We start from the raw sequence: 144,179 nt of genomic DNA on the forward strand, positions 1-144,179 counted from the left end.
GTTACTCTGTTGAGAGGGAGTGCTTTGACTCGTTCTGGAGGTATCACTGTGCTCTGCCTCAACAGGAGGGGATTAACTCTGCAATGAAATATGGGACAAAAATGTGCTATCTCAAAGCGCGTACCTAGCACTCACTTTGTTTTTAGAGTGTGTACGCACTCCCGCTTCCTTTTAGAGGTGAAGGGTCGCATATCAGAGGCGCTCGGAGGATCAAATATGTGCGCATGCAGGTAGACGTCGCTCCCCGATGACCAAACGAAGTAGCCAAATGTGTTTCTGCAATCCCGATACACACGAGGAGGCCAGCCTCGTCATAAATAAAGTAGAGGCTTCGCCCGAGAAGCAAAGTCTTCTTCTTGTTGCTTCTACAGCTTCCAATAGACGTGCGCTCGTATTTATCCCTTATGCGGGCGACGCCGCGGCCTCGCGTCCAACGCGTTCCAGGGGACGAACCGAGCGAATGCGCTGCGCTCCGCGTGTTTTCCAATCTTGGGTCCACGCCATGAGGACCGTGTCGCCGCCGTCGTTGTCAGAGCTCGTGGGAACAGAATTCCCCGTGGAACTCCAGGCATCGACCAGCATCGGCACAAAAGGATGCAGCTTTGTCGAAAGCTGGAGTCGTGATCAAAGCAACACCGCAACTCGAACCCACTCGGTTAGCCCGAGTATCTCGGTCTGGCGTATCAATGGTATACGTATAAAACAAGAGGAATTAGCGGTGATTGAAGAGCTTCTCTTACATGTGCATGATGCCCCGAGAAGAATAAGTGGTTAAAAGAAACAGCGAGAACAACGAATGCACTGCCTTGAACTTGTGTTAGGGGCATTGTCTTGTGGACGAGAAATTAGCTGTCAGGCTAGGCCCCGGTAACATTAGTCATCACTACAAAATATTTGCAAACACTTACTAGCAATTATTCATTGTCAGTACCAAACAGTAACTAGCGGCTGTACTACATGCCCACGGGCTTATCGATGCTCAAGTATAGTCTGTAAATGGTTTAGTAATAGGTGTCTTCGAAAATTACTCAATCTTATAGTTTATATGTATTAGTTGCAGTTTTCATATCACAGTTACATTCCACGTTGCTTGACTGCGACTACTTAGGTGAGCCAAAAACAGTTCCGAAACATTCAGTGCAAGCCAAATTGCATGCTTGGCAATAATAATGAACCATATGACATAGTGAATGTAGCGCAGTTCTATACAAAACAAAGCTTGGTGGGCGACTATTTTCTGCTAGTGCCTGTACACATTATCACACGCGCGTCCTCTCAGCATTTCTGCTTCAGCTGCTTTCAAATCTCTTCATCTCAACAATTTTCACGTGGTTTTACCTCTATGGTTGTCGACTTGATAAAACTAGATAGCCTAATGCACCTTCATCTTTCGCTCGTTGTATTAGCCTATTGAAAGCCATATAATAAAGGGGAATTTTAAGCGGGGCTTTTGCTATTGGAATTCGGGATTCACACTAAACTGCTGAGTGAGATTAGTAGTAAGGAGTCACACAGAATTAATGGCTTATTCGTTTCATCTTCATAAAGTACTACGCAGTTCTTGTGCGACTTGAATAACAATAGCATATCTTCCCCATATGTCCGGAGTCAATTGACGAACAATGCATGAGGTATATAGCATGCCGGCACACGCTGCACCATGGCTTCGGTTTTTCCGCAGCCACACACTGTCCCAATTGCATTCGTTTGCGATGCGCGTCTCCTCCCCACAGGGGTACAACAACTACCACCACCACCACCGAGAACGCTAGATGGCACTTTCCTTCAGGGATGAGTGTCTCGCATAGTGCTGGCGAAATGGCCTAGTCGGATCGAATGGGCCACGGCTTGGTCTTCGGATAGAGAAGTATACGCTCGTGTGTGTGTGTGTGCTTGGAATATAGACCGGAACATCGCCGTAATGTTTACAGTGCTCTTTCAAGAAAAACGCAGAAGATGGAGAAACCACGCTAGCCGAAACACTTTTACACGCAGTGACCGTACAACCGAGCCGCTGTCGTTAAGATGGCCGCACTACATGCCTCCACCGCCCAGTTTTCTTCATTCGTACTTTTTAGATTTTATTTCCGGAGCCATATGTTTAAAGCCGTGTTATGTTCACTGCCCGTCTCGCAATCTTCGATGCCGAAGACAGAGGGTGCCATATTTCACAAGTTACAACCAACCGAGAAATATGGCGTGCCTCTATCGACATGCTCTAATCTTCTCTTGTTTGAGGATGTATACTCGGAAAAGATACACCCATTGTACTTTCTGTGGACATGGGCTACCGTAAATAAGGTACGGTAATCTTCCAGTTGAATTGATTGGCCCCAGAACGGCAATACGAATACTGTATTTCGTTTAAAGCCACAGAGCTCTACTTTTTATTGCTAAGTCAATACAAAAAACATTTTAAAAGTGGTTATTACGACAATACTTAATTTTAAAAACGATTTCAGTGTGTTTTTTTTTCTTTGTTCTCTGCCTAAGATACCAAAGATGCTCGTGACAGTATGAGCCTCCTTTGTAACAGACGTGTGACAGCTCATACAGATATCTGGTATTAGGAGAGAGCTGGCGCGTTCCTTACGACATGTGAACAGGTAGAAAAGTTTAAAGGGGCCGAGTAAAGACCAGTATTTCAAAGGGAAGGTTCTCAAATTCAACTTCTCCTGGTCTATTAGAAAAGGAATAAAAGAAACTATCCAATTTGAGGCACGTTGGCACTGCCGCTGTCTCCGGCTAGCTTCATTAGCAAAAAAGCAAATCAGATGCGGAAAGGAAGAAGTGCATTGAGCTTGTCAGTTAGAAATGGGCGGCTCGTAGCTTCCCCTTATCGCGCCCGGGGTTTCCGTCGCGGAGGCAGGTGTCGCTATGATGGACACTCTATCTAATTCTGCCACCGGCAGACGGACACACAGACACTGCTACGAGCAGTGGTCGTTGTTATTCCCGCGGGAAGCTATTAGGCCGACAGGCTCTTCACCATTTTTTTTCACGTCGGCACCGTGTTGGGACATTCGGCGAGAGAGAACTCGCCGATCGGTGGGAGACGGCGCGAGTCGTCGGCAGTTAGACGAGCGACGGCCGCGCACCTCTTCATCTCGCGATAAAAAAAAAAAAAAAACATCCGGCTGACATGCTTTTCGGTACCACTCTTCGCGTCTCGTTCGGAAAAGAGAGCAAGGATGAAATAAAAGAATGTGTTCTACGTATAAGCGAGGCCAAGATGGAATAGAGACGGCTGAGTTGTTAGAAGACACAGCGTGCGCGCTTCTGTCAGTGGCCGTGCTGCAGTGATGCGGGCTTTCGGCAATCGACCAGGATGAACACTTTCGAGAGGCAGTTGTGGAAAGGTGGGTTCAAATTCGAGTAATTTCACCGACGGTGTTCCGTGCTGCTTTCGAAAGCACATGGAATGCGGGTTATCGCCAACGCGTGGTACCTAGAAGCAATTCGACAGCTCGTCTTCAGGTGACTGAGCGAGATGCCCACTGACAGCAGCAGTATCGCCAATGGCGTGTAGGAATGGGAAGGCATTCGTTCTAGGTGGTGTTCTTCATGCTGATAAAAACTGCACAAGCTTGGAAATAAGTTACAGTAGATTACAGGTAAATGATAAGGCTAAACACATGGATAGTGCAGTTGATATTGCCTCGAATGTCCGAAATGTTGTAGCTGGGCAAGAGATGGCTGTATTCTTAAATTAAGATAATCATCAAAGAATAAAAAATGGTCGAAATTTTCGGAGATCTCTGGTGCAGCATTCCTCATAATCACATCCTGATTTTGTGGCACTATGCCTCCTACAAATTTATAATAATTTCATTCACAGATATATTATTACGTGTAGTGAACACGAACGATTTCAGGTGCAAGGAGGCGTCATTTTCGTTACGCTAATGGTTAACCCACTCTCTAACGAAGACGTGGTAGGCTGTTTAAAATGTATGACCAACAATAATAAAAGAAAATCCAGCATCTCCAATGAATGGAGGATGGCTAGGTGAGCGAAGCTCTGGAGGTTTTTTGTGATACCGTGAATCCTTCCAGAACCCCCCCCCCCCCCCGAGAAAACTCCGAGAACCTCTCCACTTCACGGTCTCGCATTCTGGGTCCGCTTCTAGTTGTGCACGTTTCGCAGCGGCGTCCTTGACACGCACCGTCTCCGGTACCGCCAGGCGCTTCGCTCGCGATTCGACACGTACAGGGACGATCCAGAAGAATGAGAGAAAAGGGACGCCCCAGCGGAGCCCTGCGCAGGCCGCGTAGCAGCCAATTGGAGAAGAGCGGCACCACCAACGCCATCTAGAGTCAATTCAACCAACCGCAATATTGCACACATCTCTATAGAACAGCGCTATGTAGGAAACTAGACGAGAAATGGCAATGACGACACAGTATGCGTACAGCACCAACTAGCATATTGTCACCCAACTGCAGTTTGCGGGCATCTCTGTCGGACATTACCATGTATTGTATGTGAAGGTACACGCTACTGAGTATATGCCAAGCGAGGAATGGCCCTAGATCAAAAGGAGCTTCGCCCCTAAAAAGGTTTGAGTTGACAGACCTGCCTTGTTAGCCTGTCTGGTTTATATCATCGCTATTTCGGGACCACAAAGCTTTTCAGTAAGGCAGTAGACTAGTAGACTACAGCATAAGGAGCTTCGCCCCTAAAAAGGTTTGAGTTGACAGACCTGCCTTGTTAGCCTGTCTGGTTTATATCATCGCTATTTCGGGACCACAAAGCTTTTCAGTAAGGCAATAGACTAGTAGACTACAGCATAAGGAGCTTCACCCCTAAAAAAAGGCTTAAGTTGACAGACCTGTCTTCTTAGTCAGTACTGTTTATACCATCGCTATTTCGGGAGCACAAAGCTTTTCAGTAAGGCAGTAGACTAGTAGACCACAGCATAAGGAGCTTCACCCCTAAAAAAAGGCTTAAGTTGACAGTCCTGTCTTCTTAGTCAGTACTGTTTATACCATCGCTATTTCGGGAGCACAAAGCTTTTCAGTAAGGCAGTAGACTAGTAGACTACAGCATAAGGAGCTTCACCCCTAAAAAAAGGCTTAAGTTGACAGACCTGTCTTCTTAGTCAGTACTGTTTATACCATCGCTATTTCGGGAGCACAAAGCTGTTCAGTAAGGCAGTAGACTAGTAGACTACAGCAAAAGGAGCTTCACCCCTAAAGGCTTGAGTTGACAGACCTGTTTTCTTAGTCTGTACGGTTTATACCATCGCTATTTCGGGAGCGCAAAGCTGTCCAGTAAGGCAGTAGTGCTTCGATGAAACTGGCGTTCTATATAGCGCGTCATGTATGCGATCCTTTCTCACACCTACGCAGGTTGGAAGGCTTTGCAAACCGTGCTATTTAGTTTTCAGTCTCGATTCTCTGCGGCGTGTCTTTATACGTAATCACGTTCCGTAGTCGCGATGCATTTGCTTGTCACGTGTACCCGCTGTCGCGCTTCATTTTACTTTGCTCTGCAGAGAATTCTGTAATCACCGCAGGTCTCGTTGCATAATGGATGGAACTTACCCGTGGAGGGAAAAGACTGGTGGATAAAAATAGGTTTTCCGAATGCGAATATCGCACAGCAGCCTGAATGGCGAGTGAGCCGGACAGGTACCGCACGAAGCACCTCTCTGTCGTCGTTCACTGCAGAGGCAGCTCTTCACGTGCGCTGATTACACTATTACATTTGTAAAAAAAAAAAATCTACTCGCGCGCGCCAATGTTCAATATTGAAGAGCACGGGGTGGTGATTCTAAGCGCGAGCCGTGATCGCTTCTCGTGAGTGCTATTGACCATGCGTGTTGGTTTACTTTCTGAAAAAGTGTGCCCGTGAAACTCCATGGACAGATGCGTGACATTCCGGCTTCTTGTGTTTGGTTTTTAAGATTCCCGTCGATGCTGTTCGGTAAATTGGGGGCGGGGGTGCAATGATGTTTCCGTTCTCGAGCTATTCGCCGTCTGCATGTCTGTATTTTTTTTAAACATTTCGATTATGCGCTTAACAGAGTGTGAACTTCGTGTCCGAGGTTTTCATATTAAAAAGGGCAGGGTCGTTGGATTGTGGGTATGTCATTTTCAATGGGCAATATCAGAGCAAGGAACGAAGATACCTATGACAGGAAGAGACGTCTGGCAGCACGGAGAGCTGTGTGACGTCATAGTGTCCTGGAGCTTTGCTTGGCTGTTGGGAAGTGGACATTATTACACCCTGACTGTCCTCGAGTGGGCCTCTAGTCAGGTGATATTGAGCTTACTCGTGCCTATTGTGGGGCGAATAAAGTAGTCTCATTCACTCATTGAAGAAATTTGACCCCACAAGTACATTGTTTCGCACCTTCGTTTGATATTGGTGAAAAAAAGGTTTTCTCACTATGAACACTGGCTGTTTTCTTTACACATCAAAAGATTTTAAAAGTCACACGATAAACGCTTATATGGAGAAACAAATAATATTTTTCAATGACACATCGAAAATTTTAAGACAGATGTGGTATGTAGGGTGTGGATTGAGCATTTACTTTTTACTTTGTTCTATGGGAAGCCAGAGCTTCTAATTTCTGCGAGTGTTTTTTTTACATAAAATAATGAAACCTTCTTGAAAGGGCAATGTCCTCTGTGGTGCTCATCAAGGTTTCACGACGCTGAGCTCTTCAGGAGAGCTGCAGTAAAGCTCATCGGGTTGCGAGATAGCCATGAGCCTATTTCTCTCTGGCCATTGCACAACCCGTTTTTGTACCACCTATATAACTTCCCAATTTTAATTTTTTTCTTTGCCGTGGTACTTTCAAGTTTTTACAGCCTTGCCCAACTGTTTTCGACAATCTGCTCTTGCGGTTGGTGCGGAAGTTTTGAAAGAATTGCACTGGTAATTTTACTTGACGTTTTCTCGTAATCACCGCGGTGTTGCGCATACCTTTGAGATCACGTCTCGTTTTTTTTCCTGTGTTCTAGCCATGCCTTGCCTTGATTTTGGACGTTTTCCCCCGTGTATGTCTAGATAAACGTGTACAGTGGTAACAATGATAGACTGTCTGTTTACCTGTACACTGACTGATGATTGATTGGTATGTAGGGTTTAACGTCCCAAAACCACCATGTGATTATGAGAGAAGTCGTAGTGAAGGGCTCCGGAAATTTCAACCCCCTGGGGTTATTTAACGTTCACCTGCAAACTGACTGTATGTATGTATGTATGTATGTATGTATGTATGTATGTATGTATGTATGTATGTATGTATGTATGTATGTATGTATGTATGTATGTATGTATGTATGTATGTATGTATGTATGTATGTATGTATGTATGTATGTATGTATGTATGTATGTATGTATGTATGTATGTATGTATGTATGTATGTATGTATGTATGTATGTATGTATGTATGTATGTATGTATGTATGTATGTATGTATGTATGTATGTATGTATGTATGTATGTATGTATGTATGTATGTATGTATGTATGTATGTATGTATGTGTACATCCAAACGGAACACACGGGATCGACTGGAGTCATAATGGAAAATGTACTCAGTACACTGCTCTACACCAGCGCCTTGTTACTGTGACCTTTTCCACTTGCTGAGCTTTGATGTCGAAATGTACTGCGTCAACATTTTTACGAGTTTACGAGCCCAGGTAAAGTACAGCGTTCTTCTATTCAAGTGAACGAAATGCTTGCTCTGTCTGTAGGGACGCGCAAATTGCTTCGATGTGCTCGTTTGCGCAGCTAGAGGGCAGCTATATTTGTCTCCAGAGTCTGCCATTTCAAGGGTTGAATTGTTAAAATATTTGCTTCAGTGTATACTCTACAGGCCTTTGAGTACACGGGCCCTTTTATTTTCTATGTAATGTTTTCCCTCTGAAATCACTTACTGAAGATTTTTAACTTTGCTTTTATTTTCAATTTCGGTTGCTGGTTAAGGAACTCGAGCATTTTTCACTGAGCTCGAAGCGTAAATTACGGTGTGATTTTCTTGGAGATTCGTAAAAATTTCAAAAGACACTAGAGAGAAAACATTTTTTATTCAGTTATTGGTAATTTACCCTTCAATAACGCAAAAATTACCACGCGCGGCGCAAGACGATGCATCGTAAGCGAAAAAACACGCAAAAAAAAATTGCTGGTGGCTACGCCACGCTAAAATTCCTGCACCCTGATGTCATAAATTTTATGGTGGTTGCTAAGATCTGCGTAAATCTTAACCGGTAAAAGTTGATTACAATGCCTACTACTGGGGCCAGAGACCCAACATGCCAAGTTTCGGGAAATTTCTTCACGCCAATGTTGCAAATAATAATAAGTACACTTTAAAATTTATGAAGTCTAGTGAACTGATTTCGGCACTAAATTAAAAAAATATTATATGTACTTTGACCTTGGTTTTCTCCTCTCATTGAAGTTGTCAGAGAACACTTTATCAATCTAAACCATTTCATTGTTTCACTTTAGTGTCCTTTTGAAGGAATTGAAACCGTTTTGCGTCTGCCTCCACTCGATTTTGTTTACTCGCAATTCAAACAAAAACATAGCTTTTGTGAGTCGTGTCTTGAACATGTACAGCGAAAGAACTTGTTGGTGAGCTCTTTGGCAGAACATTTCAAACATGTGAGAGCACGAACACACAGCACGATCGGACAGGCGCTCACTTTGATATTCGTGTGCGGGCGTGTGTTCGGTGCCTGGATGCGGGCGAGAGTAAGTGTGGGAATGTGCCTTGTGTTTACGCAGTTATACTTTCAAAAGATTTGTTGGAACAAACCACATGCTTAAACTCGTATCCAGTGATGCAGTGGCCAATTGCCATATTGCGTCACTTGTTGCTGCACGCGCATTCACTCTTTCTTAGAGTAGATTACACACATAAAAGGAGTTTCGAATTCTAACATCTTGAAGGAAGTTCCTTCTATATCTCGGCTCCGATCAAAAGAACTGCGAAGTTCCAGCAACGAGAACGGAGTTTGCACGTCGGGGAGGATGCTGCACACGGGATATCAGTGGTCGAGTGAGCCGAGTGAAGGATCGGCGAAGGCAGCGAGCAGTTGTTAGTGCTGCGAGATGTGGTGCGCATCGACTGAAAGTGCATTCAAGCATCGAAACTCTGGGTCGAGAAAAATGAGCCGACGCCAGATCCCGCGGGGACCATGGCTTTCGCCGCGAGAGTGCCGTCCGGCGGGCTCCATTTCTGCTCGGACATTAGCGAGTGACGAGCTGTCAAAATGCGGCCCCGGCTGACGCGCTCTGCTCCCATGGTGTTGGCGTGGTGCAGCGAACTGATAACCGAGCCTCACTGACGCGCCTCGCTGCGTTTGGACCCGGGTGATGCAGTTCCCGTTGCCCCGTCAGTCGATCTCGGCCTGTTATGGAGTTTCAGTCGCTCTCAAGCCGCGAGAGGCGTGCCTGAGTGCGTGGGACGAGCGAGCGAGTGAGAAAGAAAAAGAGGGAGAGCGAGCTTTAAACTGAAAGCTGGGAGGTTTGCTAGGCATCATATTTTTTAGAACGTAGAATCCCAGGTTGTGGTGGGGGAAATTTGACTCGATTGCGCTGACGTGCCCACTTTGTAACGCGTGAACCCCTTAACTTTTCACGCCCTTGTTACTGCGGCCAATCCTGAGAACGTTTGCTCGCGAGGAGGAGAGAGGAGGGTGGCGTAGATGAAGGTTCCCAAATCCCTACATATTTTCTGGCTCCCTTTTCCTTCCTCTCCACAGAAAGCAAACATAGCAAAAACACAGCCCCCTTCCCTGCGCACCCCTTCTCTTCGAAAGTTTTCAGTTGTAATGGGTCTCTTCGCTACGCAGACAATGCGAACACTTAGTCACCATTATGTTCACTTCTTTTCAAAGAAACGCGCACAGATGTGCGCTTAAAGAAGCAGTGGTGTTTCGTTTTAGCTTCGAATATACGTTTACACCATACAAAATACCCGACCTGTCTAAGTTTTCGTGAGAAAGTTAAAAAGGCAGGGCCTGATATTTTTTGTGGCACTATCTCTTGAAGAATAACAGAGGACAATCAAAGTGCTCGGACAGCTTTCATCGATGAAGCGCTGCGGATATTGCTAGAGCTTTCACACGTTGCCCTCACCCCTGAGCAGTGTAAGGAGATGCTTTCTAACGCTTTAATAGGCCGTTTATTAGTATTTTGCAAATAGCAATCACCATTAAAGAATCGCTACACCTCGCTTGAATGATCACCGCATAGGTTGAAATCGGACTGCATGTTGCCAACGGAAACCTAAATATGTGCAGGTTCGGATCCCGGCTGCGGCGGCTGCATTTCCGATGGAGGCGGAAATGTTGTAGGCCCGTGTGCTCAGATTTGGGTGCACGTTAAAGAACCCCAGGTGGTCTAAATTTCCGGAGCCCTCCACTACGGCGTCTCTCATAATCAAATGGTGGTTTTGGGACGTTAAACCCCACATATCAATCAATCATCCTAAATACGTGCACCAGTCGTGCTTATAGTGACGGCTTACCCAAAAGTCAAAAGTTTGGTTCCGGCTGTGGTGGTTGCATATTGATGGAAGCGAAATGCCGAAGGCCCGTCTACATGACGACTTCGCTCTATAACATTGACGTAAGCAGCTGTTTATAGTTATCTGGAGACCCCCGCTACAGAGCCTCTTTTAACCCGACTAGCTTTGGGGCACTATTAATATTAATATTTGTTGGAGTTTAACGTTGAAATACCACCATAGGAATATGAGAGACGACATATCGGAGGGCTCTGGAAATTTTGACCAGCTCGGGTTCTTTAACTTGCACTCAATTCAAAGCACATGGACCTAGAGCTTTTTCGCCTACATCAAAAATGTGGCCTCCGCTGCCGGAACTCGATCCCTGGACCAGCAGGTCAGCTGATCGCTTTGCAAAAAAGAAGCCGCCTGCATTTTCCCACGGGCATAACTCGAGTAATTGAGTCGAAGAGTGGTGGTGCTATCGCATGACTGTTGCGTAATTGGTGTGGCTTAGGAATGCTTTATTGTTATTTCGTCTTTAATATTCTCATTTATGGAATGAAGGAGAAGCGTTGCCTTCAACGAGTGGTGGGTCGCTGTTGTTGGGCTGCGCCCCACTACATGTTGAAAATATTGTTGCTTCTATAACATCTACTCAAGCCCAGCAAAGCGTCAAGTCAAGCGAAAGTCAAGAGTGAAGATGCCCTTGACTGAATTCCGAACGCGCAGTCCAGTGCCTACACATACGGGGTGGCCATTGAATGGTTGTGCTGCGCGAGCAGTTGTTTCTAACGACGACAGTCTTTCTTGGGGACCTTCGACGAAAAAATATTGATCTGTCTGTCCATCCGTACATTTGTCTGTTTGTCCGCCCTTAACGGTACTCTAAACGGCACCAAAGTAGCCAAACGATACTCCAAACGGCTGACACCATCCGCAGCGCCCACCAAAGTTGCTCAGGATTCAGCGTTTATACTTGTGCGATTCCCAATTAAAAAGCAATTATTGCGCATATCTGAGGCACTATACAACACATCAATATCCTGTATGTGGGTCTTTTACTAAAAAAGGCATACATAAGTAATTATAAGGAGCGCAGCTTTTATCACGTAGCGCTGACCATGCAAAGCTTGTACGAAAAGGCAAGCGTTTCCAACGCTTTGCTAAGACGATACGGTGGTGGCACCAACCCATCACTTTGCGTTCTACACCCCATCACCTCAGAGACGGGCGCACACTCCCGTCTCAAGGCCACGTGCTTTGTTTTCCAAAAAAGAGAAAAACTGCCAGATTGCGCTCATGTCTGACGTGTGACGTGACGTGATGCGCTCGTTCGCCTCCGCTGCATGCTCGAGGCACTAACGCAGCACCTCCTAAATACCATTCACCAATTTTCCTGCGCCGAACATCAAATAAATATTTTGTTCACTCTCTCCACGCGCAAGACTATCGTCTTTCGACGACATTTGCAGATTACATGCAGATACGGGGCCAATTTGTTTCTAGCAGATGGTGCCTGCGTCGGCCATGCGAGGTGGCGATGCCCTTAGAACTTTGATCCCGTACCGTGCCATCTACCATGCCCCAAGACGACGCTAAGCAAACGCTTCCTCTTGGGCCGACGCCATGTCCCGGTGTTCTCCGCATCCACAGCCCTCCTGTCTTCACAGTCGCGGATGGCTCCGACGTCGAGTACTGGCTCGCCATGTGCAAATGCGTGAGCGTCCTCAATCATTGGGACGAAGCAGGCAAACTCAGCAACCTGGTTTACTACCTCACGCGTGTGGCCGGCATGTGGTACAAAACCACGGATCCAATTTTTTCGACTTTGTCTGCTTTTAGGACCACCGGCGTCGACGTGTTCGACTGTCCTACCGTTCGTAAGCTCCAGGCCAAATAGCATTTGTGCGAAGAAGCACAGCAGACCGGCGAGTCCTTCACTAGCTACACCGACGACATCCTTGACTTAATTCGGCAAGAAAGAGGACGCGAGCATGTACGAGTCTGACAGAATCGCGCATGTTCTATAAGAGATCACCAACTATGCATTCACCATGCTCCGAGCCAAGTACCTTAATTGGCACTGTGACAGAGGTCATTACGCTGTGCCAAAGTTACGAAGAGCTGCACAAGCAGCACTTGATGACGCATCGACCGCCATCACGCGACGCTGATAGCGCGGGCTTGTCAGTAGTTGCTGACCACACCATTTTGCTCGCCGAAATCAAGTGGAAAGCAAGAGGAAATGGCTCGCCAGGTCTCTTTACTGGCTTTCTCTTCACCCCAACATGTTAAACAGCCGTCCAATACACTTCTGCCTCCCCTCAACCGAGCGATGTAGAAGTAAATGGCGGAGGTCATTCTTGTATCACCTGCCGGCTTCAGTAGCTGCGCCATTAAGCTACGCACAGCTTGTTATCGCAGTCAACAAGGCAAGGGCTGCGACGCTGTCGAACTGCGAAAACCCACAGAGAAGCCATCGAACGTGAGAGATGTGCTTGTAGACGGTGTTTGTGCATCTACCTTTGTAGATACTGGAGTGGCAGTATCCGTCATGAACGCAAGACTTGTCCAAGTACTGCCCAAAGGGACGACGCCACTTTCCGGGCTCTCCCTCCGTACAGCCAGCACCCAAAGCACTCGCCCTACAGCGGTGTTCGCAAACCACCTCATGATTCAGGATGCGATGTACGCCGTCAAATTGATCATAATTCCTGGTGGTCTCACGAAGTCATCCTAGGATGGGCATTTCTCTCCCGCCATGACGCCGTCATTCATCGCGCACCAGCTAAAACAGAGTTCTCACCGTTCTGATTTGATGAGGGCTGACAGACCATCAGGTGCAAGCAAGGTTTCGACATTTCTTTAGTCTTAAGTTATTCAAAGGCAGCTCCGCAGTCTTTAAACTTGTCATCTCTCTCATATACCTGTCTGTCAGTGCTATATACGTCGTCAAGTTTCGTTTACCAACACACCCAAAAATAGCATAGCTTTACACTCAGCCCTGCGGCACAGACCATGCAAACAGCTGATCTTAGAGGTTCGGTATATCCTCCATACTGCGTTTGACAAAGGGCACGGAGAAGAAGAAGAAGAAGAAGAAGAAGAAGAAGAAGAAGAAGAAGAAGAAGAAGAAGAAGAAGAAGAAGAAGAAGAAGAAGAAGAAGAAGAAGAAGAAGAAGAAGAAGAAGAAGAAGAAGAAGAAGAAGAAGAAGAAGAAGAAGAAGAAGAAGAAGAAAGATGAGGTTGAGGTGTTTACTGAGATGAAGGAGGAGAGGCTGGCCATGAAAGTGGGACATGCTGGCAGAACTGCTTGATCAGCGTTTCAAAGCAACAGGCTTGAGACAGTACCGCTATCAAGGACCGACTACGATAGTCAACTTCAAGTGGCAACACGGAAAATCACTCTCTCAACTTGTAATACAAGTACATTGCGCAATCAAGTCCACTTTAGCCCCAACCCCTTACATTCACAAACGCCTAATGGACTACGCCGAAATGATACCACTCTGACGTTTATGGCTAAGAGCGGCTTTCATAAAGTCATTTTCATTTCGTATCGACATGGCTGACAACCCTACTCACATATCTTCAGCGAAGGTCCCATACAGACGCCTACTGGATTACGCCGAAATGACACCATTGTACTTTGCCATTTATGACTAAGTGTGGCTTTCACGAACTCATTTTTATTTCGTCTCGATATGGCTGACAACGCTTGTGTGACAATTGTAATAGCGAGAAGACACTACAGCACATCTTCAAGAAAGTCACTTGCAATCACGCTAGCTCGCATAGGCAGCAGACCGATGACGGCTGTTACCATTCTGAAATGTTCAAAGAGGTCATCGCAGGTGAAGGCGATGAAAGTAGCCTTCAGATTCTTGAAGGCAACAGATTTGCTCTGGCTGTTATGGACTAATACTGTTATGATGACTGTGAAGTGCGACTTTGTATACACGTGCTCTCTTCTCTCTCTCTCTCTCTTTCTCTCTCCAGCTTTCAAACACCCTCATGCCTGTCCCCAGTGTAGGGTAGCATACCGGTCGTTCTAGACTGGTTAACATACCTGCAAGAGTGGAAGCTTGGGCTAGTTGGCAAATAGTCATATTTGCAAGTTTTTCAGAGCGAGAACATAGGAAAAGGAACCGGGTAGACAAAAGGAACGCTGACTTTCAACTGTTGGAAGTCAGCGCTCTTTCTGTCTACCCTGTCCCTCTTTTTATGTTCGCGCGCTGAAAAACTTGCAAAGATAACATCCCTGTGTTTCCTTTCCTTCCTGTTCCTTCTTTTCTTCCTTTCCCCGATGGTAAATTGTGTGCTCAACAATGCTGAATTCGTCGCTCGTTTTTTACGCTGAACAAGTACCGCACACTAGTTTTACGAAACGTGGGGGGTGGGGGAGAGGTGTTAAAGACACCTTGCTCTAAATCATGATACACGTTTCACCAACAAGAAGTGATGTCTGACCAACACAGAAGGGTAGCTATGCGGAATTAGCATAGCTAGAGAAGTTGACGGAGCGTCGCACTGTATTTAGCACAAGGACGCATTTAAAAAAAAACGCTGTCGTTCATTTAATGGACCTTTCAAAGAATGTCGCACACTCGGCTTTGAATAAGCCTGAGCTCTGGAAACCACCAGATTGAAAGCGTGTTTTGATGAGTGTCATGCTATACAGTGCAGAAGGACACTACAGGGACGAGATACGTTAGATAATTTCTCTTTATGGCTAAGCGATGGAATGAAGGTGTTGAAGATGCCTCCGTGCATGAAATACTCCACGCTCACCCCACGGTGCCCTATGTGGTTCAAGCAGCAACTTTCTTCGTGACATTTTGGCAGTGCGACCCGTGTCGCTGCTGTTGAGTCGCGGCAACCACTAGAGGGTGTGTGTATCAGCAACAAGAACGTCATTATCACGCGAAACAGCGGCAATGATGCTTCAGCCTGCACGACCCGCGCGAACTACCCCTTCTCCGTGCCGTGGTTTCTTCAGCACTAGTTTCTTCGACGCCGGCAGCGGGCCGAGTGTGGTGCTTCCGCTAATGGGAGCCTCTCATATCTAGCGACGTTTGCATGGTATTTGGCCGCCCTATGAGGCGTGAAAGTTTCGTGCTAGGCGAGCTCGGGCGGGAGCTAGGGCTGACCTGAGTGCGACATCGCCTTCTCGAAAGACAAGCAAGAGCGACGTACCATCCTCGCTGGGAAGCCGAGTGTCGATCGAACAAGCACTCCGGGCCCAGAGGGAAGGGACATTACGCGAGCATAGGTGCTTTCGTCGCCACCGCCTCGCACCGGTGGTGTGTGTGTGTGTGTGTGTGTGTGTGTGTGTGTGTGTGTGTGTGTGTGTGTGTGTGTGTGTGTGTGCGTGTGTGTGTGTGTGTGTGTGTGTGCGTGCGTGTACTTACTCACTTTTATTATTCCATTAGGGGGAAAGACAGAATTACCCTCTTTCTTTACCACTACCAACGAGCGAGAAGACGCCACCTAAACGGTAGTGTCAGTGGCATGCCGCCGCCGACGATGTTCTCGGCTTTACAGCCCATACGAGATCGGTCTGGGGGACATCTTTAAAATTCGTTGCGAAAAAATCATTTGCTCCAGAGGGACGGTAAAGAAAGAGGATTAAAAAAGGAAACAGAAACGTGGGCATTCATGCGACTTGGCAGTGCAACTGAAGTGAATGTTCTGTTATGGATATATGGTATACGTCGGTGCACCGCTGATTCGAAAGTCAGTGTGCAAACAATAGAATGCTTCGGATATGAGCTCTGCCATAATTTGTCAAAAATGGCGTGTCACGTGCACTTCACCATCAGAAAAAAAATATTGTTACAGCACTTGAAGTATGAACTTTTCTTTTTCCCCGTCTTTCGTGTTTTTCATTGGGACAGCAAATGTGTCTCGCAAGTTTGGAGAGAGAGAGAATAAACTTTATTGGGTTCCAGCATGCGGGATTCCCTCCGGCCGCGCAGGGCGTGGGGTTCACCCTATCTCACGTTGGAGAGATAGCGATAGTTTGTTATTCATTTCGTCCTTAGCCCGCAGGCTCCGCAATCTTGTGAAACCGTCTGGCGTGCTGATATATATCCTTATATGTGAAGGAGGTTGGTAGTCGTGAATTGTATCAGTTACTTCAAGGCAGTCGTGAAACTACTGCATTATAGCAATCTGCCTATAGCGTATGGCCCTTTTCCCGAGTTTTAAACGCTTTTGAGCGAAGCTACTTCCTGTCATTGTTGCCCCGCCGCAGTGGTCTAGTGGCTAAGGTACTCGGCTGCTGACCCGCAGGGCGCGGGTTCGAATCCCGGCTGCGGCGGCTGCATTTCCGATGGAGGCGGAAATGTTGTAGGCCCGTGTGCTCAGATTCGGGTGCACGTTAAAGAACCCCAGGTGGTCTAAATTTCCGGAGCCCTCCACTACGGCGTCTCTCATAATCATATAGTGGTTTTGGGACGTTAAACCCCACATATCAATCAATCAATTCCTGTCATTGTTATCAGTATTCGTGGCTTAAGCCGGGAAAGTTTACTTGCGCGCGGATTAGCCTAACCGGTGTTCATGGCGTACCTCAGCTCATTCTCATATAGGCATTACTTAACTACATTTTCTTTTTTAAGTATCAGTAAAAACACAATTTGCTGCACACTAAAATTTAGTCATTTCGTTAAGTATCTAGACAATTGGTTTCAAAGAAATATATTTGCGTTAAGAATAGTACGTTCAAAGTAAAAGCTACAGACTCTGCTCTTGGCTTCATGCGAGCACGAAGTCCTTGAAGTGTGACATTTATGAACATTGAAAACGTTCACGGTTCGCGAATGTCACTGGAGGCCCAGACCGAGCTCACGGCAAATGATTCATGAGGGACGAATTTAAATGCAACAGTCCCGCCCCCTGAGTTCGTTGTTATGCACCACGGTAGAGAAACCCACACCATGGCAGCTTAGCTGATAAAGCGCGTCTTGTGGACGAGGCGTCTCTGGAAATTTGTTGATCTAAGCAAAGGTTATTCTATTATGCGCTTACTTGTAAAAAAGAAAGAAAGAAAAGAACATAGGTTTACGCTGTAAACCAAGGTTGGTACCATTCATTGTGCAAACAAATACTGTCGTTGCTTTAACTACTTTACATTTGTTGCTTACTGGGAACGATGGTTTACGGAATGAAGCTTGCATTCAACCTTCTTATGTGCAGGCAGTTTTCCAGGAACTTCGAGGACATTGGATTTATATAAGCAAATATCTTCGAGTGCTCATGATCATTCCGCATTTATTTAAGACCGCATTCACGGACAAGCGTACGCGCGTGACAAAATAGAAGGTGTAGTCGTTGTTTATTTAAGATACTCGGGTGACTGGATACCTTAGAGCCAGTCCTTGCAAGCTTTCTTCGCGTCCATCGTGTTATTCGTGTCTCTTTGTCGTTGTTCTGTTCTCGCGCTACAACCATCGCGTTTCTTTAACCTCATGGATTGTAGTGTAATTCATCTAAAGCAGTCGTAGTCAATGAGTACTATGTGAATGTTCACAGTTTTAGGACCTTCTGTGGATACACGGCACATGCTGCTATTGGTGCACGCGTATTAGTTTCCCTCTTTTTATTTCTTCATTCTTTTGCTCCTCTTTTCATAACCGGGTACAATTTGGTGAACCTCCCTGCATTTCCTTTGGTTTTTAATATCTCTCTTTTCTGCTTTACAAAATGTCTGAAAGCATGTCTACAGGTCACACGTCTTTCTCTACGAGGGGCACACGGTGTCCCTCCATCCTAGGAGCGGAAAGTATTTGTCCTTGAGCGTTGAATATTGTCCAAGAGCGAGTACAGGCGCGCATGCATTCTCTCGGAGGATCTCGAAAAGTGATTCGTTCAACGAGACGAAACAAAGAATGCACCCTAGACATTGTCTGAAAGAAGAGCTCCTCGAAAAGCACGCATGTATAAAGCATATTCCTTCGTTTCCTGTCTTGGCCCGTGTTCGCCTCCGGCCCGTCTCTGCGGTAGCTTGCATATAGCCTGTCAGGAGAATGCTGCCCCTGAAGGCCGAGGGACGAGCTTGCAGGCGCCTTGTCTAGCTGCAGCGCGGGGGAAGCGACCACGCGGTTGCAGCATATCCCTTCGTTTCCTGTCTTGGCCCGTGTTCGCCTCCGGCCCGTCTCTGCGGTAGCTTGCATATAGCCTGTCAGGAGAATGCTGCCCCTGAAAGCCGAGGGACGAGCTTGCAGGCGCCTTGTCTGGCAGTAGCGCGAGGGAAGCGACCACGCGGTTGCAGAATCAATGCATGTCTGGAAAGAATACGAGGCCTATTGGCCTTAAGCAATGCGTCGCGCGTGACATCATGCGGCTATGCTTGAATGCCCATGCCACCCACGTGAATAGCAGGCATGTATGTTAGCGATGCATTTCGAAGACGTGGTGAACGAACGAACGAACGAACGAACGAACGAACGAACGAACGAACGAATGAATGAATGAATGAATGAATGAATGAATGAATGAATGAATGAATGAATGAATGAATATATGGCCACCTCTTCTTTTAGTCTATTCTAGTGTTACGTTGACGTGAGTTCAGTACAGTTCTTTTCTGTGTATTTTCAACCACTGAGATCACGGGAAGCATATGCCGATGTAATATGTTGATTATTATTATTCCAGTAATAGTGCGCTCATTGCTTGGAGGCTTGATTTTCCAGTCAGACTTCGACACAAGTCTGGTTGATGGCAAGACTCTGTAAAGGACCTGAATAGGTTTTTTTCTATGCATTCATCCTTCCACTGAAGACATACAAGAACTTGACATCAATCGTCTTTGAGACATCGTTGGTTCTGTAAGCACACTGCGTAGTGAGATGAGACGGTAGTATTGTAATTCTATCAGTAAGCAGGCGAGTGAGATATGTAAACATATATACTCACTGTTTTTGCGCGTCTTTCTTCTCAAGAGGTGTCCTTGGTTCGGGGCCGCATCGGCTCCAGCCACTCCACGTGCCCTCTGTATCGACCGCCGCGGTCTGTCTCCTTGCCGGCGCAGTCTTCCAGGAGGAAGGTGGTGAGAAAACCGGGGCCAAAACTTGACGTTGAGGTAAATATCAGGTGGATCTCTTTCTTTGTAATTGCTGCACCGAAAGGACGAGAGGTAAATGACGAGGAACATGAAAGTGTGAGAACATAACAATGTTTACTTTTCACCACCATGGTTATCAGCTAGAACTAGTGTGTTAAGCTTCTCGTGCTATACTTCCGACGTAGTAGCACTGCTGGAGATTCCACTAGATTATCTGGCGTGCCGTTTGGGTTGGACAACTATTGTTATGGCACCCACTTAGAGAGCCCTCGCCCAGCGAGATTCGCGCGTTCATTACGTGTCCAGGCTTCTCAATGATAGGCACCTCGTGTATCATTGTGCGGCGTTGGACAAAATGTAGCGTCGAAGAAATAAAATATTTTTGAGGAAACTTTCAGTGAGTTCTCTTGTATTCCTCAAAGCATTGCGGCCTGGTAAAAAATTGCTTGCTGCAATAGCATGAGGTTACGCCTCACAACATTACTTTTTTCAAGTTATCGGCTGTTGTAAGCTGCAGTGAACGAGGCGGAGTTGAATGACACTTTTTAAGAGATGCGAAGCAGACGAGCGCTATAAAACGGGGTTATAGAAAAGAAGCACTCAGGACTAGCGCTCAGAGAGAGAGAGAGAATAAAATGAGGGAAAGACAGGCTGGTTTACCAGAAAATTGAGCATCCGGTTTGCTACCCTGCATTAGGGGAAGGGGGAATGGGGAAGAAAGATTGGAAAGAAAGCGAAGAGGGAAATAGACGCGCGCAAAAAAACGGGGGGGGGGGGAGCTGGGGTGCTACAGTCTATACAATAGGCCGCTGCCACGCAAAAAGTTCAGTAAGGCCTTCACTGATTTTCAGTGAGCACACAAATCATGTCGTCTTTCCAGCACTGATTGTTCAGACAAAGGTCTGTCGTCAAGGCGAGCTAACGCAGCAGCTAGTTGCCGTCTTTGCACGCTGTAACGAGGGCAGTGACAGAGAACATGCTCTATAGTTTCATCGCTGCCGCAATGACCGCAAGCTGCACTGTCAAACTCAACTTTCTACTGATGTTTATTGAGCACACATGTGAATTTTTAAAAGCAAGGCGGTAACATTCATCAGTCATGCCCTATATAACTAAAGTGTCAACCCTCACCAAATACACCACATCATGACTGCGCACCAGTAATGCTTTAACAGCTTTCAACCGCGCAAAGGCGATAAAAAATGTCCGAGGTTAACGCCCCACGAGACACTGGTATTTATATAGAAAACGTACCTAGAAATGTGAATGCGCAATCACTAAAGCCTAACCATCGAAAGTTTATGCATTAGAAGACAAGTGCCTTCAAAACTAAACTAGCCGGTAAAAAAAACAGCCTAGCTATGTGAGAAAAAACAAGCTCACCATCCTGGAAAAAAGGTTAGAGACTCTGCACAGGTGCTAAACGTAACTCTAAAAATACTTAGTCAAGAACCACGTAAGAGAAAGAAACAGTTTGACAAAAAATAAAAACCAAAACAAAGCTTCATCACCAAAGCCGCGTGACGAAATTCATGGTAAAACTAACAACAGGTAATTGCAATGCCTAAACAACAATGAGCGGCGTCAATAAAACAGAAAAAAACGATGTATTATAAAAACCTGACGATAAACAGAAAGAAGCTCACAGCAACTGCAATGAATATGGTATGCTTCTACGATTTCTTTCCGTTCTGTTATGTGAACGTTTGAGAAAAGCGGTGTGCGCGAGCTTCGGAATGCATTCATACCTTTGGCGATTCTCCGTAAAGTGGCCATCCGTGTTATTCTTAGTTGACAAACTATGCTCTCTCCCCGTATTTAACAAAGCATGGTGCTTTAAGCCATATTTTAACAGAGCATGGCGTGCACAGAAAAGAGTTTTACGTGGCTGAAGTAAGATGAGAGCTGTGGCATTCATAACAACTCACTCATCACTCAATAAAATATTCAATGAATTTGTCAATAATCAATCAGTGTATTGATTGTATCTTTGCGTCACCATAGAACGTCGCCTTGCTGCATTTTGTAGTTCCGTGGAAACTATTTTGATGTTTATATTCTCACGGCGCAAACTTTCGCATAGTTCCTGTATACCTAGTGCAAAACTGTTCCTGCAAAGAAAATAGTGATCATGCAAGCAGAGTGGTATAGTTAGTTTTGCTCGCGTGACCTGAAAAGAGGTGAACATGCGACCAGGGTGAGTGAGTAATCGATCATGAAAACCAGCACAGGTGGAAGAAAGGGGGCAGAGAAACGTATCTGTGTTCGTCGTTTTTTGTCTGCACTCGTGTTCCTCTTTGGCTGTCAAGATAAATTTTGCTAGGCCGCTTTGTTGGTCGCAAAGCCTTGAATTTTGTGTAACCTTTTTTTCACCGATGCAAAAATAACAACAATGAAGGGCGGAATAGGCTGTTTGCAGAAATGGGCGAAGGTTCTGACGGTATTGAACAAGGACTACAAGAACATATATCTTACTGCCTTGCGTGATTTCAGCATTTCATCTTCAGTGTTCAGGTTGTGTGCATGAAGTCGTCAGCAGACTGTGTTCGAAAAAGCCACGCGAGCTTCGCCGTATGCGCGTTGAACCGCACAGCCTGGTTGACAGGAGGTCACCGACCAGAAGAAGGGACCGCAATTACAGGAGTCCTCTCTCGGCCTAACGGTGCACGAAAGCCGCCAGGGAGCCCCGAGAGCGCCAAGGCGGAAGCTAGAGCTTCACGCGCTACCGGAGCGTACGCAGTGGTGCTTATAGTGGTCCGCTCATTGTTTAGCCTGTCTTTCAAGTGACTCCCGATGCGTGAGGCCGTACCACTTTAGCTTCGCGCGGTGCATTCATCGAGAGCACTCCTCTTCGGTGCTCTCACGACGGTGGAGGTGACCGTACAACTAAGGTCTATAAGATAACAAGTAAAAAATAAACGAGTAAATAAAACGGACGAAGTGCTGAATATACGATGAAAGTCTTCCTCACAAGAAAAGTAAGGTATTGTTTTGTTGAACGCAGTTGGTTAATTTTTAGTGTAGGGGCTCGTTTCCCGTATTCGAAAATCGAGACAAGCAGCTGTGTGCGCCTGTCTCGTGTTCTTTTTCAGTTGCAAGAAAGAGTTCACACACTGATGAAACACAATTTGATGAATACAGCAAGTATTTAGAGAGATTCAGAATAATAGAGAGAAAGATTTAAAGGGCTTGTAAACAACCCCCGAGTCTCGAAAATTGTTATCAGGAGAAATACGTGTAGTTTTGCTTTGTGAACATGGTTCCACAAGAGTTTTGCGAAAACGTGCTATATTAGGAAGTTACTGAGGTTATAACATTGGTTCCAGCTGGTTTCAAGTTTTCGCGAGGCCTAGCCACACTTTTCCCGAACAAGGAGGGGAAGTCGTAGCCCGTCGTCGTCACTGCTTTGGAGCAATCGACGGACTGCGTGCTACTTCAAGTCGGTGATCGGGGACTTTGCGTCACTGCATGCACGTGAAAGGCCAGGAGTGGGAAAGGGCGCGGGAATTGTTTTTCGAAATGAAGACTCCTTGCGGCGTGCAGCACTGCAATATTGGGGAAATATGATTGCCGCGGTCTTTTATAGAAATTGCCGAGTTTCTTCACGGGGTGTAAAAATAACGTCGGAGCCTGTTGACTGGTTCTTTAAGTGTCCGAATAAGCCAAGTTGAAACAAAATGCTGAAAAAAAAAATAATTCACTGAGCTAGACCATAATCAATTTTTGTTGTCATTACAAACACGAAATAAACTAAACGAGAAGAAGGGAAGACAGAGGTAGAACATCCACACCGCTTTCGTCTTGTTTTCATCGTGTTGAGTTTGTTTTGTGTGGTTTTTCTCCAAGAGAATCGGCATCTGTTGCTATTTGAAAAGCAGTAAAGCTTAGCGCATTTCTAGAAAAAGTGCACATTGTTCATGGCAACCACTGAGAGAGAGGAGACCAGGATCTACTGCACAGAATGTCTTCTTTTCATCGTTCAGGTGATGATACTATACGAATAAAGGTAATATTTTCTTCGTCTAGCGCACCTGAAACTGAATTGCCAAGAGCGTACGATGGCAGGCAGCGAGCTTGACGAGCATTACGCACTTTTCTTTGGGAGGTGTTACTAATCACGAAAGGAAGGGGTCGTACAGGAACAGTGTATTTCCTCACTGTTAGGTGACGTTCACATTTCTTATGACAAACAGTGCCTAAATCATGTGAACATGGCTGCTAGAAGTAATAGTAACATATCCTGAGATAAATTGCCGCACGTAGCACGTAAGTATAGTTGTGATAACCATTTTTTTGCCATGTTAGAAGAAAACAATACAGTATTGTCACAACACGCCCGCTTTTCTTTAAGTAGCAGCTGTGGTCACATGTACCCGCCACGGAGGTCTGGTGGCTAAGGCACTGGGCTGCTGACTCGCAGGTCACGGGATGGAATTCCAGCCGCAGCAGCTGCGTTTTCGATGAAGTGAAAATGCTTGAGCCTCGTGTATTTAGGTTTAGGTAAGCGTTAAAGAACCCCGTGTGGTCAAAATTGCCGAATCCCTCCACTACGGCTCTCTCATATTCATATGGGGGTGTGGACACGTTAAAGTCTGACAGTTCTTATTACCATTAGTGGTCACACGTATGACTACTATGCGGACTCAGTTGCTTGTTTTCTTTCCAAGATTAGCTACGAAGAGGGCTTAGGTACCAACTGGCTGCTCTGCATCACAGAAAGAAGCAAAGGAAGTAGAAGCTAACTAGAAATAAAGTGTAAAAACAAAAAAAATCACCAAAGAACAGACAAACATAATGCAAAGTATTTGTGCCACTGAAGTTATTCTCCCACATAATATAAATCTTAGAGGCTAGCGTGGTGTTTAGCTTTCACTTACATCATGAGTGATAATGTAGGCAGCACTCACTTTTGATTCCCGCCCATATAACAGTATATGTAATTTTTTAATACCCGTAAAAGCGTCTGTAATATACGTATAAAGTTAAAGTAATATTATATAGGGTTAAATAAAATCTACCCACTTTCACCACAACATGATTTAGTTATACACTTTTAAAGCGCTACTAAGGTGGATTATGAGAAAATGCAATATGTGAATGTATTTCTTGTGTTTTACTTAAGTATTGATATAACTAAAAGGATAGAAATTTGCGGGATGGTGCGTTATACACGCTCATTAGCAAGCGAGTACAAAAAATACCAGTTGTTCTTTTAGCGTCCATTGTGGATAGGGGGCATGCGTTTAAAGCACTCTCGCGTCTTAACGTTCCTGAATGAAATTATCGCTCGAAACAAACAAAAAAAGAAAACGGACAAAAAGAACGCAAGCATACACACAACTTGTGTGCAGAGCAGCTCATTAAGGATATCCTTGGGCTTTGCGACCTTGCGTGCAGCGTGCAATTTGACCGCCACGGAGAATAAAATCAGCGAGTGGGAACATGGCTGCGTGGAGCCACACGTTACTGTAGTTTGTTCGAGAGAGAAAAGAACAAATTAGCGCGGGAATGAGCAAAATGCAGCACAGGGCTCGGGCTCGACTACTGCTTCGTAGCTTAGAAATAATGCTTACCCTTAATGGCATGTGTGGCTCCCTTTTCTTTGTGGATGTTTTTTTTTCCTGCTAACTTCTCTCATCCTTGTGAGGCGGCTAATTGCGCACCATGGCAGTCGTGGAGAGCTTTTTGTAGGATGGCACAGCTCTACGCTAGGCTAAGAATATGTGTAAGTGTGTGAGCGAAAAGGCTGGTGGGGTGAAGATGTAGGGGGCGTCAGCGAGAATCGCGCAGCAGCAGCCCTACCATTACCGACGCCAGCATTTTTGACGACACCCTTTGTCAAAGAGGCAGAAATGACGCTCTCATCTCGGCGTCCTTCTCACCTTTCTCTCGTTAACGGTCTCTAATTACACATGCACGCACAAATGAGCTCGGGTGGCCAAACAGAGCAATAGTGAAACTCTCTCTCTCTTTCTCAGTATTTCGCTCCTCGACATGAGCGCTTTGCTGAGCAAATTAACGGAGACGTCCGGCAACCCGAGAGCCCCATTGAGGTTCAAGTAACAAATGTAAATAGAAAGAAATAAACAAGGTTCATGAATGAAAAGTGCGAAATGAAAAAAAAACAAAGGCGGGCAGGTATAGCCCCTTTTCTAAACGAGGGTCCGCTACCGACTGCATGAGCCATTAGTGAATTAGTCCATAGACGATCCAAGGAATATCGCGTCCTCGCTTCTTCTTTGCCCATTCCACGCACTGTCTAAGAAATCAGCCCGTGGACAGAGCGAGCCGCCGTCAGAGCGAAGAAACCTGGTCGGTATCGAGCAGTCGTTGTAATTTGCATAGGCCCGCACGCATGATAACCTTCTTGAGCAGACGTACAGGTGCGCGAACAGAGCGGAAAGATTCGCGCTGCTTCGTGTGCTTCCTTTTCCTATTTTTTTTAAATACGAGTACCGAAGCTTCGTAACTGCCACGTAAGTCCACGTGCCCGTAAGGTTGAAGTACGTCTTTAGAAAAACGATGAAAAAATGAGTGAAACCGTTGTTTAAGCATGCATGCGCTGTGAGTGCCGTTAGGCGCCTGCGCGTAACGTCGTGAATTAGCTTCTTGAAGACACGCTAAGTGAGTTTAAAGTAAAAACAGAGCAATCGTAAAATTTTGGCTGGTCCAACTGCAGAAGTTAAAGTAAGTAGGTTTTGTCACAGGAAAGCATACGTGACGTGCCGCTAAGTGACGCTGAAGAGCTGGAGTGGCAGACGAGTGGTGAGACTACACTCTCAGTTTTGAATCGACTCATTATGACTATGCTGGAGTTAATCTCATTAGTAACGACCTTTCTTGAGTACGTTAAATTACTAATCAAACAAAGAACAATTCAAGCTCTACAGTTTATACTCACTTCTTTTTTTTGCTGCCGAAAACTAAATTAAGCTACGAAAAGTTCACGAAATGTGCTCTCAGTGATTTCCAGTCTGCTTTGCTGCTGACTTTAATGAAAAAAAATGCTTGCTGCCACATCGTAGGTCAACGAGTTACCTGCGTAAGGACGAACTCCAGACAGAACATTAGCAAAAAGATACACCATGCCACGACCTACTGCGCAACTCGGGATGAGGGTGCTGTGCCATCGCAATTAAATATATTTTCGTAACTTAAAATAAGCTTGAACACACTACATGATTTATTTTTGGAGAAAACAAGTACTCCGGCAGTCGTGGAAATAAAACAAAGTAGGAAGTTGAAGTGCCAAAATTTAGGCGTCACGCTGATTTATTCGTCAGAGCCAGATAGGATTCTTTTATCTCATACAACGCGCAAGCTTTTCGAGACCTCCGCGGTGCCTCCGATAGCTCACTATAAACTTTCTAGGAGGGCGTTCCGCACGACAGTAGGTACGAGAGCCCCAATAAATAAAATGAATAACTTATGAGTGATTATTAAATTAGGACATCTGGGTAGAAGGCCGTCTCACTAAAATGGCCCCAACGATGCACAAAATAGCCTTAAATGAGCCACATAGGAACAATGGTAAATCAAGCGACAAAATAGGGTGATCAACTGTAACAATATTGAACGTTTGAAATACTGATTCAGCGACAAGTCACATCGATATACGACATGATATACGAGTCCAGGTGCAATATATAAAAGCTTGTTTTGTGTTTAGAGCAATGTTAATGTCACTATAAGTTAAGCACGTTGAGAAGTGGCCCTATATGCCATGACTGTAATGCTTCAGAAGGTTTTCTTGTTCAATAACTCGCGAGTAAGTTTCTCAATTAGTAGCACATGCAATAATTGGGCTCTCAATGTATTAAAGATGTCAACGATGCCTTCCTGCAATATTTCCGCGAGCACAAGGAGTTGAGCATTTGTGAAAACTATGAGCACACCGCAGTATCTGAGTTGCTTCGTGTCGAGTGTCTATCTAAATCTTTCGTGTCGTGGACTTGCATCTTAAGATAAATAAAATTATTACGTCGAAAGAAGTATTACACAGTTCTAAAGTTTTCTTATTTTCATACGGTATGTTTATAACGAATACTACGACAATCAGAACGGCATCGTGCACTGTATCTGTAAGGATGACTGTGCCGCTATCTATAAAGTATGACACACGAAAATTATTGAGTAAAGGATACTAACAAAACGTCTTTATTCTTACCCCCCCCCACCCATTTTTCTCTTGTGTAATAACACTGTTAACCCCAAGGGGTTTTTTTACAGGAGTGGAAACAAATACAATTTTACAAAATGGCATACAATGTTGGCCTGAAATCCAAGCAAGATAAAAATGGCCAAGGAGTACATTACAAAAGTGAGCCATTCAGTGTACACATGCACGCAGACTTACATAGTGTGAATTGAAAAGAAAAAAAAAATCAACGAAGAGGAAAAATGCATCCCGTCATCTACACAAGAATAAAATATAATTAAAACAAATATTATGATGCATTTGTAACCGAGAAAATAAGTGATTTTAAAGCTGAAGAAAGCAGCCCTGGTGGAGGAAGACATCAGTATATGGCTTGGTAACTCGTTCCATTTTTTAATCGCCTTCTGAACGAAGCTGCATTTAAATTCGACATTTGGGGTGAGTGGCAGTTATATGTATAAACACTGTCTGTGTGTAGAGCATGGATCTGGAGAAACTACAAAGAAATATATTAAGGTAATTTTAACCTGGTTACGAATAATGAGAAATATAAATTTTAAATGGATGCACTTAGTTTTTAGTACTAAGGTGAGAAGGTTAGCACGGTTACAAAGATCGGAAGCGAAGTGTACGACTTGATATTAATTACATATAATCCGGGACGACACCCTTTGAACTTTGTCTGGTTTATATCTCTTATAAGTTAGTTAAGGGTCCCATATTGTGTAAGCATATTCATTTATCGGTCGAACTAACATTTTGTACGCCAGACTTTTCACCTTGAATGCCTCGCCATGCAATCTTCGCCTCAGGCCCTGAAGAGTTTTATTTGCCATGGTCCACCATTACTCCTTTTCCTCCCTTTTAGCCTTCCCCCAAAGTAAAATAGCAAGATTGATCATGACATCGCTCAGTGCCGACCTTTCTGTAGATTCCCCCTCCTCTCTCTATCTCTCTCTCTATTTACTTTCTTACAGGTGACGTCTATATGAGTGTTCGACCTCAATACTCGAGTAAATATTAGCCCTAAGTATTTATATTCTGTTCCCCTTTCAGTTTGTGTGACCCATTATTATATTTGTATTTCAAGGGTACCCTTTTTCTTGTTATATTCATTCAAACCAATTTGGTGGGATAGAAAGATATCTGCTATTCATTACATCAAGGTAAAACTCTTTGTAAATTGTTGTACTGGTCTGTCTGGTTTCTAAAGGATGTGATCTTGTTATCTGTCACACACTCATCTGCAAACAATCCATTTGCAAACAATCAAATGCGTCTGCAAACAGACGCATTTGAGGGTAGGTAATTTATAGATATCAGATATATAAGGACCCAGAAAACACCGCCTTATGGCAGGTCGGATCAAAGAGACCTGGTTGTGGGCTTACTTTTATTTATTCCAACGTATTACGTACGAGAATGCAGGTGTACTGTGAACCATTGAGCAATACCTGAGTTTCCGAATATTCCATTTAAGTTTAGTTAGAGTTTGGGATGCGAGACTTTAAAAAAGGGCTTTGGCAAAGTCTAAGAAGATTAGATCAATCTGTTCCCGGTGGTTTATTGCTTGCGCAAGATTATGAACTGTCAGAGCAAGCTGCGTCGCTGCAGATAAGCTCCTACGAAAACCCAGGTGCATCGTTGATGATAAATTGTGAGCGTCTAAATAATACGAGAAATGCTGGCAGATTATATGCTCAAGCAGCTGGGACCAGGTATGTATACTCCTAAGAAAGATGGGCCTGCAATCACCCACTTCTGAAGAACTACAACTAATACAGCGAAAGCTGTTTTGAGACTACAACAGAGGTAGTTTTTGGTGCCATAATTGGCCCCCACCGCCGTCGGTGTCCGTAACCTCTATCACGCAGAATAAAAAAAAAACGCCAGGCCGGCGTGGTAGGCGGAGAACAGTCACAGCGAAAGCTAGAAGGGCGGCCTTTCAGGGCCTTTTCAAAACACTCATTGGGTAACTACTGCAAGCACACTTGCTTGGTACCCACTAGGACATTAATAATATACTTTTTGGTAGTAGGCTGGCATTCGCTATGCTATTTTTCGTCATTCTTCTGAGAAGCGTGGTATCCGCTGAACACTTCAAGGAATTTCGAGCCAATTGTACTTGCAATGGCTGACGATAATGAGGAATTATGGCTATAGTGGGTATCCGCCACAGGTAATAGAGAAACTAGAACAAGCTTTTGTAATGGGTTGGAGCATTGGACGGCCTACTCGTTAGGGTAATCGCATTGTGCAATGACTGGTTGTTCTTTCACTGTTTTAAAGCGCTTTGTAAGTCGTAGTAACGCGATTGCCTTCCCGACATCAAGCCAGTCTAATGTAAGTTTGACAACAAGTCACAAGCACCGGTGTAGCTCAGTGGTAGAATACTGGGCTGGCACCCAGCGGACCCGGGTTCAAGCCACACTGTGCCATTGCTGCTAGGTCATGCCTGCCTAAGGCACAACAAGTTACAAGCACCGGTGTAGCTCAGTGGTAGAATATCGGGCTGGCATCCAGCCTACCCGGGTTCCAGCCCCAGTGTGCCATTGCATATGGTGCTTAGGTCATGGCTGGTTAAGGCAAGTTTGACAACAGGTTATAAGCTCCGGTGTAACTGAGTGGTAGAATATTGGGCTGGCACCCAGCGCTCCCGGGTTCAAGCCCCATTGTGTCATTGGTGCAATTTTTTTTTCTAATTTTTTTTTCTAATTTCACGCGATGTGGTTACGGACACCGGTGGTGGTGGCGGCGGACAACACGCAACTGCGCGTGACCCGAAAAGTGATCTCATAACAGCTTCTACTGTAAAAAAAAAGTAACTGAGTTAATGATATTGTAGATAAAATGCTATTCAAACCCACGCGCTGAGCCTGGCAGCCCAGTATTTACCTCATGGCTATGTCGGTGCTAGAAACTGTTGCAAACTGACCCCATGCTGGCTTCATATCGGGTGAGGAATTACCTTAGCATGAGTAATAAAGCGTTTTTAACAGCATAAAAAAAACTACAACAACCAGACGTCGCACTATGCGAATTATCAAACGATTGGGTTTTTGAAAGCTTCAATTCATTACAAAAGCCTATGGCATAATTTTTCATTGTCGTCAGCCGCAGCATCAACAAAATGCACATAACTTTTTACAAGTGCGTAGCAGGTACCAAGTCTCCAGTTGTTGTTTTTTCTCACAATCCACATTTTTCGTTTTATTGTGCTGGCCCCGTACCGTTGTGGTGTGGTTCATGTAGGGGCTAAGACAACTGGTAAGGCTAGGATGATGGCCTCTGAGATCACGAGGTGTTTCTCTGCATTACCGCTAGGAGAAAGATGCATGCGCCGTTGCATCGAGAGAAAAAGACGGATCGCGACGATTTTCATCACATTGATTGATATGTGGGGTTCAATGACCCAAAACCACCATACGATTATAAGAGACGCCATAGTGGAGGGCTCCGAAAATTTCGACCACCTGGGGTTCTTTAACGTGCGCCCAAATCTGACAACACGTACGGGCCTACAGCGTTTTTGCCTCCATCGAAAGTGCATCCACCGCAGCCGGGATTCGATCCCGCGACCTGAGGGTCAGCAGCCGAGCACCTTAGCCACTAGACCACCACGGCGGGGTGATTTTCATCACATCTTTCTGTCTTGGCATACTTGTTATTAAGTGAATTAATGAAATTTGCTAAGGCACGTTGCCGGGCTAGTTGGTTAGGGTTCATCATTTATATAGGCATAGCGCACCACAACAAGGACACAAAAAGAGAGAGACACACGCAACGCTACGTGTGTGTGTGTCTCTTTTTTTGTGTTGGTCCTTGTCGTGGTGCACTATGCCTATATAAATGATGAATTAATAGAACAGTGAGACCTATTTCGCAGAGCTGCTGGTCAATGCACGAACCATGGTTGTTACGTTTCTAAAAACAAAAAGCAAAAAAAGCCAAAACAAACTGCTGACTACTATGAAGTCTGACAATATTCAAGCGCCTTAACTACTCAGTCTCCTACATCACATTTAAAAAAAATGATCAATGACATTTCTATTGATTTCCTGCAAACAACAGCGTATGCGTTCGAGCAATGCAAACGAAATTTGAGTAAGAGCCCGTTCGCACTCTGTAATTGTTTATGCTTATCGGACGTGGTAGGTATTACATCTTCCAGAGTGTCTTTCAGCACATTGCCCTTTTCGATCGGCGTTCCTAATGACTGCCCACGTATACGGTATGGTGTGCTCGAGAAACATCCAGGAGTTTTTTTTTAATTTTGCTTGGCGCATTGATCGCGCTTAGCACTTCGCGGTCAGAAAGAAAAACAACAAGCAGAAAAACATTCGCACCATCTTTCGCTAGCCATTTGCTGAAACACACGTCAGATTATGTTGTAAGTCCAGATAATCCAGTTGTATTAGGGAACAGAGATAGTATCTGTCCTTGCGATCTTCATCCGTCTATTCGAAAGTTCATGGCAGCCATAATAATAATAAAATGGAACTATAACTAAAAGAAAAGGGTAGAGAGGGGAACATTTGACCATTGGCTTGTCATTCTGCTTCCGGTGCTATCTTATCAAGATCGACATTACGGACATCCCATAGCAGCACGCGAAAAATAGATCGCGCCTAACTGCGGATGATCGGCCCGGAAACGGGGAAGTGGTTGGCGTTATACGGGTGGCGTTGATCCTCACTTTGAGCCTGTATACACTCGTGCACGGATGTTGTACGTTGCCGCGTCTCATTTATAGTGGTGCAGAGTTTTGTTCAGGACAGAGCGTGTGTCGTCGAATAAAGCCCCGAATTCCCCGAGCTGATCGTACGCGAACGGTTGTGCATGTCCGGCCAGTGCTATCGCTTCTTGCAGTCGGTTATCGGAACTGGCCACTTGAGAGACGTGATTGGATCACAGATGTGTCTAGCCATTTTTACGATACTGAGATTTACGATCACATTTTTACGAGCTTCGCACCGGTCCGTTCTACGACGCGTGCTATAACATTAAGGATTGATTGATTGATATGTGGGGTTTAACGTCCCAAAACCACCATTTGATTATGAGAGACGCCGTAGGGGAGGGCTCCGGAAATTTCGACCACCTGGGGTTCTTTAACATGCACCCAAATCTGAGTACACGGGCCTTCAACATTTCCGCCTCCATCGGAAATGCAGCCGCCACAGCCGGGATTCGAACCCGCGACCTGCGGGTCAGCAGCCGAGTACCTTAGCCACTAGAACACCGTGGCGGGGCAACATTAAGGATGCTACACAATATTAGTGAGAATAAGGTAGTAATAATTACGGAGATCTCAACGTCCCAAGATCACAATATATTTGTGAGGGACACTGTAGTCGAAAGTTCTAAATATTCCAACACCCTGAGATATTTCAGGTGCACCTAAATTTAAGCACAAGGGCGTGCGGCACTTTCGACTCCATCAGCAACTGCAACTTGCCAAGGGGTAACAATCGACAGTGCGATAGCGTGTCGCCAGAGGAACACTGAACGCATCTTGTGTTTCCAGCTTGAGCGTCTTTACTGGCATTGCTGTCCGCGATTGACACAGCGTACTTCGGTCTATACTGAACAACATGACGAAGTAGGTATGAGTAATACTTCAGGTAACCTAAATCAGAAAAGGGGGCATCATTGAGCTCGGCTGACCACATCGCACTGGAAGAAGCGGGAAAGATGGGAAAACAGCATTTTGCGAACGAGTGAAATCCTATGTGCACCCTAGTTGCCAGCGCAATAAAAATTATCAGTGCCACTTCACACGCGCGGCTATAAAGCCGAGGTTATCTCAGTAATCACCTTTAGGCTTATCTGCCGTGAAATGCTACGGCACGTCTTTCGAAAAGGGGAGTCTCGCCGTTGACACCTTAAGTGATTCTTAAAAGAAAAAAAAAGAAGATTAAAGTGAGCCCCGTAACTGCTACATCATAGTGCGACACCTCAACAGTAGCTCACGAGGGATGGGGATAAGAAGGAATTAAAAGGGATAAGGAGGATTAAAAAGGGTAAAAAGAGAGATGAGAACACTCACATACAGAATAAAGATAACATAGAGAAAGGTGGAGACATGGTCTTAGGAGTTTGAGGACGGGGCACCACTCAGCGAGAGCTTCACGGCGTCAGGAGATGGTGGAGGGCGAGATGGTCGGCGAGAGCTGCGCTGCTGTCGGGAGATTGCGGGGGCGCAACTGGTCGGCACGGAATCCAGCGAGCGAGTGTGCCGTTCACACCGCTCTTTTATAATTCAGATGCTGCAAGTAGTTGCCTTCACGTGGCCCCGCCGCGGTGGTCTAGTGGCCAAGGTACTCGGCTGCTGACCCGCAAGTCGCGGGTTCGAATCCCGGCTGCGGCGGCTGCATTTCCGATGGAGGCGGAAATGTTGTAGGCCCGTGTGCTCAGATTTGGGTGCACGTTAAAGAACCCCAGGTGGTCTAAATTTCCGGAGCCCTCCACTACGGCGTCTCTCATAATCATATGGTGGTTTTGGGACGTTAAACCCCACAAATCAATCAATCAGTTGCCTTCACGTGATCGCGAAGGTGATCAACGCACAGTCTATTGCAATGTCGCAGAGATAGCGTGTTGTTTAAGCTAGAGGACCCCAGTAACATGCTCGTATTCCGGGGCCCAAGTGATTGTCGGTGTATAGCGTATGTCCAGCTGTCCGCTGCTTTCGGTGGCTATTCGGTGTGTCTTGGCACCGATTTTTCATTTCTAATAATTTCTACATGTGGCCTGAGAATCTGCGATAATAGGCAGCGGAGCGTTGCGCTCCTTGCTTTCCCCGATAGTTAAGACAATCTCTTCTGCTTCTATGATGGTTTCTTGAGAAACCGAAACACAGGCTGTGATCTTACCTTCTCCGTTTACCACAACCACTACCATATTTTTGCGTTGGCCCAGTAAGGCCAAGCATCCGTGAATCTCGCAGTGTTCAAGAACTTTGTTGTTTTGTCGATATATGCCGCTTCGGCTTTTCTCCGCCCTGCGTGTAATGTTGGATCCATGTTTTATGGTATTGGTGATACCCCGAACAAATCTCTGATCCGGCAGGGAAGTTCCTTGTTCTTTTGATGTGTGCGTATACACCCTCCAAGACGGACTCTATGAAGAAGAGCTCCGCCTGCTGGAGTTTGTGTCAATCGAGTGCTCTGCGCTATCACTTGAGCCGCAGATAGCTCACCAGATGTGTTGTAGAGGGATAGAAGCTTCTCATCAGAGGTGTAGTACGGCAACCGAGCAGCCGACGGCAACACCGTGAAGGACCCGGCACCCACTGATTCTAGTTACAAAGCCATACTGAAAAATTTCAGAGATTTGCTGAGAAATTACCCAGCACCACACAAGAACCGTTCGACCACGGATTCTGTGACGTTATGCCGACTGCAAACTAACACCTACATACACATCCACAGATTGCATGTGTACTACCCCACAACATGCATAGACATATGCCCGTTCTGTCGAAGAACATCGACGATCTACCACATCACGTGGGAACACCGAAGAACAGGAAAGGGATAACAGCATAGAGAGGCCATGCTGTCCAGCCCGGTCTTTGAGGATCAGCTGATGCTAGTCAAGAGGGCTGAAAGAATGGCGAGAGCCAGCCGTGCCTAGGAAAAGGGGCCAGACCACGTGGCGTTGCCCTGTTTTAGTGGCAACGAAGCCTTTTCCGCAAGTAAAGTTTTGTGCTTCGTCTTCTTCTTTAGGCTAATTCTCGTCATTTTGAATATGTATTTATATGCATTAAGCGGCCGGAAAGAGCAATCGCTTGGCAGCCACCAGTAAACGTCTGTGACAAGTATGTGCTTAGCATGTAAACTCTTCCCAGACTGTCTCTTCAACCCTGATGACGTTGTGTTCTGCACCTTTGGCAGCTTTGCTTGTCAAGCCAATTCCTTCCCAGTCGCACTGCTTAGGCAGGCGTAATAACTGTCCGGCTTGATTCATGAATAATGCTTGAGGTTGTATGAAACGTATTATTCCCGACACCGTATTTACCATGTACCTTGACGCTGTTTACGCAGTAGTAAGAAGACGCGGTGGCGTATGCATGTTCACCGCCAAGCGATGTCGGCTTGGCGGCGTTGCGTGAAGCCATATCGTCATCTTACCATGCCGGATAAGCTTCCCAGCGTGAAACATACATGTGTGGCTTATGACACTCTGATGGCAGAGCTCCGCTTGGTAACAGGCTTGGTCCCTTATACATCGGCATGCATAATAAAAGAAATCGTTGAGACGCCTTGATTCCCTTTTAGTGGAAATTCTGTTGTCCATTGGTTAACACTGCACAGATTCTTGCTTATGAATGACAGAAGAAAAGAAAAAAAAGAAAAAAGGCAAGGAGGTTATACAGTCCTTACATTCCTGGTTGACTACGCCACGCCGGAGGAGTGGGAAAGGGGAGTAAAAAAAATACCTGTACCGTCGTCCATGCATAATGCGTTCGCGATTTGTGTTGATTCTATTTACAGATAAGAGGATGCCCATGAAATTGAATATGATTGAGTCACACTTCCTCATAAAATAAAGACGCGTATGGCTGGAGTTGCTAACTCGGGATACATCGTAACGTTTCATGCGAATTTTCCAGCTCAAGGAATATTTCGAAGACAGAACTGTGGCTTTCCTGCATTACAAGATAGTACGGCCATGATTTCGTGTCTGCTCGAAGTGTATATAAATTACATGTTCTTGTACACCAGAAAGAGCGTCGACTGCTGCGACACGGAAAGAAAAAGAAACACGTCGGAAGCTTTCGCAATGCACTGTTGTGTAAAGTCCCTTTCACACTTATGGGAAATCTCGGAGCGCATGGCATTGTGATGCGGCCAGCGCTACTGTCACGCGCCAGCAGAGGCTCGCGCTCGCGCAGACGTTTGATGAGCGTGTTATTAGAGAGTTTTAGTTTATCGCGCGCAACGGCCTAGCGTACGCAACGTGCGAGAGGGAGCAATTAAGTGCGCATGCGCTGAACCTAAGAGATCTCGGCGCTTACGTTGCGCTCGCTACGGCTGTTGCGTACTTTACCAGTGGCTCTCGCGAGATCTGGAACAGTCGAGCAAACAAGATGGCTGCGACCGACAACACTACGGTAATCGTGGCAGCGAACTAAGTCCGTGTGAATTTCGATGCATTTGTTGCCTCAATAAGTAACTCGAAGCCAGTAAGTGAGCAGGTGCAGTGGACTGCAATCGCTGCTAAGCTTGAGCGCGACGTTGGACGACTGGACAAGGTCATTTACGAAGAAGCAGGAACGCGATGTTGACGTGAATAACTGTGACGGATTTGTGGGTTGTGTATGGGGCGTCGTGTGTGTGATCCCTTTGAACTGTTGTGGTTGCTGCGTGTGTCGTCTGCACATGCATTCGTATGATCGTCTGCCCAAGCATTCCAAGTGTCAGAAAGTAAAGCTTAGTTCTGGTCAGGCATTCACCGTGCACGAGGATGCCCGTCCGTGTTTTGCGAAGCTCAGGTGATTTTTCTCGCAAATGGTACCCTCATCTATGTGAAAGCAGCCGCCATCACGTCAAAAATGAAACGTGAAGACGTCACTGCCAATGGGGGCCTTTTGCATTTAGCGTTGAGCAACCCCAGTTCGGTTCTTTTTTTTTGTTTTGTCTTTTGATCTGATAAAACGTTTGTAGCAGACAATAAATGTTAAATTGGCCATAAGCGATCGTCTTCGCCGTCTCTGTCCCTTATGCTGCTAGTTAATTTAGCCTCACTACCCCAAACCTCTACTTGACCTCGCAAAAGATCACCTTGCCTCATGCCCTAATTTATGTGTTGCGTCGACTAATATCGGTCAATGCAATTTCTTGCCCCACCACGAGATGGCCTGAAGCAACACTCAAAATCAGGTCTGTTGACGCTGAGGTGCAGTACACGTTTCAGATGCTGCGCACGGTAAACTATTGCTGTGGGACGCAGCCTTAAACGTAGCGTACGCCGCGCGCAGCACGTTGCGGACGCACAGCCTTGCGTACACTGAACTAAAATTTTCTATTGAGTCGCGGTGCGCGCTGGCCACATTGTCGGGCAGCGTGCTGATTTCATAGTTTACGCAGGAACTAGGCCGATATTCTGTTCTAAACCTTGTGTGATGCCGCCCTAGCAGCGCGAAAGAGCTCCTCAGGTACTGCCTACTCGGGTATCGCCCTTCACGTCTCAGCGAAATTATAAAACCGCGGTATTGATAAATTCAATCATTAACATCAACTTTCCACTAGCTGTGAGTACGTTTTTCGCACCTACCCGTAACACAATGTATGCAGGCTCTGGCAACTTCAACCTTCCCAATTGTAGGAATGTATATGGCGAACGGTTAGTAATCTAGTTCACTGGTGCTCAAACCTGGAACACAATTTCAATTGAGGTTAAACGCGAATTTTATTTGACTTGCAAAATACATTTTTTCAATCATTCGTGTTCCTAACCACAGTGAAGCTCACGTTGATAATTTTTCATGTCTCAACTGGTTCATATTTTTTTCTTTGTTATGATGTAAGCGCAATTGTTTTTTTTTATTCTTCAACACCCAACGCCGATTCTGTCCATTATCTTCGAGTGCCCCCTTTCTTGTACTTTTTACAATGTATGCCAGTAGTTCTTCTTTATCGCCTGTGTGCTTCAAATTTTGCAGCAATTTTGTATTAATTGTGATGGGCATTTCTATATATATAACATACATTTGAAGCTACTCAATCATTGAACTTGTATAAATATTCATGATCATATCACGTGCACCCCTGCTCAATACATGTAAAAAAATATCATGCATTAGATTGGACCAGTAACTAGTCACACAGCTAGGCTAGTGGTCCAAACACTTTGTAACAACTTTTGCGTTAATTTCATTGAATAAACACTGATTGATTGGCCTATCAGCCTTCATTGGCAATTATGGGGTTCTAGAAAAAGAGTTTGACAGCAAAGGTTGTTTGCTCTTTCGAAACGCTGTGGTACTCAGTGCATTCCCATATGTTTTTTTTTCTTTGGGTGTCAACCGCAGTACGCTGCGACGAAGAATACCATAATGAACACGTACGATGCGTTTTGATTATTTCACGCTGAAAAAACAAAACAATTCAATCTACATTGACTGCCGTGTAGCTATGTGCGTTAAACACAATAAAACAACGAGAATGAGTGCAGAAATGCTCTAGGTCAACTCTTTCCAGCCCGGTGGTTACCCCAAGTAACCAGCTTTTCTTCATTTTTTTTATTCTTGAACACGTGAGCCCCGCGTGTCAGATTTTAAAAGGCGCATAATTTGAAACATTTGAAAATTTGACCCATATGACGGTATACTTCATTTGGGCTTCAAGGTAACATGCTGCGTTTGCTTTCTTTGGGCTTCCGTCGTCTTGAAGGCTTGCTAGATGGTGGACCCGACATATTTTTTATAGATGTATAGGCGTGCGGGCTGTAGAAATGAAGAGCTGTACTTTCACTGAAAGTGACCAGTAGGCCCTTACTGCATGGTGGTCATTTTTGGTGACTACATTGTGTCTTTTGTCTAAAATTGCGAATTTTTCGTTTCTCGCCAGGAAGTCATTTTATGCACACATAGAAAGGGCAGCGCAAAAACTCGGGAAAAAAGAAGGACAGTAGAGACAGAGCGCTGTCACTACTGTCCTTCTTTTTTCAGGAGTTTTTGCACTGCCCTTTCTATGTGAGCATTACGAGCCAACTAGCCCAAACCAAAGTACTTCTCATTTTATGCAGAAGCTTTCGACACTGTTTGATTTTGTTTGATTTAGTTTTTTTTCTTTGTTCGATTTTGCTTTCCAGCAAAATGCAGTTCTCTGCATGAACTAGTTAAGATAACAATCTGAACGTGCTTGTTCTTGAGAAGATTTCGATACTTGTGGCAGCACTTGCTCGCCGGTATATAGGAGCAGCACCGCTGCTGCTGCCGCGTGAGACTTCCAGCTCCCGTCACGTACCCAGCGGCAGCGATGACGGCGTTCATTTTGGATGGCAGTGTGGCGTAATGTGACACGGTAATAAATATCAGTCTAGTTTCCGCAGCAATGATGACATTCACCTGCTGCCTGACAATGTGGCCAGTGAGCGCTGCAGTAGCCGACGATGCGGTTTAATCGCACAACATGATGCCCCTCAGGCGTCTGCGCACGCACTAGTGCGGCGCTGGCCGCATCATGGCTGAATTATGAGGCCACGTGCTACGGAATTTTCCCTAAGACTGTACATGACCGATTTTCGCTCCTGGTGTAAATTTTGTAGCTATTTTTGTCTCGCAGAGCGTTTAACGCATTGCTTGTGAGGAAAGAGGTTTCCGATGCAAACTCACACAAAGCACAGAGCGAGAGAAAAAGAAAAAAACATGCGCGTTAACAAAACAACCATGGATAACGAAGCAGATTGCAAGAAAATTGTGTACGCGTCAACCGAAAAACTCGGAACCATGCACACGCTGGAGAGTGCGCATGTGCCATTCGGAAGATTCTCGCCGTGGCATGGTGCTCGTGCCGGTCTCTTCAGTGAGGAATTGGCCACCGTCACTGCCTGCGAGTGCCTAGCGTGTCAGACCACAGCGCGGGCTATTTGACGCGCCGAACACGCCGGACTACATATATCTATAGGCATTTGATGAGCCTCTAGTCTGTCGTCCATCGCTATTGTCCACACTGCCAGAAACAGCCCTCGTTCCAGTTTCCCAACGCTGTATCCGGAGCAGGAAAGCCAGAACAGGGGGTTCGTCTGCATAATGACAAAGGCGGGCCAGGAGAAATTGCGTCCCGTCGGTGCAGCACAAGCAAGCGCACTTACGGGCAAACATTTTTCACTTCTCGTTAGACCTTTGTTTTCTTTCTTTCTTTCTTTCTTTCTTTCTTTCTTTCTTTCTTTCTTTCTTTCTTTCTTTCTTTCTTTCTTTCTTTCTTTTGTCTGATGATTCCCCGCACTTTCACTGCTCAATGCACCAGCCTGGACGATGACATTTCGAGTTGAGAGAAGCAGACGAGGAAGACGGCCACGGTGCGACCTCTTAGCCCTTTATGCGAACGCTATACATTTCCATTTAGACGAAGAAGACCCAGCTGACTCGCACGCCCAGAAATGGAGCCGTCACCAGCGTTTTTAGACCGGGGCGTCTTTGTGTTCGCAAACCCTGTGAAAGCCTTTGATGCCGCATAGTATTTACTGATTTAGAGAAACCTCGAGAAAAGAGTGAAAACGACAGTCTTACACAAGGGAGAGCGCTGCGCGGCATTAAAAAATTCCTCCTCTCGATTCAGCACCTTACGCTTACTCTTCATTCTACTCCCTCCTCTGGGGGCCTCCACGATTCACGAGGAGAGCGACCGTCTCGCTTTCCATGTGGGAATCTTTGAAGTAAGGATGTCACTGCCCAAATTATTACTTTTAGTAGGCTCTTCTGTTGCTTCTTCTGTGAATTCTAGCCTTGAGAATGAGAAGCAAGATTCATAAGAAAAAAAGGAGCTTCTTTTTTTTTCTTTTTGAGGGCACGGTGGTAGCGAGATTGACGTTTGATTTCCCCTCGTAGCATCTGAAATGAAAGAAGAAAATGGATGATAGACCTCGCTAGGTAGGTTTCACCTGAACATTTATTATTTGAATCAGGGTGGTTTTAACCGCAAATTTCTAAATTAGTCTAAATAATTTCCTCTAACCCTTCTACAATTAATTATAACACTCAATTTGTATCTAATCAGTTTTGCCTACTTATTAGTTGGCCGATGCGCCAGGACGTGTGTTAGCCGTACATACAGGCCGTCATCATCATCATTATAATCACACGAACTCTATATGGCGTCATCAATGGTGGTGGCAGCAGGCTATTTTTATTTATCTCTGAGCAATACCTGTTTCATGCGAGCACTTTTGAATGCGATGTGTACCGACACGGGTCAGGGTTCTTGATCGGGACCGTTTCGACCTTATACAGATTGAGTTCAGACAGCGAAATCTCGATGATGAAGACAGTGCGCTATGGTCTTGATCCTGGTCGACCCTCATCCCGATTATTGGTGACCTATGGACACCGGTAAAAGAAGGCTTGCCATATCGTTGCAGCTCTGAGCGAGTAATTACTCTCATTTACGTGAAATCGAAGCATCGGCTTATTTTAAGAGTACGCCTTCTGGGTTTACCCAAGCGCGGGTTTCAGAAAATCAGCATTAGAAACATTGATTTCGAAAAAAAGAGTGCCCTGAAATTTTTTATCGATTGATTGATTGATGATGATTGATATGTGGGGTTCAACGTCCCAAAACCAGCATGCAATTGTTAGAGATGCTGTAGTGGAGGGCTCTGGAAATTGCGACCACCTGGAGTTCTTTAACGTGCAACCAAATCTGAGCACACAGGCTTACAGCGTTTTCGCCTCCAACGAAAATGCATCCGCCACACCCAGGAATTGATCCCTGCGAATCAGCAGCCAGGAATTGAGTGACCTGTGGGTCAGCAGCCGAGTAGCTTAGGCACTAGACCACCGCGGCGAGGCAACTTTAAATCGATGCAGTTGCAAACAATCTAGCGGACTGGGTGTTAGGGGTCGTCACGTGTCCAGCTCGCACGCCAGGTATAATTTACGCAGCTAAATTCCACTCACTCACAAAGTAGATGGCGCCGCAAAATAAAGTAGCAGCTCTAACTGCATTTTGTACAATGCTAAATATAAACATTGCGTAAACAAACTTCGAGCCGCTTGGAAACAACAGTGCCAGATTTGCTTTACGCACCTCACAGTAATATGTTATGATCCCGTCGCCCCTGCCCCCTTACTCCTTATTCGGCATCATCTGCTGCCAACCTACCTCCCCCCCTCCTTTTTCGTACTGTTTCGATAAAGAGATTTTGATTTCACGCGTTGACTTATTATCCCAGATGCAATTTTAATGTATGAGATGTTGACAAAACGATATGAAGTCAATTTTGGAAAAGTAGGTGTAGTTTACAATGCTTGGGTCACGAAAAAGGTGGGCGTGGGACCGGCTAGTTTATTGATTTATTTGATTGATTAACCTGAAAAAAACTGACACTGTTTTTATAGAAACAGTCTCAGGATAGGAGTAGTCAGATAAAATGGTCACATAGGTAGCCGTGACCACCTGTAAATCACACATGTTCTCCAAGGTTGCATTAAAGTCGACGTATACTCGTCGGTATATGTAGGCGGGATTATCCGAGGTATGAGATCAACAAGCACATAGATATCGCCGTGGTATAGCTTAGCCTCCAAGGCTTAGCACCGGTAAGAACGAGGTCTGCGGAGTCAGCTGCAATGGCACCTCGAATAATCAAAAAGTGCGACAACTTTTCCTTCAGAAACATGAAGAAGAACATGCTACACTCAACCAAAACACTGATATTTGGGCAAATTTGTACTTGAACATTGTGGTATTTAGAGCGCGTATACCTGTCCCTCTGCATATCTCTGCCCTTCGTTTCTTGTCTGTTCACTTGCTCTAAATACCACTATGTTCAACTAACCAAGGAAAATGTGTCAATTCGCGCATTTAGAGCCAGGAAACTCCGAGTGAAACTTGGGCCTCCTCTGACAAGATAAATATTTGGAGACCACGTACCAGTTCCCCTGATCCGCCTGGGACCCTGTTTCACTTCTTGCGTATGCCGCCTCCCTTTCGTCTCATAAGCTATCGTCTCTGTGGTAATGGCAAGTCGAAATAAGTTTTCTCCGCGCGTTTTTTTTATTATTTGTGTTATGTACACTCTTGCAATGGCGAGCTCGTGAAGATTAGAAAAGTAGAAAGCTGCTGTTGTATATGAATGAAGCTGGTTGGTACGCGCACACACACACACACACACACACACACACACACACACACACACACACACACACACACACACACACACACACACACACACACACACACACACACACACACACACACACACACACACACACACACACACACACACACACACACACACACACCGGTAGAGAGAAGTGGCAGCAACGTCAAGCAGCACCGAGACAGATAAAGGCACGCGCGCCCTTGCGTAGCGCTGTGCACGGCAAGCTGTCCATCTCTTACACGTTCTCCGACAGAAAGAGACAGCATGGTTTTTTTCCCGCGGCGTTCGTGTGCGACTGTCTCCTGCCCCGGCGAGCGATGCTTTCACCGCACGCAGAAACAATCTGTCGAGTCGGTAACGCGAAGACCACGATGCAGAGAAGTAGACCCATGATCCTCCATCACTCGTGGTTCCGTGATGCTCGCGCCTCGTTTCCCGCCCTCACGGATTCATGCGTGTGCGTTCCGATTCGCGAATATTCGATGTGAGCTGCTGAGGAGGGCATAAAATAGGCATAAACTAAACACGTTGCACGTAGAGAATCCACTTGCGCATTCACATTTTTCTTTTCCTATAAAAACAAAAACAAAAAGGGGAGCAGGTGAAGTACGTTGAAGAAATTTTCCACTTGAAAGAGCTCTCACACAGTCTTGTTCATCATCAGCCACTCACAAGGAAGAAAAAAAAACGCGAACTAAAAGAAAACAAACAAAGAAAGAACAACGAATTTGCCGTGTATATGCTAACGATGTGCAGCTATTCGACTGCGAAACAACGGGACAGATGGCGATTTTCTGTGCTTGCTCTAAGCCGGAAACTATGCAGAGTTGAGGCTATTGCATATAAAGTAAATACGGTCAACTGAACGCCAATTTCTGTCACGTTTTTTCATCCTTGACAAAATTTAGAATGGTATTGGTGAATGGCTAAGTATATTACACGTATGGGGTGTGTTCTTTGGAAGTTGAATGGACGATGATATATTAGTTGTAGATTGTGGAGTATATCAGAGCGAAGGCCGCATGCTGTATTCATTAGTATTACTTATAAAGCCCCCATATTCAAGTGGATTGCAGTTCTGACCTTGATGATTGCACGTTGTTCTGCAAAAATTGGGATTTCTTAATGTGCGGTGCACGCTAGATCAAATGGACCGTCCGTTTAAATAGTTGTGATGTAACATGCATTGCTCTGGAATCGGATCTCATTATCAGTAATTGTTTGCATCGCGTATGTTCTTTCGGCGATTTCCTTTTCTCTAGTTTACGTTATTGGAGCAGCTTAGTTTATTCTCCAACTTTCGCACCTTTCTTGCAAATGATGACGATGATGGTAATAATAGTATCTGGGGCTTTTTTGGGTCAAAACCATGATATCCTAATGAGACAAGCCGTATTGGCGGACTCCAGAAATTTCACCCATTTGGTCGTTTTTGACGTGCACTGGCATGGCACAGAACATTGGCCTCTATTACTTCGGCTTTATGTAATCTGATCGCTACTGCCAGAATCGAACCCACGACAGAATCGAACCCGGGACAATAGCCGACTACCGTAACCTTGTACATCATGAGAAAAAAAAATGACCTGTGACAGTTTTTCCAGTCTTTTGGCTTGCCACGTATGTAACTCTCTTTAAAGACGCACCTCAACTTTTTTGGGGGGGTCAGTCCACATTCTTCTGAAAGTCGCGTGACCAACAACATAGTTAAGGTGACTCTTTAAAGACGGACGCTCCCAAGTTTAAACGCACATGTATACCCTATCAAGTGGACGGGGGGTAGTACTGCCAACATAGCTGTGGAGTAGAACATCGAACGTGTTATTCGAAGGTCGAAGGCTCTGATCCTGCGGTCGCAACTTATCTTTCTTGTCGAATTTTCTCTCTTCCTATTTGCACTACAATTAGTTCCAATAACATCACAATACTCCACTTGGCATCATTGTCTGTTAGTTGTTATTACTATTTTCTTTAACAAAGAAAGCGAGCCGTCAAGCTTACACTTCTTTAAGGAGTGCTAAATACGTGGCAAGTAAGAACTACCCGAAAGAAGTCACACATGCTCTTCTCTTTTTATGAAACGAAAGTGTTCTATAGCAGCGTTCACCAAGGATCTGCTCACGTATTATCATCATGGATAATGATAACGACGTTGTAAAATACACAGTAACAGATAAAAGCAAGAAGTACAAGAAGAATTTCCGCCGCCTAGAGCCGTTCCTACGAACCGTCGCCTCTGCACGCGTGGCACGAAACGACTCGGCCACAAAGGACACGTTATTCAGCCTACTAATGGCAAACTATTTATACACATCATATGACGATAGCGGTACTCACAGATTGTTGTCTTGAGCGTGCTATCGTCATCACTAGCGAGGTGGCACGACGGGCTGGAAGAGCACTTTATAAAGCTCTTCTCCCCACGCATCGCGATGCGCACGTTATCTCGTAACGGGAGTGCTTTGTACGTCTTGTACTTTTACCGCAAGTTAAAGCAGGAAGGTCACTTCGGTTATTGCAGGGACCATTTTTACAAAATGAGCTCGCCGCTCATACATAAAGAAGTTAAAAAGTTTTTAGTTTACGCTCATCATGTGAATGTTCATTCTATGCGTCCTTTCTTATTTCGCCGAGCGTTGCATATTTGGAGCAGCTTGTCATTATTCCGGTAATATTAAGCTTTGCCACGACAGCAGTCATTCCCTCGTGCTTGGGGCGAAACAGCACACAATTAATGCTTAGCTAATAGTGCGAAGCCCCGTTTCACTCTTCTGTTATAGCGATTCGTATGACAGAGGGATCAGCCACGCCTTTTTACACGAAAGTATTTTTTGCTGTGGTACACCACAGCTTCCCTGGGGTATTTTCGCCATGGATATATGACATTGTAAAATATAGACTAACAGATGACGAAGAAAAAGTTCCGTCACCAGGACTCGAACCTAGGACCTCTCGCTCTGCAGCGCGTGGTACGAAACTCGCTCTCTGACCGTACGTTCCTCAGCGCACTAACGAAAAGCACAATTTACATCTGTTGGTACTCAGAGCTAAGTAGAACTTCGTACTTCATGCTCTCGTCCTCACTAGCAAAATGGTGCGACTGGCGCGACAGGCGTGCTTTAAAGGTCATGACCCCACGCACTGCGATGCGCACGCAGCTCTTCTGGCCGCGTTAACTTGTGCACGCGCGTTTAAATCTTCATTGGGACAGTATACGGTCCTCTGGCATTTCGTATCCATCGATTTTGATTGCCGCGGCTGAGATATAATCTGCGACCTTCCTGTCGCCAGCCGACTGACATAACCACTTCGTAATATGGAAACTTAAGTGAGTTGGTATGCACCTGTCTGTCTTTTTGTTTTTTTTCGTCGTCGTCTCGTTCGCCCTGCATCATTCAAAGTTAACCATAAAAGTATTCAACACAGAAATCTGGGCTAGCTAGAGGATGCAGAACTCAGGCATCCTAACTATCACCACGGATAAAACACAAAAGAGACCCGTAAACAGGTTCTAGCACCCATCCTGTTTACGTTTCTGTTTTTTTTTTTCTTCCGTCACGCTTGTTACGATGCCCAAGTTCTACCATAACCACTGCTTCACCTCGACAGCACTTGCCTGATGCCGTACATATTGTACTTGCATTTCGCCACACCAAGAGTGTCAACCTTAATTTTGAATATATGCTCTAACCTCGTCTGCAATGTGAGAAGACAGCTGGCAGTGTCATTTCGCCAATGATGAAATAGAATAGGCTACAGTTCGTGCTTTCTTATCAAGCCTTTAGAAAAGCCTCAGCTTCGTCACAAAGCCAAAGCAATGAACGTGATAGCAACAAATTGGAAGGTCACGCGCAGAATGGAAAGCAGATCAAGACGTGTCCCGCCTTTCTCACGCACAAATGACGAACAAAACGTACTCACAGGTACAGATGCAAGCGAATAAGCGTCTCAGTTGTTACTTCACTGTGTCTGAAAAGCGTGCGCTTTTCGCAAATGGAGACTGTAATGATTGTTGCGACTTTTGTGCTACAACAGAGTCATTCCAGGTGAAACCCGTGGCCAGCCAAGACGTACTATCCTCCCCTCCTCCCCACCACGCCATAAGCGTGCGCGAGGGAGCATTGCTCCCCTCCTCTAAGCGGGGCAAAGTACGCGTGGGAGATTAGAGCGCGTGCCGCCCCGCGATGTGGCGACGCGCGCTCATCGCGCCATCTTGCTGGTAATGCTGAAAACACTATAATTCTCCCTCAAGATGCCCGGTAGCAGCAGTAAGTGGTAAATATAAAGAGCTTGTCGTTTGAACGGTGAATGACGTGCTCCTTGGTGGATGTTACACAGGCAATAAAGAAAGAAAAAGCTCCTCGGTTACTTAGTGGATAACGCCTCGCACTCACGATTGAGAGAACCCAAGTTCGATTCCGCGTATCGGAGTCTTTTTCTGGGTGTTTTTTTTCTTTCTTGCGTTTCCATATATATAGATTAGTATACATATACGGTGAGTGACATCGACGCCGTCTGCAAAATCCAGCCGAGTGTGTCCATATAGTTCCTATCGTAACAAAAGAGTGCGTTCATGATATATTCAGCCTCGCTCGGCGCACCGTTAACTCGACGCTGACAGCTACAATACTGCCAGAGTCCACTGGGACTAACGACTCCCCTCGGCAAATTCTGTGCGGCAGTAAAATCCCGGCTTGTTCCCGGCACGGAAGCGTGTATCTCTCTGAGCAATCGCGCTCCATCCAATCATAGCAGGCCGGTGCTGGGGTAATCTTTCGAGAATGGCTCCATCGGTTGAAGGCCGATGGGACAACATTCTATAAGAATTAATTGTCACTGTGAGTTCGCTAGATTATTCGAACAATTGCCCCAGTGACAGAAAAAGAAATGTTATGGATTGCACCCGTGACTATGTAGAGCGGGGAATGATGGATTCTCGAAGCATGAGTACGCCTCACTGGTTGTAAAAGAAAACAAATTCATTGACGTCGGTGGCGGACTAACTATATACGAAACCAAATTAAGTGGGTGCTGAAACATCGCTTCGGTATACCTATGATCAAAATCAAGTGTATTTGCATGCTGTTGTTTGCGATATATAGATACGTATACACATACGGTGAGTGACTGCGACACTGATGCCGGCGGTAAAATGCAGCCGAGAGTGCCTATATAATCGCTATCGCATTAAAATGGACCTACAATGACGCGATAACGCGTTCATTATGAGCAGAGCCACCGAACCATGAAGCCACACTCGGTCTGCTGCGGTCTCGCACAACGACCAATGCCTTTGGTGAAACGGTCAGCAATGAGAGGAGCCCTGTTAAAAAAGGTAAAAAGGAAAAGGGGAACTGCATAACGATCCATCGCCCCCATACGCGTGTTGTCATCGTTTGCCTTTCGCCGTCCGGTGTGTTTATCGTCCATGCATGCGCCGGACGTCGCGGTTCCCACCTCACCCCGAAGCTCCTCATGTTCCCGACGTTGAGCGCCGTAGAGAGAGAGAGAGAGAGAGAGAGAGAGAGAAAGAGAAAACAAGCTGGTTTATATGGACGCCGCGGTGCTTGTGAAGTTCTTGTCCCTCGCGTACGCCGGTTCGCGTGTTTATTTTCCCGGTGATCTCAGGTGATGTCCAGCACCGGCGAATAATAAATTCTCTGGCAAGAGAGCGCATAGCTTTTTAAATGAATGTTGTTCGCTTTCTTTTTCACGCTCGATACTGGTGTGTACCTGTTGCATTGACGCATGGGTGACTCATTTGCGAAGATATTAGTGTAAAACATTTCTTTGCGCAATGCAGGCCCTTTTGCACGTCCGTCCATCCGTCCCTCTGCCCGTTTGTCCATCCGTCCATCCGTCCATCCGTCCATCCATGTCTCATTTTATGCCTTTAAGGGCTCCGGTGAATGTAGAGAGAGAGACGGGATAAAATAACAAAAAAAACTATTGCCAATGTATTCGGTCGAGACATAATTACATCAGATAAAGCAGCAGACAGACAGAGAGATGGACAGACAGGCAACTCGAGGCACACGCAATGAACGGCATCTCAATTACGGCGGAGCAGAGAACACATCAAGGTTGCCGAAGCAGAGGTGAGATAGATGCAAAAGAGTCTGCAACTTTTATATCGACATTTGGCAGCACCCGCAAGAGAAATACTTCAGACACCGCTTAGCGTCATCCCGACAATCATCTCATTCCCGAGTCATTTGTACAGCTCTGTTCACTCTCGGAATGAGCAATCTTTTGATTAGCCTTTCACGGGTTATCATTGACGTGCTTGCACCAGCCGTAGCCGAGTGCCCAGCAATGAAATGGTCGCCTTCGTCGTCGTCTAATACATGTGGCTCAGAGAATTCATTTTCACGCTAACAGGTGCAGGCGAGTCATTATCTTTCATATTGTGCTTCCTAGCAGTCTCCTAGCGTCTATAGGCTGCCTCGTACCAGCTCATGTCCAAGATTAGATTGACCCATGCATACAGCCCGGATGGCCTCCTTGTGATTTATTTTTTCCCACATGGTGAAGCCAGAACACGGAGCTCTTTGTGCTGTCTGTTATCACCGCCGCCTGATGATTTAGAAGTGTCAAATTGTCTGAATAATAAGAACACTTGAGACCCAACGATTTTTCAAGTTATTGCGAATGAGTATTTTGATAATCTAGCTTCACACCTATAAAATTTTCAAGTTCGGGAAGTCATAACAAATACTTTCGCACAAGCGGAGCTTTACCTAAAATCGGACCGAGAACAGAATATTGACATATGTCGTATGTTTCTTGCTGTATTTGATCTTTGTCACTTTGTGAGCCTAATTTGTTCCTGTGATACCTATTCTTTGCATATTGTATGAAAAAACTTTGTTTCGGTCTGTCGGGGTGCAAACTAGCAGGTAGCGGGCCACTCCTACGTGGGGATGAATAGGCCTACAGCCTCAACACGATATATTGTCATGAAATAGTGGGACTGTAATGGTATGCATTTTCAGTTCGTGGCATTTCAATCACTCCCCCTCCCACCTACCCAAAAATAAAATGAATAAAAGTAATAAATAAACAAATTAGAATTCGCGTACATGCGCTGTGCCGTACGACCAGACGCAGGTGGTCTGTATAATACTTATGCGCATTTGCAACAAGGCTTACCAGTAACTTTTCTCTTAAACGTTGCCAATAATTGTCATTATATGGTTAACTATACGTATTTTTAGGTCTTTACGAGTCATCTCCTTGAGCGGGTTTGTCGTCATATCATTGACGCCATAACAAGAGGCTCCAATATATTACTCTGGCTAGTTGTACATGTTTGAAAGGCTCGGTAATAATAATATCTCAGAAGAAAACTCCGTGCGCCGTTCATGACTCCGGGCTGGACGAAAAGGCACCTTCGCATCGTGAGCAATAATTGTTCTCTGCACTTGTTGCAGTAAACGAGAAAACGTGTATGACTACGAAAACAAGGAGCAATACAGAAGTCCTTTTATTGCCCATGCCCAGAACAGTCGAGTTTTGATCACTTTGCTTCAACAGCGCAAACAGTCTCCACCTCACGTTTATCGTGTGAGGAGGAGCGAAGAAGCTAGGCGCAGCCTGAAGCAGATTATCGTGGTGCACGGGACCGACGATAGCTTTTATAGGCCGTTCAGTGCATTGCCCGGAAGACGCTTTTCAGAGTTCTCGCCAAAGCCGCCTATAGCGATTCACGAAAAAAATGCAGTGAAGAAAATTGCACGAAAAGAAGGGACAACCATTTTCGAACTCTCGTGGCACGCGAACAGCGCTTGTAAACTGCTTTTTCAGCACACTCGGCGCACTCTCCGATCCCGTTTCGGTGTTTCGCGTTATTTGCAGGGCGTTTCACGTCTGCTCCGCTTGTATTCCAGCGTTAGATTTTCTTCTTTTTTCTTGCGCGATGAGTGACTGCACGAGATCGCGCACTACCTCTTCGAGATCGCAGCAGGGATTTCACAGTTGAATCGCGTTATTTCTCCTCCTGCTTCTCTCCCGATGTCTCGGAACTCGAGAGTGAGACAAGCGGTGCGTGGCGTCGTCTTGAACTCGGCTTTCAATCGCTTCTGCGACCCCGCAGGGCGCGGTCGATAACCGGCGTCCTCGCCAGCCGGAGTAGCACGCGCCGGATAAACCTGTTGTTCTCAAAGGTGAACGCAGCAAGAAAAAGAAAGGATTCCGAGCACGTTCTTCAATTTAGAAGCGGGAAAGTAAAGCTCGACAAAAAGTTCAACGAATGGGGCAGTGATGTGTGCGCTTTAGTATAATATATGGCGGTAGGGCGTTTTCGTGCTTCGACTTAGTTGCGGGCCAATTGTTTTTTCGTTTATAAACTTTTTGCAAATCCGTCTGAATGCGGTGGTGGACTCCGCTCGTGAACACCGGGGTACCGGTCGTGTGTGTTTGGCCAGGAAAAACATTGAACGTGAAGTGCGGTCGTTAGATAGTGGCCGTTTTCAATGGTCTTCGCTTGTCTTCTTATTTTGTCCTATTTCAGGACACTTGAGACAGCTCCGTAGTGCATGTAGACACTCCCCCCCCCCTCCCAAAAAAACAAAAAAAATTACAAGGCGGATATGGAAGAGTATGGTCAGTGATACGCAACAGTGCACAATACATTCTTGGAACATGTAACAACAGCGTGTTGCACTTTCGGATGGCATCCCATTTCCAGGAGTACGGGTGTCTCGAAAGATCGAGTGGAGAAAACACATGTTAGCTGTGGGCATAAAGATGATTGTAAAAGCAGTGCAGTTGGAAAATCCTTTCTAGAACTATAAGTCTCACGCCTCCAACTCCTCGAACACTAAGTTTTTTGACAATTTTGTGTCTCTTGATGATGTTTTGCGTTACTCGAGCAGTTAAAAACAACATAAAACGTGATACCCTGCGTGCACTGATGTTCCAGGTGGTAAACTATAGTATATATATATATATATATATATATATATATATATATATATATATATATATATATATATATAGTCAAACATTGCAGGACGACAGCTTGTCGAACCAAATGGCGACTGCCCTCAAAGAAGGCGATGCGCACAGGCGAAGTGTTTCTTCTATAAGTTTTAGGAACTGTGTGCCTATGCCGTTTACACAGCGGAAGGGATTTTCAAAAAAAAGTAACAGTGCTTAGTTATCCTTCACACACTTTGGCACAATAAGATTGGCTGGTTCTAGAATTAAGCTTGCTTTCTCTCCGGAAGAAGATTTTCTACCGAGAGTCATAGTATTGATTCGGCTCCGTTCGAAATGGTATCAAAGGAAAAAAAAGGTTATAAAACCATATTTTAAAAGCGGCTCCAAAGCGACATGATTCATTGGTTCCCGATAACACGGTGATGTTGCACAGAGACAAAACAAATAAAGTCATTTCATTTCATATTCACCTTTTCTAGATGTTCGCAAATAGGAACATCGCTTTCTGGCAGTCGTAGACACCGCATGAAGCTCAGATGCGAAGCAGAGAGTTTCATGCACGAGCTTCATTTAGATGCAAAGCAACTCTTTGACTAGCTAGTGTAATACTGTCCGTCCGTGTCTCCGTGCCGACGTGCTGTACCGTGCTCCCCTCGCCACAGGGGTTGGGCAGTTGACTGATTGATATGTAGGGTTTAACGTCCCGAAACCACCATATGATTATGAGAGACGCCACAGTGGAGGGCTCCGGAAATTTCGACCACCTGGGGTTCTTTAACGTGCACCAAAATCTCAGCACACGGGCCTACAACATTTCCGCCTCCATCGGAAAATGCAGCCGCCGCAGCCGGGATTTCATCCCGCGACCTGCGAGTCAGCAGCCGAGAGGTGTTGGGGCGGTGCCAAGTAGGTCACGCCTTCTCTCGCCTGCCGCGCGCTCACCACGTGTAACTCTCTCTCACTTCATCCACTCTACTGCTCACAACGTTAGAGCACACATTGAGTGAACACTCTTCAGGCTCGTTTATCTGCGATGGAGACGACGCTGGAAAGCGAAACCCTTCACCCGCCTAAACATGCACCGAAGCGATTTAGCCTAATTATCAGCCGTCACCGGCGTTGCGAGGGTTAGCAGAGCCGATCGCGTTCGTTAATGGCGCCGTCGGGCCTTAAAGGGCTGCTCACCAGGTTTGACGATTTCTAGCTGACAAGCGTGCTGGTAACAACGACGAGGTGTGAGGAAGGAAGCCGAGTGGACTCGCTGACAGTGGAAGACCAAAGCCGGTGAATCCTCGACGTCGTTGTCGTTGGCCACGGCGTCGATAACGTCTCGACAGTAACACGCGCCCTCCGCTGAAACAACCGCTGGATCACTGTGCGCAGCGCTACTGCTTCGCATCCCATCAGGGTTCCCTTTGGGAAGATGTCATTAAGTTTTTCTACTTAGCAAGTGTGAATGAAACTTTCGTGGCCACACACGTCTCACACACGCCGCACACGGTGGACATCTCGCCCACGGTGCGGTGGTCGAGCGTGATGTTCTACACGCACTCTGCTTGCATAGCACGCTCGTGGAACTTGGCGACGAGCGTGCTGTGGATTTTGCTGATGGCGTAGATGGCCCAAAGGCCGTCCTTGTTGGCAGGGATATCCTTCGCGTTGTGCTGCATCGCGTACTGCAGCCGACCATAGAGTCACGAGCCAGCGATAGCGCCACGGTCTACTTGTTGCCCAGGTCGAAGCGCACGGTGCTGTCCGTGTTCTCGTGGTGCTAAAGAGCGAGCTGTTGTACACAACTTATTGTTTCTGCAAAACACATACGGTAGAGAGTAGCGGCACGTGTGCGTTTTATGAGATGCGAAGCAGCTCTTCGGCTCACGCGTGTAAAGCCGTACGTTCGTCTGTACGAACGGGCTCAACGTGTTCCCCTTGCCACAGGTGTTGGAGCGGTTCCAAGTAGGTCACGCCGCAGCTGTGCGTTGACATTACGCTCTCATCGCAGTGCGCGCTGGCGTCACTCTCTCCCACGCCTTCCACATACTCACCGCAGTGCCCGCAGCTGCTGCCTCGTCCGTTAGCCCGCAACACCTGCCGCTACCACCACTTAACTACCCACCACGATAAAATGAATGTGCATCGATCTAGTCTTGGTCAACTTCGACGTCGAGTGTCTGCAGGAACTTCTCAGCGTGCCCTTCAACGATTACAAGGCCGTAATAGTCAAGGCGAAAGGTGCGCCAGCTCCGATCCAGCACCCGCGTCCACTCTGAAGATACGACAACTACGAAATCTTGCCAAACGCTTTAATGAACCATATAAAATACCCAACCTGGCTCCCGTCTCTTTGTTTCAAAGAAATGTTTACTCGAGTAAACGCTACACCGAGTCTTGTTTAAGACCATTCTTCGAGCAGGCGCGTCTACGTCTGTATGAACTGGGTAAACGCCCGTTTCAACTGATTCAACGCCATGCGTACCGCAGCTGCCTCCTATCCCATTAGCGATCCTTCCGGGGAGATGGTCCAATTTTTTTTTAAATTTTCCCATTGTCGGAACTTTCTTTTTATCTACCATCCTCTACGCCGGGTTTGCATCTTCTCCTGCAAAGGACCTTTATTCTGCTACCACAAAATTAAACAAATCAAAATTTTAAAAGTGTTGCCCTTCGACATTTCTTTTGCGCCACAGTTTGTTTTCTGGCTCGCGCTGCCAATATAAGTGCATCACTTTCCAGTGTTTTACGCGTTCACCCTATACATGATTCTGACTGCTTAAAATTAAATGAAGTAAGTTTTTTATGCATACCAATCTGAAGTCTTACAAAGAAAATCGTCGGAAAAGACAAGGCTTGGCAAGCATATTGATCCCCGCTGCTGGTGGGGTGCTGCCGTCGTTTCGACGGAGGTAACACCCGGAGGGCTGAATGGGAAGCTCGCGCCATGCACTTGCTTTCGTGGGCTTGGCGGCATGGCTGCGAAGGCTTGAACGATGGCGCTACCAATGGCGCGCGGACTTGTGTGTGGCCTAGAGAAAGACGTAGCTGATGGTGCAGACAATGGAGATCGTTATTGTTTCGCGTGTCGTATGTTTTTTTTTATTTTGATCAGCCATAGCTTTTGCTATAAGAGATAGCCGTTTGCTTTATTTGAATTAGCAACTGTACATGAACGCACTACGCAAAGTTCATGCTTAGAATATTGTCAATTGTCTTCATACTAGGTAACCAATATGAACCATCCTTATTTTTATATTTAAAATAAAGTTATTCTTAAGGTATGTCAAGGCATCGACCCCACTTGAGATTGCGGATGCAAGAGAACAACCGTGAAGCTCGTTACTGAAATGCATTGACAAAAAAAAAACAATTTCTGTGAAATCGAGAACTCCCAACATCGCATGGGGTGTGGAAGTTGAAAGTGCTCTTATAATTTAAGAGAGGAAAGTCGACGACACACGTTTTAGTTTGCTTGCAAAAAAGAAATTTCGTTGAAGCCTTCAATGAACACCTCGTATTGTGATTTTAGCGCTTGTATTTATTAGATCGGTAGGCGAACACCCGTAGCAACTCGAGTCTATACCATAGGTTGGTAAATTCACCATAAGTCAATTTATTCCATAAGTCAAATTTGTCCATGAGCGGCAGTCCCAATAAGTCCGGTTCCGAATGCGAGTTTCATACCAACTGAGTACAATTTAGGAAAATGTTGGTGAGTCTGTGTTTCATTTTTTTCAGCAACCTATAGATCAAATCTCTCTCAAGCATATTCCGCTGGACAAGGGGGGGAACGTATAAAGATATGCACTGAGACACTTGTGCTCACACGTGCCTCATAACGAAGAGGATGCCCCGCCGCGGTGGTTTGGTGGTTGTGGGGCACGACTGCTAACTCAAAGGCTGCATTTTTGATAGAGAACAAACTGACCATGTACTTAGACTTATGTACACAATAAAGAACACCATACGGTAGAAACTTCCGGAGTCCTCTAGTGCGGTGTCTCTCATAATCATATCATGGTTTCGCACGTCAATCTTCAAATATAGAACAGAAATATAACGAGCACCAGGAAGAAAAAGAAAGGCGTACTGTTTGCTATCCTACGCTGATAGAAGGGTATGAAATGATGAAAAGAAAAGAAAGAAGGGTCTAGCTGAAATCCCCGTCAGCTCACTATGCACAACGGATGGAGGATTCCATAAATCTTATATTTTCAAGAGTGCATTATGCACCAAGACTCGTATATACCTGTCATTTCTCAATCAAGAGAGATATCTGTGTCAATTTCCACAACGAACGTGATATACCTGATATCGCACATCAAAATCCTCTGCCAGTACGTATCCTCACATTGGATTCCCATAACGGACAAGGGGATTTCAAATTCTAGTGCCGAACTGAATTTTATGCTTCTATAACATCTGTCAAGATATGATACACGTTTTCCCCAGCGTGCGAGGGACGCGACACTGCTGTTAATCATGAATTTCCTTCTGCTCATTAAATTACGACATGTGCGAATAACTTCAAAATTTAGACTTCTGACAACAAAATAGTTTCTACAACAAAAACCATTTCTGCAACACTGTGTCCGTGATAACCTACTTTCTCGCTCACACTACGAACAATACGCAATTTAGGTTTGATCAAATGTGTAACAATTTCTGTCACAAAGGTAAACGTGACGACTGTTCTTATGATTGGTGGATAGTGAAAATTTACATATAAACATCAAAGAAAGAAATAGAAATTACGTGCTGAAGTATCCACCAGGTTACACTATGACATAATGAGTATCAACTAAATTATTTTTTTACGTTTCTATGCATATTTCTGTATGCGTGCTTGAAATCATAGCGCCCATGCCTCATTCGTATTCTCTACGTTATCCATTATTTCACCGTCTTGATCAGCTGGCAGTATCTACGTAACACTGCTTTCAAATAGTTAGAGCACAGTTATACATGTCTACGCTAACATTACTGATTCAATGTTACTGTCATTTATGTACATTTCACTTTCATTAAGTTGCTCGCGGCGCTGTAAGGAATGTCTTCTAGAGGTTGATCTATTTTCATTAGGTTTTGCTGTCTCACACTGCTGCCTTTTATTGTTAGGCGTTGCACTACCAAATAAAGCTCATTGCTCACAAAGATGCAATTTGTGTCGATCGCCCATTGTTATGGTAGCTGACCGAGCAGACATTCTGGCTGACACATGTGAAAGAGAGCGAAAAAAGAATATTTTGCTTTGATCATTAATTGGCACTTGCTGAAGAGCCTATCATTTATTAAGCTTAATGTTGGTCGACAATATATTGAACATCATGCAATAGATAGAATATGGTCTTTTTTTGTCCATCGCATAACCGTAAAAAATACTGCCACCGATCTGCACGTTCGACACCATTCACTCGGGCCTTCCCTCATAGCTTTTGAGCCTCCTGAAAGTTAGAAATTGTTTACAACAAAACGCATTGAAATTCCATTCAAGTTATTCGCAGTACACAGATTCAAACGACGCGCAATGCAAAGAAACAGAAAACGGACAGGTTTGCGTCTGTCGATGCTAGTAATAACACCACGTTACAGCTGCTGTCCGGTCCGCTGTGAACAGATGTTTCAAAAGAGAAAGTTGTATCGAGAGGCAGAGTGACCTGAAAGATCTCGCCACTTTATTCTACAGGGGCCAAAGCAGAGCGGCGGTGACTGCCAACGTCCGACCCATTAGGTGCCAGAACCTGCTCTCTTCCTGCTTGCACCTTAGAGCTTCCGCACGAGTGGCGCGAGAGGCGCGGCTCTGCGGCTAAAAAAGGTATGTATATATTGTCACGACGTCAAAACAGAGGTCTTGCCGTAGAGACTGAGACACCAGAAGCAGGTCGATCTTTTTAATTAGAACGCGCAAGCGAGTTCTTCTTCTTCGTCCGATTCGTAGTCCTTCGTGGCACATGCACAACTGTCATCGTCTTTCTTGGGCAAGAACGTGACATTTGCCTCCCTCCGAAAGAAGCATCGTCCCGATGCGCAACTTAGGTGCTCTACCAGGCGTATGAAGTGGTCGTACGAAAAAGGTAACCAGGAGCTAATTAACTCGATAAATACGGTTTCATACGCACGACGTGCACGACTTCGGGCAAATGCTTTTGGCGCTTAGAACTACAATTAGTGTCGGGAACGACTTCGCAGTTCACGTCGTTCAGGCGTTGCGTGACGCTGTATGGACCAAAGTACCGTCTTAGCAGTTTCTCAGACAGTCCACGTCGACGTATCGGAATCCAGACCCACACTTCATCGCCTGGTGAGTAGCTAACAAACTTGTGTCGGGTGTCGTAACGTTGTGCATCTTGATGCTGCTGATGACAGATGCGCACGCGCGCGAGCTGTCTGGCTTCTTCGGCACGCTGAGTGAATTTTTCGGCGTCTACATGGATGTCATCACACTCATGCGGCAACATGGCGTCCAATGTTGTCGTGACTTCGCGACCATAAATCAGACTGAACGGTGTCATTCCAGTGGTTTCTTGTCGAGCGGTGTTATAAGCAAAGGTCACGTACGGCAATATCCGATCCCAGTTTTTATGTTCCGTGTCAACGTACATACTGATCATGTCTGTGAGGGTCCTATTGAGGCGCTCCGTCAGTCCATTTGTCTGCGGATGGTATGCAGTTGTTCTCCGGTGAGATGTACCGCTGAGTCTGAGAACCGACTCCAAAAGCTCTGCGGTGAAGGCAGGTCCTCTGTCTGTGATCACTGTTGTCGGAGCGCCATGCCGAAGGACGATGTTTTCGATGAAAAACTGAGCGGCTTCTGCTGCTGTGCCACGCTGCATAGCTTTAGTCTCCGCATAACGGGACAGGTAATCAGTGACCACAATAATCCATCTGTTCCCTGTTGTCGAAATTGGAAAGGGACCCAGGAAATCCATTCCAATCTGGGTGAACGGCTTTTCTGGTGCTTCGACTGGATGTAAAAGACCGGCTGGCTTGCTGGGAGGCGCTTTGCGTCTTTGACAGTCGGTGCACGTTCGCACGTGATGGTTAACAGTAGCAGGTAACTTTGGCCAGTAGTACTTGCATCGTAGTCGGCACAATGTTCGGGTGTAGCCTAGATGACCAGAAGTTGCTTCATCATGGCACGCTTCCATAATTTCTTTTCGAAGAGAGGCAGGCACGACGAGCAAGTGTGGGTTACCGGTTGGTGAGAAGTTTTTCTTATAGAGAACATCGTTTCGCAAGCAAAAAGATGGCAGTCCTCTAGCAAATAACCGCGGCACGTCTTTACGTCGTCCTTCTAAATATTCAATGAGTGGTAACAGCTCAGGGTCACGGCACTGCTCTCGTGCAATAGTGGCCATGTTGACAACTCCCAGGAATGCCGCGTCGATGTTTTCTTCATCAGGAGCGACAGTTTCCACTGGCGACCGTGAGAGACAGTCGGCGTCGGTGTGCCTCTTCCCAGATTTGTAGACGATGGTCATGTCAAACTCTTGAAGTCTTAGGCTCCAGCGCGCCAAACGACCAGATGGATCTTTAAGGTTGGCGAGCCAGCACAAAGAGTGATGGTCGCTAACAACCTTGAAGGAGCGGCCGTACAAATACGGACGAAATTTGATGACTGCCCACACCACGGCGAGACACTCCTTCTCGGTGGTCGAGTAGTTCTCCTCCGTGCGAGAGAGAGTTCTGCTGGCGTAGGCTATTACTCTTTCACAGCCGTCTTGCCGCTGCACCAGAACGGCACCTAGACCTACATTGCTGGCGTCAGTGTGAAGTACTGTAGGGGCGTCCTGGTCGAAGTGCGCAAGGACTTGAGGTGTTTGCAAGCGTTGTTGCAGTTCATTGAATGCCATTTGCTCCTGTTCCCCCCAAAAGAAGGGGACGTCCTCACGTGTGAGTCGTGTCAATGGCGCCGCAATAGACGAAAAGTCCTCGATAAATCGTCGGTAATAGGCGCACAACCCTAAGAAGCGTCTCACAGCCTTTTTATCATGGGGTGCAGGAAATTGCGCTACGACATCTATTTTGGCCGGGTCAGGTCGAACACCCTCGTGACTGACGACGTGGCCTAGGAAGCTGAGTTCGTTGAAACCAAAATGACATTTTTCTGGTTTTAAAGTCAGGCCGGCCGAGCGTATGGCTTGGAGTACGGTGGATAGACGGCTGAGATGTTCCTCGAATGATGCTGAGAATACAACAACATCGTCTAGATAGACCAAGCATGTTTGCCACTTCAGGCCCGATAGTACGGTGTCCATGAGACGCTGAAAAGTGGCTGGCGCCGAGCACAACCGAAAAGGAAGCACCTTAAATTCGTAAAGGCCATCAGGCGTCACAAAGGCCGTTTTTTCACGATCTCTCTCGTCGACTTCTATCTGCCAGTAGCCGCTTCGGAGGTCCATTGAAGAGAAATAGCGCGCATGACGCAGCCGATCGAGTGAATCGTCTATGCGAGGCAGTGGATAGACGTCTTTCTTCGTGACTTGGTTCAACTTGCGATAATCAATACAGAAACGCAAGCTTCCGTCTTTTTTCTTGACCAAAACCACGGGGGACGCCCAAGGACTTTTCGAAGGTTGTATGACGTCATCCACGAGCATCTTCTGTACTTGCTTCTGAATCTCCTCGCGTTCTTTCGGAGCCACACGGCAGGGGTTCTGCCGAATCGGTCGCGTGTTGTCTTCGGTAATGATGCGGTGCTTGGTCAATGGTGTCCGCTGGACCTTTGACGTACGCGAAAAGCAGTCTTCGAATTGGTGTATAAGTCCAAGCAGACGCTTCCTATCAGAGGGCGGTAGCGTGGAGCAGATGTCCACTGACAAAGTTGTCGAGGCAGGGACTGTCGCGTCATCTGGTTGCAAAGCACAGCAATCCCCGGCTTGGTCTATATCGTCGAAGTAGGCAATTGCGGTACCCTTCTGGATTTGACGGCGCTCGTTGCTGAAGTTTGTAAGGAGCACTTCTGCCTGTCCACCAGTAAGCGTTAGGATGCCTCTCGCGATTGAAATGCCTTGCGTGAACAAAAGAGCGACTATGTGCTCCACTATCACATCCTTATAGGAAGGCCACCCACTGGACACAGACACAAGGCAGCAGGATCTCGGTGAGAGCGTCACATCGTCGGCTATTCGCAAACTGCCGCGTAGTTCGTCGCTGCTGTCGTCGACATACGGATGTGCGCAAAACGTCACCATGCGTTGAGGGATGTTGATAACAGCGCCATGATCTCGAAGAAAATCCATGCCCAAAATTAGCTCTTTACAGCAGTCTGGCAACAGGATGAAAGTGGCCACGAAGCTAGAATTCCCAACGCGAAGTCGAGTGGTGCATTTACCCGTGGGAGTCATCAGCTGACCACCAGCACTTCTTATCTGTGGCCCTGTCCACGGTGTCTTGACCTTTCTAAGGCAGTCGGCGAGTTCTTGTCGCATGATGGAGAAGTCGGCGCCAGTGTCGACCAGTGCTGTAACGTAATGTCCGTCAATGAAAACGCCAAGATCAGCACGTACAACTTCACCGGCATTAGTATTCGTTGTCGTATTCGTCGTCGTATTCGTCGTCGTATTCGTCGTGGTTGTCGTCATATCTTCTTGCGATGATAGGGGGAACTTTTCGGTGTCTCGACGATTGGCAACCTTGCCCCCGGAGGTCGCAGCAGTTAGTTTCCCCGGCGCGGGCTAGGCGAGCGGCCTCTGGTGACGTCCGCGTAGCTCTGAGGGAAGTCACGGTGTCGCGCAGATGGAGATCGCCAGCGACGCAGTGTAGTCGCTTGGCCAGTCGACAGTTGATCAGCATTGTGGTCACGACGGTCTTCAGAGCGGAAAGAAGCGGGACGAGAAAAGTTCCCGAAGCCGGAACCGCTATGACGTACGGCAATAGCGAGCAATGTGACCTGGTTCTCCGCAGCGGAAGCAAATAGGTCGACGGTCAGCCATGCGCCACAAGTCAGTTCGGCGAACTGGTGGTCGTCTCATGGAATCCCGTTGCCACCAAGGTACGGCCGCGGGTCGTGGCTGGAAGGGTGTCGCCACAAATGACGGTGGAGGACGACGGACCACATCAGCGTAGCTCGCTGGATGTGGCTCATGGACTTGGCGCCGGTGGTGTAACGGCTTGCCTCAACTCCTGGCGGACGATTTCGGCAACAGATGCGACGGGTGGTTGGGTAGGAGGGACGCAGAGGGCCCGAAGTTCCTCACGCAGCATTTCCCTAATCATTTGTCGTAGGGAACTTTCACACACGGCAGTGTTCTGAGCTGCAGCACTTACTGCCGTGGGGTTCGGCAGGCGGTCAAAGTGTCGGTATCGTTGTCGCAGTGCGCGCTCGATGACAGTCGCCTCTCTTATGAATTCATCTACTGTTGTAGGTGGATTTCGTACGAGGCCCGCAAACACTGGTTCTTTGACACCCTGCATTAGGTGACGCACCTTCTTTGCCTCGGGCATGTCAGGGTCAGCTCGTCGAAACAGACGGATCATACCCTCTGCGTACATGGCGGCTGTTTCGTTGGGTTTTTGTGCGCGAGCCTCAATCAGTTGCTGTGCGCGATCCCGTCGGTCCGTGTTCAAAAATGTGGCGAGGAGCTGTCGACGGAAATCTTCCCAAGATTGGAAAGTAGCCTCGTGGTTCTCGTACCACGTGCGAGCGCTATCTTCCAGGGCGAAATATGCACGGCCAAGTTTGTGCTGTTCATTCCAGTGGTTAGATACAGCGGCCCGTTCGAACTGTTCGAGCCAGTCCTCGACATCCTCGTACCTGAAGTTTTCCCCATGGAAAACTTCAGGAACGCGAGGATGTTCAAGAGTCACCTGGGAGGAAAGAGTGGTCTGCGATGGAACGGTAGCCGTGGATGTGGTAGGAGCTGCCATGCTGGTTAGAGGCGGAACAGATACGAACTCCGGACTTAGGCCTAGTAGGCGCCGACTGAATCGGTGCACCGGAGTCGTGACGAGGGGCCGGGTCTCTGGACTAGGTGAACGGGTCCGAGCAAGACTGTCCTGCATCCAGTTGTAGGCTCCAGCACCTCCACCAGTGTCACGACGTCAAAACAGAGGTCTTGCCGTAGAGACTGAGACACCAGAAGCAGGTCGATCTTTTTAATTAGAACGCGCAAGCGAGTTCTTCTTATTCGTCCAATTCGTAGTCCTTCGTGGCACATGCACAACTGTCATCGTCTTTCTTGGACAAGCACGTGACAATATATATATATATATATATATATATATATATATATATATATATATATATATATATATATATATATATATATATATATATATATATATATATATATGTATATATATATATATATATATATATATATATATATATATATATATATATATATATATATATATATATATATATATATATATAGGGAGATAGAGAGTTAAGAATGTATGGTGTGTTGTTTAGAGGAACATTTTGCAAACCGTAGTGTATTTATGTAGTAAACCCTTTATTTGAGAGCTTGGAACTTACCTTCCCTCCCTTCCCTTTCTTTATTTCCTTCCTTCTTTCTTTTTTCGTTAGTTCTTTGTTTCTTCTTTTTTTCTTTGGTGCTCTAAGCTCTGTGCTCGTCGTGCAGCGTAGTCCGTCTCGTATTCGTGGCAACTTTACAGCTACCTACAACTGACGCTTTACATTCTGCAACGTAGTTATGCTTCGGTCAATGCAAAATTCAATTTCGTTGCCGGCAACCAGGTTTCTCCACGGCTCCCGAGTGTCGTAGTCATTTTAAATTCAAAGTGGAGTGCACTCCCCCTCTCCTCGAGTCGTTGTCATTGTCACCCATCTGAATACTGATGGACGAGGCCCCTTTTGGGAAGAGTGTCTGCTTCGTAGCGAAAGTGCGAGACCGTTTAGAGAGAAGCAAGAACGAATGTTGGAGAAAAAAACGTTGCGGAGTCCCAAAATCTAGAATCGATCCATTAAGTCAAGTTCACCACATTCGCCAAAAACAGAAATGAACCTGTTTGTGCTTTTGGCGGCTGCGATCGATCACGCTGAGTGCAATGTGACAAAACAACAATATAAATACTAAGAGCAGGGTTTTTGGGACTCTGTACTTTGGCTCTTATTTCCACACAGAGAAATATGACTGACGCTTCGTCACCAGAGAGTTGTTGCTCGAATGGTAGCCATCGGAAGTACATTCGGCCCCCGTGAGGTGTAATGGTTTCGACCGCTTGCTGATTAGTTTCCGTAAGGGCTCCTAGTTCAAAATTAGGCATTCGTATATTTGTGAAGATAGCCTGGTAAGTGAGCAGGGACAGGAGGGGGAGATGTGTTGTCGTGCTCGCATTTATTGAAGTCCTGTAACCAAATGGAACGTATTGTTTAGTGTCTACCAAGGCAAGAGTGATGCCCGCGAACGTTACAATGACAAGAAAAACTAAGGAGGCGTGTGAGCACGTGCTCTTTCAAGAGCTGCATAGTGTAGCAGAAGTGCCGCCTATTGTCACACTAAGCAATTACACAAAAATTCCTCAAATGGGGAAAAAACTTTAGATTGAGTTTTTGTGCGAAGTAGGCTTCGTACAGTTTTCAGGAGCAAAGCACCTTAGGGTTCTCGGCTTTCCGGCGCAGCACTCGCAAGGTACCCACTATACGCCCAAGGTAACTTTCATGAAGGGAAGCACCCACTATGCCATTCTTCATTCCGATGATACCCGAGGTACCCGCTACACATCTGTAAGACATTATTTGATTGATATGTGGGGTGTAACATCCCGAAACCACCACATGATTAACCGAAACCACTACGGCATCTCTGGTGGTTTAACGTCCCGAAACCACCAGAGATGCCGTAGAGGACTCCGCAAATTTCGACCACCTGGGGCTCTTTAACGTGCACCCAAATGTGAGCATACAGGCCTACAGCATCTTCACCTCCATCGAAAATGCATCCGCTGCAGCCGGAATTCGATCCCGCGACATGCGTGTCAGCGGTTGAGTACCTTAGCTACTAGACCACCGCGGTGGGGCTGTAAGGCATTATGGGCACATTGTGTTGTGGTTGATGACGATGAAAAATAAGGGCTTTCCATACCACACATACTTTTTCTGCCATGAATGAAAATTAGTGTGAACGCGCTCTCACCCGCGAAAACAAACACCGACGCAGAGGACAAAGTACCGCGGAGGAGGAGATCGCGAAGCATGCAGCGGCAAAGCGGCAGCGGCGACAGCCAGCTGATACTCGGGAGACGAGAGCGCGGCATGCGATATTCAAACCTGGACTGCCCTTTCGCACACTAAAGAGAAAAAGTTTTCGTGTTGGTAAATTACTTTTTGACAATACTGAAATTACAACACTTGAAGCTAGAATACTTTTAGTAATCAAGAAGACGTGCAAGAATAAAATGCGAGTGGCGACGTCACTTTACATCAGCGCACCAATCATTGTGACGTCATAGATTTTGAAGGCGTCAACTACGACCTACGTAGCTCACAACTGGTGAAATCGAAGTAAAGTGCAATTTCAGGGAGACAGAGGCTTAGTGTACCAAGCTTCTGGAACTTTTACTCAACTGTTGTCGTTAAGGTATGAAAATACTTTCAAGTTCACGACTTCATGCCGATAGAATTTCAACACGCCAACTTTATGAATGAAACATTCCTTCGTTTATTAATAAAGCTATAGCGGGGAAATTACCGTCATTATATTTTCTAAAGTACATTTCATCAATTTAAACTTACTTACTTTTCCACATTAGTCTCCTTCGACAGGAGTTCTGGTGCCTATTTTGGAATGCGAGTTTACTGGGTCATAGAAATATCATCTATGGAGAGAAGACTATCCATGAGCGGTAAGCTAAGTAAGCCAGTTTATTTGGACCTTGAAGTTAATTTTCCAGTGACAAAGCTACCGACATAGACTCTGTCGTGACGCCAGGCTACAGTGTCACTCCTGATGACGTCACGCAACAGTTTTGTTAGTTGTTATAACATGAGTTACCAAAAACCCAAAATAGCGGCTTTGGGGTCACTGACCTAGCGACGGAAATGAGCGGTGGTAGAAACGTCAAGATATCTCATTCGAGTACGTGACGAGAAACTCGTATACCTTGTTGTGACGTCAGGGTAGAAGGCGAACAAGAACCAGACTTCAAAAATATGCTGTGATTACCTTCGCAGAGTCGACTAGCAATCACCAGTACATTCTTTAGGCTCTTGAGGGCTTGACCTTTCATTTGAAGCAAAAGAAAAAAGTAACCAGTTCGGCTAAATTTGACGTTGCCGATTATACAACTCAAGTATTGTCCGTGGGAGAAGGTGCAAAAACAAGTGCTGGGGAGTTTATTCAAACCTAAAATGTATCGTCAGAGTTTGCCTGCAATGAGATAGTCCTCAGCATAGCATAATAGGTCGACTATAATGGTGATTAGCAGGTTCTCCCAATAGTCGGTTTAAGTCAAAACAGCATTTTTCTAAATAAGTTACTTTCGGAGATTACAGTAGCGTGACCAAGTATACCGCTTTTTTTTCATTTTCTGCCCACTGAGCGCATGCATGCAATTGCTCGTTTCAAGCAAGCTCCTTTTCAACTCGGTGCCAATAGAGCCATGGGAATATTGCATCGATGCGTCAATGAATGCATGAATATCTTTCTTCTCCACGTGTCCATGAAATGATTTCCACTTACTCAGTATAGATTTGAAGAGTCCGTGACGTTGCGATTGCCAACTTTTAATGTCGCTACGCCAGGCAGACCTGCGAAGTAGAAAATGTGAATTTTTGTTGTAGTTTGTGGCGTACAAGATTCCGCTGAAAAGTGTAAGCAGTCAAGATAACTATCCTGCTGACTTCATCTCCAGGCAGAGACGTTGTTCGGCTATGCCGAAACGATGAAATCTAAAAGAGGTGCGATGAATGGAGTTTTAAAATTTCAATTACTTCGTCTTGACCCCACTACAATACAGTTGAAAGGAAATCAAGCGTACTTAGCTGACATGTAGTAATGAATATTATAAACGATCTGTAAATGGCCTTGCTATTCGAAAAGTAGTATGATAATTGTGGGGGCTCTACGTGCCAAAAGAACATTATTGTTTACGAAGAACGGGTAGTAACGGCCTCCGGAAAGTTAGACCATCTTGTGATCATTAGTGTGCATTTGAACATAAGTACACGGCCTCTGGCATTTTGCCTGCATAGAAAGTCGGCCACCGAAGCTGGGAGTCAATCCCGCGACCTTGGGGTCCACAGTCCGTAACAACCACTAGAGCATTGGGACGGGTGGAGGTTCATAAAAAGAATTGGGCCTAAAGCAATATTATTTCGTAGCAGCAGTAATCGGAGTAATTGCACTGTGGTGAACTAGACAAGAGGAAGCAAAGAATTCAGGCAGAGAACGTGTGCTGTAACTGTGGCCTTGTTCACATCATCACATCATCTATCATCCTTCACATCATCCTCTCGGGTGATGTGAAGGATGTCAAGGTGACCCATGATTCAAGTCGGAGGTCTACATAACGCATGGATTGCGCAAGGGGTCCTTTCCCCTCCGAATTTTCCTGCGTTCTTTGTTGCTCCCACAGTGCCGTTATAACCGTTCTTTGTTCTTTGCTATCCAGCGTCGTACTTTTCGCTCCCCAACCAACACGAACGCGAAATATGAGCTCAGCAACGGCATAGCAGCGTAGACGCCCAGAAACATCAAGCGGACGTCGTTTATCCACGGAGGAGCTTCGGTAAGGAAAAGTGGAGGGGCGGGAGGACGACGAAGATCGCCGAAAGACCGAGAGAAGAGAAAAGTGCTTATTCCACAGTAAAGGAGGAAAGCTGCGCGTAATGTACAAAAAGAAACAAAGAAAAGCCAGAGATGACGTGTGAAAAGGTAGTCGGTACGCGAGGAGTAGACAAGGCGGAAGCTGGGTGAATGAAAAAATTAAAAAAAAAACACAGCCAAGCCATCCAAGTCACCGAAAAATAAATAAATTGGTATTGAGCATTTTCCACTGCGCCAAATGATGGTGCTACTATAGCGCAAAGCCTAGAAAACAAATTCACTGGCCTTAGTGCACGCGTCTTAGTCGAAATAAGCTAAACTATACGGACAGGTTTTCTCTATAGACGACATCCATCCTTTTTTTTTTGCCTTATGCGGTAGTTCGAAATTGGTGGATGGCACGTGAAGGACAGAAAAAAAGAAAAGAAAGGAAAAGTGAAAGCAAGTCGAGAGAATTCCTTAAAAAAGTTTGACATCAAAGTGAACGAGAACAGGCTATCGCAGCTAGACAACAATGGCTGCTTCCAGCTGTATACAAAGGAGAAGCATACAGCGCTGCTCCGGGGAAGAAATATTGCGAATACATAAAGCACACAGGTGCTGAAATACTCTAGCAGTCTGGGGGAGAGAGAAAGATAGAAAAAGGGTTCTCACAAAAAGAGCATGCTTTGCGGTAAACCCCAACAAAAAAAAAGGGGGGGGGTCTCGCCTAGCAGAAGCCGCATGCATACTGTTTGTAAAAAAAGAAGACAAAGAACACTTTGGCTGGGAATAGCGTGAGGAATGCCTCGCCTGAAACCGACATAGAAACCGCCAAGGCAGCTTGTTCCGCGGGCGGAGCTTTATAGCGATGGTGGCGTGAGCACGCGTCACTAATCCACTCAAATATATTGTTCTAGACGAAATCCGCAAAGGCGGGATTGCATCGCTTGTCTGTGGTGCCGTATAGCTGCTTCGCCGGCAGAACGACACCCGGGCCTACTCTCTCGCGGTCGGCTTTGCTCAGCCAACGCCATGCGCGTTTTCTATCGACGTTGGCATAGAGATGCACTATTTCGAACCGCGTATTCTTTCTTCTTTCCTGTTCCTATAGTTGCAGCGGCTTTGTCTGCCCTGCTATCTTTTCTAGAGCAGCAGAGTTCAGAGTGAAGGAGCAGGAAGCCTCCGTTCCAGCCGTGCTAGAGCTCATTTGCGAAACCTGAAAAGAAAAGCTGGGCGCGAGTTTCGCATTGTCCGTTTGCGAAAGTGGTTTTGGATCGAACCGTGGAAAGAGGCACAATGACCGTGAAGTCGCTGCAAGAAAAGAAGGAGTGGAGGATAAGGGTTGAACAGTCAGTCATGAATAAATGCTCTGACGCTTTTTTTTATTTCTTCCCCGTAATACATCTTTCAGCGGCCATAATGGGCCGAGGCAAGGCGAAGTAGTATGCAGAAAGTAGCATTGTCGCTTCCAACTTTGACCCCGACTGTGCTGCAGCGGCGGCCAACACGCCAGGTGACGTGTGCGTGTGTGCGTGCGCGCTGAAAGAGCCAGGGTGGCTTTTGTAAAGAGTGCACGCGCAAGGGTACTTTGAGTTGTAAATCCTCCATGCCCCGTCGCTTGTTTTCTCCTTCACAGCTTGTTTCTCGCGTGACATCGGATCAGAGGCCAATGCACAGAGGTAAAGGATTATATGCATGGGAAGCAAAAAATCAGCAAACTGGGAGGCGGGTGTCTAGATAAAGCGTCATGATCAGCTTCAAGGGTTTGTCCTTTGTTGCCTGTTTTTATATCTAAAATGAAGATAATAATGCGAAATTATCGCGTAAACTTGGAGGCGGAGGGGGGAAGCCACAGTCAGCGGAGGGAACTTCCTCGCGTATTGTGTGGGTGCACTTTAAACACACAACGCGATGTCTTGCTTCGCTTCGCCTGCATGCCCTCCCTCTCCTTTTAACATCGACGGTCGCAACCACATCCTGCTTCTTTCGGAGGGTGTCGTTTTTCTACGCGTGTAGGGACGTCACGACTCACCACCGCGGCGCAAGCACCGAGAAGGCCCCACAGCGCTCATTTGCGTTTACCACCCGGAAATATTTCTCACTGCATGGCGCTTCCGTATCTTCTTTATTCTTCCGTCACAGAGAGCGATGCTCCGGGCTGTCTGAAACAGCAAAGCTATATACGTGGATGCCGAGGCTGCGGCGTGTAATAAATTATGAGGCGTCCGCGCTGGATGCTCGAGTATAGGGGCTCCCTGCAGCCTGGCGAACTTCATGCTCTCTATACTCTCTTAATCCTCGTTTGTTCTTGTTTACACTTTTTGTTTAAAAACAGACGTTCGCATATGCGGCTTGCGGCCAAGTAAATTAGGGCTTCCTCGTAATATACAAATGCGTGCACGCGGTAGTGCCTGCTCGCGCTGAGCGTTTCTCCTTTGGGATCATTGCCAGGAGACCAAGCACCAAGCTCGCTAGCAGAAGCAAATGACAGCGTCGTGTATTCAAGGAGTCGAAAATGCTATCTGCTAATTTACATGTAGGTCCGAAAGTACAACAGTGTGCCCGCTTGTAATAATACAAGTAAGGGTGATAAGGTGACAATTATGCAAGTTCGCGTATTGTAAGCGCATAGCGCTCAATATTACGCATAAATAGCACACCAAAGTATAGTTGCATAGAAAGTGATCGATTCATGAGATATGTCTCCCTACCTTCCTTTTCGTCTTTATTTAGTTGTTTAGAAGACGGGGATCACTATTACTAACAGCAGTAGGTGACAGATATATGTGGCCTACTTTCTTAAGATGCCATACTTTTGTAAGTTTCTGTACAACCATGTCAACTGAGATGCAACGATACATTGTCTTTTTCACGAATATTATTTTTGCTTTGTGGATCATTTGTAGACCCTGTATTTTACGCATTACGCGATGCGTGTTGTTGGACTGATTGCACAAGAAACAAAACAGTGGTGCTATCCAGGATGGCCCTAGCAGCTCGGACGCACTAGCTTGCTTCTCCCGTAGGCATGCTCATGGGCGTTTGTCCTCTTTCGCACAAGTTATTTCGCTCGGCACGCTAGTGGCCGCTCTCGAAGGCAAAACGTGCACGCGTGCAGTGCTCTGATGCACCTCGTCTAACTTCTATCGAATATTCCACATAAACAAATGAACAGGCTAAAGCGACTTATATGTCTGAAGATTTTCCTGCAATAATACATCGGTAGCAATTTGCGAATGACACCATGGCTGTGAGTGGTGAGTCGTGAATGCGGTGAAATTGAATGCCAGAAATTGTAGCTATTCGATGATACTGCCTTTAGTTCTTCGTGCATGCCTGCATCGCCTGTGTGATTAGGCTCAAAATTAATCGCACAGCTCTCTGGCTTTGCGGCGGGAACAATGCCCCTCGGCAAGAGAAAACGCCGTAATATATATTTTTTGTGACTAAACGTCTCGAAACCATTATATAATTATGAGAGACGCCATAGTGGAGGGCTCCCGAAATTTCGACCACCTGGGATTCTTTAATGTGCGCCTAAATCTAAGCACACGCACGTCATACATTCTCGCCTGCATGACAATGCAGCCGCCGCGGCCGGAGTTCGATCCCACGACCTGCGGCTCAGCAGCCGAGTGCCTTAGCCACGAGACCACAGTGGCGGGAGAAACGCAATCGGCGGACCGCATTTTTGCCGGGGCGTCTTTCAATCTAACTGACGTACGAACTAGGAGAAAATTCGTTGATTCTGAGAATGCCCGAGTTAAGCTTTTGACTGCCAGATTGCCGGTGTGACTGTGAAGCGTGTCAAGCGGTGGACGTTAAGCACCAGCTTTTTTAGATAAAAAATATTTTGGTCGCATTGCACGTCTTGTGCAAGGCTACTTCTATCAGACGAGCTCAGTTTAGTCTGCCAAGTCTGCATCAGAGTGAAGACCACGTCAGTTTGATCTCAATTATGATGGCCTAACTGCTTAGACCTAATTAACATAATGTACAGTCAGGTCTTAACTTGACATATTTTAATTATTGTTAGCTATAATAGTTCGATGTTTAAACCACTGTTTTAGTTATCGTCTAGCTAATTAGCAGGCGGCTAGACGGACAGACAGACAGACAGACAGACAGACAGACAGACAGACAGACAGACAGACAGACAGACAGACAGACAGACAGACAGACAGACAGACAGACAGACAGACAGACAGACAGACAGATAGATGGACAGATAGATAGATAGATAGATAGATAGATAGATAGATAGATAGATAGATAGATAGATAGATAGATAGATAGATAGATAGATAGATAGATAGATAGATAGATAGATAGATAGATAGATAGATAGATAGATAGATACGCTCAAAGTCACCGAAGTTCGCTAATGAATGCTTCGCATTTTAAAAACACCAAGGACAAAATGCGATTTGAACTTGGGTAAACTGCGTGCCAGCCCAGTACTCTACCGATGAGCCTCACCGGTGCTTGGAGCTCGATTGCAAACTAGTCTTACGGAGCCGAATCTTCTTAGGCTGTACCGCGCAAGGCATCGGTGGAGCCCTTTCGCGCGCATGCACTCTTCAATCACGGCTCCCGTGAGCATGCACCGTGGTGCTTTGCAAACAAGCCAACGATTAACAATAATTTATTTCCCTAGGATAACCTGCTGCTCGCTTCGTTGGGTGCCACTCCGTGCACCGCTCCGATTAGGGATGCCCCGGATTCGGCTGGTATCCTGAGGTAGGTGCCCTTTGTATTCGGTCAGCTTTTCGTGACCTATTCCACTATTTCTATATTTGCTCTACGAAGGCACGTCTGTACTTCCTCAGCATCGAGCCCTTGTCTTCTTGCCGAACGATTCGGTGCATGCGATGGCCAATTTAAGAGTGTCTCTTCTTTAATAATGGCTGCGCCGCATAAGAGCAATAATGCTCGCAACAGTTTAGTTTGGCCAGTACGGCACGTGATGTTTCGAAGAGGAAGATACTGTGTTAGGCACTTTTCCCGTGCGCTTCACCCGACTTTCTACCATTTTCCATTTTCTAAACATCGTCGTTTGATGGCGTCGTGATTCACTTCACTGCAGTTATCAACTAATACCGTCGTTCTCGAGAAAACCGAATGAAATATTCTTATATTCTTCAAGGTGTCTGACTATTATTAACGCAAAGCATTTTTTGCATACTGCAGGCACTAATGAGACCTATCTATCTATCTATCTATCTATCTATCTATCTATCTATCTATCTATCTATCTATCTATCTATCTATCTATCTATCTATCTATCTATCTATCTATCTATCTATCTATCTATCTATCTATCTATCTATCTATCTATCTATCTATCTATATCTCTATCTATCTATCTATCTATCTATCTATCTATCTATCTATCTATCTATCTATCTATCTATCTATCTATCTATCTATCTATCTATCTATCTATCTATCTATCTATCTATCACATGCGCTCTCGAGGTCACCTTCTTAACTTGCGGTGAAGCAAAATTAGTATGAAAGGGTAAGACGGTTTGACCATTATGACGCACTGGTCATTACATCAATAATGTCCCAATCACGTCGTGTACGTCGTCAAACACTTTCCGCCAGGCAGTGGCCCATACCCGCAGGCGGGTATGTGCCAGTGTATTTAGCAGGGGCATAGCCAGGGGGTGGCACACTGGGCACGCGCCTCCCCCCCCCCTCCGATTTCATTTTCGCCATGGCTTATAGAGCGAAAAAAGGCCGATTTAAGGTGGTGCCTCCCCCCCTCCCCGAAAAACATTCCTGGTTACGCGCCCGGTAGCTAGGAACGGCGACAACTGATATCGGTGATAGAAATGCGAGAGCGTTAAAAAAACCTACATCGGCAGCACTGACCTGATGAAGAGGGTCCCAGGAGCAATGGAACCCAAGAATTCTGCATGGCAATCTAGTTTTTTACCATAGAGCCAAGCCACGTCTCGGTATTGCTTTGGAAAAATACGGTTTTCAAGTGTAATGTTGATCTAACGTCAATTGTGCTTGCAATACAGACGTTCCGATTTTGTAAACGTCACATATGTACTATGACACAACCGTCTCGTCGTGTTCACGCCAGTTGTTGTGAAGTGCCATCCACAGAAGTTAATTAATGTAGTAGTGTCCTGGGTCACCATCCTCGCGAGCACCTGCGCTTCAAGTCAGCTTATCGCTTCTCGTGGTGCAAATACTCATGTTGCTGTCGGCATTGTTGCGCAAGGGTAAACAACTGGTTATATAAAACATGTGCGACTGTTCAAAATATGTTCGTGAGTAGAAAAAAGTTATATATATATATATATATGTATTTAGCGTATTTTCCGGACATATCATGCCTGCGAACCCAACTTACTCTGGTAGCCTACAATAGCTCGGAACAGCGCGTTGCACCCACAATCATTACTTCCCTGAAGAACAATCGATATGCAGCGCGCGGTAGAGAACACGAACGACAAGCAGGAGGGGACAAGCGCAGACAATTCACAGCCTATATTTTTTTTAATTTGTTTTTTTTTTGAAGTGATATCAGTTTGAGTTTACAACGTGGTTAGCGTAGATGACTTACCGACCGGCAATGCTGTTAAGCGTGTTGTCGAAGTTTTCGTTAGATTATTCTTCCTTGGCTACGGTGCGCAAAGAGACACAGATTGGGTATAGATGAGGAGAGGGCAAGGTTAGCAATTTATTCATGCACTCACACATACGAAAAGTAATATGCAAGCTACGTGATGCTGAAACCTTCAGATTTCTCGAGAGAGTGTGCTTCCTGCTTTTGCAATAATACAGCTAGCACCAACCGCTCTTCTGACTCTCGCAGTGTGTATCCCGAGGGGCTTGACCCTCCTTGTCAGTGTTTGCTGTAGTTCATTCAGTCGGTTTGGATGCCCACCGTGGCGCCTGTTGGCTCGGCTGCTCTCCGGGTCGGGTCATTAGTTTGCCTCTTTTTTTTTGCTAGTTACCAAATTACCCTCGCTAATAGCAGATCGCGGCTGCATTCACCAATTGCGGGAAGCGAGAAGTGGTCTCGGCTCGACCGCGGTTAATTGAAACGAGCTCTTTTTCGGCCAAGCCCCGATGTACATGAGGCCTTTGGACAGCCTCTACTGTTGTATTTTACGAGGGCACGTTACCGCGATATAGTTGGCTGGTGTCCACCATGTACAGAAACAGCGCAACGCGACAGGCACCGAGAACGAGAAGACGCATGCACAGTGATTAGGCGCAACCTGAAGAAAAAAACTAGAGTGCAGACAGGAACGCGCTCTTTCCCCTCGCGTTTTTCATTCTGCGCAGCAAGTAGGGTATTCAAGTATAAACTTGAATACCCTACTTACCTGAATACCCTATTGTCGTTGGGTTTCGTCAAGCTACTTATGTAGCTTTTAACCCAACGCAACCATCCAGCATGTATAAACTGGAAAATAAATTGAATTGAACCAACTAGGCATCGAAGAAGTACTACTCAAATGACTTTGATTTGAACAATTCATTTGCGATTGCAGGTGTTAATTATACAACGACAGCAGAGCGATTGTAAAACCAATGATGTAACACATTAAAATATAGTACATAACCAGCACTTGTCGTTGTTGTAATCATAGAGTACGAGGACGTGTGAAGGCAGAGACTCTTCCAGAGACCTTTTTGTTCTCTAGTGTCACAGGTGGCGTTTTCACACAATTTTCTTTTATTTTGTCTGGTTTATGAATTTGTATAGTTTCTCGTGCCAGAGCACCTTCGGCCCCATTTAAATTTCCTGTGTCTTCAAACACTTGTAGGGAACCACACTTCTCCTATACCATATTCACAAAGGGGCTCACAGCACTTTTCTTGATTTTGTACATGTTTTTTTAAAAATGTCTGGGTGTTGCATAGGGCTGTTTGACCTGTGTATGAAATACTCAAGCCGCTTGACAAAGGTATTGAATGTAAAACTCCTTATATATATATATATATATATATATATATATATATATATATATATATATATATATATATATATATATATATATATATATATATATATATATATTCATTTCACACTTTTTCACGACACTTAAAAACAAATTTGTTAATGTAAAGTTGTAAAGTTGCAAGAGAGGGGAAACAGGCAGAGAAAGGCCAGAGACGTACGGAAGACTAAAATGAAAGCAACAAAAAAGAAAGTAAAACTGTTTGTTATTTAAAGGAAAGCGTCATTTGATGCATTGTATGTTTGCAATAGCATACGCAGGACCATATATGAGGTTTTCGAGCTACTTTACCTAAGAACTGTTTTTTAATGCTGTACCGTTGCTGCGTACACATTACAAATTATATGTGCGTTGCTGCGTACACATTACAAATTATATGTGCACCAAACACACTGCAGGATAACCTTACAACAATTCTGAATAGGGAGTCACGGACATAACAGCAGGTACTCTGAAGTAATGATCTCAGACGCCTTTGGAATCAGTAGTACTAGAGGCTGTTTGACGCAAAATTCGAGTGAATTAAGCGTGCGTGAAGCGGTGTCGCCCACGCGAAGCAATTGCGTTAAATTGATGCTGGGGCAATTTAGAAAAACGAAAAGGGTGACTAAGAAATAGCTCAATTAGTTTAAGAGAAAGCATAAGGACGTGATAAAATTAAAACGTACAGTAATCAAAGCGAAAAGAAATAATGAAGTTTGCAATTTAGTCTTTCCACGCTTTCCTGTTCTCTGCGCAGTGACCCAGCTCTGCGTTAGAGTCGCTGATTGAGTGGGCGATGTCGAGTTTGTCGCGGAGATCTGCTCGGCTGGGGAGAGCCTGTTCATATTCATGTGCTCCGGCTTAATTTGATTTTCCAAGAGCAAGCAGCAGTGTGTGGCATTTGCTTTATGGATTGGGGGTGCCACTTCGAGAACTGGAAAAAAAAGACTTTATATGCAAGAGAAGATTTGTGACGCAAGAGTTTGCGGCGCAACCAAGCCAACCTATTCTCCAGCACAGCTACTTCTGCGATTTTTTCTCCCATGCCTAGAGTGCATTAGTGCATTACTTTGAAGAAAAAATGAGTTCTGGCTAAAATAGTATTCTTTTCACTTTTATTCTTTTCCATGAGATCTTCCTATATACGCCTGAATAAGTGCTCAGCAGTAGACACTGCCTGCGGTAAGCCTGCAAAAGGACCTTTGAAAAGCTTAGTGAACCGCTGTCAAGAAAGGAAACAAGATCTCTTGTTCCTAGAATCTGCCGCATAATGTTGCCTGCGTTTGTTGAGAGTGATGTGGCTTATATAGTTTTACCTCAAGTGGCCCCATAATTGTATGATGATATTTTGAGCAGAAAGCCTTCATCGCTGAAGCAGGACGCAGGGGGTGTCAATCAACGGACGATACACACAGTTTTTTATATACAGCGAAAGCTGTCATAACACCACTTTTCGGGTCACGCGCAGTTGCATGTTGCCCACCGCCACCGCTGCTGCCGGTGTCTCTAACCACATCGCGCGATATTAGAAAAAAAAAAAACTTGCACTAATGACAAAGTGGGGCTTGAACCTGGGTCCGCTGGGTGCCAGCCCAATATTTTACCACTGAGTTATGCCGATGCTTGTAACTTGTCAAACTTGCCTTTGGCAGGCATGACCTAGCACTAATGGTGCTAGGTGCTAGGTCATGCCTAACCTAAGGCAAGTTTCATAACAAGTCACAAGCACCGGGGGTAGCTCAGTGGTAGAATGCTTAGTTGGCACCCAGTGGACTCGGGTTCGAGCCGACTCTGGTTCGAGCCACTGGGGCTCGAACCCGAGTCGAGCCTACACCACCGAGCCCAGCAGTCTGGCGAGACGTCTACTTGTTATATTGAGGATGTGATCGACCTCTGCAGGCGTGTTAACCCATCTATACCTGAAGAAGAGAAAATTCGACAGATTCTCAAGGGCATCGAGGATGGCGCATTCCAGATGTTGCTGGCGAAAAGCCCGACCACGGTGGCAGTCCTCGTAAGCCTGTGCCCGAGCTTCGATGAATTGCGTCGTCAGCGTTCCATCGCCTGACAGAGTGTTCCATCATCAGATCCAATCTCGGCCGTCGCTCTCGCAAATGACAACCTTCGCCAAGGAACTCTGTCGAGCCAGATTAAAGACTTCATCAGGGAGGAAGTCGCCCGACAGCTTTCCCTGCTGCTTCATAGTGACGCGCCCCCCACAAGCCTGCCTTCGACACTGCAGCAGGCCCTACGCACAGAAATTTGCGATGCCCTCCCTACAGTTCTAGCCCCTTACCTATGCACTTCTTAGCACCCTCAGCGTCGATGAAGTATATATAAACATCCTGGAAGAAATCTACAGGGGATTAACTGCTACCATAGTGCTTCATAAAGAAAGCAACAGAATACCAATCAAGATGGGTGTAAGGCAGGGGGACACAATCTCCCCAATGCTATTTACCACGTGCTTGCAGGAGGTTTTCAGATGCCTAGAATGGGAACAGTTAGGGATAAAAGTTAATGGAGAGTACCTTAGTAACCTGCGCTTCGCCGATGGCATTGCATTGCTGAGTAACTCAGGGGACGAATTGCAACTCATGATTACGGAGTTAGACAAGGAGAGAAGAAAGGTGGGTCTTAAAATGAACCCACAGAAAACGAAAGTAATGTACAACAACCTCGGAAAATAGCAGCGTTCCGAAATACGTAATGGTGCACTTCAAGTTGTAAAAGACTATGCCTACTTAGGGCAGGTAATAACCGCGGAGCCGAACCACGAGATTGAAGTAACTAGATGAATAAGAATGGGGTGGAGCACATTTGGCAAGCACTCTCAAATTATGACAGGTAGATTGCCACTATCTCTCAAGAGGTATATAACAGCTGTATCTTGCCGGTGCTTAGCTACGGAGCAGAAACCTGGAGACTTACAAAGAGGGTTCAGCTTAAATTCAGGACGACGCAGCGAGCGATGGAAAGAAAAATGGTAGGTGTAACCTTAAGAGACAAGAAGAGAGCAGAGTGGATTAGGGAACAAACGGGGGTTAAGGATATCATAGCTGAAATCAAGAAGTGGACATTTTTGTGCTTGCGGGCTTCGAACATAAAAGAACAGACGAGTCTGAACTTTGTTATTGTATTTGAACTGGTGAACTTAAAATGTTAAGGCGGTGAAGTGCAACTGATGAGAATTTTCGGGTACGAAAGGAGTGGTCTTTGCACATCTCTAAGCCTTTATTTTTTCACCATGCAAGCCTTTCTTGCGATTATCCTGCCGTCGTTATCAACTTGCTCAACTGGCTTGGTGCAAGTAGGTGCGCCTCTATTGACAACAAACCTCGTCAGTATAGCCATTCAACGCATGCGGAGCATTCACTCCCCCTGGGTACTCTTTGATGATCGACCAGGCCCATCGACAACAACAGCAATCACCACGGACAGCTCTAGGAAGAAACACCTGGACGCCGCCTACAGTGGGCACGAGAGCAGTGGTATTCGCACAACTATAAGCCACTATTTCGTCGCCATGCAGGTGTGTACTTCTTCACTAAGCGCTAGAAGATCTAACAACCGCTGTTGTTTACCGACTGTTGTTTACCGACATTTTGTGTGCCGCAAAATGTTTACCGACTAACCACCCCCGGTTGGCTGCCTACAAATCTGCATCATGCATCTACATATCTGCAATTAAATCCCTTATAGATAACTTTCTTACTAACCCTTTTCCGTCTATGTTTCAAACTAACGCAAAAAGTTCTGCCGAGTAAATAGGCCGCTGTCCGACAACCATATTTCCTTGATTAACTCATTCGGTAACGAAATTCGTGAAGGTCATTGTGCTGCTGTTCCAAACAAATATTTAATGGAAAACGTTTCTTTAGAGGAGCATGTACAGGCGTACATTCGGGGAACTTATCTGGTAGCAGAGGGCATCTGTGTTTGGGACGAATAATTAACAGTATTCAGAAATAGTTTTATACCCTACTGCCCGATTATGTGAGTTTGAGAACGTAGCACAATGCTTTTATTTAACAATTGTAAAAAAAGATGCCATGCATATTTTTATGAAACAACATAGCATTATGTACAATGGCACAGACAAATTGGTTTTTTGCTTGAATAATGGACATTTTCTCCGCCGCCTAAAAATAATATGGCCAGACAATTACGGTTAAAACTTCGCACACTAGGTATTAACCACAGTTGTAGTATGAATATTCACTGACTGATCTCAAAAGTTTGCAACGGTGAAAGAAAGATAATAACCATTTTTTATAACTACCTGATCACTTGCAATTAATAGGTTTATACTGATTTAGGTAGTGAACAAGTTGCAAAAAGTTATTAACCATTGCAGGTACTGAAGGTCAAGTAATGTAGGCAGTAAAAATGTTCTAAAAAGGTAGCAACGGCGCATGAAAGATGATAACCATTTCAGTCGTTACTTACTCATAAGCAGTTGCTAACTTTGTACTAACCTAGGCAATAAACAGGTAGTAGAGTTAGTAACAGTTCAAAGAAAGTTAGCAACAGCTGCACTTACAACCTATTAGCTTGCACTTACTGCCTTGTCAGTAACTTTTTTTTATAGAGGGTGTATGTTTGTGCGAACGTGCGCGTGAATGAAGGAATTCCAAGTTAAGCCCAGATTCTTCATTATGAGGAGTTACTAACTGGCCCAACGGCAAGTTCTAACAATCAGCGGATAGAGGTTATTACATGCTGAACTCGTGGACACGGATGTCATTGCCGGTTACACAGACCGCATTTTGACAAGGGCGAAAGGAAAAAAAAACAGCTCCTTCACTCACTTAGATGCGGTCGCAAGTTCGAGAAGCTGAGCTATGAATATAAATGTCTAGTCTTCCACCAAAACGAGCTTCACTATTTTATCACGTGTTTACATGAAAAATATGTATATATATATCAAACTTCCGTGAATGAATTCATGGGTAAGTGGTAAGACTGTCTTTTTTATGATGAAGCGGTGACCTGCGAGCCTTAAAGCTCAATTTATAAGTCCACCTAATGCGAACCTTTTTACCTGAATTAAGTATTAATACTTCAGGAAACAAAACGCAACACACATACAGCAAACGTTTCTCTGCCTCACGGTGCAGTAACATTACTTTTACTGGCGTCTTGTTTTTTGACCTTCCTCTCTACTTTCGCGCCACCATTCTCCAACCATCTTTTTTTTTACTGATCTCTAGCACGGCAATGCCCCGCCGCGGTGGTCTGGTGGCTAAGGTGCTCGGCTGCTGACCTGCAGGTCGTAGTATCGAATGCTGCTGCGGCGGCTGCATTTCTGGTGGAAGCGGAAGTGTTGTAGGCCCGTGTGCTCAGATTTCGGTGCACGTTAAAGAACCCCAAGTGGTCGAAATTTCCTGAGCCCTCCACTACGGCGTCTCTTATAATCATATGGTGGTTTTGGGACGTTAAACCCTTCATATCATCATTTATTTATCTATCGAGGCCGTGTTCATATCTACTGCGCTGCCCTTAAACGGACTCGAAACAGCACCACATCTGAAAATACAAGAAAGAAGAACGCCATTTTCTGCTGGCGTTTCTCTCGTCTTTCTGGCGCATTTCGCGCCACAATAACAGGGAGTCACGTGACTTAACAACGCTACATACCCTTGAGTGGTCGAGATACGTGAAATATCAGTTGTGAATTTTCTCCTAAACTGCTTTGACTATCGTGCCCAATGAAGTCATTTCACCTCGTTTCGTGCAATTTCGACTGCGCAAGTGGAGGCAACAGCACGTAGGCCACAATCGCAAACTCCTGATAGGCTCGACATTTAGTGCGTGCGACGTGCTTTTGAGAAATAAGTGTGGAGAAAGAGATATCGCCCGTAGGAAGGTTAGCGGAGGCGAGAAAAAAACTACTTCTCCTTTGAACTCAGGGGGGGGGGGGGGGGGTTTGAGGCCTTTAGAGGTTTGCATCCACAAAAACGACTTGAGGTAAAAAGTATCATAAGAGAACATCTTAGCTAATCATGATACGGGGCATCTTTTTACTGAAGCCGGTTGAGGGATTAGAAAACGCCCCTGTGGTGAAGGAAGAGGAGGCCAACGGCACGAGTGTTCAGTTTGCCACGCTACAATGGCGGGGCAGGTTAAAAATCTTTGTGAATTTGGCCCATGGTCATCACGCACGCCAACGCCTCACGTAAAATATTTAATCCAGGCATCGCTCACATGCAACATTTTTAGAGCAAACTTGTTTTTGCTGGGCACTTCCTGCTAACTCTTTAAAGTGGAAGCTTAGGCTATTCGGTGCATAGTCACATTTTCCACTTTTTTCAGCGCAAGAAAATAAGAACAATTTTGTCTACCATGCACTTTCTTCCTCTACACGCGCGCTTAAAAAAACTTGCAAATATGCTAAGTTTTTACAGTTTTATTTCCGACGCTAAGAATATATCATCTGCCCTGTAATATTTTCATTACATATTGATATCCCGATTTGTTTATTCGCCGAAGATAGGTAACGTACCCGAATGAGGTGTTACGCTTACGATATAATGCTAGAAGTCTGGTCAGTAGGAGTTGTTTACGTAGTGACTCGCACGACCCGAGCCAAACGGTGCCCAGCCAAGGGAGTCCGCGGTGGTGTGATTCGCGCATATCCTCGCGAGAAGCAGCATACTGCTCATCACGATCAGCGCTAAAAAAAAGGAACTCGAAAGCACTACTTTACTTGAGAATACTGCACACTGCATGAAGTGTGGCGAGTGATAGTTTTTTTTTTGAATCCTCGCATAAGTGGCAAACCTGCGATGTTTGCGAATGCGGACACCGCCACGAGAGACAACCGCCTTGCTCGGCCCGTTGCGATGTGTGCCAGCAATTTCAGAGAGCGGCGCAAAAGGCGCCTCCCCGACTCCGCAGCTCCGATGAGTGGCCTGCTTCGAACGCTCAGCGGTTCACCTCAGGCCACTCATATTTGACGTCTCGGCGGCTGCGTACACATCGGTGCCACTTTATTATAGCACACGTGCGTATGGTCACAGTTTGCACCAGGTTCAAAAAAGTGTGCAAGCTATGTTATTTATCTTGTATCTATCGCTTCACAATCTCCTGAAGACGAGCTGGGCGCATGGTCAGAAAACATATTCGAACAAGTGGCGCGAGTTTTTCCTCCCATTTCAAGCTGCCCTAGTCTTGTTTGCCCTACCCTTCGTTTCTGTAGTCGTATATTGATCTTCATCATTGATTCAGTAGCATCTATCACATAAAGAAAAAATACGTGTTTTGTACGGTGTCTTATTGAAGTAGAAACCCTGCTTGATATTTTTTCTATTATCACACTGGCAAGTCTATCGAGCTGGAAAACTTCCCAACCCCTATTCCCCAACCCAATGAAGGATAGCATACCACATAAACTTCTGGTTAACTTCCTTGCATTCATCTTTTCTTTACCGTTTTTTCTTGGAAAATTTCAGTGTAGCCTAGCCTTGGTTATCACGTGAGCGATAAAGAATCTACTAACTCGACAACATCCACAAAGTTAATATTACCGCGTGCACAGACGGAACAAAGCGCTCGGCTCTCAATGTTTAATTACAAAGGAAATAAGACACGTGATTTTCAGTCAGTAAACTGCAGTGCCAGCAATGAGAAGCAGAAAATTACTTATAAACGTCACAGCTTATGAACATGATAGCAACAAATTGGAAGGTCCGGTGCAGAATGGCAAGCAGATCGAAACGTGTCCCGCGTTTCTCACGCACAACTGACGCATAAAATGCACTCACAGGTACAGATGAACGCGAATAAACGTCTCAATTGTTACTTTGCTGTGTCTGAAAAGCGCGCCTTTTTAGAAATGGAGACTTTGTGACGATTGCAGTGACTTTTGTGCTCTCGGTAACTACAAGAGAATCGTTTCTGCGAATGCCCAAGTCCTGTCAGGGCGTACAATTGTCAACACCGCGGGGTAATAGCACACGTTAGCGTCCACCCTGCTCCCTCTCCGCGGGGCAAAGTACGCATGGGAGATGAGAGCGCGCGCCTCCGCGTCGTGGTGATGTGTCGACGCGCACCTATTGCGCCATCTTGCTGGTAATGCTGGAAAAAAATACCCCCCCCCCGAGATGCCCGTCACCAGCAGTAAGTGGTAGATATAAATAGCTTGCCGTGTGAACGTTGAAAGAGGTGCTCCTTCGTGGTTCAGTGGCTAATGCCTCGCACTCACATTTCAGAGGTACCGCGTTCTATTCCGTGCACCAGACTCTTTTCTCTGAATTATTTTTATTTCTTGCGCTTTCATATATATACATACGTATACATATATGGTGAGGGCCTGAGGGGTGTCGACGCTCACGGTAAAATCCAGCCGAGAGTATTCATTTAATTGTTATAGCAATAAAAACAATGAAGCCTTGAAAGAAAACAAATGAGTTAAGTTGTGCAATCTATGAAAAGGCGCACGGAATGACAAAAAAGATAACAACACGACTTGCTGAATGTTTGCACAGAAGGTAAAAAAACAAGAGAAAATTGGTGAAACCGGAGAGAAGTAAACAGAATCTCTCATCGGTTTCCGCTAGTTGCTTGTTTCTCGCCATACGAAGAAAAAAAAAAAGAAAGATACGAAGAAAGAGTACAAGCACCTTATAGTATGTTTGTGGAGAAAAACAATGGTTGCATGTTCTAGTGGCTCCTGTTGAGAATTAGTTTCCAAGGCCGAGGACGAGAAACTTCTCAAAAAGAAAAAAAAAGCTTTTTTTAGAACTATTTTCTTTCACCTCTTCAAGGAGCTGTCGGTATGCCCTCGTGTATTGAGAACCTTGACATTTACCCAGAGCTTGCCTTTGTGACCTTAAAGCTTTCATGTTTGATGCAAATAAACTAAACACGTCAAGGTGGTGAATTTCTGCGGGGTAGGAGCACCAGCAGCCACCAAATAAAATGACACCTTTGAGAGGAAAGTAAAACTTTTAGAGCGAGGCCATGTATCAATGCACAAATGACACTGGATCTGTGAAGTTGTTTGATCTGCTTCGCAAACACGAAATCCTTGCACGGGTTTCACTGCTTTTGCATCGAAAACAAATAAAACTTCGGCTCGACTTGCGCACTTCACTTGCATGCGGCAGTTCATTTGCTTTCGTGCAGAATATTTAAAAAAACACGTTTTTTGTTAACTAGAAAAACGATAAGAGCTATGACATGATCTGGTTTTTCTTGAAATATATCTGATTAGGTGCTGTCTGACATGCGTTTGATACGAAGGTGCCGCCTCCTCCCGCATTGTGCTGAAGAAGCGACGGTGTTATCAGCGGAAGCGTCTTCGGTCAGCGGTGCGATGACCACATAATTATTTGCCCCTTTTCTAACTTCTATGTTGGCTTTCGCCGCTAACGAAAGACGTCACATTGCAAACATGCACATTTGTCCATCCCAATTTACAGCCAATCGAGCCAGACGCTGAGGGTTTGGGTGTCATTAATGCTAACTGAAATGAATTGATTTGAATTTGAATTTTATATAAAGAGTTGTTTAGGATGAAGTGGCTCAAGGTATATTACACTGGCTAACAAAGACGCCCTTACCATTATATTGCGTGAGGGTGGAAAACCACGGAAGCAGGGTGGTGTTCCTAGTGCCCGGTAAACAGTAGTAGACTGGCACTGAAAGTGGCGAACGGAGCGTCGGCCGTCGATCAACTGACAAGCGGCGAAGCGTGATGGCATTTATACACTCGCCATCGAACATTGTAGCGTTATCGCTAGGGGCAACAATAGATTCCAGAATAATCTGAAATTTTCACGAAGTGGGCGTAATTTCAATAAAATGGTCCACTGCAGTCCTGTCACAGAACGAGCGCTCAAAATGGGCGTGCCGCCAAATTCTTGCGATAACGCGCCGGAGTGACGCCGCGAGGTCAACGAAAAAAAAGAAAACAAACATCTAAAGGCTCCCCGGGCGCGCGACGCTCTCTCCTCGGAAGCGTGGCTTCGCCGACGAACCTCCTCACCCCACATCGGCGGCCGAGCAAGCACTGGGAATTTCTAGAAGGAAATAGGCGTGGTCATGCCGAGTTGAGTCATCTGACGCGGAGGCTATTCGAACCATCTCGCCCTCTCCCCAGCCTTCGCTGCGTATCGCGCCGACGAAATGACGAGAACTTTCTGGAATGTCGCGCGGAAGGTATTAACCGAGCAGCCGAGACGAGAGAACAGGAGAAGACGGAAGTTAGCGCCAGAGCGCGTAGGGATTCCGCCGTGTAGTCGGCGAAGGTTTTGTCCGTAGGGACAAGGCAGGACAAGAAGAGGATTTCCACCTGAGGGTGAAGGCTCGAGCTACAGGCAAGAGCGTGTGTCTACCGCCATCGAGCGAAGACGCGTGGCAACAGCTGCGTGTGGGAAGCCGACGTGTTTCCGGCGAAGAAGTTCGAAGCTTGGAGAGTGGCCATTTGAAGACGCGAGGTTTCCTGCAAGAGAAACTTCGGCGAGGTTTCCTGGAAGAGAAACTTCAGGGGGCAGCGGAGCGACAACAACGCTGGACTTTGAGTGAGTGATTCTCGGAAGAGTATCATTCAGACTTTTGTTCCAAGGACTTTGGACTGAATAGGTTTTCTATCCCTTTAGTCTTTAAGTGTCTTGGTTGTTCAATGCATGCGACTGCATTGTAGTGTGTATTGTTGTCTGTGTCCGTTGTTTTGAGTGTGGCTGATTGTACTGTGTAGTACGTTAGTTGATTGGTGACATATTGTACTCAACTATTGTGGAGTGTGCATAATCGTGTATTGTTTTCGGTCTGCCATTATTGAGAATATAATTTTGTTCGTTTATCAACTCACGGCTCTGACTTGTTCTTTGGGCCACAGCCGGCGTCTGCTGGCGCGCCAATAAGGACCACTTCTAAATTGTCCACGCTTTCGTGGTGCGGTTCGGGGGTCCGATACTTCGGCTCTTGGAATTAGCCCGGCGATCGCCTCCCTAATTAACGGGACCTGTGTGACAAGTCCTGAAGCTTCTCAAACACTGTCAGCGTGGTCTGCCCTGAGAATCGCGTACAGCGTAACTGGGTGATAATAAAACTTGAGGAAGGAACGTGTCAATATTTAAATCATTTTAATGCCACTAGTTATCACGCACCAATTATTTCTAATGGAGGTAACTGCCCTCAAGCCAATAATTTCAAAAAAACTTGGTTAACGAGTTTTGTTAATCGGTAGCGTGTCGTTTTATATGTGGTAAGGTATTTCCTCCTCGACATAGAGTCTATGTGCGAGAATGACCGGAGCCTGAAAGTCGTGTAATTCTTATAAAAAATATGTACGGTAGCAAGTACTACACTAGTCGTGTAAAGCTGAAGAGAGGAGCTGGTCGATCTTGGGTGCTTAACGTGGCTTATTTGGCTCATCCTATAGGTCTACCATTGTCGTCAACCACAGCCTGTCACAGTCCATAGAGGATATTCAAACTGCGGCGCCAGAAACTGACGTGGCAACCTGGCTGAGGCAGCCTCGGTAAAAACGTGGACTTCTCGTCATTCGTACTCGCCTCGCACCACGCCGGGCAAACTCGGCGAGGTGGCTGCGCGGACTGTGTCTGTAAGCGTGGCTTGGCGATGTCCGCCGTTCAGCGCATTCGTGGATAGGTGAGGCTAAACTCGTGTGGTGCGCAGCTGTGGCTTGGTTATTTCTAAGTAACGGTGCAGAGGGTTTGTTCTAGAAGCCCAACGTGTTACTTTGAAATCTAAGAGCACTCTGTTCCAAGAGTTCTTTGAAAAACAAAACAAAAAAACATGACGCTTTGTCACCAGGGCCAAGGAGGCAGCGAAGGCCAGAGGGTTCCTGAAATGAGGAGACCTCCCAACACAGGGAAGAGGCGGGTCTGGCACTGTGGCAGTATACAACATTTTCCCCCACTTAGTATAGATAAGAGGCTCATACTTTCTGTTGCGCGAGCCATGGCCACTTAATGTTATGTGATGACATAATGATTCGTGTCTCGTTTGCGCCCGGGACGGCTCAGTGCTCTCTCATAGTAGAGTACCCTGTACTCTAAATCGTTACCCCATTTTTCTAACCCCCCCCCACCCCATGACCCAGAGACGTTTCCATAGCAAGTGCGTCTTTCACGTGCTCTCTATAAAGCTTAGAACTTAAGATTTTTCATGCAATTTCATGTCCAAGTTCCTCTTATATTTCCTGTTGCTCGCGACAGATTCAGTCGTTAGAAGCAGCGTCTACATTTTTTTTTTCGCGTAAACCCAGCTAATACAGTAACGTAAAGCACTGCATTCAGGTCTCATCATACAGGCGGCTAGCGATAGCAACAGCATAATGCTACCTTCGCGTTTCTGAGTAGAATCAGAGTAACTCGTGATAAGGCTAAGCACTTAACGTTATTCAGAAGATATACTCGAAAATGCAAGTCTTATAATCTAGCATGCACGCTTGAGCTTTACTAACATAACAACTTCTATAGGTTAGCATACTTTTTATCAACTCTTATAAAATGCACCCAAAGTTTAGTGTGCCTGGTTGGTATAAAGCTAGCTCTAGCACATTATATATATAAAAACTGCCGCAATCTCTTCATTATTTTTTTCAGCGCTCTATCTTTGCTTCCATTTTCATACGAAGGTTCGATTTTGCGTGTGTTTCACTTGAGAATAAAAAGGAATCCTTGGTTTTGTAAGAAGTACAGCGTTGAAATTCCTTAATGGTAAAAATGTGCTTTATTTTTTGAAAGTCAGAGCTCTAGCAATAAAGTATGAATAGGTAAATAGCCCGAGAATCGACTCAAAGTTAAAAAAATAAAAATACTCAATCAAGTAGGTTTAGGCACTAATAATGGGACGTCGGCAGCCCAATTAACAGCGTACATCAGGGACCTCCACTTTCTTGAATCGAGAAAGTGGAGGTCACTACCATTCATAATAATGTTCGGGTCATACATAACATCAATAGTCACACAAAAAAAATTTCAAGGCACCATGCATTGGCCCCCTTGTGATTCCTAATTAACCTCGACAAGGGAAGGAGGATTCCTTATTAATGAGCTCCACGACGTCGGAAAGAGGTATCCTTTCACCGCCAATCTGGTGGCCCGATGATGCTTTTTTTTGCGGCGTCTGGGGAGATTACAGCTATGCTGCTAAATTTCATCTTGACGTTGTCGCTGTACCTCAGCTCTGTACCTCGGCATCTCACCTCTCTAAACGGCGCAAGATCTCACTTATCGCTTTGAACTACAATTCAAAGCCTCGACGCAGGTACGAGGGAAATATAACGCTATAGGCGTCATCTGTCGTCTAATTTATCGTGACAGCAGTTAGCTGAGGATAGGGTTCACATTGTGTCCGTCTCCATCACCCTGTTCCATTTGCATCTGCGTGCGCAGTGTTCTCTTTCAGGGGGAAGTGGAAAGATTGATTGTACCGTGCCTCCCATATTAGGTCAAAGTGTGGGGCATACTTTGCTCTTTCACCCTTCTTAGGTGACTCTATGTCCAAACCCTTCCCCCCCTGTTGCAAACGCGCACGCCTACGCTTGTGTCGATAAAGATCACGTGGACAATGACATTCGCCGTTGTCCGAGTGATTGTTATCCTTGTATGTGTGTCAGCTTCTGGAACACATATAGATTCTTCAATTTTCGTCTGTGGTGTTTCGCTGCTAAGTTCGTGGCTGTTCTATGCATCTTTAACAGTCTTGTGGAGAAGTTGAGATTACCATCACCTTAGCTTCATCACTTCTATAAGTTCTGCAACTAAAAAAAGATAAAGTATTTATTACAAATAGCAAACAAACACGTAAAGCAAAAAGTACACTCCCAAGCAGACAGTAAAGATGGTTACTCGTGAAGCTGAAACGTGCGGCAACAAGATCGTTGTAATGAAGAGCGACGTGGAAGCCGTGGAGCATGGGCTGGACAGCGGAAGTGGAAGAGGCAGAATAGAACAGCTTGCATGACGAACGGGTGTTGTGTCTTTCTCGCTCACGACAATGGTGCAGCCGACAGGATTCAAACCTGTGCGGGGAAACTCCATTAGATTTTGTAGACAATGCAGCCGAAGCCCAAGTGCTGCTCGAGAAACTCCCACTGAATGCGGACGTTGACCCCGGCGAACGCGTTCCCGCCATTGCCCTGTTGATGCTTCATTGCTCGCAACGCCGCTTTCTCGGATCGCTGTTGTCGCTTCCATGCATTCAGTTCAAAAGGCTGCCGCATCCTCGGTGCGCAGCTGCTGCTGGCACTTCACCACCCGAGCCTGTACTTAAGACTGAACTGCTGCCTCCGCACGATGCACATGAATTCACTCACAGATTAGCTGTCGGCGCTGTTCTTGGAAAGTTTTCTTTTGTTCTTGTTTTTTTTGCTATTGTTATTGGTGCGGCGACTGCTGTTACGTAGTGTGGGTTATGTGTTATTGTGTCGTTATAACGTTTGTAATGTGCTGCAATGTGCTATATGTGTAATAACAGTTAGAAGCTGTTATATGGTGGTTGCGTTTTTTCACACGGGAGTGGTGGTAGTGTTGTCCTGGAGCTGTTGACGCATTGCGGCAGCTGCCTGCTCACACACTGATTCTGGATTAGTCAGGCGATGTATATGTTCAACTTGCGCTGCTTTGTGTTGTCCGAAATTGGCTTCCCTGTGATGAGTAGTCGTAGGTGTCTGAGAATTAACGATACGATGCTTTTGTTTACCCTGCTTACGATCTGCAGCTGCTCACTGAGCCTTTACTTGGAAGACAGCGTTACTAGGCTTCTCACGCTTGTCAATCTGTGGCTGCTCATTGAGCTTTCAGCACTTCAGCTCGGGATTTGAGTGGCATTGACGCCGTCTTTCTAGGAGTGGTTGTCAAATGGAGTGCACTTATTGGGTGCTGAAGAAAGGACGGTAGGAAGAGAAATCAGCCACTTGGTGAAGTGCCGGAGCCTGAAGACCTCTTTGCGCGTTTGTGCTGGTGTCACAAACAAGCGCTCGAAAACTCGCGTGCCTCCGATTTTTAATAGCTACGTGAAAACCAGGCGCCAAGCAGACACGAGAGGAGATGGCGTAACGAAGAAGAAAAAAGCATAAAAAGACGCCGCTCGTGCCTCTTCTCTCCCTCAAAAACGCCACCACCACGCCGACCACGTTCATCGCATCTAACGCCGAGTGGTCTCTAGAAATATCCAGAAGGAAGGAGTGAGTCACGGGTCACGGAGAGTTCAAGAAAGGTCCTGCTCCTTTCCCAGCACTGGCTGTGCAGTTCGCCAACGAAACTTCGATAACTGAGGGCGAACGTATATAAGCGGGCAGCGGATGGTGGCGATCAGGGGATGAAGTGAGTTTTCCACCAAAGGACGAAGGCTTCTCATTTAGTGACCAAGCATGTGATGCAGTGAGTGTGTCTTGAACGCCAGTGGGCGAAGACGTGTTCTGCAGTAGCAGCGCGTGAGTGGCCGATGTGTTTCCGGCGAAGAAGTTTTGTTATTGAAGTGTGGTCAGTTGGCGACGCGACAGTTTCCTGAAAAAGAAACCTCGGACGCAGCGGGATGATGACCGGTGCTGAACTTAGAGTGAGTGTTTCCTTGAAGAGAATCATTCAATCTTTGTTCCAAGAACATTGAACTGAATACCTTTGACAAACGTTTTAGTATTTAAAAGTGCTTTGGTTTATGAATGCATGAGATTGCATTCTAGCGCGTGTTGTTGTTTGTGTATGTTTTTTAAAATTTATTGGATTATCTTGCGAGTGGTATCGTATTGTATTTGATAACTGCCGACTGTGTATGTTTGTGTGTTCCTGTTCTGCCTCATCTGAGAATATATTTTTGGTGTTGTTATCAACTCTCGACTTTGCCTCGTTCTTCGAACCACAGCCGGCATTTTCTGGCAAACCAAAAGGGTCAATTTAAATTGTCCATGCTTTCTTGGTGCGTTTCGGGGGGCTGATACGTCTGCACTTAGAACAAGCCCAGCGATTGCCTCCCTATTAACGGGGCAGTAAGCCATAGGGTTCTGATCGTTTTAGACAGTATCAAGTGAAGTGTACCGAATAGTTAGCTATTTTACTACTTATAATATTTTAGACCTCGTTTGTTTATTAAAACCCAGTTTCGAGAACTTACAGCCTGGTTTTAGGCCTGTCCTGATCCCTTGATTGTGAGATTGATCACGCCACATGAGATGCATTATTGGACAAGCCAGGCCCTTAAAGTGGTCTTCACTTAAAACAAGATTTCTGTCAGCAGATTTTGTTTTCAACTGAGGCTTAGTTTCATCTCTCAGATCTGCGCATACTTCAAGAAGTACCTTTTGAATGAGGACCCTCGACAATAGTTCACGATATGTGCTTAAGCCGGAAAGGCATACATCCTTGGTAGCCGGACTATATAAAGAACATGTGTATGAACTTTATGCGCATTCTGTAGACCCTGCAGTTAGCGCCTGACCAACGGCGCGCGCTATTTACCTTGTATCTGGCTTGGCTCACACCTAATGAGATGCTAACTATGATGAGAAAATGGAGGCATAGGCCTGGCTGACTCTCTGGAATGGCTCTACAGGTAATAAGCGATAATCGGGATGTGCATGGCGATCAAGGGAACGGTGCATGCAGCCACGTAAGTATAGGCACAATAAAGCAATCTGCGAAGTTTCTTAAAGGCCTGTACAGGTTATATAGAAACTCCATGCTTGCCCAATCCCGCATGTTTATGGTCAGGCGTGCCACAAGGGAGTACCTCAATGAACGTACCAATGAAGACGCCTTTCGGTATTTGGCTGGCGTACCATTTATTTGGGACATGGTGGTGCCGTTATCCGAGCCAAAGTCATTAGAAGCGTTGACAAAGAGGTATTAGCAGGATGGTGTGCAAGCCCCGAATGACACAGCGTTTCGTAATTAACCACCGGAGGATGCAAGGCGCGCTGCGCCCTGCGGCGGTTGATAGTCGTCAGACCGCGTGGGCGAAGATGAGACGGGACAGGGAGCAAGTCGGCGAATACGCGACTCAACTGGACGAGAAAGACAAATACGCAAAATGACAAGGCTAAAAAGAGGATTATTTTGCCTTTACATCTCGCCCCCTTCTCTTCTAAGAAGCGACTTTATTTTTCACTAACGACTGCCACAGCTGTGCTGCTAATGCGAGAAGAGAGGTTCAAAGTGCGAAGAGGGCCGACAAGTACAAATTTTTTGCTTTGCCCTAGAAAAAAGGTTGTTTAAGCCCCGTTTAATGAGACACGGTCTCACGGACAGCGTGTTCATCTCGAGTTAGCAGCGCCCGCTCTCTTTGTCTTGGTGTTTGCAGCTGGCACTGACACCACCGCGTTTTCTACAGATTTCGCGTGCGCTAAGTGAGACAGAAGACCATCCTGGGCTTGTTCATTTCGGAGGCATGCATTAAGTGCCGAAAAGGTACACACCACGTTACCAACGTCCGTCGCTTTTTGTGAGGCTGGAGATTTCCCCGTGTTTGTTGTTTCTTCTCTTATTCTTTGTGCACTGTTATTCGGGTGACGAAACTTTTTTTTTCGTGAATGTAATCGTCGAGCCTTATTGCTCGGAAAGTCAGAGTTCTCTCCTTACTGGCGTCTCTTTTCTTTCTTCAAAGATAATTGAGACTAGTGATTGCTTGGTGTGTACACGACCGTCTGCCTTTACATCCACGCTGCTTCAGGCGCACGTTGTTTTAGCTAAAGTCCATTCGAGGCATCTTCGGTGCACTGCCGAGGCATTTACTGGAAACGTATTCACACAGCCATTGAAGATAAAGGAATGTCGAGGCTTTATTGCCGGCATCGTCATTAAGTACATGTCCGCTAAGCGCGACCTGAAACATGACCCTGAGAAAACACGATAAGACATAATAAACGAACATGAAGTTAGTGGCGTACATGGTTTCAAGAAGATTAATTTACAACATATTAGCTTCCCCGAGAAGTTAAGTGAGAGAAAATTCGGTCCTGATGCTTGTTTCCAGAAGGACGTGGCAGTTTTTGTCATTGCCACGGACTTTTCTTCATTATCAGTGACATATTAAGAACGTAGTTGTTTGCTTTTGTCGTTACTTTTTTTCGTCATTACCTTTAATAGAATGACAGTGTTAATGAAGGCCACAAAGTTAGACTCAAAGGAATGCACACTGGAAACTCATTCAACAAATTGCCGCTTCTCTCTTCGTCTCATCATAGCGCATACCGCACTCCGAGAGAAAGAGAGAGAAAAAAAACGATAAAAAGAAAGGCAGTCCAGAAGAGCATCTGGTACACTACCCTGCACTGGGTTGAAAGGTATATAGAGTAGTAAGAGAGAGAGTATGGGAAGCCCCGCACTCAGTCAATTGTACAGTCACTCACTAAGGCATGCGCGATTTAGAGATCTCCCATTGGATTCAATAATCCAAGCCTTTCCGATTTCAGAACGAGAAAGGCGCCGTGGCCGAGCCATGTTGAGTGCTAAAGAACAGAAAACACTTGCTTGTGTTTTGAGTGTGTGGAAAGATCACTGAAACATGGATGCCGCAGTGCTTAGTTTTCTGCACCTTCGCAAAAATACTCGAATCGCTTGCTTTTTTGAAAAAGTGGGGGTTCAAAAAAATAAGCATTGATGTGACGATGCACGGTCCTACCAGGTTCGACGCACCGCATTTAAAGCTTGCAGCTGCTGGTGGGCGCAAGCCACTGTCACTATAAGAGTGGTGAGCCCGCTCAACATCGCAAGGGTGGTGTAGAAAAATGTGTTCTATCTCTGGTGGTCTTCATGACATTGGGTGCCAACATCAGTGATAGAGGGCGTGAAATTTGTGTCTCCAGCGCGTCGCATTGCATGTTTTCTAGTGTTTTCTAGACAACACAGGAAGACATAGTTAGCAGTTACAGAGATAACCATCTTATTCGAGAGCGTGTGCATAACACCCATCAAAGACCGAATCATCGAAACAATAACCTGTTTTTTGATTGCCAGTGCACGATTGTAATGACAATCTGTGCATGCTACAGTAACTCTTTTCCACACAGCCATTGCTACCCTGTCTGTTAGAGGGGCTCACATACACAAGGCTCTGTTATAAAAGCAATGCTTAGTTTTCAAAAATAAGTACGCTTAACTTTTATATCCACTCACGATAATCGCTTGCAACCGGGCTGCGTAGTTCACCGTGTTTAATAACCGGGCGGACTCCTATTCTTCGACGATACCCCATCGTATATAGAGCGATGAGTTCGGACTTTATCGCGAGCCCAGCGAAGCACCCAACTCTCGTTGACCATCGTCTCTTTCGTCAGTAAGTGAAGCCGAGGACGTAGCCACGCTGGCGAATTGATCACTGGAACAATTAGGGCCATGCGGATCGTTACGGCTTGGCCGAAAATTGAAGCGCAGCCAGAGAAGTAGCTTTGTTGGGTGCCCATCGACCGAACAAGCTGCGCACAATAGTTGTCAGCTAAAATAATCACACAAGAAAAGTCGGAAGTTTCTCGCTCGACCGGGAATTGAATTCCAAATGAATTCCTTATGGGAGGCTGCTCCGAAGGCTAATAAAATAAGGATGAAGGAAAAAAAGATGTACCGTAGGGAGTCTGAATAAGAAAAACCTTTTAAAAAGTCTTCGGCAGAAAGTACTTTTTGCCGGGTGGCTCATTAATAAATTGAGAGTGACCGCGTTGTCGATGGTCTAAAGATATTACATTTTTACTTATTTGAAATGTGACCTCATAGTTCCACATGTCGATTAATTTTATGATTTCAATGCCCATGCCTCAATATACCGATGAATGAAATTGATATTTGTAACATTGATTTCATGAATCCTACTTTGCCGATAAAAAGAGACTTACTAAAGCTCAAATAAGATGTCGTTAACTCAATATTATCGCGTTTAGCAAAATGAAAACTGGCTTTTCCCAATGAGCGCATTTTACTAAATGTCGGCACCCTCTAGTTAGAGCACTACAAGCATTTCAAGGCTAGACTAAAAGGTGGTAAAATAACTGCGGTCAAAATGAGCAGCCTATTTGCATTCGAACTTCGAAATCGAAAAACATAAGTGCTACATTGTTTAACAGCCATTTGTAATTAGCATGTTCATTCAAACTATCGAGCTGCTGCCAGTATAGATGGGCAGCCTAAAACTACGTAATGATTTCAGAGAGAGAACGCACGTATGTTTCGTGAACCCTCCTGAAACCGCTGCTGAATTAGTTCGTTTGTGGTAATTGTCATTGCAATGCCTTAAAAACCGCCTTCAACGGTGATGAAGATAAGTAAGGTCGTAGAAAAATACATTTTGCGCATCTGAAAGGGCACAGAATTTAATAATGAAAAAGTTGAGATGTTCAAGACGGAAATCAACTAATTAAAGAGAGAGCTTGATGAAACCAACACAGAGAACAAAGAAATTAAGAAAGAGAATGGTCGCCTTTTCAACGGCCTAAAGGAAATTAAAAAAAAGGTAACAGTTTCGCCAAAAGGGCAAAGCAATGCAAAAGAACATATTTGAATGTCTTACGAAGCAAGGCTAGCATGTTGTTTGAGGTATAGCGCATCCAGGACGGAACAGAGAAGAAGACACAGAACACACACACCATGTATGTGTTCTGTGTCTTCTTCTCTGTCCCGTCCTGCATGCGCTATACCTCAAACAACATGAATAACCAACAAGCCCGCCGTGCAACCGTAGAAGGTTCGCATTTTTAGGAGCAATATTAATTGTGATAAACATGCGCTTGCTCAATAACCAAGTTTTCTCTGGCGCGGACACAGTAGATGCCCTCAACAAGGTTCATGCGTAGTGATGGCGTTGATAAATGAAGTGAGGCTGGCAGTCTACTCCTTTAGATTCAGTCTCACGTAACTCTACAGAACACTGGTGTAAGCGAAAATGGCCGCTCCAGGTACACTTTCGCCGCCGTTTTTTCGTGTTGAGAATGCATCCCATAGAAACTCCCACCTTCTGTGAAGGAAAAAGCGACGCGCTGGGCAATTATAAGCCCCTCCCCCCTTTCCCACCTTGTTCACTCACGAGATAGGCACTCGTGTGGACGACCCCGGCCGGAAAGGCGACGTTCACACACAAAAAGAGGAGACTAGCACATCCTTCCCCGTATATATATATATATATACGTGAATGACCGCGGCAACGGTGACGGCCAAAACGAGACGAGGCTGTTCATATAGTTGCTACCGCAATAAAACAATTAGTTGACTTGCAGCAACACAGTCGCAAGAACATTATTTAAGTCAAAGGCAATCCAGTCACGCCAAGTGAAAACCTTGTCTTAACCATGAAGAAAATTGCTGTCTGCGTCGAATTTGAAATTCAGGATATATACATCGAAGTAATTCATCGTGTTTGGACAAAGGATAAGGCCAAACAAAATATCGTGTTTAGGTGTGCATCTTGCAAAGTGAGAGACAGGTTCCTGAAAGCAGTCAAAAACACAGACTAAACACGTTGTCCTTGGGTTTGAAAGACAACCTTTATGTTTTCAGTGATGAGCATTTGTGTTCAGCAATCAAAGTACTTCTGAGCAAAGCGCTAAATGCAAAGTGGGACATAAATGAAGGTTCACTTGTATATCTGATGGGATGATACCCATGCACAAAACGAAAAATCCGCATGTAGATCATGTGACATACGCCGAAGATTTGCTCAGGTACAATAGGCGTAAAAAAAGAACAATGAATTTCGCTCACTTTGAAGCAACTCGCGAAGGGCATGGTTACTTAACAGTACGTTATGATGGGCTAGTTGGTACATATTAGGCTGAAATACATGGCGCAAGGTTGACAAAGAGAAAAGAGAAAAAAAAGACGAGACAGAAAGAGCGCCACGCGCTCTTTCTGTCTCGTCTTTTTTTTCTCTTTTCTCTTTGTCAACCTTGCGCCACGTATTTCAGCAGCATGGTTACTTATCGCTGATTCAATGCAACCTGCCCAGTATGTCTTATATTATTATTTTGCATTACTAGAGCTGATAGCAATAATATTTGATAGAGTTTAACGTCCCAAAAGTACGGATGATAATGAACGAAAACGTAGTGAACTGTTATGGAAATTTCACCCACCTGGGGTTCTTTAACGCGCACTTTAGTCTACATGCAGGGACCTCAAGCATTTTCACCTTCATTGAAAATGCGGCTTCCGCAGCCATGATTCGATCCCGCGGCTTGCAGGTCAGCAGTGAAACACCATACCCACTGCTACACAGCGAAGGATTGCTCGAAATAACGCCACCGCGGGCACCGATGGTCAATTTTAGTGTTCGATGAGAAATCTTAGGCCTTCGCCACGAAAATTCCTGGCTTTCCCTGACCGATCTCATCTGCTCTCGGCATCGAACGAACGTGGCTTCCACGAGATGTAGCCACCAATCTACACCTCATACTTTGCCTTCCTTTTATCTCGTAATGAGAGGAGCAACGACAAAAAAGAATAAAGTAGCGGGAAAAATAGAAAAATAAACCAGACACTGTTCTTAAGCTGCAACTCAGAAATCGAAACCAGGCTGGCTTTCCCACAATGCCATTCGAGCCCTCCAGCGGACGCAGAGAAAAAGCACCGTCTTCAGCCGCGTACCAAATCACCGGCCAATACTGTCCTGCCTAAGTTCCTACCGGGGCAATCAACATGGAACGCGACGAATTCTTCCACCGCGATGCAACGACAGAGGAAGGGAGAAGAGGTCGGAAAAGGATGAACTGCGTTCTCTACGAAGAGAAAGGGAAAAAGAGATCGCAATGTCTCACAAATCGGCACTGGCAGCAAAGAACACGCTTCGAGACGAGAGCCACTGCGAGTCCAGGGCAGAACAGATGTCGACGTCCGTCTCAAAGCACCGACAAGAGGATTAGAGGCACACGACAAATTTCCGCCGACGGCCTCCTAATCCCTTTAGTGTAGCATAGCTCTCGATCTGGGGCCCAGTTCTAATTTCACGCACTGTACACTGTCGTCTCGAGCTTGCCTTGCTGTGGTTTCTTACCGCACACCCAGCAAGACCTGATTACGAGTAAAGAGCTGTCACGGCGCTCGACAGGGTAGGTTCGCTGTTTCGCCAACATTCATTAAAAAAGGAGACGCACGTATCCCTACCTCTTTCTTAGGTTTTGCTTTGTTTGCTTCGATTTTCTTATTTCGCCTACTATCAGCGACTGATATTGGAGCACCTGGCTAAAAATAAAAGAAGCTGTATTAAAAAAGGACACAAAACGCACAGATGACGCGAAAAAAAAAAAGTGATTGGAGAAGAAAAAAAAAAGAAAAGAATGAAACCCGCGATGAGCGTAGTCTGTTTTCATCATTATTGAAGGGGAACTAGCCGGTAAGCAACAGCAGCCGGATTAGCTCTAGGGACGTACTCACAGATCGTAATCACATGAACTCCATACAGAGATGCGTATAGTGAGGTTATACTATAATCCTGGCAGAATTCGATAGTCACCTTGCATCTGTATGTAAAAACCTCATAAATGTGCTTTCCGAGCCCTGGGGCCACTTTTAACAGGCTTAAAAAATTGCAGAGCATCCACGGAGTGAATGATGCATAATGAGGCGAAACATCCATCAGTCCGTCCGTGCTTCCGTCTGTCCGTTCGTTCTTACCTCCATCCGTTCGTGTGTCCATGCATCCGTCCATCTAGTGAACACTCCAAGTACCACCATCTCGCATCTTTTCATCTTATATTCACCATATACGAGTGTCGCCATCCAGTGGACATTCTAAAAAATAAAGGAGATGTGGCTACTACTACTATTAATATCACCACCACTACTACTAAAACTACTACTACTACTACTACTACTACTACTACTACTACTACTACTACTACTACTACCACTACTGCTACATACATCAGGGAGGCACGACTCATGGCTCTAGGAGCCTCGTCCCTAAAAACATTACAATAGCCCGAAACATGCCAAAGCGTAGAGCTACCCTACCTATCCGATGTGTTCGCTTCTCTCGGCAACTGTTTCTTCAGCTTCAGCTGAGCTGATCATAATACGTAGAGCACGTTCTCTCAGTCTCCTTCGGAAACTTGCGTGTCTTTTGCATCACGTGATACTGTAAAAAATACCGCTTGATCAGGCGTGCCTTGCACAAAACAATATTAAATTTTGCGGAAACACTACTATGTACTCGAAGCCCGAAGCATGCGTTCGCAGCGGGCAATGCTCTGACGACGTGCTGTGGTCGGCTGAAACGGCCGCTCCCTGTCGAGGTCCGCAACGCAGGAATGCGAGACAGAGAGAAGAAGCAGGGCATATTTCATTCGGGTCGGGCTACCACACGCAAAAGACCCCAGCCACGCCTCGCTACCAAGTCGACTTTGCTACGCTCAGCACACAAACTTGCTCATTGATAACCCGTCATTTTCGCACGCCTCGTCGCTGCCCAAATAAGACGGTCCGGGAAACTAGGAAGGCGCGAAGAAAACGGGAGACGTGTCTCGGGCTGTCGCTGTATGCACAGCTAACCCGCATTGTTCGTATGGATGAATGAGATACTCGCAGTGCAACCCTCGCGATACGTCACCCACTTCCTGACGCTTTTCTGTGCAGGTAAACCATGAGAAACGACGTCCTTCATTCTCCTCCTGCCATATCTGTACTTCTTTCAGGCGTAAATTTGGACTTCGTAAACTTTTGCTAAGCGCTTGCGTCTCCCTCTCATAACCGAACTCGCATCTTGCTCATTCTGAGTACAGTTGATGTAGCGCAGTGCGTGGCATTTTCACCTGAGAAGGGAAAGTATGCGCATAAAAAGTTTTTTTTTATACAATGCTTGTTAACACGACAGCATTAAAGGGCTCTTTTTGCAGCGCTGTAGGCTTTGGCGTCATTGGTTGGAAGCGAAAAAAATCATCATCTTGCGCGTGACCGAGAAATTCAGAAAGGTGCAAATATAATAAACGATAAAAACTCCTTGCTTTGAGTAGGGATCGAACCCGTGTCGTATGCATAGCAAGCGGGTGATCTACCGCACAGCCAAACGTCTGCATATATAAATGCAGTGAAAATAGACACTTTTAGTTGGGCTCAAGGAGAAGCTGCATACGCTGTGAAAATTACGTTGGTACGCGGCAAGTGAAGCGTGCGACAACACGTTTAGTTTAACGTACCTTGATGCGTTTACCTCAAATAGATAGATTATATGTGAGATGCAAGGGTTTCTAATGCTTATCAGCGCCACCGACGTTAGAAGTATGCTATAGGTCACACTGCTGTGGTCCCAGTAATAACGTGGCCTCTCTGATCTCTACGAAACACGACTGCCAGGGTAAGGGCCACCAGCATACAAGTCAGGCCATGACGTTGGCTGTGTAGATTTCAGAGGCGAATCTCCTTAAAGCGGCACCCGTTCGTCCCTCGTCGTAGTCGTAGTGCGTAACGAGTCTTACGTTTTGACCTGCAAGGTGGCGCCGGTGGGAAATTTCTCCTGTGCGTTGTTGAACAATGAAAAATTCGCAGCGTGTGCGTTAACTAAACGCCGAATTCTCCTGTCTCTCACTCCCAATAAGCAGCCATTGGCATGTACATTGAACACTATCTGACAAGAAAGGGTTGCTACGTTATACTCGCTGAGCGCAACCTCCTTGGTTTTAGAAATGTTTAGCGAGCGTTGGGCCGCAGTGCCATGAATGTAGTGAACTAGTATATACCATAAACTCGAGGTGGTTAAAGGTGGGAAGTAGATACGAAGCGCAAGCCGTAAGCAAGTAAAAGCCAAACTATCCTGTCTCTCATTCCCCCTAAGCAGCCATTGGCATGTACATTGAGCACTATCTGACAAGAAGGGGTTGCTACGTTATACTCGCCGGGCGTAACCTCCTTGGTTTCCCACAATCCCTCGCTCTTTTACTGGTCACCGACTGATTAAAAGGGGGACAGGGTCCTCAGTACCATGTTTCGAGAGCTTCAGTACACAGATTGTGTGATAAACGTAACATCTCGTTTTCTATAGCCTTGATAAGCTTTGTCATAACTCCGCAGAAAAAAAGTATAAAATGTGGTGTGCACAACAACTCGAGATAATTGTGTCATGTCACTGCAAATCCGGCTGCTAAAGGCAGTGTTGATTTAAAACAAAATGCCGCCTGCATCTTCCCACCGGGAGAACGGGGTGGTGGGAGTATCGTGTGAATGTTGCGCAAGTGGGTATGCTTTGGGAGTGCTTAAATTGTTATTTCGTCTTTAATGTTCTTACTTATTGAATGAAGTAGAAGCGTTACATTCAACAAGTGCTGAGACGCTGATGTGTGAACCACATATACAGCGCTGCCAGTGAACAATTGTGCAGCTCGAGCGGTTGGTTTCTACTAGCAGACGCTGCCTGTGGCGGCCTTGCGAGGCGAGGGAATGGTGGGGGAGCAAACAGTTGGCCCGAGACGCAAGCATGCGGCGCGATACGCGAGGAGCGCGCATGCGCAATGGGGGTGTGGACATCGCCGCCGACGCATGACGCGTGGCATAGTGCGACTAAATAATCCTCCTCATTTAAGGAGGTCGCGTCGCATTCGCGACAACATGGCATTAACTGCAGAGAGTAGAAGCTCAAGTTACTGTAATACTTAGCCCTAAATTGTTGAGTTTGAGTAAGAAGGGTGAAATGCGCACGTAATCAATGTAGGTATGCTTACGGGAGTCTTTGAAGATCTTGGAGCGAAGGTACATGAGAAGTCAGTGGGCGTCAGCAGGAAGTGGAAGCTCATCCTCCAGTGGAAAGTAGCTTTCCATGCATTTAGGGTCGGAAGGCTTACAAGGACCTGTGGATTCGTCCCTTGCGTGTTCCTAGTGCAAAGATTGTCAAGCATAAAAGAAGGGGAATAGTGTTGATGTTTATAGATTAATGCAGAGTCCTCCTGAATGGAAAAGATAGTGAAATATTTAGTATATAATGACTGGTATGCACAGCTCCCAGATACTCACTGCATGTCATTAAGAATTGCAATATAATCGAAATTGAAAATTTGAAATTGCAGTAAATATTGCATTACAACCGAAATAGAAATTTTTAAATGAAGGACTAGATACTTAAACATTTAGTAGACCCTGTTTACGTTGTTTCACCAAAGTGGAGGAGTGCTATACTTGTACTGAGAAATCTGCAGTGTCGTGAAGCCTCCCCCACTCATGGCTAAATAGAAAGATTGGCAACGCATAGCCTGATGCAACATGGCAACCTTTAAATTCTGATACCACTGACGCATTTACACGAGGAAAAGAACAATGGGACGAAGAAGTTAATGCGACGAAGAAGTTGCTTCAGTTTGAATTTTGATGCAGCACGAAAAACACTCATGAAAACAAGATGGCATGATGTAGCTCCGGGTGTGCTCACCGTATCTGGTGGAGAAGCAAGCCACCCGAAAACAATTTTTAGGTTTTTAGGACATATGGAGTCCTATATTTGTTGGACCAAAAGTGCCTCAGGAGGGCCGTTTCATTAATAATAGAGCATCGTAGTGATTTAAAAAGGTTTGTGCCCGAGGGAAGTTGTAAGTCTTAGCTAATCACTTTTAATACCAAGCGAAGGATGGAGTTTATTCTATTTTCCCAACGAATGGCACCGTGACTGAATGACGTAACACCGTACCGAAGAACACTATAACCTAACGCTTGCAGTATCATTTTGCCAAGTGGTAGTGGCATAGAGTATCTAACAGTGCATAATGTTCGAGAGACTGACTAGGGTGTAAACACACGTTCTGGCCAGTTGTCAGTCCCTTTAAATTGCGATATAGCTACCACGTGCTTCCGCACGTGCCAAATTGCGAAACACCACGTGACACCGACACTGAAATGCCATCAGCGAAATACATACACCTAGTGCTGATTGATTGATTGATTGATTTTTGGGGTTTAACGTCCGAAAACCACCATATGATTATGAGAGACGCCGTAGTGGAGGGCTCCGGAAATTTTGACCACCTGGGGTTCTTTAACGTGCACCCAAATCTGAGCACACGGGCCTACAACATATCCGCCTCCATCGAAAATGCAGCCGCCGCAGCCGGGATTTGAACCCGCGACCTGCGGGTCAGCAGCCGAGTACCTTAGCCACTAGACCACCGCGGCGGGGCAGATACACCTAGTGCGACCCCAGCAATAGTAACGGCAGTGTCCAAGTTATAGCTGATCGACGCAGCGAGCGAGACGCCAAGTTACTATGGCTGCCGCGAATGGTACGTGTCACCATATGAGCACTCCTTCCGAGAAGCTCAGATCAAACCTTCTGGGAACGATGGCTGCGATTAACATGAAGAAGCTAGGCGACCGTTCATGTTTAATGCATGCGCTGTTCTACGCAGGAAAGTAATTGAGTAATGCTTACTCGATGCAATGCTGGTACCACGTCCGCCACAAAGACTTTGTCGGCGACAGTGGGGCTGATACAACGTAGTAGCGCGGGGTGCGTCCGTACGGACAGCGGTGATCACTGGATGAACACGCGAGCGCGGGCTCGCATTGAAGCGTGGCGATGTATGCGCACACGGACCCACGGGAGCAGCTTTACTATAGTGCCTAGAATGTACTTACCCCCGTATTCTAGAACCTCCCTTCACTCAACGCTTCGCCTTCACTTGAGAAAGCCAACGGGAGTGTCATCTTTAGGCACGACCAGTCGCTGCATATCAGCGATAGTCTGCTGCGATTTTTGAGTAGCGCAGCGTCATTTTCAGCCAAGTGGTGGCGCAGAGCTCAACGCTGTCAAGTAAAGGGTGAAAGTCGAGTGGATGAGTGTTTGTGAATACGGGGGTCACTATAGTTTCACGTCCTCAACTACAAGGCTTGAGCGCGCCATTCCGTAGCAGCCAAGCGCAGGTCTCGCTTGTACAGCAAGAGCAGCACACTCGTGTGCGCCCGCGCCACTTGGTTTCGATGCGCGGCCGCGACGGCTGCACTGGGCTCCGGAGAGCGCCGCAGCTCAGCCGTGTTCACCATAGCAGTGTTCAACGCTGTGCGTCAGTCAGCGTTCCAGGAACGAAAGCAAAACTCGCCAGGCAATGAAAGCACGCGTCAAGAAATAAACGCAGTTTTACGAGTAACGCTTGAGCGTGAAACCACGGCCGATCTATGAAGTAAGTCGAAGCTAAAACAAGTAAAAGAGGGCAAGGGTTCACACTGCAAAAGCGACACGCAAAACACGAGTGAAGGTTTAGAGGGTGTCGGGCCGATGGGCCCTCATCTGCAGCCCGCACGGTGGAAGCAGAACGAGGAGAGCACATGCACATCGCACATGCACATCGCACATGCGCGGAACGAGTGTCTAAAATAGCCACATGGGGCGGAAAAGGGGCTGGGAGATAAGAAATAGTGCGACACGAGCCCAGGAGCTTTTCGGTGGCAGACCATCGATAAGATGCGGCGTCGGTCGCGCTAAGCGCGAGCACGATTCCTCCGTGCGTGCGACAGAGGGGAGGCCACGCCAGTTTGGGGGCTAACGCGAGTCGATGGCTCGTATTCTTCGGCGAGTTGCGTGCGACTTTAATTTCCCGCTGTTATGTATCGCGCCTGCTTCCCGGTCGTTGTTTCGCTGCGTATGTTCCATTGACCGCCAGTGTGCGGGAATTCTGTTCCGCGTTTGCGGTCCTCCTGTATGCGTTAGTCCCGTGTTGAGCCAATTCGGAAGGCTGTTTGTGATTATTTTGAGTCGACCACTAAAGGCGGTTCTTGTTCCCTGCGTTGCTCGCTCGTGCACTGCGAATTTCGGCTCGCTGACCCCCTTGAGCGGAGGCGGGGCCTTCGAGGATTAAGTAGAGTTACTGTTTTATAAAGGAAGCACACGCAATAACCTTAGGGTTAACCCACCTGGGCTCCACCAGTAGCAAGCACCCGACGCGAAGTGTTGTACAGTGCTTGACAATTGGTTGTTGCCACTTTCTGAAAGTGAGGAAACAAGCCAGTAAGCCGAATCGGGATGAGCGTGTCGCGGCCCGCGAGAACCACGTTAGGCGCCCGAGAAGACTGACGCCAAATAGTCGTAGCGGGGGCCCCACGGGCATTCAGGGTTGTCAGGTGCAATAATCCCGTGTAAACAGCTAACAAAGCTGCCTACATGCCTAACTACATAGCTTATACGATTCAAGAAACTCGCCAACTAAAATTACATGGAACCTAGCTCAAATTTCCCTTGAACGAAGCTTAATTAATACATGCAGCCACAAATGTTCAGTGAACACAATCCCACTCCCCGCCAGCTTGTCAAATTAAGGGGCTCACCAATTCTTTAAATGCCGAAGACAAAGCTTGCCATGGTCCCCGATGATTTCCAGGTGACGTGGTTTTTTGTACGTAGCTCCATACGTCTAGGTATGGTCCACACTCACACAACAACAAAAAAGTGGAAATGTGACTCGTACGCATTACTGGTATCGCGCGCCCCGCGCCTGAACATTGCAGCAATGGCTATTCTATGGCGCCAAAGAAGTGCCGTCTACGAAATGCGCAGCATAACGAGCAGCGAGGGGAAAATAAAGGTGAGTCACCCGTGTGTAACAACATTGGATGGCAATGCTTCGCACCATTACGTCACGATATCCTTCGTCGCTGTCTTAACGGCGAGATCTGCGCCCGCTGTACACGGCGGAGGAAAGCAATCAAATATGTACTACGCATTTAAAATAGAAGGATGGTACAAGATAGTCGGGCTGAGGATGATGACCTAGACGTGCCTAAACAGCAGAGCTGAAGCGGTCGCCTTTTCGCATACGCTTGATATATATATATATATATATATATATATATATATATATATATATATATATATATATATATATATATATATATATATATATATATATATATATATATATATATATATATATATATATATATATATATATATATATATATATATATATATATATATATATACTTCAAATACGCTGTTGTGTAACATTGCTACGGCGCTCTTGAAGGTCGTGGGCGCAAATCAATCTCTGGCGCAAAGGTCACCTTTAGATGAAGGCGAAATGCCAAAAACCCGTCTCTGTGCGATGCCAGTGCGATTTTAACACCAATGCTCGGATTTCCGGAGCCCTTGACTAAAACGTGTCTCTAATCATAAGGTAGTTTACGCTCGTAAAGTTCCTAGAAATATATTTCCCGTGGGCTGGACAAAATGAAAAAGATTGAAAAAAAAGTAGGGGGAGGGGCAGTGCATCACTGTTAGCATGATTTGTACAATACGATTCTTAACAGCTGCGTTAAACTGGTTCCTATTTTATGTAGCCACAGCCGCTGGATACAAAGCAGCCATTGCATGTCGACTCGGTTGAGAATGTCATCATATTCTTGTGCTGAATTTCAAAACAGATAAATAAGCCTTCTGGAAGGTCCTGATCGTGGTACGAGTTGACGCTAAATGCATACGGCTGGGTGGACTACGGCGCCATGTCTGATGGGACTAGATTCAATTGGGAAAATAAGTTTATTGGGGCCCAGTGAGAGGCAGACCTTCCACTCTCACGCTGGAACCAGGAGGCCAAGCATGGTGGTCGCGTTCTGGGCTTGCTGTCTTGTTCGGCCGAGTTGGTCGACCTGGAGCAACCGCCCATCTGGCCGAAACAGTATCGAGGTTAATGCTCGTGCAGCTTGCCTCGCACTCAAAGAGCACGTGTTTCAGTATAGTGCCGTTTTCTTTATGTACGGGGCGCAATACATTGGGTAAGTGTCTGAATATATAATAACTGATGGTACTCAACTTCCCAAACTCACGATATGATTATGACAGATGTCGTAATGGATTGGGTCCCGAAAATTTCGACCACTGAGGTTCTTAACGGTGCACTTATATCTCAGTACAAGGGCCTCGGGCATTTTCGCCTCCATCGAAAATGCGGTAGCCACGGCTGAGATTTGATCCCGCGACCTTCGGGCCAGCAGTCCAGCACCATAGACCACCATGGAGGGTTCATCTTGATATATGAAATGTCCTGTCCGATCCCATGGTCTGATTTTATACCACGCACAACGCTGTCGTATTTCAGTATAACGATCCTTCCTGACACGTCTTCCTGCTGGAAACTGCCAAGGAGTATAATGAACCAACACCGCATTGCAAAACTGTCGAGCCGCCAGACTCGCTAAAGATATATGTGTTCGGAAAGTGCTTTCGGCAGGCAGTCGTTATGGCGGACACGCAGAACACCTTTTTTCAGCCAGGCAAAGTCGGCGCTGTGAGTCGGATTCGCTAGTCTTCTGCAGCGCTGTTGTTAAACCTATTATATCACTTTCATCCTTCGAACCTTCAACAACAACCAGGGGCACAGATAAGGACTCCTGCTACTAACCACCTAAAGAGACGGGGACGCAATGTATACTCCATATTGTTAATCAGACGGACCTGTCCCGTGATTTTGTTAAGGCTAGACTTGCCGTCACGCACGTTTTTGAAAAAAGAAAATATGATTGAATAATAATAATAATAATAATAATAATAATAATAATAATATCGAGCGCTGTATGTCCCAAAACCCCGATATGATCATGAGGGACGCCGCAGTGGAGCACTCCCGAAAATTTTTCCCGCAGGTGTTCTTCAACATGCGCTGACATCGCACAGTACACACAGGCCTCTGCCGTTTCTCCGCCATCGAAACGCGACAGCCGCGGCCGGGATCAAGCAACCGGGCACCCTTGCCACTGATCCACGGTGGTAACCAAGTGATGGTTGCCGGTGAACCGGAAAGCTACAGAGGCCTTTTGATGAAGCAGGTGGAGGCGAAAATGCTTGAGGCCCGCATACTTAGCTTTACGCGCACGTTGAAGAACCCCAGGTGGTCAAAGTTTCCGGAGCCCTACACTACGGCGCCTCTCATAATCATATGGTGGTTTTGGAATGTTACACCCCAGATATCATTATTACCCATTGAAAAAGGCACACACACGTTACTTAATTGGGTGCATAGCGCGTTAGAAAACATTTCACACACATCATTGCTCGTGGTTTAGAGCATTCTAACTATTACCTATATCGTATGCACTAAGTGGTTGAAGTACGCCATGGAGACATGATATCACGTTCAGCTCTCAAAGGCGAAGCTTAAAGATTTCCCAATTTTCTTTCTAACAGTGAGGATGTTTATGAAAGCATCACTTGCGAGTGAATCCATTAAACTATCCTATACGGTAACGGGTTTATGTAGCAGGAGTGAAGTCCGCTATCCAGCACCGGTGATTCCTTCCTGTGGAAAGTTCAGGCGTGAGGGGCCCGGCTGATAACACCTCGCGCTACACGTTGGCCTGCCTTATCCCCGGATTCTCTGTGAGCAGCCACCCATACAACTCGCAACTTATTGCTGTGTTTATCAACTTCAAGGATGTTGGCCACAATTGGCCCAATACAGCTCGTTACGACACGTATAATGAATTTACCGCATAATTTATAGAGGACCGCAAAACATACGCGGCCCCGCATGGACCTCACAAGAAAACAGGCAAGTCTAAAGGCAAATTTCCCGACTCTTTTGCCAGTCCTCATCGCCTGTCTGAAATTTTCCCGGATGAAATTCAGCCCCACTGCCGACATTGCAGCTGCCCGAAGGCAACCACAGAGGGGGAATGTGAGGAGAATGCACCTCCAAATGTAATGGCCAGCTTTCTCTCTTTAGGGGTGGTAGTCACTCCTGTCATAAAATGACCACCGTATTCAGGGAGAAGGTGTTAACTCTGCTGAAATAGTCGTGGCACGCTACTGGCCACCACCGTTCGGGTCACCAGCATGCCAAGTTCGATGACCTCATTGTGCCATAAATAAAGCTGTTTGCCTCTCTTGAATAGTTCATAACTTTTAATAGTACAACGGCAGTAAAAATTGAATCGAATTAGCAAACGCTACTGGAAACATATTCGAAATTTCTAATATTCGCACGCATCCCTGCTTTAATGCGTCCACTTTAAGACATAACTAAATATGTACGCAATACAACAGCTGAAAATGCACAGACAGGTGTTATAAACGTAGTAAGACGCTATCTAATGCTAATAAAGAGCTTAAAATTAAGATGCAAGAACAACAAAAAAGAATTCAGTCAATAATTAGAGGTACATTGCAAATCGTTCAAAGAGATCATGATGAAACAAGCGCTAAAAATTACAAACCCTCAGAGAGGACACAGAGGAGCGCTTACTAGCATCTGAAAATTTCATTTCGAAGTGAACGCTAATAAATAACTCACACGCATCTACGTCATTCCCAACTTCCCCTGAAAGATGTTTGTAGAATTTAGTCAAATTGAGAACAATTTCAACGTTAATTCGAGGATGACAAAATTAAAAATCGCCTCAGTGAAGTTTTACATACAAGGGGCCAACATTTTCGGAGATAGTTGCAGAACAGCTGCCATCAGTCAGTTTGTTCCAGCACCACAGAGTTTTCGGGAAAAAGGTTTTTGAAACAATTATTGTGTAATTATTGTGTGGCAATAAAGTTTTTCATCCATCCATTCATTATTGTGTGAATATTGCATGCTGCAGGGCACTCTACTGTCGTTGCTACCAATTCTGAAAAGAGAAACAGCAATTTATTGATACTCACGCTATAGTGTTGTGCTTTCTGCATGCGGTGATTGCATAGCCTCTTCACGCAATCGCCGTATCATTATCAACAAAACGCTTATAATTATTTGGTGGTGGAGCAAGAAAATAAAATGTCACCTACCTACAAAGGCAAGTTGAAAAATAAAATCGCAAATATGAGTGAAAACACATATCCACTTTTAAACATTGTCTTCAGTGTATTCTACCATCGTTGGAATGCATGCCCGCGAAGTCATGAATAAAGTTACTTGTAGATTGCCGCAACGCATGACTGACTTCAACGTTCAACTATATAAATCATCGCCAAACGTGCCGTTGGTGGAAATAATGATCACTAGAGTAATTGAATTTGCTGGAAAAGATACAAACTACCCGAAAGAAAGGGACAAGCTATAGATACCATAAAATAAAACTTTGCGCAAATAACACGATAACTTGTGGAAACACTTACAAGAGACGATAGCCAGTCACTGGAAGTTTCTACAAGCAACTTGGAGTAAAAAGAAGTGAAACTGGCAACTCTGGCACTACTTCAGTTCGCATTATTGCGTATATGCGAGTCTGTTCGTGTTATTACACCATTGCCTCTGTGACCGGGGATGCACACTTGTGTGTTGCGTCACTCGTGATGTGGGGGGCTCTTCGAGAGACATTTTTAATGGCACATTTCATGGAGCAGCGTCATAGAGAACAACATAATTGTTTTCGGAATATTGCCTTTTATACTGCCTTCGCTTACCCACACTTGCTTTCTATTTACGACACTTGGTTATTTTATTTCTGTCACGTACGTGCGGCACACAAGCAGATACCGGGTTGTGGTGATTCTTCACAGGGAAATAACGTCCTCGCTCTATTGTGAAGCCTCCCCCCCCCCCCCAAAAAAAAAAAAGGCACAGTGCAAGTTCGCCTATTGGTACATTGAAGCGAAGTCAGAGCGTCTCTTACGCATACGTTCCAGTCGATACGAGAACAAACGCCATTTGTTTCTGCTAATATGACTTTGCCCTCCTTTTTTTTTTGGTTTTGGAAGGCGGTTAATGCCACCAGCATGGAATGAGATTGCGGTAAGCCAAGGCATGTTTGCATGTCATTGTGACACGGAAGAGAGGACAAGGAAGTGAAGAAAACCACGAGCTTGGTCGTGTGTCTAGCTGATCGGTTTGGCCCTACGCCCAGTGTTCCCGTAAACAGAGGTCCGGTGTTACTCATAATAACGTGACAATATATTGAACCTCCCGCACTCTCCTCCGGAAACTTACTACCTGACACAAACGTGGCTTTCCAATGCCTCTAATATCAGTGGCATAGTTTAAGCTTTCTGTACAGCAACCTGTCTTGTCCTTGCTCTGGCATCGGCCCACCTTTGGCCGAGCAATTTCATATGTGATTACGGCACCACGTGACGGCATATTGATATCATTATGGCAGCACGAAATTTCGCGTGTGATGACGTCATGAGGTGACAATGACTTTTTACACCCCCGTGTTGATGAGATGTGTTTTTTTTATTTTTGCGCTAAGCCGATATCATCATCATCATCATCATCATCATCAGTCTGACCACGTCCACTGCAGGACAAAGGCCTCTCCCATGTTCCGCCAGTTAACCCGGCCCTGTGCTTGCTGCTGCCAATTTATACCCGCAAACTTCTTAATCTCATCTGCCCACCTAACCTTCCGTCTCCCCCTAACCCGCTTACCTTCTCTGGGAATCCAGTTAGTTACCCTTAATGACCAGCGGTAATCCTGTCTACGCGCTACATTCCCGGCCCGTGTTCATTTCCTCTTCTTGATTTGAACTATGATATCCTTTACCCCTGTTTGTTCCCTTATCCACTCTGCTCTCTTCTTGTCTCTTAAGGTTACACCTACCATTTTTCTTTTCATTGGTCGCTGCGTCCTCCTCAATTTAAGCTGAACCCTCTTTGTAAGTCTCCAGGTTTCTCCTCCGTAGCAGAGTACCGGCAAGATACAGCTGTTATATACCTTATACGAGCGACAGTTTGTTAGTTTAAAATGACACACTCGAATTATAATTGACCGTTAAACACGCGCTTATTCTTTTCAATTTTGAAGATTGAATGCGAACAGGTTGCTTGAATTACCCACAACTGGTTTTCCTGTGTTTTACCTTGCCTTGAAATGTGGGTACTGCTGTGATTCGGGGTTACTGACTTTTGAAAAAATTCGCACGTTGGAGAATGCAAACATCTTTATTGTAAACACGACAATGCTGATTTCACGGCGTTATGTTCGGGTTTAAAAGTCGGTCTCTCGAGCCGAAGTGATGATCATGAAATGGGTAAGTTTAAATACCAACCTCTTTCTTCTGTATATGGAGGCAAGGACGTCATATCCATAGCAATAATGAACAGGTTGAACAATTCAGGCATATTGCAAATAAGTAATGGAATATTATTAGGCTACCGACAACGTCATTGCACTCTGAATATTATTGAGCATCCCTGCGAGAAATACTTTCTGGCGAATACTTTATAAAAGGTTCTTGTTTTTCAGACTCTTTATGGGACATCCACCCAGCTTCCTTTTTCCTTAATTCTTATTTTATTAGGTTCCGGAGCAGCCTCCCGCACCATTTATTTGGAATGCAATGTCTGGCACCCTGGTTCAGCGAAAACGTTCCGTGTTTTATTGCGTAGTTATTTCAGTTGACGACTCGCAGTTTTTTCCATTCGATGGGCCTTCCACTAAGGCTGCGCTTCAACTTTCAGCCAAGTCGTAACGATCCGCATGGCCCTAATTGTTGCGGCGATCGATTCGTCAGCATGGCTGCTTTTTCGGCCTCACTTACTGACAAAAGGGACGATAGCCAACAAGAGTTGGATGCTTCACTGGGCTCTCGATAAAAACCAGAGCAGCTTCCTTTCGGCAGCCACTCTAATTTTGTCCTCGCGCCTGGACGAGATGTCGCTGTGGAATAAGAGGCCGCCAGTGTAACTAACCGCTATGCTCTCCACATTCCGGCCAAAAGCAATTATTGCGAGCGCATTTCGAAAGCGAAGCATACTTCTTTATAAAATGTGAGCTCAGCTTATTTGAGATATCCATCAATATGTGAGGCGCTATATGATGACGTAGCGATGACTGTCTGGTCTGGTAGAGATTGTGTAACACGCACAGACACTGCACTCGTGAAATTACAATAAACTAACAGGATGTTGTTGCAATGCGTCGATCTCACCATAGTCAAATTCCATCGTGAGCTGAATACTTCCCAATAGTTCTATGCAGCTTGTTTAGCGTTTTCACACGACACGCCCATGTCTCAAATTCCATGCTCTCCAGCACTGTTGTCAGTGACGAATATGGTGGAGCCCACCAGAGATACAACACTTGTTTTTTTCTACGCCACACTCTCTCAATAATTAAGGTTGAGCAGATTCCCGGCTTTTGTAGTGACAGTGGCTTGAACCACCGGTGGCTGCAAGCTTAAAATGTGGTGAACCGGTTCTAGTGCGGTGCGCAATCAGTGTCGTAGCAAATATTTTAATATTTCCTTGCGAAATCGCGGAAGAGTAAGCAGTGCGGCATCCATGTTTCAGTGGTCTTTTCACACAATTTAAACATGCTGCTTTCAATTCCTTCGAACTCAATATGGCGCTCCACAGGACTTTTCTTGCCCTTAATGAACGAAAATTAGAAAAACTGACGAAAACATCAAAATTCTATTAGAGAGACGCCCCTAATCCGGTCAAAAGAGTTATGCCCACGCATTTTTGAACAGTTGGCTTATTTTAAGTGCACGTTGGGTGTACTCGAGCGTGAGCCATGGCGTCACCATGGCACATGAATGGTTCATGTGTTCCTATCTTTCTCTTTCACAATCCACTCTCCCCCCTCCACGAAAGCTCTTCCAGTGCCGCAATGCTGTTGGCTTCCGGCACGGTTCGTAAAGATTTTGGTAACCGTAATGAGACCTCAGCGCGTTGACAGGTGGTTGACGGCTAGCATTGTTGGATTCCTGTTTCATGTGCCTCATGATGTCCACAAACGTCCCCTCGTCCAGCTTACGGCGCAGCCACTGGGCACGGCAGGTTGTGAAAAACACCCAAAATTTGCTGTTTTCCTCCGGTTTCTGTATCAAATGTAAGTGGTGTCTATCAATTTCAGCATTCAATCGTTCAACCTGGCTGAAAATCTTGTGGCAAAAATTTATTCAGTATCCAAATCAAAAAGATTGCGATTACTCAATCGAATGTCGATGCGCTGAGTCACGTGTGCCTCAGCGAGCGATCGCACTCGTGCGTGAGTGCGGCACTTTCCCTCCTCTTTCTTTTTCGGCTCTCGATTTCTTCAACGCCCGTGTAGAGTAGTGAACTGGACGATCGTCTGGCTAATCTCCCCCGCCTTTCCCTTTATTGTCTTCTCTCTCTCTCTCACTCTCTTGAGTACGTTATGCATTATAAGAATAAGGTGAGGAAGGCTACTGTGCGGGGCATTCAATTGAATGAGGCTCCAACATTCTTCCAAGTCCATTCTTTTTTTCCATGGAAGCTAAAGAAGGAAAGGAGTAACAACAAAATTACACAACTTTGCTCTCGATATGTCACTGGTGCGAGCGGCAGGTGAGGGCAAATGACAATAAAGGCAGCGTCTTTCTCAATACAAAGACCAGGACAGAATCGCTACTCAATTCGCTTCACACGGAAGCTAATCTGTTGTTAATCAATCTCCTGGAAACCGTGTACGCGTCCTAATTTGTTGTCCGTTTATTATTTCTTCTCGCATACCACGTGTTACCATTTCTATCCCGAACAGCTGGCACCTCGCAGAAGTGTACCTAATAACGATGTCGGCAATAAAGCCTCGAGATTTCTCTATGATGACTAGTCGCACTAATGCGCTTGCACTACATGCCTCGACAACGCACAGAGAATGCCTCGCGGAAATTTTAGCAAAAATAACACGCGTATTTCGCTGCTTGGATGTAAGGGAAGACAGCCATGCACACATAAAACAATTACTACGCTCAGTTATGTTAGAAAGAAGAAAACTAAAACCAGTAAGAGGATGATTGTGACTTTCCAGGCACTGAGGCTCGACCATTACAGCCGGGACAAAAAAACTTTCGTCGCCTGCAGAACAGTGAGTGTGATCGAGAGAAACAAACAGCACGGTGAAAAGCTGCAGGCTCACAAAGAGCGACTGACGTTAATAACGTGGTCCGTCCCTACTCGACGCTTAATACAAGCCTCCGAGAACTAGAAGTCGGGCATGGTCTTCTGTCTCACTTAATTCTTGCGCAGTCTGGCGGAAACGCGGTGGTGGCGGGGCCAGTGGCAGCTGCAAACATCAAGGCAAACAGGGCACGCGCTGCTAACTCCAGATGAACACGTTGTTTGTTGGACCATGTCTCATTAAACGGAGCGGCTTTAACGGCTTTCCCTGTGTGGCAAACCAAGAAATTCGTATTTCTCAGCCCACTTAGCACTCCGGTGCCTTCTTGCATTAGCAACAGCAACGGTGGCAGCACTAACTGAAAAAAATTGTCGCTCATCTCCCCAAAAGGAATCCTGATGAGATGCGAAGCAGCAGCGGTGCACACGGCGTTGGCCCAGTTGACACGGGCGTCGACGTGGGTGCTAGAAGAACGGCTTGAAGCGAAACTTGGTGTAGCGTTTACTCTAGTAAACATTTTTTTTGAAACGCAAAGGCACGGAATGCGAGCTGGGTTTCGTGTAATTATCATCGCAGATAAATGAACCAAAAAGCTTTTCCACTCGACGTGTGGTCGAGCGTTGCGGGCGGTGGATATGGTGAAGCGAGAAAGAAGTGTGTTGCGCGCGCGTGGAGGAGCCGGCAGCTGCGGGTGGTGCGGCAGCGTGTTGCGGATGAGGGAGGGTGACGACAGCACGCACCTGCGAGGGAAGGGTGCAAGGGAAGCGTGACTTCAACGCACAGCTGCGATGTGACCTACTTGGCACCGCTCCGACAACTGCCTCGATGGAAACGCGTTTCGGCGCGTTCGTATGGACGCACGTACGCTCGTCGCTCCTTGGCCGGAATTCTCCTGATCACAGCTTCGTCGCTCCTTGGCTGGAATTCGCCTGATCCCAGCTGTGCGTACTCTGCCTCCCCTATAATGCCTTCCGATAGTCTGCAACGCTTCATTCGGTCCCGTTCACACTCAAGCGAAGTGTGACAGCAATCAAAGTGACGTCACCCTGACCAGCCCAATCGCTGGTTTCCGGAGTGCAACGACACCACTACCGGCACGAGATAAACTACTCACGCAGCTATCGCACTTCTTCAGTGGGCAAGGCAACAGCGGCACGGCTACAATACTGAAATCTCGCCTGTTTTTTGCGCAGGTACAGTACTTTGATACTTACTGTTCTCGGTCTGGTGATCGTTTCCTGATGTTGTTTCCTTGCCCCTAGTGTTACATTATGTCATTCTTATCGGTTGTCGCGCAACCTATGCATCGCATTACCAGTATTTTATTAAGCGGTGATGTTTAGCTTAATTCTGGGCCCCGTCACACAGCCTCGTCGACTACTGGTGCTAGAACTACCAATGATAGCGATCGCTCTATATCTGACATGCTTGCCCAACTAATCGATGGCCAAAGCCAAATAACCAAAGACATCACAGATCTGAGACTCTCTGTGGATTCTCGTTTTGCTGCCTTTGAATCGCGTCTCTCGGCCTTTGAGCTTTAATAGACTGCTTCCGCTAACACGGCACATTCTAAATAAAAAATTGAATCTCTTTCGGCTAGGTGCAGAAGGCTGAGGCGCAAAAAACATATCGTGAAGCAGGAAGAGCTGAAGAGAAGAAAGAACAGTGCCAACTACCAACTATTTAATGACCGTCTAGGAAACGCACAGGAAAGAAGACAAAACCGCGCATGCGTGCACAGCCAACAAAAATCGCACAGCGTCCCGATCAAGGCACTACGTTATCCAAAAACAGCATTTCTGTTGAGTAAAACACAATAGATGTATCACTGATACAATCGGACCATTTTTTTTATATAAAATAGGCTTCCAAGAGCTCTCTAGCTGTTTGTTTTTTGCTCCTACCAAGAATCACCGTTTTCTCAAACAATGGCACACATCCGCAGGCTTTACAGTGCGCTGGAAGATGTGCATGCTCACTTTTGCCTAAACTATTCGCATGCTCCCTCAGTCTGTCATTAATGCAACGCCCCGTTTGTCCGATGTAGAACTTGCCACAGCCTAGGGGAGTCCCATATACCACGCCTTGTGCGCAGCGCCTAAAAAGTCTTGTGTGCTGCTTCTGGCAGCCCCTTTGCTCATCGCATGTGATACGTGGGCACACTTGAGCAAGTTTGTTGGGAGCTGAAAAAACGACCGGAACGCCGTACCGGGAAGCCACCTTCTTGAGGTTATGGCTCACACGGTGTATATACGGGACCACCTCAGGCTTAACCCGCTCTTTCTCCTTCGGGCGCGCATTTTCATTAGCTACTCTGCCTTTCACCCTCTGCAGCAGGGATTCCACCACGGAACTAACTACGGACTGAGGGTAGCCGGCCATGGAAAGTCTTTGGAGTTGACGCATAAAGCTAGCTTGCATAACATGCTGTTCTGCAAAGACTGTGAAACGCGGAATCACTCTACTTTGCTTAGAGTTGGCACTACGCAGATCGTGTGAGCATTTGGCTATGATCATTTGGCTATTTCATTTGCTCTTTCTATTCCCACTAAGCAAAAAAAACCGACAAAGCGCAATAGGAATTATAACAGAGCTAATTTCGATGCGATTAACGCCGAGATGATCCATTACTTCGACTCTTTCATGATTGGTTTCGAAAACCGAAGCGAAATGTCAGATTGGAACCTTTTCCTGAGTAACATTCATGAGCTAACGGAGAAGTATATACCACTGAGTAATATTTCATGTCGTTCTGGCTCTCAATGTTACACCAACCATCAGAAAAGATTGTCTAATAAAAAACAACTCCATCGCCTTGCGAAGAATTCGTCATTGAGCACCCGCTGGAATAACTATGAAGCAGCAAACATCGCTTACGTAACGGACCTCAAACAAGTGAAAGCTGACTTCCAGCAACATATTTTACCATTCATAATACCCCGTTAGGGGCCTTTAAGGAAAAATAAATGATGATGAATGATGATTCATGTTAACCGACAAACCAAGAAAGTTTTGGTGCGTCATTATTCCTAACCATAACAGCATGTTTCATCTACTCGATAATTATGGCATGCCTATTGCCGAATCTGATGGCGCTGAAATATAAACAACGTCTTCTGCAACAACTTCACAAGGTATACTGTCGTGACACCTACTTATCAACCCAGTTACAACTACTCAACTATGGATCCTATTATAATTTTGCCCTCTGGTATCTCTAAAGTAATTGATTTTCTAAAGACATCATCAAGTTCTGGCTCAGGCTCAGTTACTCCTAAGTTTTTAAAAAGCACCAGCGCCATTTCGTCATTGTTCTTGCACAGATTTTTCAGCAATCCATCGATAACGGCACTCTTCCGCAGGACTGGCAAGTAGGGAAGGTAGTTCCAATACATAAGCTAGGTAGGAAAAGTTCACCCTTAAACTTCCGCCCCCTATCATTAGCCAGTATTCTATTAATAGCGAAAGTTGGGCTAGTTGGTGGTACATGCTTGGGATGTAAAAACAGCGCAAAAAATATAGACAAGGACGAAAGAAAAGACGACGAGTTCAGCGCGGTGTCGTCTCTTCATCCTTGTCTATATTTTTTGCGCTGTTTTTACATCCCAATCATAACCAGTGTTGCTTGAAAAATATCAGAGCATATTATTTACCCTAACGTCGCCTCATTTTTAGAAACACGTTGTTTTTTTTTTTCAGACGCGCAACATGGTTTCTTCAAAAATTGATCTTGTGAAAAACAACTGACATCCTTCATTCACAAATTTCATGTCACATTAGATCGTAGTCCCTAACTGATTCTATTTTTCTCGACTTCTCCAAGGCTTTCGACAAAGTAAGTCATAAATTACTGCTTTTAAAGCTCAAAGAACTAAACCATGATAATAACGTCATCAGATGAATAAAACATTTTCTACTTAACCGCACGCAGTTTGTAACTGCCAACGGGGGTTATTCGTCATCTCGCGCCGTTGACTCTGAAGTACGACAGGGTTTCGTCTTAGGACTCCGTTTATTTCTAGTTTACATTTTTTAATTGCGTTTATGTGTTTCTTCCAACATAAAACGGCTTGCAGATGACTGCGTTGTGTTCCGCAAAATTAACAGCCTAAATGACGTCACTACCCCTCAAAATGACATTGTTTTCATCTTTAACTGATCCACGACCTGGCAAATGAAACTAAATACTTCCAAATGCAAGGTATTGCGCATATTCCGAATATCATCTTCTCCTGCTACTTACTCACTTAACAGCATCCCACTCATATCAGTCACCTCTTACCATTATCTAGGCGTACACATCACCCCTTGTTTAAGCTGGTCACTCCATATCCGCTCCATTATTAATAATGCAAACCAGATGCTTGGGTACATTCGTCACAGTATGTCTTCCGCACCTGTCTCACTTAAACTACTAATGCACAAGACACTGATTCGTAGCGAGATATAATACGCCGCTGCGATATGGGATCCAAGTTCAATTAATTTCATCGATGCTCTTGAACTAATCCAAAACTACTCTGCTTGCTTCATTCTTCACAACTACAGTCATCACTCTAGCATTTCTGCCATGAAAAATTCAGTCGAACTGCCGTCTCTTGCCTCTTGTCGTATGCTCTTCCTCCTCTGTCTATTTCACAAAAGTTATCATAATATTCCAACTCCTAACGAGGCGCTCATTTTTCAGCCTTCTTACGTAACATCTAGAATTGATAATCCTAATGAAATGGGTGTTATGTCATGTCTAACCAAAACATGCAGCGATTCATTTATTCCCAGCACATCAGTAAACTGGAACCACCTTCCCATCTTGACCGATCATCATTTGTTTCGTTCCGCGCTAACTAGCATTGTATGAACTCCCACACTTACTTACGTGTTTGGTTTGTACACAATGCTTATATTTTGTTCTTTTTATTTATTTTTAATTTTATTATTATTTAACATTGCATGAATAAAAAAATCGTGTTCCACCCCCCCCCCTCCATAATGCCTTTGGCCCGGAGGGTATTACGAAATAAATAAATAAATAAATAAATAAAAAAGAACTAACTCGCATAGAAAAGCAAGCCGCTTCTTAGAACAAAAGGGAGAGAGACGTAAAATGAAAATAATCCTTTTTCTCGCTTTGTCATTTCGCGTGTTTGCCTTTCCCGTCCAGTTTATTCGGGTACTTCGCCGATTTGCTCGCTATCCTGTCTCATCTTTGCCCACGTTGTCCGGTGACTCTCAACAACCGCAGGGCGGGGCGCGCCTTGTATCCCCCGGTGGTTAATTACGAAACGTTGTCCTAATCGAGACTCGCACACCGTCCGGCTTCCTCCTAATCTCTCTTTGTCAATGTCACTAATGACTGTGGCTCAGATAACGGCATTGACGCAGTGGCAGCTGCACCGCCACCAGACGGAACGCGCCACCATGTCCCAAATAAATGGCACGCCTACCCTATCTACTGGAAGGCGTGCCGGGTATTCGTCAGCACGTTCATTGAGGTACTCCATTCTACTATGGCTCGCCGTAAGCCTGCAGAACTGGGAAAGCATAGTTTTTTATATAACCTCTGCAGGCCTTTACGAAGCTTTGCGTATAACTAAAATGTGCGTGTACGTGACCGCATGAACCATTTTTGTGATCACCGTGCTCATACCGATTGTCACTCATTACCTGGAGGGCCATCACATACAGTCATAATGGCTTACATAATGGCTTACGCTCAAAGTCGCGGAAGTTTGCCAAGAAATGCATCACATTTAGTAAAGTTTGTGACCTCCAGTTTCTTCATTCAACTTCCATTCCTGATGTACCTTGTTAAGTGGACTGGCGGCATGGTAATATTTGAGCATAAGTTGATTACATTCTTTTATTCTGTTTCCCTCTTTTTAGTTTCTTCTTAGTTGCTACTCAAGCGATCTATCTATTTATACCTTATTGTTCAAGCTCTGACCTTAAAAGTAAAACGCATTTTTACCCTTTAAGCAGCCTAACGCAGTACTTTTTAGAAAACCGGGGTTGTCTTTTAAAGGGCGAGTCAATTATATGCAAAAACGAAGCTTCGTACGGGCATTAAAGCGTAAGATAGAGCTCTGGGAAAAGTACTGAGGATATGTGGACGGTCTTTTTTATATGTCATATGTCCTAATTGGCATAGTACCAATCAGCCTAACTAAACTGTACATGCATTTGAAAACAGCTGTAAAAAAGTAATTGATTTGATTGATATGTGGGGTTTAACGTCCCAAAACCACTATATTATTATGAGAGACGCCGTAGTGGAAGGCTCCGGAAATTTAGACCACCTGGGGTTCTTTAACGTGCACCCAAATCTGAGCACACGGGCCTACAACATTTCCGCCTCCATTGGAAATGCAGTTGCCGCAGCCGGGATTTGAACCCGCGACCTGCGGGTCAGCAGCCGAGTACCTTAGCCACTAGACCATGGACCGCGGTGGGGCGATAAAAAAAAGTATCCTAACCTTTAAAAGTGCAAACGTTAATGCAACTAAACTAAGCACGCTATTCCTTGAGGCTTGCCTTTCCAAATGAATCTTCTTAAATAAAGATAAACGCTTAGCCTGATTACGAGTGACAGTGATTGAACTCAGACGCGCGAACTGAACATTATGCAGTTGCTGCCGTTAGTTACCCGCCTGATGAGACTTAAACGCAATGCTTTTATTGGCTAGTTTACACAAAAAATATATATAGATGCTGCTTCTAATGAGCAAATCTTCCTCGAGGCACATGAATTATCGGAGAACTTTGCACAGAATTCGCGATGAAACGCAAATTTGTTTGCGAAAAGTAGGCTCACTCTGGAAACACGAAAGATTGGCTCACTCTGGAAACGTTCCTCAGTCGGGCACCAGATAACATTAAACAGCATTGGCTCGATTCTAGAACAGAAAGAAGTAGTCTCTCGTCTACAAAAAAATGGCAATTTTTTTAAAGATCGAAGCTCTTCATGTTCGAGGTAATATGTCGCGTACCCGCTACAAACACCTGCGCCGTTTCCTATCAATATTTAATACACGGCTGTGCAGCACTAAACCTTGACCTCGCCGAGCCACGCATGCACCGAAAAGCAGCCGCCGCCAAGACAGGCCCACAAACGGAGACAAGCAGCGCAGCCACCGCACCAAGTTTGCCCTGCGTGGTGCGGGCCGAGTACGAGGGACGAAATGCCCACGCTTCTACGAGGGGTGCCAGGTTTTCACTTGACGACATATTGAGCACTAAGAGACAGGGACATGAGAGAGAGAGGATAACATAATGTGCTAAACAGCACAATACTCTCTCTCATGTCCCTGTCTCTTAGCGCTCTATACGTCGTCAAGTTCCGTTTACCAACACGCCCCAAAAAAATTGCACTGCAGGTTTGCACGTTAGTTTCTAGCGATGCAGTTTGCCCATCCCTGCATGGTCTGTGAGCGGCTGTGGTTTGATTCTACTCTGTCTACGCGAAGGAAAAACCAACGATTAGCCAAGAAAACCACCTTAAGCCACTAAGATCGACCAGCTGCTTTAAGATTCACACGGCTAGTGTAAACTGTTTTCTTTTTTACAGACAAACTGTTGTCAGATCACAAGAATGGTCGTTTTTGGCGCCGTTGTTACCCGCCACCGCCCCCGGTGTCCGTAAAAACTGTCGGGCGAAATAAGAAAAAAAAAACACTAAGTAAATAATTGACACCAAGGACAGACTGGCACTCGAACCCGGGTCCTCTGCGTAGCAACCAAGTATTCTACGACTTAGCTACACCAGTGCTTGAAACTCGTTGCAAACTGACCCTATGGTGGCTATAGATGTCGGGTAAGGAATCACGCTACGATTTGTTACAAAATGTTTTGAAACATCAAAGTAACAACCAAGTATCACAGAAAGTGAATTACGTAACGAATGAGTCGTTGAATTTTCGACTTATTACAAAAGCCTCAGGCAGAATTCTTCGTCGTCGTCAGGCACCGCTTCAACAAATTGCACATAATGTCTTACACGTGCGTAGCATGTACCGCGCTTTTCCAAATAATGGCGAATAACGGCATGGAGCACGCCCTCCACTAGTCAAAAATTATGATTCGTGGCGTAGTGAATGCCTTACAAGTGAGCTTCTAATTGCCGGCAGAATGTTTAAAAAGAAAGGCCGCTTTTCCAGCTTTCGCTGTGACTGTGCTGCGCGTTCTGCGAAGGCTTGGTGTGTGTGTGTGTTTTTTTTTTTGCCATGCGGATTTTTTTTTTTCAAAATAGAATTTGTGACTCTCATGCAGCTGCCATTCTCGCACGTGAACACTATGTCAACGCGAAATAGCTTCCCGCACCTAAAATAACGTTTACGCGACCGATTAACAAAAACTCGTAAACGAACTTTTTCAATTGACTTGTGGGCATTTTTGGTGAAGAGCACCAGATGTGTGACCTTTGTCTAGTTGCCGTTCTCAGCGAAAAAGTCAACATCCATCGTGTATACGCCAGTCTGATCCTTTCTCGAAGCCTAAACCGTGGGGGCCAGAACGTAACTTTGGTTCGCCACTGCACCCGTGAGACGTGTGACTTTAGCAGCCGTTTTCCTATGTTTTGTCGACGCTCTAGACAAGTATTTTTCCTCGACCATGCCTTCGAATGGTTCCCGTCGAATTGCGTCTTTGCTGCGGACGGGCTTCACCCTAGTTTCGAAGGACGGGTGGTGATGGTCAGTTACATGACGCGCTTGGCCTTCCGACATCCCTCCAATTCATCACCGTCTTCCTGGCGTGACCATGCAACCACCCAGCCGTCACAGCAATGTTCTACTCTCTTGCTGCTTCTGTCGTATCTGCGCACTATCCAGGCTTCCACCAGCGCACCAAGTCCACAAGGACCTTCTATCGGCGTCTGTTTTCCACCTCAGCCACAAAAGACACACCAAAACTAAGTAAAAGGACTGACGTTGGTTCTTCATGTTCCCGTAATTATGCTTGAAAAAGTGCTAATAGCTTTATAAATGTCACTACTTTTTTGTGATTGACTCGCTAATGCCCCCAAAAGTGTATCTGTAGGCTCCTGTATTTTCCTAAACATTAGGAAAGTTTTGACCAGCGTGGGCGATATGAAATGCATTGTCGTCATACGTGGCTTCACTAAAAGTATCAAATAGCTTTCAGCTTTCCTGCAAACCAGTTACGTCAGAAATGTCTAGTCATAACTCAGAACGCTAAAATGACATGCTGCAGAAAGCGTCTTTGGACCTTATACCCAGATTGTGATTATGCACTATAGCGCATCGACAAAGAAATTGAGTAAACAAGAACGAGGGCTCACAACTATCCAAACTTGAAGCTACGCGTACTGTGATTTGCGGCCATAAGAAAAACATCCCAGGTAACGCGTCAACTTATTGCCGACGGGACAGTAGTCCTCCTGTCCCCTGTGAGTTGTAAGTGGAACCGCTCGCTCTCCACACGTGGCTCCACTTATATGCTCGTTCGAAAGGATTAGCACGGAAACAGCCGAAGGTATGCCAGGGTATCATCATTGATCAATGGTTTCGACCGGGCACCCGTTTACTGCGAGGAAGGCAACGCTTTCACTAGTCGCAAGCCCGCCCGCTTCCGAGAGCCACCTGAAGCAAGCCGGACTGGGAAGAAAGGTCGGCGGCGATCCCACGATTTCGCAACGCGCGCCACCTCGACTCGGCGGTTTCTACTGATGAGGTATCGCACTATGATGCATACAGTCACGGGTCTCACTTTTTTCTTCTTTTCTCTTTAAGAATCACATAAGGATCGCATAAGAATCAGCGCGTAAGCCAAACCGATGTGAGGGGTCGAACTGCCTCGCTGGGTCCTTGAAAAGGCCCATTCATGCGCCGGCCGAAATTGCCGTGAGGCAACCAGGAGGAGGTCGTCACGATGACGTTTACGTCTTTACCCCTTTGTCGCCCGCGTACGGGTTGGTTCTTTTGTCCTGAACTGAGTGCCGTCAAAGCAATGCTGCATGCCGGAGCAAATTCAGCGCAACGGCTAGCATGCCACCCCAAGCTTGCAGCACAAAGTAAATAAAACTAAATCAAAAACTGCCACGCAACCACTTCTTACCGAGGTCCTACACCCGGTTTCACCAATTTGCTCTTCCTGATTTGACCTCCTGTGCAAACATTCAGCGTACTGTGTTATTATCTTGTCATTCCGTTCGCCCTTTTACGGATTTCACACCGTGTTTTTTTTTTTTCAAACGAAGCCTCATGCTCATTTTTATGGGCTTATAATCGCCTTTTCTCATTGCTGGCGCTGCAGTTCACTGATCGAGAACTTTTCTCTGTTTTTATACAATGAGAACCGAGCCCTTTGTTTCCCACACCGTGGCATGAACTTTGTTAACGGTGTCGAATCAGCCACTTCTTATACACTGGGGAGACATCTGGTGTTAGGCTATAGTTATCAGCGTAAGCGTTATGTACTGGCCAATAAGATAATAACCCGTTATTATAAAGCAGGGATTGGTATAATTACCAATATGAACATTACAATAATATTTTCAATTTGAATAGTGTTGTAAACCAAGAAAGAAAGATGCATGCTCCTTTTCCTTATGCTTATTCATTGATAAAACTTGACACACAAAAAAAATGAAAATAGCGAGACTACGCCAGTTTGAAACAGAAGCAAAAAAATATCTTGCGCCGTACTATCTACTAGCTTTCATTGCCATGCACACCGCTCGTCATCATAAGATAGAGAAGCGATGGATACAAGGTAAATAATGTAGTTTGTATACTTTCTTTGTTGAACCACGTTCGCAGAAGCTACTAACTAAACACCATGTGCTAAAATAACAGCACATTGGTGTGGGTGCCCAGACGTCAGACATGAATTGCCTGAGGCAAACCACCGAGCATTCACAGCAGGTCACTCGTCGGGTCTGCGGGATCGGTGATGCACCGTCTGCGCCACTCTCCGACATTTCTCGCACACACCGCAGTTAGCAGAGCGAGGTGGTTGTCTATCGTGGCAGTGCCCTCATCCGCAAACATCCTGCAGGCATGGAATGTTTGCGAAGAAGGGAAAAACAAGTAAGCGAGCATCGAAGCAGCATCATTCGGGGCCCTCGCATCGCATTGATTTCTGATTAAGAGCTCGCCGCACTCATCACTGCGGAAGTCAGCTCCTTTGGTTGTGCGCACTTTGGCTCTGCTCATGCGAGTAGCTATATACGTAAACAAATCTTACCCACCAGACATCCGGAATTTTATCATAATCGTAACACCAAAGTTGGGTACGTTAAACATTTTGGGGGATCAAACAAAGAAGGAGATCGATGTACATAACTTGTAAAGCGTGCATTGCTGCAGAATGACTATTAATGCAAAAAAGCCAACTTTAAAAAAAACATGACGTGTATTTGTAGTGTTTTGTTTGGCGAGCCACAATTTTGCCGCCGCTGCCAGAACGGGAGAAAGGGTGTCGCTTCTCTGTGTAGAGTTAAGAATTAACTGTATTGAGCGGTGCGTGGCTGCAATTACTCGACGGAGTACTGCCATGGTTAGGGTCGGCGCGGTGATGCGACACGGTGATGCGACACCTAGCGACACGTAACGGCCGGCGTGGCGAAGGTGAATGTGTGGACGGGTCGACTATGTTTGTCCTATTATCATTAGAGTTTAACGCTTCTTGTTAGTAATAAATGTTTCTCTCAGCTTTGACGTAGCGTCTCCATTCTGTCCTCTGGCCAGACGACGAGAGCCCCGTAGCCTAAGAAGGAGAACACAGAGCTGAACCCACAACTGAATTTCGCACGCAAGGCATCTTTCATGGCACGCATCGAAGCAACAGAAAGATACCATGATGAAAAGAAGCGATGAAAAAGTGGGTGTGTTTCTTTTTAAGAGTGCCGTCGTCTTGCGCTGGTAAACCTACCTTAAACATGAACCAACTCGGCCAAGCATCAGTTCGAGCAAAATAAGGGGGTTGGAAATCCCCGCCTTTGGCACACTGACGCCTTGCCATGAAAATCCGGGTCGCACCCCCTCTCCTCTTCCTAAAAGGAGAGTGTATGAAGGGCAAGAAAGAAACGAGGAGGAGTGGCAAAAAAAGGTGTCTTGCTTGGTGAGTTGGTAATATTTCATCATTAAACGAGGCGCAAAATACAGAAAAAAATAGCACAAAAACAGCGTTAACTATCAACTGAACTCACATATACATAAAAAACTGTATTGTTCCTTATATATTTGTGTGGAAGTTCTTCGAGTAAATTTGTTTCGTAATTAGCACTGTGTTTATGCTCTCATTTTCCGTTTTTGCGCGACGTTCACTGATGTCAAAAAACAATGACGCCTGCGGTTTCATCTGGAAGTCTCATAGCACACGGAGTTTCGGGCCGATTAAGTCTAGAATAGAACAGCAGAGAAAATTATCTTATGGACTCTCGGGAAATCGCTTAATATTTTTTCCCGGGTAAGCCTCGTCTGTCCGCTACATAAGAAGCGATTGGAATTATCTAGCACGAAAGTGCGCGTCGTTCCTGTAAGGCGAAAGGTTCTGATGCCTCGTCAAGCGGGAAATTCGACCATTAGAAGTGACCATCCAGCATCGCCGCGGAAGAGATATGCAAAAAACACGTGATTAGGTGACCGTTCATTTCCCCATGACGTCACAGGTTAACAAAAAATAAGGCAATTGATGATGAGTGGAGAAAGCACTGAAATTGTTCCGTGTTAACATAAATGACCCGTGACGCTGACCAGTCACGTATGTAAATGAGTACCAAGTGGTGTACATTTATATCCAATGGTTATTGGCCATAACTGATATGTTGTGTCGAGTTGTGAATCAAAACTGTGATTCGGCCTAGTTGGAACATATCCATCTTGAAACTTTTGCGCAAGCACACATGGATGCAAAAAAGAAGACAAACGGGTGCAATCTAACAACTGGTTCATTTTTCGAAAAGCATTAACTTTATACCCCTCGGATCTGCGCTATATGGTCACCAAAAAAAAACAGCACTGCGCACATATCACACATAATGATAACAAGTTCATTGATTAACAAACATGAGCGAAATTTCTTTCTCTAGTAAGGCTACCAAAGGGTGGCTAACACACTTGTCTTTCTGCTTGTCTATAAGATAAGCCTCCATTATCTCTCTTGACGTCTTGTTTTGATTCCTATATACCAAGGTAGTGTCGCGAAAACAGGGAGAGCACGCGCACTGATTGCAATGCATTGCCAAATGGGTGTTTGGGCGACTTTTCAGACCCTTCGGTAGCCTTACTAGAGAAAGAAATTTCGCTCATGTCTGTTAATCAATAAACTTGATAACATTATGTGTGATGTGTGCGCAGTGCTGTTGTTGTTTTTTGTGTGTGTGACCAGAGAGTGCAGAGACTTGAGGGGTATAAAGTGAATGTTTTTTTAGAAAAGTAAACCAGTGGTTAGACTGCGCCCATTTGTCTTCCTTTCTGCGTCCATGTGTACTTGCGCAAACATTTCAAGATGGAGTTGTGAATTTCGTTTTGCCTTCAATATCACTGCTCTGTGGTATCGAATCTAGCCTGAAGATGTCAAATACATGGTGTGAGCTTGTTTCCCCGGTGGTTGTTGATTGTTTCCAGTCATAGGAAAGACATCGTAGAGCGTATCAAGCCGTCATTCACTGCGTAAGCCAATTGTTATCTGCGATCTTCATCGTCGTTGTCAGCGGCAGGTACGGCGCACAACGATGCCAACGCCAACTCCAACGTGTAAGCCTCGACCATAAAGAGCTTCGCCCCTAAAACTTGGTGCGTAGATATGACGTCACAAATTCTGGCGCGACGTCATGCGGACGCTACATGATGCATGACGCCGACAGCAATATTTTTGCGAAACCAGCTCTTTAACTCGAAATAATTAAAGAGAAACGGTTTGTTGCTGTTATATTACACACAGAGTGAATGACACATGCAGCAAACATAACAGGTGAACGTAAAGCGACCCACTTGAGCAAAATACATTACCGGCCGGTTTCTACGACTACATGCTTCGGTGAAGCACCTCACTCCAAGTTTCGTCCCATCCTCAACCCAATACATTTGATCTCACGTAACAGAGCGACCACAATTTTTGCGCGCCAGGCTCGCTTGGTTCAGATACCATCATTAAAATTTGATGATAAATATCTTCAATTACATCCTTTGCTATTTAAAAAAAAGAATGAGTACGCCATAAATTCTGACTCCATACAGCTTCTTCACCTGAAAAGCTTTTCTTAAGCCAGTGATTAATAAGAAAATAACTACGTTGAGTTAAGTATAGCACATTTGTTGTGACGTTTGCTGCGGCGAATATCTTTACGCCTCGACGTACAGTTCGTGCGCGAAGATGACAAGAGCCTTCCTGTCATGGCACTTTTATAAAAAGTATCACAACAAACAAAACAATGGCATATGTGCTCCATCAATTGAGACCCGCCGCATCCTGTTCCCGCGTAATGAAGAATTTCCGCTCAGAATTTCATCATACAATTATGCTACCACCTGAAGTAAAATTATACAGGCCTCTGCAATAATGCGAACAAACGAACTTTTTATTCTTGGCGACATGTTCCTATTTACATTTTTTCCTTGCTTCCACGAAACAATGGCTATTGTTGGGACACATAAGCTGGCGTATACAGGAAGATTTTGTAGAAATAATAAAGGAGGAATAAATTGTCTTAGTAAGACCTCAGTTTTTCTTTTTTAAAATATTTGTTAAAGCAACTCACTCTGGGCATGAAAAATAAAGATCACAGAAGTAACGGTGCTCTGGAGGTAGTGAGCTTGGTTGCGCCGCAAACTCTTACCTCACAAATCTTCTCTCGCATAAAAAGTTTTTTTTTCAGTTGTTTTCGAAGCGGCACCACCAATCCATAGAGCAAATTTCGTATACAGCTGCTTGCTCTTGGAAAATCAAATTAAGCCGGAGTTCATGAATATTAATAAGCTGTCCCCAGCCCAGCTGATCTCCATGATAAACTTAAGATTGCCCACTCAATCAGCGACGGTAACGTCGAGCTCGGTTGGAGGCGGAGAGAACCGAAAAGCGTGAACAGTCAAATTGCGAGTGTTACTTTTTGCCCTGATTTTATTAGCCCTCGCATTTTACTTTGAGCTCGTGTTTTTGCTTTATCTTCAACTAATGGAGCTATTTTATTGTTAGTGTTTTCGCTTGCCTAAATAGCAACAGCATCAATTCGGTGTAATTGCATCATGTGGGCGAAGCCGCTTCGTGCGCGCTTAACTTGCTGTAATTTACATAGAGTGAAACAGCCTCTTGTATTTTTCATACTACTGGTTCCGGGAGGCTTTTGAGAACATTACTTCAGAGTAGCTGCTCTTACATGCGTGACTCATAGTGCAAGATCCCTGCCTGTGTGGTGCGTGCGCTATAGTGTGTATTCGAAATAAGTCAGGATAAAGTATTAGTTGACAGCATTAAAAAAAAGCAAACAGAAAAGCATTTACTAAGAAAAGTAATTCCAAAGGCGCATATGTCCCGTTGCTCGCGCTACATATCACGGCACTCATTTCCGAAAAGACCAAGCGCTGGTACAGTCTCTTTCGTAGCTTTCATGTAGTTATTCTATATTTCACGGGTTCTTCTCTCCCCGCTTTCCCTCTGTCTTAAAACATCACGATGACAATCATGAAGCTGCTCGAGATAAAAGGAATGACCGCAGAAATTATCATCATCACGCACGGTTTGTGCGACCGAAATCGGGCAAAGCCCACTACTCCGCTGGAGATCTAGGAGGCAACCGACGGACGGCAAGTGCCAATTGACATTTCTAGTCGCACTTTTAAAAACTGTCTGGATATCGGTGACACCATTCCGTCATTCAGGCTCGCTAGTGGAGCATAGAATAGCCTTGCGTCGTATAGCATGCTATAGCATAGCAAGTGGGAGTGGAAAGTGAGCTAAGAGTGAAGAAAGGAAGAGAGTAAGGACGAAAAAAAGAAAGTGCGTCAAATAAGGAATAAAAACTAATTAAAGAAAGAAAGAGAGAAAGTAAAAGAGATAGAAAGAAGGTGACCAGCGTTGGCCGGAATGCTTGCACGAGGATCGAACAGCATGTTTGGGTACATCGCCCGGCGTCTCTGTGCCAAGCTGTGAGCTACTTGGTGAAAACTTACCACACTTTTTTTTATTACCATGAAAAAAATGTGAAATGTAATAAAAGCATTGTGTATTCTGTTCATTTGTCATATGAGCGCCTGTGGCCACACAAACAAGTGTATCAACCAGACCTAACAAACGCTTTCACATTGTCAAGAAACCTGGGTAAGGCCGTTTGCAATACACTGTGCCAGTAGTGCGATTGCATCCCATTCTTTGAAAACACGAACATTTTAAATAGGGCGCAAGGCAGAGTCACACGCAATTTATCAATAATGTCTGTGAAACAGACAAAACGAATGAAAATGTGTGAGTGCGCCATATTTGACCTTATTGGACAAAAAGGTTTCTCGAGTAATCACTTCAACACGGCCAGGTGCGTTATGATCGTAGCGATGACAAATGTGGATTCTGTGGTGTACATATACTAACATCTGGTCTTTTTCGTTGTATGATCGAACCGCTGCAATAGAATAACACGTGTAATCACAGATAAATATTTTGGATAAAATAGAGTAATGCTATGCATGATAACCTTTTCTTACCACACAGTGACACACGGACAAAAGAGAGGGAACGACACTAGCGCTATACTATCGACTGAAGGCTTCATTCAGAAAAGCCAGCCCTGTGTGTGCGCCATTTTATCTTCGGTTCGTGTTATGTTGCGCTGTTACGTATAAACTATGAATCCCAAACAAGTAGCCCGGCAAAGGGCGCATGTTGAGTACTGCTCTAGATGATGCTCAAATGCCTCATGTGCATCGGGAGTTTGCCAAGAGGAGCTCGTTTCAATTAGCCACCGCCGAGCCGCGACCACTTCTCGCTTCCGGCCAGTAGTGCTTGCTGCCTGAATCTGCTGTTGGCGAGACTAATTAGGCAGCCAAAGGCTCCCGAGGTAACCTAACGACTCGTAAAACAGCTGAGCCAACAAGCATAAAAGCTGCTTGCATTATTTTAAGCAAAGGCTGCCAAGAAGGGACATGTCTCTGCATGGGGTCACAGCAGTTACACTGCAAACGTCATAAGAGTGATAAGAGCTATGTAGCTAATATAGTGAAAGCACGAGCCACACTCTGTCAAGAAGACCAAAGTTTCTCAAACTTGTGTGATACTTGTTGTTCATAGCAGTGCGATGTGTGTGTTAATATATTTCTTTTTTAACCTTGCCACTGCCCTTTGCGTGGCCTTTCCGCACCTTATCTCAAAAAAGCATAGCCTAACGAAAATTGCGAGAACCCGCTTCAAAACACCACTGTTCGGGATGCGCTTTTTCTAGAAAAACTACGCTTTAAATGTCAAGAGAAATGAAATAAAAAAGGAAAAGCGTCTACTTGCAAATATAGCCGGTCGAAAGGAAAATAATGATGGCGTGCGCAACGTGTCGTTTTTATTTACTTCCGGCAAAAAGTATAACGCACGTAGATATGCTATACACTGTCTCACTAAAAATCATTGTTGCGCACCTTAGAGTTATGTTTGAGACTTTGTTTATAGCATCTTCAACAATCGAAATTAAAGTGAGTAATAGTCAGAATACACTTGATAATATTGAAGAAGATCATTCGTAGCTATCGAGAACGACTGCAGTGATAAGGGCCGTGAAGCGAATCATGTGGTCATCAATCGACGATGTCTGTCGAGCTGGAGCCGTCGTTACGGTTTTCGACTGCTGGCCCGAAGGAGGCGACTTCGATTTTAGACATTTTGAGGGGGTTGGAATGGAGAATGTTCATACACTGTGCGATGTTCGCAAAAGTTAAAGTACACCAGATGGCCAGATATTTCGCAGAGTCGTAAACTGCAGCGTTTCTCATAACCATACCTTGGTTTTGGGGCGTAATACCTCGAATATTTAAAAAGTTATTAATAAAAGACAATGTTTAGAAAAAGGAAAAGGGTAGAAAGCCGAATGAAACACACGTGTAGAACGCCTGACCCAGTAGCTTAGTCGTAGAAACGTCACGTGCCGCACTGGCCAAACGAAACTTAATCGGCCTTAGACGGCCATCATCAAACAACCATCAATCATAAATCACAGTTCAACGAGTAGATATGGACTCAGTGGAGAAGAGGTACACAGGGGGTCAAAACCTGCTGTCGTTGAGCGAATCTAGTAAAAAGTCAAACAGGCAACGAAAAGTTGAGCGAAGACGAAGGCCACCTCCTTCGGCATCCCAGCCAAATCCGGGGCATCCCTAAAAGGACCGTTTCGCAGAGTAGCACCTAACGAAGCGAGCGGCGGGTTCCCCGAGGGAAATAAGTAATTGTCAGGCGGTGGCTTGTTTGCAAAGCGCTGCAGCACACGATCGCGGGGGCTATGATTGAGGAGTGTGTATGGAAGGGCTCCGTCGTTGCTTTCCGCGGCGCAGCCTAACAAGATTCGGCTAAGCGCACCTCCGACGAGGCCAACGACGAGAACGCAAGCTCGACCACCCACCCCCTGCTTTCTCCTTCTTTTCGGCACCTGTCGACAACGACTACGCCGATGCGAGGCTAAGGCATAAACCTCACGGGACAAGGACGCTTAACAGGCATGCGCCTATACCAACCAGCGCACACAGCTGCTGCAATAACATTCACCCGGCCCATCCGTACCACCACGTTACGCTGCGCTATAGCACGTGTACTGTTCCTCAAACGGCATTAAAATCTCTGCGGAGTTGCTCAGTTCCCGATCGCGCCTCACAGACATGCACGGAAGATATCGAGGAGCAGTGTCGACCCACGCTACTCTCACGATAAGAACATCGCGTTCGCAGTGACGCATTTTCTCGTCTCGTCAACCATAAACGTAATCCAACATTTCGTCACGCCCGCTCCTGAAACGTCGCTGCTTTTTGAGCCGATTTTCTGCGAGGAACAATAAACACCAAAAGCCCCCAATACAAGGTAGGAATACCGATGGGTTCAGCTTGTAAGGAGTCTTCCCCTGTAAAAATACACAGGGATATTCCGTGATCAAGGCGTCGATTCGAGTGAGTTCGAATGAACCGGCTTCGAATTAAAGACAGTATAGTGAGACGATGAAACGAGATGCGCAACGAAATGATTTATGCTAAAATTCCAGGTTTACAATAAGCACATATTTGGGTTACAAAAAAGGCCTGATCTACACTAACTCTCGGGAGATTGAAACAGTGAAAGCAATCGATACTGAAGTCTGATCTGGTTGCACTCAGGTTGTTGATTTGTTGTAGCTAGTTTACGCTGGGTTGTTTCTAGGCTGATTCTCAGCTCAGAGAAATTCGACAGGAAACACGGGTGTCCATAGGTATATAGAAAATTGTGCTGAGACAGAACGTTCGCATCTCTCGTATATCTACGGGCATTTCGTGGGCGCAGACCTTCCATCCCTTCGGGCTCTTCTCCCAGTCGCCGTCCCGTTTCCTGCACATACTCCACCTCTGGGTCTCGCCACCGTCCAGCCGTTTGTTGCTTTCATTTTAAGGAGACAAGTGGGGAGTAGTGGGATATAATTAATTTCTGGATAGTTTTGCGGCAGAGTCGGCATTTCATGGCTGGCCTAAACAGCTTCTCTGCTAAAAACAAGCAATTTGATCTTGTACTTTATCAGCCCAACAAGCTTAACATCAGAGTCATCAACTCGCCCATCTTCTATTGCAGAATGAGAACAATATTAACCGAAACAAAAGTATCTTGTTTTGGTGCGCGAGACCTATGCATCGAGAAACGCTTTACACAGAATAAGTAGAAAGCATGAAAGTTATTTTCACTGCATTGCCAAGCCCAAGAAGTCATTTTCATTGCATTTCTCAGCAGATGCGTATCTGTGCGGCAGAATACCTGCTTGCCATTGAAACAGTCTTGGTAAATGTTTATTATTTATTTATTTTTTTCATTTGCATCTTTCTCAATTTTTTGGTCACGGACAAGGTGATTTTTGCTGCGAACGACACCAGAATTCCCGCAAAATATGCTCTTTGGCGTTATCCCTTTGAAACACCTCGCTTGGTAAGCAGGAACCTTGGAGTTCCCGCAACATTACTTATGATGTTTTTGACGGCGTATACTGAGGCCCACCAATATATTTTTTAAATCAGTAAAAATGAAGTGGACTGTCTTCTGAAGGAGAACCAACCAAGCCTCGGGAAAGTTAGTCTAGCCAATGGGACCAAAATAAGAAAAAACATTATGCAATCCTTGACGTCATCAATGGAGACTTCGGTAGAATATTCAGAAATGAACTTTCGGTGTTGATTTTCTCATGCATCTAAATAAATCCATTGCAGCAAAATCAACCATACTAGAGTTTTGAGGGAAAAGTTTATCGGTGTAAAGTAATTTATTGTTTCACTTTAGTGTCCCGTTAGCGTCAGTATATTCCGCAGCTTCTACGGCGTGCTGGGGCCCCGCGTACCAGCATGGACGAATGTGCTACTTATCCGCCTCAATATCCTGCTGTGCACAAAACCCGTCAGGCCTTAAAAAAGCGGGCAGCGCATTCACAGCGACAGCAGGAAAATCGGCCTTTTGGGACACTCTTGGAGTAACAACTACGCATGCATGGTACCCACTATGCCATAAATGAACGCATGTTTTGTGTAATAGGGTAAGTCTACAATGCCATTATTCGTCATTCTTCGCAAAAGCGTCGTACCTACTGCACACTTGTAAAGCATAGATCACTTTCTGTGCAGCTGTACACTGATGTGCTGTGCGTGAGTAATTAGAGCGCAGCGCACTTGCAACAGGTGAACTTGCAAAATTGTTGCCATGTATACTCCTAGATAATATTAATCTAAGCCAACACACTGTTGTGCTTTCGGACCTACATGCTATTCGAAAGATAGCGTTAGTGGCCTCTTGACTATATCGGACGCTGCACTCTGCTTCTGCTATCAAGCTCGATGCGTGGTTTCCAGACGACGATCTCAAAGGAGAGACGCTCAGTGCACTCGGACCACGCTCATAAATTCGCGTATTACGAAGAAGCCCTGATTTACTTGGCCACTTATGCGAGCTTCTGTGTTTCAACACACAGAGATAACCACAGAGTAATATTCATTTATCGTTAGAGCCTCTTAAGAGAGAAAACAAACGAACACTGGGGTAGTCTAGAGTGCGATGTTATACCAGGCTGCGGGGAGTCCTTACTCGAACATCCAGCGCGGGTGCCTCATAACTTTTTACACGCCGCCGCTCCAGCGTTCAGATGGATAGCTGTGCTGTTTTAGACACAGCCGAGGATCGCTCTCTGCATCGGAAGAATGAAGAAGCGACGGAAGCGTCCCGCATACAGACATAATTTCGGGCGGGAAAAGCGAGTGAGTGGGCCTTGTCGCGGCTACCACCGCCGCGGCGAGTCGCAAGCGTATCTGCGCGAGAAGAAAAATGACGCCCCGAAAAAGCCAGGCTGCGACCGATGATGTTCAAGGGAGAGCCGCGTGCAGGCCGTGCGAAGCAAAACATGTGCGCATGAAGTGCGCGCTCACAACACAAGGCGGCTCCTCGCTCCGCTGAGTATACTGCTGGCTCGGTGCCGGCGCGGAGCCCACCACTTGACTTAAGCGAGAACTGGCCGTTATTCTCTTCATCTTCTCTGTAGAAACAGACAACAAATACATTCTCGGGGCTTCTTATCACTCTTCGTCTATACACCCGCCAATCGCTTAGTTGTCCTTGTTTTGGTTTTTTGTCTTTCTTACATAACAATAGAGGCTCCTAAGTCGTGCGAGGTACAAGTTTCGGAGAAAAGAGAAAGCGACCGAGCACAAGAAAACACAAGTGCACGAACGATGAGTAACACAAAGTGCCTCGCCGCCGCGTGCATTACCCCCCTTCATATATCCACAGCGTGCTCCTGCAAATAGATAAAGGAACTATATTTGCGCGTAATGTGGAGCATTTCGAATGGTCTGGCCCCTATTCTAGGGCTCCACTGGCAGCCATCATTCCTACCTGTTGGATCAGCAGCCGAAAAAAAAAGGACCACTTCGCACTTTGGCTGCCGCATCAAAGTCGGGACGAAATAATCTAGCCACGGCTGTAAACTACCACCGCTTTCTTCGGTCTATTATTGGCGCCAAAAAATATTGTCGAAACGTGGAAATAACAAGAGACGGGGCTTCGTTGCGACGTGAATAGACAAAGCTGTCTAGAGCTGTCTGAGAGTCGGTCGGTCGACTCTTATCGAGCTGGTGCAACCGACCATGGCAAATCGACCATGAAGTGGCTGGTGCCTTTATATATATACATGAACTTGTTTATAATCTTCCATTGTTTACTTATGAATGGTTTCAAGTAACTGACTAGCTTAATTCACTAAAAAGGACAAAAACAACAATATACTATTTTTTAAGAATAAGCTTGATTTCGGTAATCTTAGCATCAAGTTCGTTTTGTCTCACGTAGCAAAGCGCATACGGCATCCCAAACCTTTCCATGGTTAAAACCCAGTGCAGTAGCCCCAGAAGACAGAGCCACTGGAAGGGATAAATTTAATTGCATCCTTCGAAGTGGTTTGATCAGAAGTCGTTTTGTGTGGTTGGTTCTCATTTCAACGGAGGCATAAAGGCAACTGGACCAGACCAGATCTGTGTAAGTAAAGGTTGACCGGTGGGACTTGGCAATATATGCTGGTAACTGTTATTCAGCCCTTCTAAAGCGGCACTATCTGTAGTTTAAAGTGTGGAGTGAATAACCTTGGATCTGTGGCACACACACATGCTGTAGAATCAGCCAAGAACCGGATAGTTTTAACAAAAAAAACTCTTTAAAAAGATTAGGATTGGCGCATTCAGGAGAAAGAGAGAAGATGAAACTGCACGTTTGTTAGTTGAATAATAAAACAATTAAGCGGGGAACTTGAATTTAAAAAGAAATATAGAAAATAAGTAAAAAATATGGACAACAATTGATTTCAAAACTTAAATCTACTTGAACTTTGACGAACCTTTGCATTGCGTCAGCAACCTTTTCGTCACTATGGCCAAGAGACAAAACCCCGAAAAGAAGTACATTTTGCGCATTTAAATATATACTAAGGAGGCGGAAAATAGCACTTAAAATATTTTGCATAAATCTTTTTTTAATGAGATAATGCTTGGTTGATTTATTTACTCTGCAAAAAAAAAACAAAGAGAGAAGGCTGCCAGACCCGCTCTGTGTAAATACAAATTTATCTTCGGAGCCTCACAACGCAGCCTTGTGATTGCGACTTCCATTGCTCGAGACATATTTTACTGTTCCAGTGATACATGAAGAAGTATTCAAACACAGGAGCAGACGCTCAATGTCGTATTTCTCAGAGAGCCGAAAAATGCTGCTCGTGCTACTCGCGTCGTTTTCCTCTGTCGTATGACCGGCTGTTAATCATGACAATATATTATAGTGTCGAAAGGAAAGGTCAAAATATTTGTTCTTCGAGGACCGTCCTTTTCGTAACAGCCCACAGTGTCTCTCTGTACAGCTCGATCCGGGGCCGCTTTCGCAAACGCAGAATGCGAAGCCCGGCGCCCTGTAGTCGAACGCTTTGCGATCGGGCTCCCGTCTGCGATGACAAGACACTATCTTGCTGTACATCTCACTTCCCCTTTATAACTTCTTTTCTTTCTAACAACTTTTCTTCCCCGTCCCCAAAGGCGCTGAGCCGTGGCCCCACGATGGTAGACAGAAAATAGAGTCCTTGTTTTATCTCCCTCTTTCTTCTCGGAATGCGAAGCGCGCGCAGCTTTCCTCTTCGGGGGTCGGCTCTGCAATTGTGCTCTAACACGGTTTGCACAGAGGCTTCCTTCTCCCTCCCTCGGAACTCTGCTGCTCTAAGGAAGATCGCAGAGCAGACAAAGCTGCTCCAACTACGCTGATGGAGAGAGGAAAATGTAGGAGTACACGTGTTTCGAATAGCGCGTCGCTGAGCCTCCGTCGATAGAAGACACGCGCAGCATTCGACGAGCAAAGCCTACTGCGAGAGAGTTGGCCGGTGCGTCATTCTGCCTGCGAGTGAGCTCACCACAGACAGGGATGTAATCCCGCCTTTGCTGATTCCGTCTAGAACAACAATGAATTGCAGTGGATTAGCGGCGTGCGCTGCCCCCGCTGAACAAGCGGCGTTCCTGTGTCGGTTTCAGCTCTAAGCATTCCTCACCTGATTCCCAGCTAAGGTAGTTTCTTTTACTTTTATTTTTTTTTACTTTCAAGGTACACGCCGTTTTTGCGGGCTGAGGCACCACTTTTTTGCCGAGGGTTCACCGCAAAGCCCAGTCTCCTCCCGAATATCTCCTCTCTCTCTCTCGCTCTCTCACCCGACTGCTGGAGGCTTTTCAGCACCTCTGCGTTTTACGAATTCACGATATTTCTACCCCCGAGCAGTGCTGTACGTCTTTCCCTTGTATACAGCTGGCAGCTATTGTTGTCTAGCTCCGAGAGCCTCTTCTCGGCTGCTTTGATGTCGCTAAGAAAAACCCTCGGCTTGCCTTCGTATTGCTTTTCTTTCTCTCGGCCCTCCGCGTGCCTACCTCCAAATTTGAACGCCCGTACAACGCGGGAAAAAAGATGGATGTCGTCTATAGCGAAAAACAAGGGGGTTTGGCTTATTTCGAGTGAGACACATCAGACAGGCGAACTTGTTCTCTCCGCATTTGCATTTGTAGCACCATCATGCAGCGCAGTGGGAAAAGCCTGATACCATTTTTTTATGGTGATTGGCTGTTTCGGCTGCATTATATTGACTTTTATTCGCGCAGCTGCCGCCTTGTCTGCTACTCTCGTATTGGCTTGTGCGCACGTTATATCCGGCCTTTCTTCCTATCTCATTTGACGCAAATATTTACTCCTCTAGGCCTGAATAAGCTTTTTTTTTTTTTCATCGCGCGGGCTTTGGGCAAGCCACGCCGACACGCTCCTTTGCCGGCGCTTCTCCTTACTAGCTCCTCTGTGGATAAATGGCGGCTGTTTGGTGTTTCAAGGGGACCATGCTTGCAGCTAACAGATGCTTTCCAGTGCTCCTAGTTTATCGTTATGTTCGTTAGAGAGCATAAAGTATGAGGCTCGATCCTTCGAAACCGATGCCGGGTTGTCTTATCAGGGGTGGCGCGCGAGATAACAGAAAACGATGGTTCAACGGGCACTGCGGACAAAACAAAGATCCCGAAAAAACTTAGGGCTCTTCTTCACCCCGGTGTAAGATACATTACACTGTGCCCCTCACACAACAATTGCGTTACGTATACACCTCCCAGGTTAGCCATGGGTCACCTCCAGATCATCTACATTACCCAAGTGGAGGTTAACCAGAGTACAATTATGGTATGCCTGCCTTCGTCTCTTCCTCTTGTTCCTGCGCGACCAGTTCGATTACCGCTTGTGCTGGGGTATATTTGTGTTTTAGGAACAATTGCTTTTATGCACCTGCAGTTTTCAAGAACAACCACCACGTCGGTCTAGTAGCTACGGTGCTCCACGTCTGATTACATCGGAGGCAAAATGCTGGAAATCTGGTACTTCACTGATGTTCCGCACGACGCCGAAGAATTCCAATTCAGACTCACGAAAATTCTCTACTTTGGGGATTTTTCTCAGAAAACGTGAACGAAATTCCCAGCATGTGTCCCTGCACATGCACAACAGTAATAATTTCCGCCCCCATCCACACACACACACACACACACACACACACACACACACACACACACACACACACACACACACACATACAATAATTACACGTGTCTGACGTACTGGCGACTTTTGAAATCATGACTAGCCCATCCACTGTTGTGCGACAGAAGCATGACTTTATTACTTCATATACTGTCAGTATATACACAGCACATAGTGGGCTTCAAGACTAAGACAAATAGCGAACTAGCAAGCGCTTCGCGTAAATATCGCAAGCAAATCCGAATGGATGTGCTCGCGTGGTGCATGCGCCAGAACCGATTACAGCAGATGAAGGTGCACTGTGACCGCTAATAATCGGTCCTCACAGGGGATATAAACTATTCCTGTAATTCCCTGCAGTATCACCGAGATTCCCCTTTTTTCCTTAGGCTCAGAGTCATGGGTGAAAATTCTCCGAAAAAGAAAAAATTTCTTGCACGGATCACTGGTGCACGTATGCTTACCTGCACGTGAATAATCACAAGGCGGTCTAACTTTCCGGAGGTCTTCACTACGGTGTCCTTCGTAAATCAGACCGTGCTTTTTGGCACGTATGTTTGAAAAGCAAGGTCATTTTCAAATCATTTATAATATTTATTTACTACATGTCAACTAAGTACGCTTTTTTCCTTTCAAATGTGTTGTAGTTGAATGGGACATTGCATTTTCTTTCATCATTTCAAGCATAGCCGAACAATGTTTCTGCCTGAAAAAAAAATGGCAGCATATCCATGGAGTGTATGATGGAGAGTGGGGTGAAGCATTCATCCGTCCATGCGTCCGTCTGTGTGACCGTCCGTGCGTCTGTTCGTGCGCCCGTCCCTGCGTTCGTTCATGCATCCGCCCCTGCGTCCGTTCATGCGTCCATCCATGCATCTGTCTGTGTGTCCGTTCGTCCATCTATTCAACACTCCAAGTCCCACCATCTCGCATCTTTTTATCATATATTCCCCATATAGAAGCACCGCCATTTAGTGGACATTCCAAGGACTAAACGAGAGGTGGCACACGCACACTTTCTTACGGCTTGCGCTTCAAGTCTACTTCCCACCTTCAACCACCTTGAGTTCATGGTATATACTAGTTCACTGTATTCATGGCACTGCGGCCCAATGCTCGCTAAACCTTTCTAAAACCAAGGAGGTTACGCCCAGCGAGTATAACGTAGCAACCTTTTCCTGTCAGATAGTGCTCAATGTACATGCCAGTGGCTGCTAATGTGAAATGAGAGACAGGAGGATTCAGCTTTTAATTTCTTACGGCTTGCGCTTCGTATCTGCTTCCCCCCTTTAACCACCCCGAATTCATTCATGGTGTATACTAGTTCATTGTATTCATGGCCCTGCGGCTCGAGAAAACGCAAATGCAATGAATAAAAATTATTTCAGGGTCCTAAAAAGGAATAAAACCAAGCGGTCTGCGTAGCCAGCTGGTGGTTTGCCACAGAGCCACATTTGTTGGAACTACTTTGAAACAAAAAAAAAAACGCTATATGATTGTCATGTAGTGAAAGGATTCTCCTTAACACCTCATGTATTGCGTGTCAGAAACGTAGAATTGAGGCAGGAGTCAAACGATGTGAATCGGGCAATGGGCTGAGACATACTTAATTATTATCAGCAGCACAACTATCAAAGAAGTGAACAGCTGCGAAGGTTCAAGTGTTGCCCTACGGAGGCGTCATGGGCTTTATGCTGATTCGCAACACCGTTTAGCTTTTCATATTCATTTTTTCCCGAAACAACAAGGGATCGGAACAACCTCCCTGCAACACTCACGAGCATAACTAACACGAAAAACTTCAAAATTGCTCTTCGGAGTTTCATTTCAAACTAACATCAGTGTTTGTTTTACACCTTTGATTACTATATATGTATTTGCAATGCTTCTAGAAATTTTCTTTTAAAAGCTGCTACTGTTGCACAGTATGTTTTGTACCATTATCAAGGTTTTACCTTTTCTCGCGTTATGTTTTTCCTCTCGGCAGTTTGAGTGTATGTATATTAAATGAGCTCTTACTCTGACACACCCGGTTTAATTAAGTGTTTACTGCAATAATAATTACGCCTACTTTTTGCCTTTGTTTTCTGACTCACATTTGTTAAGTGCCACCATGATATTTTCTATCTATATTTTGTACCTATAATGAAGTAGTTACTATGTACTAACTTTTGCCCCTCCCCTCTTCAATGTACGTTTGTACCCTGAGAGTATTTGAAATAAATGAAAAATAAATAAATAAATAAATTACGTCGTATAGTGGGCGCTTAAGAACTGTGCTTGCAATAGGCCTTCAATGGCACCTTGCAATGACCAATTTTAAGAGCACGGTTGGTGCATTCGCCGTGTTTTTATCCCGTTTGGGCCATCCGCCGAGAAACGAGGCAGGCTAGACCTACACTTGAACCTTCTTCAATATCTTTATATCTTTTTCTCACGTCAATTAAAAGTCCGTATACTCTCAAGACCCTAGAAAACGTACTGGTGAGCACCAGTTTGTGCTGCTAAAGTAATCACAGTATGTGTTCAAAATATAGCTTTGGTGCCTAGTGTATGTACCCTTACGTCACAACATGGTATGGGCCTCTCGTCACGTGTTAGTGCGAGATATCGTGT

At 45.6% G+C, this 144,179-nt stretch overlaps 1 long non-coding RNA gene across 2 annotated transcripts; it reads right to left on the reverse strand.

The window, feature by feature from the left end:
* Positions 1 to 19,415: 19,415 nt before the first annotated feature.
* On the reverse strand, positions 19,416 to 106,546 carry LOC142802734 (uncharacterized). Of its 2 annotated transcripts, none has more exons than XR_012893972.1 (4): positions 106,368 to 106,546; positions 102,785 to 102,935; positions 67,135 to 67,202; positions 19,416 to 19,609 (listed from the first exon to the last, which is right to left on the reverse strand). It is a non-coding gene; the product is annotated as an uncharacterized LOC142802734 (long non-coding RNA). The 2 variants fall into 2 exon arrangements; XR_012893971.1 differs by lacking the exon at positions 19,416 to 19,609 and adding an exon at positions 41,111 to 41,276.
* Between the last annotated feature and the right edge of the window lie 37,633 nt (positions 106,547 to 144,179).

The sequence above is a fragment of the Rhipicephalus microplus genome, chromosome 3 (genome assembly GCF_043290135.1).
Source record: "Rhipicephalus microplus isolate Deutch F79 chromosome 3, USDA_Rmic, whole genome shotgun sequence".
NCBI lineage: Eukaryota > Metazoa > Arthropoda > Arachnida > Ixodida > Ixodidae > Rhipicephalus > Rhipicephalus microplus.